This window comes from Coregonus lavaretus, assembly GCF_964263955.1.
Source record: "Coregonus lavaretus genome assembly, chromosome: 22".
Lineage (NCBI taxonomy): Eukaryota > Metazoa > Chordata > Actinopteri > Salmoniformes > Salmonidae > Coregonus > Coregonus lavaretus.
Genome location: NC_140009.1, coordinates 7801495 through 7910562, shown reverse-complemented (window position 1 = coordinate 7910562; position 109068 = coordinate 7801495). Strand labels below are relative to the sequence as shown.

The following is a 109068-nucleotide window of genomic DNA, read 5'->3' as shown; positions in this document are numbered from 1 at the left end:
GAATATGCCTGTGTGTGTGTGCCTGTGTGTTTGCTGGCGTGTGTGTGTGTGTGTGTGCGTGTGTGCGTGTGTGTGTGTGTGTGTGTGTGTGTGTGTGTGTGTGTGTGTGTGTGTGTGTGTGTGTGTGTGTGTGTGTGTGCGCGTGCCTGCGTATAAAAATACACTATGTGATTCTCTCAGTGTTAACCCCTGTCCCCCTCTCCTCTCTCCCTGCAGAGGTGGCAGTGTGTTGAGGATGCTACAGGGAAGCTGAGGCTGTATAAGTGTAAGGGCATGGTCAGCACTTCTGCAGAACGGAAGGAGGGCCCTGCCAACATCAGGTCCAAGTACTACCCCCAGCACAAAGCAGAGCGCAAAGCAGAGCGCAACGCAGAGCCCGACAACTGCAACTGTGACCAGTTCCCCAGGTTCAGACTCAGCGCCTTCAACAAGAACAAGTTGCTTTCCAAGAAGAGTAAGTGGAGTGGACAGAATGTGACACATCTTTTTCTCTCTTACTGTACACCCATACTGTACACTCATACTGTACACTCATACAGTGCACTCATACTGTACACTCATACAGTGCATTCATACTGTACACTCATACTGTACACTCATACTGTGCACTCATACTGTGCACTCAGACTGTACACTCATACTGTGCACTCATACTGTACACTCATACGTGCACTCATACTGTACACTCATACTGTGCACTCATACTGTACCATACTGTGCACTCATACTGTACACTCATACTGTGCACTCATACTGTACACAGACACTCTTATCACGCACTTCTCACACTCGTGCAAACACACTAAATTCTGCTTTACAAAATGTTCCTCACTCATCAACCTTGCATGAATGCAGTGTCGCTCACTTCTTATCATTGATGTGGTATATGGGCGCCACAATGTGGAGATAATGACAACTTCACCTACAATCATAATTTAAAGGTCCTGTATGTAACTTTGTGGGGAGAAATGTGAATTATAGATCTCTGATTCTCATTGAAAGTAAGTCTGATAAGCTGTTGATTCATTCTATGTGTGCTATTCCTATGCTTCCTGTGCTGAAGTTGATCTTTTGTTTCGTTTTTACTTTTGCACACCAGTTTCAAACAGCTGAAAATACTATATATTTGGTTATTGAAAAATATTTAACAGTGGTTTAGATTGTACAATGATTCTCTACACCCCTCAAATTCAAATCTGGACATCGAAGCCAGTTCCACTGCTATTTTCATTGTACCCCTCTAATCAGGGACTGATTTAGACCTGGGACACCAGGTGGGTGCAATTAGTTATCAGGTAGAACAGAAAACCAGCAGGCTCCGGACCTCATAGGGTAGGATTGAAATACCCCTGCTCTACACCACTATGCCTTGTTTCACATAAACTGAAATTAGGTGAACATGATAAAATGTTGGCAACCAGGAAATGGCAGAGCGATTTCTACATATTGTGTCTTAAAGAGTCTCATGGGGCCTGATAGGGCTGGTATACTGACTATGTAGAAATCCCTCCAGTAACTCACCCTGCTCTCTTCCTGACAGAGATGAAGGCCGTCAAGAGCTACACTCGTAACCGTTCCGCCCGCTCCGTGGAGATGGAAATAGGAGGGGACCTGTATGCTGTAGACTTGGGGGATGGCTACCAGCCTGTACTGGCCCCCAGGAACCTCAGCCAGGCCCGGGGCCACACGAAGACACTGAGGACGACTTCAGTGGCATGGGGTTCACAATCACCCCCAGGACTAGCAGCAACAGTCTAGCTATAGTGCCTTCTGGCATCAAAGTCACACACAGGTCAGGGAGTGTGTTGAGGGTCTATGTGGATGGGTGGGTGTGTTTGTTGTGTGTTAGTACTGCATGTTGAATGTGTTGTTAGTGCTGCATGTTGAATGTGTTGTTAGTGCTGCATGTTGAATGTGTTGTTAGTACTGCATGTTGAATGTGTTGTTAGTGCTGCATGTTGAATGTGTTGTTAGTGCTGCATGTTGAATGTGTTGTTAGTGCTGCATGTTGAATGTGTTGTTAGTGCTGCATGTTGAATGTGTTGTTAGTGCTGCATGTTGAATGTGTTGTTAGTGCTGCATGTTGAATGTGTTGTTAGTGCTGCATGTTGAATGTGTTGTTAGTACTGCATGTTGAATGTGTTGTTAGTACTGCATGTTGAATGTGTTGTTAGTACTGCATGTTGAATGTGTTGTTAGTACTGCATGTTGAATGTGTTGTTAGTACTGCATGTTGAATGTGTTGTTAGTGCTGCATGTTGAATGTGTTGTTAGTACTGCATGTTGAATGTGTTGTTAATGCTGCATGTTGAATGTGTTGTTAGTGCTGCATGTTGAATGTGTTGTTAATGCTGCATGTTGAATGTGTTGTTAGTGCTGCATGTTGAATGTGTTGTTAGTACTGCATGTTGAATGTGTTGTTAGTGCTGCATGTTGAATGTGTTGTTAGTGCTACATGTTGAATGTGTTGTTAGTGCTGCATGTTGAATGTGTTGTTAGTGCTGCATGTTGAATGTGCTGTTAGTGCTGCATGTTGAATGTGTTGTTAGTGCTGCATGTTGAATGTGTTGTTAGTACTGCATGTTGAATGTGTTGTTAATGCTGCATGTTGAATGTGTTGTTAGTGCTGCATGTTGAATGTGCTGCATGTTGAATGTGTTAATGCTGCATGTTGAATGTGTTAAATCACTCCGCCATTTCCTGGTTGCTAAAATTCTAATAGTTTGCCTAACTTCAGTTTATGTGACAAAAAAAGGTAAAGTGTAAAGCAGGGTTTCCCAAACTGGGCCAGGACCGAGTTCTGGAAACACATGTATAGAGCAGGGGTGTCAAACTCCATAGAGGGGCGAGTGTCTGCTGCTTTTTGGTTTTTTCTTTCAGTTATATATAATAAGCCCAAGTCAACCAGGTGAGGGGAGTTCCTTACTAATTAGTGACCTTGATTCATCAATCAAGTACATGGGAGGAGCCAAAAATCCGCAGACACTCGGCCCTCCGTGGAATGAGTTCGACTTGTGTGGTGTAGAGAATCATTGTACCATCTAAACCGCTGTGAAATATATTTTCCATAACCCAAAAACATGTATTTTCAGCTGTTTGAAGCTGGTGTACAAAACCGAAAGTAAAATCAGCAAAAACTAAACTTAAGAACGGGAAGTAAAGAAATAGAGCACATAGAAAATATATATTGCTTCTTAGACTTGCTTTCAATGAGAATGATAGATCTATAACTCACATTTCTATGTGAATTTGGTCGGGTCGCCCAAAAAGTTACATATTTCAGCTTTATTACTGCATGTTGAATGTGTTGTTAATACTGCATGTTGAATGTGTTGTTAATACTACATGTTGAATGTGTTGTTAGTACTGCATGTTGAATATGTTATTGTGTTCTTAGTCATTGGGCTAAATGCTCACTGTGCATCCTGTCCTCAGGTGCTCTATCCTGGCCGATGACACGGTGAAGTGTGATACAGGGATCTATAAGTCTGTGCAGGCCTGGAAGGACCACAAACTCCACATCGACCACGAGGTCAGTTTTCTCAGCCACTCACATAACCACAAAACAATTATGCTTTATTCCTCAATGCAGTTGATTATCTTCAGTGGTCACAGTGATTTGTGTAATGACAATCAATGACTGCCAATGAAATCAACTGTGTAATTATGAATTAATTGAACGGGTGGTCCTGGGAATCGAACCCACTATCTTAGCTTTGCAAGTGCCGTGCTCTAAAAACTGAGCTATAGAGGACCACGTCATTGTGTTGTGACATTTCTCTATCTAATCTAATGTCCTGCGTCTCTCTCAGATTGAGACCCTGCAGACCAAGATCAAGAACCTGAGAGAAGTCAGGGGTCACCTGAAGAAGGCCCGCCCAGACGAGTGTGACTGTATCCGCTACATGTAAAGACAGAACATCTCTCTCTCTCCTCTCCTCTCCTCTCCTCTCCTCTCCTCTCCTCTCCTCTCCTCTCCTCTCCTCTCCTCTCCTCTCCTCAATCCACAGTTCACGTTGCACAACTGGTTTATTACCAACATCCACACACTAAACGCCAGCATTACATGCATTTACAGTAAAGATAACAGGACTCTACCAGACTCAAATAGCTTTTTTTCATACCCCCCGTGGTTCTCCCTGCAGATATTCATCATAAAAGGCTGAATATGTGAATATGTGTCTGTGTTTCAGCTACAAGTCTAAGTACAAGAGTAAGCTCAGGCACAAACACAAAGGAGGCAACATTCACCCATTCAGGTAAGGGTGTGGGTTTGTGTTGTTTATCATGTGTGTATTTCGTATAAGAAAGGGATGTGTACAGTATGTGTTCTTATGACTGTGTAATTATTGTATATGTACAATATACTGTATGTGTGTATCAGTGGAGGCTCCTCAGAGGAGGAAGGGGAGGATCATCCTCCTCAGTGAATTTCATTATTTTTTTAGTTGTAAAAACATTGAGAAAGTTATCCTTTTTAGATAAAACTATACTAAATATATTCACATGTCACCAAATAATTGATGAAAACACACTGTTTTGCAATGAAGGTCTACAGTAGCCTCAACAGCACTCTTTAGAGTAGCACCATTGTGTAGCCGGAGGACAGCTAGCTTCCGTCCTCCTCTTGGTACATTGACTTCAATACAAAACCTAGGAGGCTCTTGGTTCTCACCCCTTCCATAGACTTACAGTAATTATGACAACTTCCGGAGGACGTCCTCCAACCTATCAGAGCTCTTGCAGCATAAACTGACATGTTGTCCACCCAATCAAAGAATCAGAGAATGAATCTAGTCCTGAAAGCATAAGCTACAGCTAGCTAGCACTGCAGTGCATAACATGTGGTGAGTAGTTGACTCAAAGAGAGCGAAAGACAAGAGTTGAATAGTTTTCAACAAATTAATTTCTTCAAAAATGAAGGAGCAGCAAGAGAGAAAGATTTCTCTATTTTTTTCACTTTCAGTTAAACTTACTTAGCTATCAAATGGGACTGGCTAGTTTAGTTACTCAAACACCTGGCTCAAACAGAGGGACGCTATGTTAGCTAGCTGGCTATGACTATCCAACACAACACTGGAACTCTTACAAGTCAAGGTAAGCTTTTGGTTTTATTAATTTATTGCCACCGGGGCCCGCCGGTCTAACTGCTTACTGACTATACGCTGTAACGTTACTGCATGATTGTAGCGGGTTTACTAACGTATTAGTTCTATTAGCTATGCTGACTAGGACGTTACTTTAGCCAATATGGGGACAACGATGTAGGCTGTGTGTAGCGGTTATGACATGGTTTGGAAAGGTTTCGCCTTCTCACATACAGCTGATGTATTCTGCCGATTCTGTTGAAAAACGTTTCTTAAACGGAAGCAAACGAAACGGGTATAAGAAATACCGGAATTTGTCCAATAGAAACTCTCGTTTGCAACTGTTGGACTAGTGATTACACCCTATATAAAATATATGTAGGCAAGAGTGTGCAAGGCGGTATTGAATGTCACTGGCTGTCCATGTGTCACTGTCTGTCATCTCACATTTTTCACTCGACCTGTGTGCATCTACTTTGTAAACTTTCATTCATAGGCTAGGTTGTAGCAACCTCATGATGGGTATAGGGAAAATGTGAGTATCATTTAGTAGCCTAAACCTATCGCTGTTACATTTAACTGGGTAAATGGAATATGAATGACAGTCATCCAACATGCTGTAATAGAAATAAGGCCATGCTCATGAAAAGAAAATCGTCCTCCCTCATCATAAACGGCACTGACCGCAACTGGTGTGTGTGTGTGTGTGTGTGTGTGTGTGTGTATGTGACTGTTTCATTGTGTCACTGTAGCTCAGTTGATAGAGCATGGCGTTGTGGGTTCGATTCCCATGGGGGGCCAGTATTTTTTAAAAATGTATTCACTAACTGTAAGTCGCTCTGGATAAGAGCGTCTGCTAAATGACTAAAATGTAAAATGTAAAATGTAAATGTAAAATGTAATGTGTGTGTGTGTGATGTTGTCAGGAATGGACAGGATAAGGATAACAAGGCGTGGCTGCTGAAGGACCAGAAGAGGAGGAAGAAGATGAGGAAACTGCTGAAACGTCTGAGGAACAACGACACCTGTAGCATGCCTGGTCTCACCTGCTTCACCCACGACAACCAGCACTGGCAGACCGCCCCCTTCTGGACCAGTAAGACCATGTACACACACAGGCGCACACACACACGCATACACACACACACGCTTGCACAAACATACACACACACACTAGCACTGATTATTGTCTCTGTCTGCAGTGGGTCCGTTCTGTGCCTGCACCAGTGCCAACAACAACACCTACTGGTGTGTGAGGACCATCAACGAAACTCACAACTTCCTGTTCTGTGAGTTTGCGACTGGCTTCCTGGAGTACTTTGACCTCAACACAGATCCCTACCAGGTCAGTGCTCCTCCTCACCGCTATCACTCACTCCTCTGTAAAGATGGTTTCTAACAGAGCCATATATTTAGAATATTGTTCTAATTCTAGACATCCAGTTACATAGCATTATTTATAATTTATATTCCCCATGGAATGTCAATGGGGCGATAACATATAATGTTGTAATGTCATGTAAATGCATCATAATGCAGAAACCTCAACATCCCAACTCTCTAAACACATTGCTCTGGTTTCTAACATTATCTAGCCTTTAGCCCTGTTTTCAAGATGGCACACTGAAAATGATCTATTGTATAACATTTTATATTTACGTCATTTAGCAGACGCTCTTATCCAGAGTGACTTACAGTTAGTGAGTGCATACATTTTATTTGTTTCATACTGGCCCCCCATGGGAATCGAACCCACAACTCTGGCGTTGCAATCGCCCCATGCTCTACCAACTGAGCTACACAGGGCCCATAACAGCTGGAGATGCTCTTATGAATTCATGTTAAAACAATTATGAAGACCAGCACTATTCCCCTCTATCAGCCACCCAGTCTGTCTCTCTCTCTCTCTCTCTCTCTGTCTCTGTCTCTCTCTCTCTCTCTCTCTCTCTCTCTCTCTCTCTCTCTCTGTCTCTCTCTCTCTCTCTCTCTCTCTTTCTCTCTCTCTCTCTCTCTCTCTCTCTCTCTCTCTCTCTCTTCTCTCTCTCTCTCTCTCTCTCTCTCTCTGTCTCTCTCTCTCTCTCTCTCTGTCTCTGTCTCTGTCTCTGTCTCTGTCTCTCTCTCTGTCTCCCTGTAGCTGATGAATGCTGTGAACACGCTGGACCGAACCGTCCTAAACCAGCTCCATGTTCAACTCATGGAGCTCCGCAGCTGCAAGGGCCACAAGCAGTGCAACCCCCGCACCCGCACCCTGGAGCTGGGTGAGTTCATCTCACACACATACAAACACACACACACACAATGTCAGGTTGATGTGGGTTGTGACTACAGAAGAATGATCTCTGTTTGGTATCCTCATCACCATCATCCTCTCCACCAAATCCAAGTCCTGCCTTGCTTTGTGTTGCTGTTTTCACCATCATGTACCAATTTTATTACTGCATCTTAAACGATTACAACCCCTCGCTCTGGAATGAGTTTTGTTCCTTTTAATTAAGGTCAATTCAGTTGAAACTCGTTTTCTTTACATTATTTGAATTTCAGACACCATTTTGCATTTTAAACAACTGCTTCTTTCTAACCCGTTTAAAAGCCTCTCTCAACACAGTTAGACCTACATGGCTTAACTCGGTCTCTGTGCCTTAACTGATAGGAATCTGTTCCTATATTCTCTAACCACTGCTATTGTCTCTTCTTCAGGAGGTAAAGAGCGAAGCAGCTTTGATGAATACAGGTATCTTTACTCATTGACATAAACACCACTCAGCACTTAACTATTTATTAGGTATTAGTACTATATCAGATTAATATAAACATTCCTAAAAGATAGTTTACTATCTACATGGTCTAAAATACGTTGACAGAATACACAACACTTAGCGAATACATAGAGTTTGTGTATATGGGCGATGTGTGGGGCGATGTGTGGACGTCATTGGAGGTTGGTGGCTCCTTAATTGGGGAGAATGTGCTCGTGGTAATGGCTGGAGCGGCATAGGTGGAATGTTATATTATACATAAAACACATGGTTTTCTATGTGTTTGATGCCATTCCATTTGCTCCGTTCCGGCCATTATTATGAGCTTTTCTCTCCTCAAGCAGCCTCCTGTGGTGGACGTGAGATTGACAGTGTTTTGGTTTTGTGCTCTTTCTTTTCTCTCCTCTTTTCCTCTCTTTCTCTTCCTCTCTTTCTCTCCTATCTTCCTCTCTTTCTCTCCTCTCTTTCTCTCTTTCTCTCATCTCTTTCTCTCCTCTCTTTCTCTCCTCTCTTCCTCTCTTTCTCTCCTCTCTTCCTCTCTTTCTCTCCTCTCTTTCTCTCCTCTCTTCCTCTCTTTCGCTCATCTCTTCCTCTCCTCTCTTTCTCACCTCTCTTCCTCTCTTTCTCTTCTCTCTTGCTTTCCTTTGCATCTTTGTGTAGCCGGCGCGGTCTGCTCGTTGCCGACTACTGCGTTGTGTTCCGGTGCACTCAAGACAAGACACTGGCGTACTTGAAGGCACTTTATTGTGTACAAATCTCTCAATCTGTTCAACATCAAAGAGAGAAAATGTTCAAAACTCTACCCTCGACCAGAATCCGCCTCTCTCAGTCGAGTACAATGCAGACTCAGTATAATCACATTCAAAAATACAAGGAATAAAATACAACATAATTGGAAAATAAACATTGCATCTGGTGTATATCTTATGTATGTGTCATATTGCATGTTATCTCTGCCAAAAACTCTGAGCTTTTAGCCTTTACATTAATACTGTGCAACATGACATAAACCATCTTTCAAATAGGTAATACATACAGTAATATGCACGAAGCAACATGTAATCCTTCACATTTGAGCTTTTCAGTGCCATTAAACACTAATCAATACATGAAAACATTTTAAATGAACACGTATTTTTAACCTGATATAGGGAATACATACCTGTTCAACATCAAAGAGAGAAAATGTTCAAAACTCTACCCTCGACCAGAATCCGCCTAACATAAAAAGAACAACGTGGGCTTCGTCACAAGAGGATAGAATGACGATTGCTAACTTACAGCTAAACAAAACACGAGGTTAGCTAAGTTAGCAATTTCTCAAACTCTCAAAAATAGCTAAATTCACGACACAGCTTGATTAAATGTACGTACACTCATCATATAATATACATACAAGTTACTATGTGCACTGAAACGTTTTAGTTTTAACAGGTATATCAAGTTTATATCACGCCGAAGTGAACACATACCTCTCTCAGTCGAGTACAATGCAGACTGAGAAAAGCATGACACCCCTCCGTATATAACCAAACCAACACTCTAGAGGGCGCACTTACACAACTAACTCTCCCAATATCTGTAGACTACACGAAATGCTGAACAATACAATATTTTGGTGAAATCAACTCACAAAATAAAATAAAAAATAGAAAATGAACGGTTGCAAAAATCTGTAATTCTTTGACCTGTTACATTCACCCCTCTTTAATTTCACCAAAATCCTTCACACTTCGAGGGTGGAAAATAACCAAAAACATATAGAATAAATCTCTTGTCCACTTGGTCCAAGATAGCCCTGGGACTCCATTTCCCATATACAGCATATAAAGCTACTTACAAAGTAAGTTAAAAGAAAACAGCAGTTGATCAGGCTACTGCCCCTTCTAGTGAATATGATGCCTTATACATCATATGAAATCTTGGAATACTTTCCCTCCAATATGAACATCTCATGACCCAGGTCATACTACTGGTAATAAAGAAAAAATATCTTAATCTCAAAAATGTATCTAAAATAAAGAACGGAAAGACAGTGACCTTCTGACTCCTGTAACAAAACCCTTGGTGAGTGGTTTTTGCACCATGTTCTCTATCAAGCGATCGACTGCCTTAACAACCCTGCCAGTACGTGTTCTGACAACCTGACTTTCAAACCCTTGTACTTGGGAGGGTATCTGACTATCAATCAGTGTAACAGGTGAATTGACGTCCGAAGACCCTGTCTCATCTAAGTCAGGAACATCAATTGGGGCAACAGAGTCAGTGTCAGTCATGTGCAAATCAGGGGGGTCACTGGAATCCGACAAGTCTCTCACAGGTGAGTATTCATTTTCCCCTTGGCCTCTGACCTCTTTAGACTGGGCTCTCGTGGGTGTCAGTTGAACAGACTTCCTGGACAGAGAGTGGGGCATCTCATTCTCCATCTCAGACTCATCAGCTTCTCCAATAGACTCAGAGTCAGAGGATGCGTTTAACCACGAACATGTACGGTCCTCAGAAGCATCTACTGCTAGGCCACTCAAAGCATCAACAGAAGGAGGCTGAAACTCACTGGCCACATCCGAGGCAGCTCCATTCATCTCTTCATCGCTTAGTTCTGGCATGGGCAAGAAGCTCACGTCCAACATCAAATTCCGATGAACAACTTTTGTTTTCCCACTTTCGTCTCTGACTTTGTAAACGTGAGTCTGAGGGTTCCGGTCTATGATGGTATACATAGTGGCTTCCCACTTATCCGCTAACTTCCTCTTCCCTCTCTCTGCTTTATTAGCTAACAAAACTCGGTCGCCAACGTTCAAGTGGGTTCCACGAACTCTCTTGTTGTAGCCATCAGCTTGATGTTGCTGTCCTTTCCTCACATGCTGCTGAGCTATGTCGGCAGCCACATGGAGGTTCGCCATCAGTTTCTCTGCATAGGTCTTATAATTCACCACGACTGGATCCCTCAAGACTTGTTTGAAGACCATGTCTACTGGGAGTCTGGGGACTCGACCATACATCAAATAGAATGGAGGATATCCAGTTGTTTCATGAGTGGTGGCATTATACGCAAAGGTCAAAGTCTGTATCTGTTGGGCCCAGTGTTGCTTAGCTGTCAGGGGTAGGGCACGCAACATACTGCCAAGTGTCCTATTGAACCTTTCGGTTTGCCCATTTCCCATGGGATGGTATGTTGTTGTGTGTGATTTCATAATCCCTGTGAGGCTGAGGAGTTCAGCTATGAGTTTGCTTTCAAAATTGGCCCCTTGATCAGAATGTATTCGCTCTGGGAAACCGTAGATGCAGAATACGTTATCCCATAACTTCTTTGCTATTTGCTTTGCAGTTTGGTTTACGCAGGGAAAGGCATGAGCCAATTTTGTAAAGTGGTCTGTTATGACTAACACATCGACAGATCTTTGCTTACAGTCCTCAGCACTCCAAAAATCAATGCACACCAGCTCCATGGGTGCCGAAGTGCGAATGCTCTCCAAGGGAGCTCGGGCAGCTGGTTCAGGGGTCTTTGCAAGGATACAGCGTTGGCAGCATTTCACATATTCCTTGATGTCTCTTCCCATTTGCGGCCAGAAGAAACGCTGTCGGGCGAGGTGTGCTGTTCTAGCCTGCCCTTGATGCCCAGCGAAATCATGCACACCAGCGAGAGCTTTGGCCTTCAAGCTAGCAGGCAGCACAAACTGATACCTCTTCTCTCTGCTTAATGGGTCTTTGGTTACCCTATATAGGACTCCGTCCTGGACTTTTAGATGATGCCACTGCTTGCACAGTGTCTGGGTCGTAAGAGCTAACCTCCTCCTCCCTCGCCTAGGTGGTGGCTCACCCCTCTGAATGAGTGGCAGGACTTCCCTGATAACTGGATCTATTTCCTGGCTGTGCCTCAGCTCGCCGATGGAGAGGGCTGGAAGTGTGTCTTGTTCTGAGGGCACTGCCTGGGGAAGAACATTGAGAAACTGTGTTGCTCTTATCTCTGCTCCCCTTTCCCACTCTACATGAGCTTCACAAGCAGATTTCACATGAGAGGGTTCTTGACTGCAGGCCAGCCTGTCTTGAGTGGGGTCCATAGTTACACAGCACCCTGCATCATGTGCCTGGAGACACTGGGTCTTACTCCGGAAGAGATCTTGGACTTTCTCCTCTTTGGTTCCCTCCGCCTCGGCCAAAAGACTTCCATAGGGCTCACTGATCAACCTTTGGCTCACTGATTTAGCAAACGGATCTCTACTCAGGGCATCTGCCACAATGTTCTTTACCCCAGGAATGTGTTTGATACTGAAGGTGTAGGGGGAAAGCTTTGCCACCCACCTCTGTTCGCAAGCATCAAGTTTTGGTTTGGTCATTATATAGGTCAAAGGATTATTGTCGGTCCACACTGTAAAAGTGTGGCCTTTCAACCAGTGGCTGAATTTTTCACAAACACTCCATTTGAGCGCCAAGAACTCCAGTCGGTGAGCAGGATACCTCTTTTGTGAGCCAGTGAGGGTCTTGCTGGCAAAGGCGATCGGGCGTGCCTTCGTTTCTCCTTCTGGTATCTGGGACAGAACTGCCCCAAGGCCATCAAGAGACGCATCAATGGACAGAACCAAGGGCTTAGAAAAGTCTGGATGGCTAAGGACCACACAATTCAGGAGCTTCTCCTTAAGGCCAGCGAAAGCGGAATCGCAGTCAAGGATCCAATCCGCAGGTTTGAGCTTTCTGTAGACTCCCGCATTCTGACTGTACTTCCCGGCCTTTCCTCTCCGTTTCTGGCCAGCTGTGAGAGCAAACAGGGGTTTTGCGATGGAGGAGCAATTTGGTATGTAGTGTTGGTAATAAAATACCATCCCCAGGAACGACTTCACTCTGCGAACTGAAGGAGTGCAGCCATCATCTTCCATCAAGTCCCTCTTTGACATTTTGGTGATGACCTCGACCTTCTCTGGGTCAACAGCAACACCGTCACTGTCAACGATGTGTCCGAGAAACTTCACAGATCTCCGCAACAGATGGCATTTTTTTGGACTCAACTTTAGATTGTGCTCCCGTAGCCTCTGGAAAACAACCTCTAATCTGCTGAGGGCCTGCTGTTCATTGGGGGCAAATATCAAGAGATCATCTAGGTAGCACAAGAGACTGCTGAAGTTAAGATCGCCAAAGATACTCAGCATCATCCTCATGAAGGACGCTGGACTGTTGCAAAGCCCCTGTGGCATTCTGTTATACTCGTGCAGACCTAAAGGGGAGGAAAAGGCAGTGTATTTCTTGTCCTCTTCATGCATGGGCAAGTTATAAAATCCAGACGTGAGGTCCATGGTGCTGAAGACAGCATTACCGCCAAGGGCAGCCAAGCAGTCCGATTGATGGGGCAAAGGATGAGCATCCTTGATAGTTCTTGCATTCAGCCATCGAAAGTCTGTGCATATCCGGAGGTCGCCATTTTTCTTCCAAACCATCACGAGTGGAGAAGCATATTCACTCATTGATTTCCGTATGATTTCCTGTTCCTCCATCTCGGTGAGAACTTGGCGCAGCTTTTGATAGTGGGCTGGCGGCACTCTGCGATATGGAAGACGGAAGGGACGGTCGTCAGTGAGGCGGATCCTATGGGCAAAGCCCTTGGCTTCTCCACAGTCAAGATGATGCTTTGAAAATATATCCTGATATTTCTCCAGCAATGTCACAAGTTGGAGCTTGGTGGAGGGGCTCGCTTCACAATGATCAATGTCGACATTTCCTAGACCAGACTTCTGCAGTCTGTCTTTCAGGTCACCGTTGTCGTCCTGTTTCACATGAGTCACTCCAACAGAGCCAGCATCACTCTGACAGGAACCCTGGAACAGTGTGAGATCTTCAGCTGCAACACAAGTAGAGACGTCCGCAAGCTTGCTGTTCCTTTTCAGTGTGAGTGGTTTGTCTGAGATATTAGTGATTTTCATGGGAGTCCAGCCATCTCCCCATAGCGGTGTTACCACTCTCCCCACCATAATGCCCCGAGGCACGCACCTGGAGGTTGTAGGCTCCACCATAACTGTACTCCCAGGTGACTTGGGTATATTACTTGGCAGTCTTCCCCACAGCAGGTACTCTTGTTTGGGAAGGAGAGTCACCGCCTGAGTTAGCTTCACTGTCCCTACTTTTCCTGGGACATCTTCACCCCTCCATCTTGTGAGACTGGTCATCATTTCTAGAAACTGTTCGCCATCTGGAGACCCTTTTGTGTTGCTCGAGATAAGTGTCCAATAACTGTTCTCGTTTTTCAGCTGATGCAGTACACGTTTCAACATGTTGGTGCCTACTATTATGTCGTCTTTCTGACCAGTGATCACCAGAACTGGGACCATGCACCTTACCCCATACAGACTTAGTTCCATGTCATACATGCACTTGGGGCGCACTTGTACTCCTCCACAGCCAACAAGGATGATATGCTGTGAGAGTTCTTGATGTGGGGTCAAGACGCTATCCGATAGTAGTCTCTGCTCTGCCTCTTCACTTATCGTGCAGGCCATTGAGCCTGTATCGAGGAGCCCTTGCAACTGAGCACAGCCATTAACTGTCACCGGTGCGTGAAATAACTCACTGAACGTCTCAACTCTGTGAATATTCTGAACAATTACCGTGCAATTATCAGACATTGCTTTACAGACATTGACATACATCTCCTTCAATTCTTCACTTTCTTCAAGGGTTGAATCTTCAACGCTCACACATCCCCTTTCCGTATGTGAGCTATCTAGTTTAAACTGGCTCCAACTTGCTCAGAGTTAGGTGGTGTGTGCGCTAACTGTGGCTGAGCGTTAATTCTTGGCCGGCGCTGTTGGCATTCTCTCTTCCAGTGGCCGGGCTTGTAACAGCCCATACAGAGGTTCGCCTGTCTACAGTGTGCAGTAGTTGAGTGTTCGGCAGACTGACAGACTTTACATCTACTCTGAACAATGGCTGCTGGCCCCCTGCTTGGTGGCACGACTGCTGTTGTGTGTGCCGTCTGCTCTAGCACACGGTTCAGCAAGCCAATGAGAGACTGCATGCAGATGCTCTCTGTCTGAGGAGAGGATGGAAGCCCCATTGCCTTTGGGTAACCAGTAAGGTCTGTTGGGTTTTCAGCAGCGACTGTCTCTGTGGTTAATGCCTGAGCATGTGCACCAATGTTCTTTGGCCGATAAGATTTGGCTTGACACATTGTTCTAGCCTCTCTCTGATGTTCAACGAGGTGTTCCTGAATCTCATTTGCTGTCCACTTTTCAGCTGTTTTGCACTTTAGGACACTTGCAAGAGCGGGGTCGGGACAGTGTTTCACCAGCATCATTGTGACTTCGTGAGAGGGGTCCTCAATGTTTCGCCCCTGCCTTCTCAGACACTCATCTGCGACATCCACAGCCTTGTTCAAGCGTATCCAATAGTCCATGGGACTTTCTCCGGCCAGAGGAAGTGTGTTATAGAAATCTGCTAAAGGCATAGAGGAGTAGGTTAACTCACTGAAATGTTGTTTCAGAATATCAAAGACGAGCTTGGAGTTCTCAGCTGGCTGCAGCGATGGCATACTGCGCAGGGTAACTTTAACAATGTCTCTAGCCTTTCCCATTAGTCTTGACATTATCTCCTGGGAGTGCTCTTGCGGGTGTACACCCCTCTTATTCAGGTAAACGCTCATAATCTCTTCCCACTCATGCACTGTGTGTTTGTCTGTTCCATCACCCCTGAAGTACGGCGGCTCTTTGACATCTGTCTTCATGAATAACTTTACTCCTGTCATGTTCAAATCAGACTGTCCATATCCTAAGTTCAGGCTAGGCGTAGGAGTGGTTTGGTTATCTGCACTACCAACAGATCTCTGTAATTGGCTAGCAATGTTCTCTCCTATTTCATGAGCTAACTGTGTGATGAGACTCCTTAGGTCTGCAGAACTCACATGTGAACTAGACACTGGCTGACGTGGAGAATGTTCATCTGTTTGGGTGTGAGTGTATGAAAATGTAGGACAGCCCACTGAACTAACGCTGCTTGCAATGTCTGGAGCATCTCCTAAGCTACGCATGTGTGGTGCGGGGGAATATTCATCAGTGCGTAAGCGTGTGGACGAGAGTACAGGTCTGCCTAGTATACCAGCACCCCTAACCGGCGTGCTCTCCACCATACTCATAAACCTGCCCCTCCCCAGGCTTACCCCTGCAGCATCTCCAACACTAAATGGTGTCTGCGCATCCTTACCATCAGTCATTTTTTTAAAAAAATAGAAAGTTGTAATAGACTATGGTAATGATATGTGAATCACCAGAACATGTGAATATGAAAAAAAATTTTTTAAAATGATAGAAGTAGCTGAGGTAAGCAATTAAGAGCTACAATTTACACATTAATGTTTGCCCTTATACTTGTAACGTTCCGAAGAGGTTCCTACTCGTCACAGCAACCACCGGCGATCACCCTGGCGATGATCTGAAGCGAAGATAATCCGGGTCACAGCACCAATGTAGCCGGCGCGGTCTGCTCGTTGCCGACTACTGCGTTGTGTTCCGGTGCACTGAAGACAAGACACTGGCGTACTTGAAGGCACTTTATTGTGTACAACTCTCTCAATCTGTTCAACATCAAAGAGAGAAAATGTTCAAAACTCTACCCTCGACCAGAATCCGCCTCTCTCAGTCGAGTACAATGCAGACTCAGTATAATCACATTCAAAAATACAAGGAATAAAATACAACATAATTGGAAAATAAACATTGCATCTGGTGTATATCTTATGTATGTGTCATATTGCATGTTATCTCTGCCAAAAACTCTGAGCTTTTAGCCTTTACATTAATACTGTGCAACATGACATAAACCATCTTTCAAATAGGTAATACATACAGTAATATGCACGAAGCAACATGTAATCCTTCACATTTGAGCTTTTCAGTGCCATTAAACACTAATCAATACATGAAAACATTTTAAATGAACACATATTTTTAACCTGATATAGGGAATACATACCTGTTCAACATCAAAGAGAGAAAATGTTCAAAACTCTACCCTCGACCAGAATCCGCCTAACATAAAAAGAACAACGTGGGCTTCGTCACAAGAGGATAGAATGACGATTGCTAACTTACAGCTAAACAAAACACGAGGTTAGCTAAGTTAGCAATTTCTCAAACTCTCAAAAATAGCTAAATTCACGACACAGCTTGATTAAATGTACGTACACTCATCATATAATATACATACAAGTTACTATGTGCACTGAAACGTTTTAGTTTTAACAGGTATATCAAGTTTATATCACGCCGAAGTGAACACATACCTCTCTCAGTCGAGTACAATGCAGACTGAGAAAAGCATGACACCCCTCCGTATATAACCAAACCAACACTCTAGAGGGCGCACTTACACAACTAACTCTCCCAATATCTGTAGACTACACGAAATGCTGAACAATACAATATTTTGGTGAAATCAACTCACAAAATAAAATAAAAAATAGAAAATGAACGGTTGCAAAAATCTGTAATTCTTTGACCTGTTACATTCACCCCTCTTTAATTTCACCAAAATCCTTCACACTTCGAGGGTGGAAAATAACCAAAAACATATAGAATAAATCTCTTGTCCACTTGGTCCAAGATAGCCCTGGGACTCCATTTCCCATATACAGCGTATAAAGCTACTTACAAAGTAAGTTAAAAGAAAACAGCAGTTGATCAGGCTACTGCCCCTTCTAGTGAATATGATGCCTTATACATCATATGAAATCTTGGAATACTTTCCCTCCAATATGAACATCTCATGACCCAGGTCATACTACTGGTAATAAAGAAAAAATATCTTAATCTCAAAAATGTATCTAAAATAAAGAACGGAAAGACAGTGACCTTCTGACTCCTGTAACAAAACCCTTGGTGAGTGGTTTTTGCACCATGTTCTCTATCAAGCGATCGACTGCCTTAACAACCCTGCCAGTACGTGTTCTGACAACCTGACTTTCAAACCCTTGTACTTGGGAGGGTATCTGACTATCAATCAGTGTAACAGGTGAATTGACGTCCGAAGACCCTGTCTCATCTAAGTCAGGAACATCAATTGGGGCAACAGAGTCAGTGTCAGTCATGTGCAAATCAGGGGGGTCACTGGAATCCGACAAGTCTCTCACAGGTGAGTATTCATTTTCCCCTTGGCCTCTGACCTCTTTAGACTGGGCTCTCGTGGGTGTCAGTTGAACAGACTTCCTGGACAGAGAGTGGGGCATCTCATTCTCCATCTCAGACTCATCAGCTTCTCCAATAGACTCAGAGTCAGAGGATGCGTTTAACCACGAACATGTACGGTCCTCAGAAGCATCTACTGCTAGGCCACTCAAAGCATCAACAGAAGGAGGCTGAAACTCACTGGCCACATCCGAGGCAGCTCCATTCATCTCTTCATCGCTTAGTTCTGGCATGGGCAAGAAGCTCACGTCCAACATCAAATTCCGATGAACAACTTTTGTTTTCCCACTTTCGTCTCTGACTTTGTAAACGTGAGTCTGAGGGTTCCGGTCTATGATGGTATACATAGTGGCTTCCCACTTATCCGCTAACTTCCTCTTCCCTCTCTCTGCTTTATTAGCTAACAAAACTCGGTCGCCAACGTTCAAGTGGGTTCCACGAACTCTCTTGTTGTAGCCATCAGCTTGATGTTGCTGTCCTTTCCTCACATGCTGCTGAGCTATGTCGGCAGCCACATGGAGGTTCGCCATCAGTTTCTCTGCATAGGTCTTATAATTCACCACGACTGGATCCCTCAAGACTTGTTTGAAGACCATGTCTACTGGGAGTCTGGGGACTCGACCATACATCAAATAGAATGGAGGATATCCAGTTGTTTCATGAGTGGTGGCATTATACGCAAAGGTCAAAGTCTGTATCTGTTGGGCCCAGTGTTGCTTAGCTGTCAGGGGTAGGGCACGCAACATACTGCCAAGTGTCCTATTGAACCTTTCAGTTTGCCCATTTCCCATGGGATGGTATGTTGTTGTGTGTGATTTCATAATCCCTGTGAGGCTGAGGAGTTCAGCTATGAGTTTGCTTTCAAAATTGGCCCCTTGATCAGAATGTATTCGCTCTGGGAAACCGTAGATGCAGAATACGTTATCCCATAACTTCTTTGCTATTTGCTTTGCAGTTTGGTTTACGCAGGGAAAGGCATGAGCCAATTTTGTAAAGTGGTCTGTTATGACTAACACATCGACAGATCTTTGCTTACAGTCCTCAGCACTCCAAAAATCAATGCACACCAGCTCCATGGGTGCCGAAGTGCGAATGCTCTCCAAGGGAGCTCGGGCAGCTGGTTCAGGGGTCTTTGCAAGGATACAGCGTTGGCAGCATTTCACATATTCCTTGATGTCTCTTCCCATTTGCGGCCAGAAGAAACGCTGTCGGGCGAGGTGTGCTGTTCTAGCCTGCCCTTGATGCCCAGCGAAATCATGCACACCAGCGAGAGCTTTGGCCTTCAAGCTAGCAGGCAGCACAAACTGATACCTCTTCTCTCTGCTTAATGGGTCTTTGGTTACCCTATATAGGACTCCGTCCTGGACTTTTAGATGATGCCACTGCTTGCACAGTGTCTGGGTCGTAAGAGCTAACCTCCTCCTCCCTCGCCTAGGTGGTGGCTCACCCCTCTGAATGAGTGGCAGGACTTCCCTGATAACTGGATCTATTTCCTGGCTGTGCCTCAGCTCGCCGATGGAGAGGGCTGGAAGTGTGTCTTGTTCTGAGGGCACTGCCTGGGGAAGAACATTGAGAAACTGTGTTGCTCTTATCTCTGCTCCCCTTTCCCACTCTACATGAGCTTCACAAGCAGATTTCACATGAGAGGGTTCTTGACTGCAGGCCAGCCTGTCTTGAGTGGGGTCCATAGTTACACAGCACCCTGCATCATGTGCCTGGAGACACTGGGTCTTACTCCGGAAGAGATCTTGGACTTTCTCCTCTTTGGTTCCCTCCGCCTCGGCCAAAAGACTTCCATAGGGCTCACTGATCAACCTTTGGCTCACTGATTTAGCAAACGGATCTCTACTCAGGGCATCTGCCACAATGTTCTTTACCCCAGGAATGTGTTTGATACTGAAGGTGTAGGGGGAAAGCTTTGCCACCCACCTCTGTTCGCAAGCATCAAGTTTTGGTTTGGTCATTATATAGGTCAAAGGATTATTGTCGGTCCACACTGTAAAAGTGTGGCCTTTCAACCAGTGGCTGAATTTTTCACAAACACTCCATTTGAGCGCCAAGAACTCCAGTCGGTGAGCAGGATACCTCTTTTGTGAGCCAGTGAGGGTCTTGCTGGCAAAGGCGATCGGGCGTGCCTTCGTTTCTCCTTCTGGTATCTGGGACAGAACTGCCCCAAGGCCATCAAGAGACGCATCAATGGACAGAACCAAGGGCTTAGAAAAGTCTGGATGGCTAAGGACCACACAATTCAGGAGCTTCTCCTTAAGGCCAGCGAAAGCGGAATCGCAGTCAAGGGTCCAATCCGCAGGTTTGAGCTTTCTGTAGACTCCCGCATTCTGACTGTACTTCCCGGCCTTTCCTCTCCGTTTCTGGCCAGCTGTGAGAGCAAACAGGGGTTTTGCGATGGAGGAGCAATTTGGTATGTAGTGTTGGTAATAAAATACCATCCCCAGGAACGACTTCACTCTGCGAACTGAAGGAGTGCAGCCATCATCTTCCATCAAGTCCCTCTTTGACATTTTGGTGATGACCTCGACCTTCTCTGGGTCAACAGCAACACCGTCACTGTCAACGATGTGTCCGAGAAACTTCACAGATCTCCGCAACAGATGGCATTTTTTTGGACTCAACTTTAGATTGTGCTCCCGTAGCCTCTGGAAAACAACCTCTAATCTGCTGAGGGCCTGCTGTTCATTGGGGGCAAATATCAAGAGATCATCTAGGTAGCACAAGAGACTGCTGAAGCTAAGATCGCCAAAGATACTCAGCATCATCCTCATGAAGGACGCTGGACTGTTGCAAAGCCCCTGTGGCATTCTGTTATACTCGTGCAGACCTAAAGGGGAGGAAAAGGCAGTGTATTTCTTGTCCTCTTCATGCATGGGCAAGTTATAAAATCCAGACGTGAGGTCCATGGTGCTGAAGACAGCATTACCGCCAAGGGCAGCCAAGCAGTCCGATTGATGGGGCAAAGGATGAGCATCCTTGATAGTTCTTGCATTCAGCCATCGAAAGTCTGTGCATATCCGGAGGTCGCCATTTTTCTTCCAAACCATCACGAGTGGAGAAGCATATTCACTCATTGATTTCCGTATGATTTCCTGTTCCTCCATCTCGGTGAGAACTTGGCGCAGCTTTTGATAGTGGGCTGGCGGCACTCTGCGATATGGAAGACGGAAGGGACGGTCGTCAGTGAGGCGGATCCTATGGGCAAAGCCCTTGGCTTCTCCACAGTCAAGATGATGCTTTGAAAATATATCCTGATATTTCTCCAGCAATGTCACAAGTTGGAGCTTGGTGGAGGGGCTCGCTTCACAATGATCAATGTCGACATTTCCTAGACCAGACTTCTGCAGTCTGTCTTTCAGGTCACCGTTGTCGTCCTGTTTCACATGAGTCACTCCAACAGAGCCAGCATCACTCTGACAGGAACCCTGGAACAGTGTGAGATCTTCAGCTGCAACACAAGTAGAGACGTCCGCAAGCTTGCTGTTCCTTTTCAGTGTGAGTGGTTTGTCTGAGATATTAGTGATTTTCATGGGAGTCCAGCCATCTCCCCATAGCGGTGTTACCACTCTCCCCACCATAATGCCCCGAGGCACGCACCTGGAGGTTGTAGGCTCCACCATAACTGTACTCCCAGGTGACTTGGGTATATTACTTGGCAGTCTTCCCCACAGCAGGTACTCTTGTTTGGGAAGGAGAGTCACCGCCTGAGTTAGCTTCACTGTCCCTACTTTTCCTGGGACATCTTCACCCCTCCATCTTGTGAGACTGGTCATCATTTCTAGAAACTGTTCGCCATCTGGAGACCCTTTTGTGTTGCTCGAGATAAGTGTCCAATAACTGTTCTCGTTTTTCAGCTGATGCAGTACACGTTTCAACATGTTGGTGCCTACTATTATGTCGTCTTTCTGACCAGTGATCACCAGAACTGGGACCATGCACCTTACCCCATACAGACTTAGTTCCATGTCATACATGCACTTGGGGCGCACTTGTACTCCTCCACAGCCAACAAGGATGATATGCTGTGAGAGTTCTTGATGTGGGGTCAAGACGCTATCCGATAGTAGTCTCTGCTCTGCCTCTTCACTTATCGTGCAGGCCATTGAGCCTGTATCGAGGAGCCCTTGCAACTGAGCACAGCCATTAACTGTCACCGGTGCGTGAAATAACTCACTGAACGTCTCAACTCTGTGAATATTCTGAACAATTACCGTGCAATTATCAGACATTGCTTTACAGACATTGACATACATCTCCTTCAATTCTTCACTTTCTTCAAGGGTTGAATCTTCAACGCTCACACATCCCCTTTCCGTATGTGAGCTATCTAGTTTAAACTGGCTCCAACTTGCTCAGAGTTAGGTGGTGTGTGCGCTAACTGTGGCTGAGCGTTAATTCTTGGCCGGCGCTGTTGGCATTCTCTCTTCCAGTGGCCGGGCTTGTAACAGCCCATACAGAGGTTCGCCTGTCTACAGTGTGCAGTAGTTGAGTGTTCGGCAGACTGACAGACTTTACATCTACTCTGAACAATGGCTGCTGGCCCCCTGCTTGGTGGCACGACTGCTGTTGTGTGTGCCGTCTGCTCTAGCACACGGTTCAGCAAGCCAATGAGAGACTGCATGCAGATGCTCTCTGTCTGAGGAGAGGATGGAAGCCCCATTGCCTTTGGGTAACCAGTAAGGTCTGTTGGGTTTTCAGCAGCGACTGTCTCTGTGGTTAATGCCTGAGCATGTGCACCAATGTTCTTTGGCCGATAAGATTTGGCTTGACACATTGTTCTAGCCTCTCTCTGATGTTCAACGAGGTGTTCCTGAATCTCATTTGCTGTCCACTTTTCAGCTGTTTTGCACTTTAGGACACTTGCAAGAGCGGGGTCGGGACAGTGTTTCACCAGCATCATTGTGACTTCGTGAGAGGGGTCCTCAATGTTTCGCCCCTGCCTTCTCAGACACTCATCTGCGACATCCACAGCCTTGTTCAAGCGTATCCAATAGTCCATGGGACTTTCTCCGGCCAGAGGAAGTGTGTTATAGAAATCTGCTAAAGGCATAGAGGAGTAGGTTAACTCACTGAAATGTTGTTTCAGAATATCAAAGACGAGCTTGGAGTTCTCAGCTGGCTGCAGCGATGGCATACTGCGCAGGGTAACTTTAACAATGTCTCTAGCCTTTCCCATTAGTCTTGACATTATCTCCTGGGAGTGCTCTTGCGGGTGTACACCCCTCTTATTCAGGTAAACGCTCATAATCTCTTCCCACTCATGCACTGTGTGTTTGTCTGTTCCATCACCCCTGAAGTACAGCGGCTCTTTGACATCTGTCTTCATGAATAACTTTACTCCTGTCATGTTCAAATCAGACTGTCCATATCCTAAGTTCAGGCTAGGCGTAGGAGTGGTTTGGTTATCTGCACTACCAACAGATCTCTGTAATTGGCTAGCAATGTTCTCTCCTATTTCATGAGCTAACTGTGTGATGAGACTCCTTAGGTCTGCAGAACTCACATGTGAACTAGACACTGGCTGACGTGGAGAATGTTCATCTGTTTGGGTGTGAGTGTATGAAAATGTAGGACAGCCCACTGAACTAACGCTGCTTGCAATGTCTGGAGCATCTCCTAAGCTACGCATGTGTGGTGCGGGGGAATATTCATCAGTGCGTAAGCGTGTGGACGAGAGTACAGGTCTGCCTAGTATACCAGCACCCCTAACCGGCGTGCTCTCCACCATACTCATAAACCTGCCCCTCCCCAGGCTTACCCCTGCAGCATCTCCAACACTAAATGGTGTCTGCGCATCCTTACCATCAGTCATTTTTTTAAAAAAATAGAAAGTTGTAATAGACTATGGTAATGATATGTGAATCACCAGAACATGTGAATATGAAAAAAAAAATTGTAAAATGATAGAAGTAGCTGAGGTAAGCAATTAAGAGCTACAATTTACACATTAATGTTTGCCCTTATACTTGTAACGTTCCGAAGAGGTTCCTACTCGTCACAGCAACCACCGGCGATCACCCTGGCGATGATCTGAAGCGAAGATAATCCGGGTCACAGCACCAATGTAGCCGGCGCGGTCTGCTCGTTGCCGACTACTGCGTTGTGTTCCGGTGCACTGAAGACAAGACACTGGCGTACTTGAAGGCACTTTATTGTGTACAACTCTCTCAATCTGTTCAACATCAAAGAGAGAAAATGTTCAAAACTCTACCCTCGACCAGAATCCGCCTCTCTCAGTCGAGTACAATGCAGACTCAGTATAATCACATTCAAAAATACAAGGAATAAAATACAACATAATTGGAAAATAAACATTGCATCTGGTGTATATCTTATGTATGTGTCATATTGCATGTTATCTCTGCCAAAAACTCTGAGCTTTTAGCCTTTACATTAATACTGTGCAACATGACATAAACCATCTTTCAAATAGGTAATACATACAGTAATATGCACGAAGCAACATGTAATCCTTCACATTTGAGCTTTTCAGTGCCATTAAACACTAATCAATACATGAAAACATTTTAAATGAACACATATTTTTAACCTGATATAGGGAATACATACCTGTTCAACATCAAAGAGAGAAAATGTTCAAAACTCTACCCTCGACCAGAATCCGCCTAACATAAAAAGAACAACGTGGGCTTCGTCACAAGAGGATAGAATGACGATTGCTAACTTACAGCTAAACAAAACACGAGGTTAGCTAAGTTAGCAATTTCTCAAACTCTCAAAAATAGCTAAATTCACGACACAGCTTGATTAAATGTACGTACACTCATCATATAATATACATACAAGTTACTATGTGCACTGAAACGTTTTAGTTTTAACAGGTATATCAAGTTTATATCACGCCGAAGTGAACACATACCTCTCTCAGTCGAGTACAATGCAGACTGAGAAAAGCATGACACCCCTCCGTATATAACCAAACCAACACTCTAGAGGGCGCACTTACACAACTAACTCTCCCAATATCTGTAGACTACACGAAATGCTGAACAATACAATATTTTGGTGAAATCAACTCACAAAATAAAATAAAAAATAGAAAATGAACGGTTGCAAAAATCTGTAATTCTTTGACCTGTTACATTCACCCCTCTTTAATTTCACCAAAATCCTTCACACTTCGAGGGTGGAAAATAACCAAAAACATATAGAATAAATCTCTTGTCCACTTGGTCCAAGATAGCCCTGGGACTCCATTTCCCATATACAGCGTATAAAGCTACTTACAAAGTAAGTTAAAAGAAAACAGCAGTTGATCAGGCTACTGCCCCTTCTAGTGAATATGATGCCTTATACATCATATGAAATCTTGGAATACTTTCCCTCCAATATGAACATCTCATGACCCAGGTCATACTACTGGTAATAAAGAAAAAATATCTTAATCTCAAAAATGTATCTAAAATAAAGAACGGAAAGACAGTGACCTTCTGACTCCTGTAACAAAACCCTTGGTGAGTGGTTTTTGCACCATGTTCTCTATCAAGTGATCGACTGCCTTAACAACCCTGCCAGTACGTGTTCTGACAACCTGACTTTCAAACCCTTGTACTTGGGAGGGTATCTGACTATCAATCAGTGTAACAGGTGAATTGACGTCCGAAGACCCTGTCTCATCTAAGTCAGGAACATCAATTGGGGCAACAGAGTCAGTGTCAGTCATGTGCAAATCAGGGGGGTCACTGGAATCCGACAAGTCTCTCACAGGTGAGTATTCATTTTCCCCTTGGCCTCTGACCTCTTTAGACTGGGCTCTCGTGGGTGTCAGTTGAACAGACTTCCTGGACAGAGAGTGGGGCATCTCATTCTCCATCTCAGACTCATCAGCTTCTCCAATAGACTCAGAGTCAGAGGATGCGTTTAACCACGAACATGTACGGTCCTCAGAAGCATCTACTGCTAGGCCACTCAAAGCATCAACAGAAGGAGGCTGAAACTCACTGGCCACATCCGAGGCAGCTCCATTCATCTCTTCATCGCTTAGTTCTGGCATGGGCAAGAAGCTCACGTCCAACATCAAATTCCGATGAACAACTTTTGTTTTCCCACTTTCGTCTCTGACTTTGTAAACGTGAGTCTGAGGGTTCCGGTCTATGATGGTATACATAGTGGCTTCCCACTTATCCGCTAACTTCCTCTTCCCTCTCTCTGCTTTATTAGCTAACAAAACTCGGTCGCCAACGTTCAAGTGGGTTCCACGAACTCTCTTGTTGTAGCCATCAGCTTGATGTTGCTGTCCTTTCCTCACATGCTGCTGAGCTATGTCGGCAGCCACATGGAGGTTCGCCATCAGTTTCTCTGCATAGGTCTTATAATTCACCACGACTGGATCCCTCAAGACTTGTTTGAAGACCATGTCTACTGGGAGTCTGGGGACTCGACCATACATCAAATAGAATGGAGGATATCCAGTTGTTTCATGAGTGGTGGCATTATACGCAAAGGTCAAAGTCTGTATCTGTTGGGCCCAGTGTTGCTTAGCTGTCAGGGGTAGGGCACGCAACATACTGCCAAGTGTCCTATTGAACCTTTCAGTTTGCCCATTTCCCATGGGATGGTATGTTGTTGTGTGTGATTTCATAATCCCTGTGAGGCTGAGGAGTTCAGCTATGAGTTTGCTTTCAAAATTGGCCCCTTGATCAGAATGTATTCGCTCTGGGAAACCGTAGATGCAGAATACGTTATCCCATAACTTCTTTGCTATTTGCTTTGCAGTTTGGTTTACGCAGGGAAAGGCATGAGCCAATTTTGTAAAGTGGTCTGTTATGACTAACACATCGACAGATCTTTGCTTACAGTCCTCAGCACTCCAAAAATCAATGCACACCAGCTCCATGGGTGCCGAAGTGCGAATGCTCTCCAAGGGAGCTCGGGCAGCTGGTTCAGGGGTCTTTGCAAGGATACAGCGTTGGCAGCATTTCACATATTCCTTGATGTCTCTTCCCATTTGCGGCCAGAAGAAACGCTGTCGGGCGAGGTGTGCTGTTCTAGCCTGCCCTTGATGCCCAGCGAAATCATGCACACCAGCGAGAGCTTTGGCCTTCAAGCTAGCAGGCAGCACAAACTGATACCTCTTCTCTCTGCTTAATGGGTCTTTGGTTACCCTATATAGGACTCCGTCCTGGACTTTTAGATGATGCCACTGCTTGCACAGTGTCTGGGTCGTAAGAGCTAACCTCCTCCTCCCTCGCCTAGGTGGTGGCTCACCCCTCTGAATGAGTGGCAGGACTTCCCTGATAACTGGATCTATTTCCTGGCTGTGCCTCAGCTCGCCGATGGAGAGGGCTGGAAGTGTGTCTTGTTCTGAGGGCACTGCCTGGGGAAGAACATTGAGAAACTGTGTTGCTCTTATCTCTGCTCCCCTTTCCCACTCTACATGAGCTTCACAAGCAGATTTCACATGAGAGGGTTCTTGACTGCAGGCCAGCCTGTCTTGAGTGGGGTCCATAGTTACACAGCACCCTGCATCATGTGCCTGGAGACACTGGGTCTTACTCCGGAAGAGATCTTGGACTTTCTCCTCTTTGGTTCCCTCCGCCTCGGCCAAAAGACTTCCATAGGGCTCACTGATCAACCTTTGGCTCACTGATTTAGCAAACGGATCTCTACTCAGGGCATCTGCCACAATGTTCTTTACCCCAGGAATGTGTTTGATACTGAAGGTGTAGGGGGAAAGCTTTGCCACCCACCTCTGTTCGCAAGCATCAAGTTTTGGTTTGGTCATTATATAGGTCAAAGGATTATTGTCGGTCCACACTGTAAAAGTGTGGCCTTTCAACCAGTGGCTGAATTTTTCACAAACACTCCATTTGAGCGCCAAGAACTCCAGTCGGTGAGCAGGATACCTCTTTTGTGAGCCAGTGAGGGTCTTGCTGGCAAAGGCGATCGGGCGTGCCTTCGTTTCTCCTTCTGGTATCTGGGACAGAACTGCCCCAAGGCCATCAAGAGACGCATCAATGGACAGAACCAAGGGCTTAGAAAAGTCTGGATGGCTAAGGACCACACAATTCAGGAGCTTCTCCTTAAGGCCAGCGAAAGCGGAATCGCAGTCAAGGGTCCAATCCGCAGGTTTGAGCTTTCTGTAGACTCCCGCATTCTGACTGTACTTCCCGGCCTTTCCTCTCCGTTTCTGGCCAGCTGTGAGAGCAAACAGGGGTTTTGCGATGGAGGAGCAATTTGGTATGTAGTGTTGGTAATAAAATACCATCCCCAGGAACGACTTCACTCTGCGAACTGAAGGAGTGCAGCCATCATCTTCCATCAAGTCCCTCTTTGACATTTTGGTGATGACCTCGACCTTCTCTGGGTCAACAGCAACACCGTCACTGTCAACGATGTGTCCGAGAAACTTCACAGATCTCCGCAACAGATGGCATTTTTTTGGACTCAACTTTAGATTGTGCTCCCGTAGCCTCTGGAAAACAACCTCTAATCTGCTGAGGGCCTGCTGTTCATTGGGGGCAAATATCAAGAGATCATCTAGGTAGCACAAGAGACTGCTGAAGCTAAGATCGCCAAAGATACTCAGCATCATCCTCATGAAGGACGCTGGACTGTTGCAAAGCCCCTGTGGCATTCTGTTATACTCGTGCAGACCTAAAGGGGAGGAAAAGGCAGTGTATTTCTTGTCCTCTTCATGCATGGGCAAGTTATAAAATCCAGACGTGAGGTCCATGGTGCTGAAGACAGCATTACCGCCAAGGGCAGCCAAGCAGTCCGATTGATGGGGCAAAGGATGAGCATCCTTGATAGTTCTTGCATTCAGCCATCGAAAGTCTGTGCATATCCGGAGGTCGCCATTTTTCTTCCAAACCATCACGAGTGGAGAAGCATATTCACTCATTGATTTCCGTATGATTTCCTGTTCCTCCATCTCGGTGAGAACTTGGCGCAGCTTTTGATAGTGGGCTGGCGGCACTCTGCGATATGGAAGACGGAAGGGACGGTCGTCAGTGAGGCGGATCCTATGGGCAAAGCCCTTGGCTTCTCCACAGTCAAGATGATGCTTTGAAAATATATCCTGATATTTCTCCAGCAATGTCACAAGTTGGAGCTTGGTGGAGGGGCTCGCTTCACAATGATCAATGTCGACATTTCCTAGACCAGACTTCTGCAGTCTGTCTTTCAGGTCACCGTTGTCGTCCTGTTTCACATGAGTCACTCCAACAGAGCCAGCATCACTCTGACAGGAACCCTGGAACAGTGTGAGATCTTCAGCTGCAACACAAGTAGAGACGTCCGCAAGCTTGCTGTTCCTTTTCAGTGTGAGTGGTTTGTCTGAGATATTAGTGATTTTCATGGGAGTCCAGCCATCTCCCCATAGCGGTGTTACCACTCTCCCCACCATAATGCCCCGAGGCACGCACCTGGAGGTTGTAGGCTCCACCATAACTGTACTCCCAGGTGACTTGGGTATATTACTTGGCAGTCTTCCCCACAGCAGGTACTCTTGTTTGGGAAGGAGAGTCACCGCCTGAGTTAGCTTCACTGTCCCTACTTTTCCTGGGACATCTTCACCCCTCCATCTTGTGAGACTGGTCATCATTTCTAGAAACTGTTCGCCATCTGGAGACCCTTTTGTGTTGCTCGAGATAAGTGTCCAATAACTGTTCTCGTTTTTCAGCTGATGCAGTACACGTTTCAACATGTTGGTGCCTACTATTATGTCGTCTTTCTGACCAGTGATCACCAGAACTGGGACCATGCACCTTACCCCATACAGACTTAGTTCCATGTCATACATGCACTTGGGGCGCACTTGTACTCCTCCACAGCCAACAAGGATGATATGCTGTGAGAGTTCTTGATGTGGGGTCAAGACGCTATCCGATAGTAGTCTCTGCTCTGCCTCTTCACTTATCGTGCAGGCCATTGAGCCTGTATCGAGGAGCCCTTGCAACTGAGCACAGCCATTAACTGTCACCGGTGCGTGAAATAACTCACTGAACGTCTCAACTCTGTGAATATTCTGAACAATTACCGTGCAATTATCAGACATTGCTTTACAGACATTGACATACATCTCCTTCAATTCTTCACTTTCTTCAAGGGTTGAATCTTCAACGCTCACACATCCCCTTTCCGTATGTGAGCTATCTAGTTTAAACTGGCTCCAACTTGCTCAGAGTTAGGTGGTGTGTGCGCTAACTGTGGCTGAGCGTTAATTCTTGGCCGGCGCTGTTGGCATTCTCTCTTCCAGTGGCCGGGCTTGTAACAGCCCATACAGAGGTTCGCCTGTCTACAGTGTGCAGTAGTTGAGTGTTCGGCAGACTGACAGACTTTACATCTACTCTGAACAATGGCTGCTGGCCCCCTGCTTGGTGGCACGACTGCTGTTGTGTGTGCCGTCTGCTCTAGCACACGGTTCAGCAAGCCAATGAGAGACTGCATGCAGATGCTCTCTGTCTGAGGAGAGGATGGAAGCCCCATTGCCTTTGGGTAACCAGTAAGGTCTGTTGGGTTTTCAGCAGCGACTGTCTCTGTGGTTAATGCCTGAGCATGTGCACCAATGTTCTTTGGCCGATAAGATTTGGCTTGACACATTGTTCTAGCCTCTCTCTGATGTTCAACGAGGTGTTCCTGAATCTCATTTGCTGTCCACTTTTCAGCTGTTTTGCACTTTAGGACACTTGCAAGAGCGGGGTCGGGACAGTGTTTCACCAGCATCATTGTGACTTCGTGAGAGGGGTCCTCAATGTTTCGCCCCTGCCTTCTCAGACACTCATCTGCGACATCCACAGCCTTGTTCAAGCGTATCCAATAGTCCATGGGACTTTCTCCGGCCAGAGGAAGTGTGTTATAGAAATCTGCTAAAGGCATAGAGGAGTAGGTTAACTCACTGAAATGTTGTTTCAGAATATCAAAGACGAGCTTGGAGTTCTCAGCTGGCTGCAGCGATGGCATACTGCGCAGGGTAACTTTAACAATGTCTCTAGCCTTTCCCATTAGTCTTGACATTATCTCCTGGGAGTGCTCTTGCGGGTGTACACCCCTCTTATTCAGGTAAACGCTCATAATCTCTTCCCACTCATGCACTGTGTGTTTGTCTGTTCCATCACCCCTGAAGTACGGCGGCTCTTTGACATCTGTCTTCATGAATAACTTTACTCCTGTCATGTTCAAATCAGACTGTCCATATCCTAAGTTCAGGCTAGGCGTAGGAGTGGTTTGGTTATCTGCACTACCAACAGATCTCTGTAATTGGCTAGCAATGTTCTCTCCTATTTCATGAGCTAACTGTGTGATGAGACTCCTTAGGTCTGCAGAACTCACATGTGAACTAGACACTGGCTGACGTGGAGAATGTTCATCTGTTTGGGTGTGAGTGTATGAAAATGTAGGACAGCCCACTGAACTAACGCTGCTTGCAATGTCTGGAGCATCTCCTAAGCTACGCATGTGTGGTGCGGGGGAATATTCATCAGTGCGTAAGCGTGTGGACGAGAGTACAGGTCTGCCTAGTATACCAGCACCCCTAACCGGCGTGCTCTCCACCATACTCATAAACCTGCCCCTCCCCAGGCTTACCCCTGCAGCATCTCCAACACTAAATGGTGTCTGCGCATCCTTACCATCAGTCATTTTTTTAAAAAAATAGAAAGTTGTAATAGACTATGGTAATGATATGTGAATCACCAGAACATGTGAATATGAAAAAAATTTTTTTTAAATGATAGAAGTAGCTGAGGTAAGCAATTAAGAGCTACAATTTACACATTAATGTTTGCCCTTATACTTGTAACGTTCCGAAGAGGTTCCTACTCGTCACAGCAACCACCGGCGATCACCCTGGCGATGATCTGAAGCGAAGATAATCCGGGTCACGGCACCAATGTAGCCGGCGCGGTCTGCTCGTTGCCGACTACTGCGTTGTGTTCCGGTGCACTGAAGACAAGACACTGGCGTACTTGAAGGCACTTTATTGTGTACAACTCTCTCAATCTGTTCAACATCAAAGAGAGAAAATGTTCAAAACTCTACCCTCGACCAGAATCCGCCTCTCTCAGTCGAGTACAATGCAGACTCAGTATAATCACATTCAAAAATACAAGGAATAAAATACAACATAATTGGAAAATAAACATTGCATCTGGTGTATATCTTATGTATGTGTCATATTGCATGTTATCTCTGCCAAAAACTCTGAGCTTTTAGCCTTTACATTAATACTGTGCAACATGACATAAACCATCTTTCAAATAGGTAATACATACAGTAATATGCACGAAGCAACATGTAATCCTTCACATTTGAGCTTTTCAGTGCCATTAAACACTAATCAATACATGAAAACATTTTAAATGAACACATATTTTTAACCTGATATAGGGAATACATACCTGTTCAACATCAAAGAGAGAAAATGTTCAAAACTCTACCCTCGACCAGAATCCGCCTAACATAAAAAGAACAACGTGGGCTTCGTCACAAGAGGATAGAATGACGATTGCTAACTTACAGCTAAACAAAACACGAGGTTAGCTAAGTTAGCAATTTCTCAAACTCTCAAAAATAGCTAAATTCACGACACAGCTTGATTAAATGTACGTACACTCATCATATAATATACATACAAGTTACTATGTGCACTGAAACGTTTTAGTTTTAACAGGTATATCAAGTTTATATCACGCCGAAGTGAACACATACCTCTCTCAGTCGAGTACAATGCAGACTGAGAAAAGCATGACACCCCTCCGTATATAACCAAACCAACACTCTAGAGGGCGCACTTACACAACTAACTCTCCCAATATCTGTAGACTACACGAAATGCTGAACAATACAATATTTTGGTGAAATCAACTCACAAAATAAAATAAAAAATAGAAAATGAACGGTTGCAAAAATCTGTAATTCTTTGACCTGTTACATTTGCATGACTTCTGGTTTGGGGGATTTTGCACTGAGCACTTTTCTAACCCTGGGGAGTACTCACTGTATGCTTGACTGTCTCTACATTCCTTCTAACTGAGGTTGGGAGAGGGTTGAGGGCTTATTTTCCTCTGCTTGAACGGGCTGGATAACAGTCTATCTTATTGTTGCTTGTGCATCAGGCAGTTTCAACGCAGAAAGTGGCCAAAAGTGAAGAGGCCCACCTCCAAATCACTGTGAGTTTGGACATCCATCTGGAACCTCACGATGCCACTAAACAGTCACCTCTAACTTGGCTTTTCTTCGTCTCATTCTTCCTCTCTTTCTTTTCGTTAGTTCTTTCAACTCTGGGTTTTTCCAGGCTTGCATGCTGCTCTCTGCTAGTTATTAACCATGTCTGTCTCACTCTCCTGTCTCTCTGAATGGATGTAATTCTAACCTGCACGGTTTAGGCAGCTCACATCTCATACTGTCCTGCTGATTGTCACCTGTAGAGGGCGCCATCCACCTCCACCGCCCAGCGCATCTGCCTTAATCATTTTATTACCTCTATTGGTTGACTTTCTCTTTTCATAAGAGGGCAGTGCCTCACAATGTCTCTCTCTCTTTCTGACACGCTGCTGTCCATGTGTCTTATGTGTTTGGTGATGTAGCTGCCTCACATACTAGAGCCTGGTGTGAACGTCAAAGAGTGAACCCATTCAAGCATTCATATAGAAATGAATACAACTCTGTCCTGGGACCAGTTTACTGGGAGCAGTGTTCACGTGGTGCTGATGGGAAGAGGAGAGTACAGAGTACAGACACAACGGTAGACAGAGGTTTACTGTGGATGACACTGTTTTGTCTGTGTGGTTTTGTTTCATCAGAGGACAGATTTGGGAAGGCTGGGAGGGATAGGGTCCAGCAGGAGAGAGTGGCCCCTTCAGAAGCGCCCACTGCGGGGGTAACGGGAATGGACTGGTCAGAACTTGAACCCTTGTACAGACTTGACAAGCACGCCTATGATCTCAAACTCAACTTCAATGTCAGCCTGGAGGACTGGGACAACTTTGACGGGACTGTGGACAGGATGTTCGCGTTGCTAGGCAACTTCAACCACCAGCCGAACGGGCACCGCAGCAACTTGATTCCTGGGGAGGGGAGAGGAGGAAGAGACCAAGCCCTGGTGTCCTCAACGGACCAATCAGCCTCAGCCATCTACCTGACCACCCTGGCCACTCCTGCTCTCCTGCTGAGAGAGGCTGGGGCCGAGGTCCTGAGGGAGGCGCTGGGGCTGAATGGAGGGGCGCACCGCTCTCCCTCTTCCTCCTCCTCTTCCTGTCCTCCAGTCCCAGCTGAGGAGGGCCGCTCAGACTGGGACCGCTCCCCACCTCTCCTCAACCAGTTAGGGGATGAGGGCCGGCCCAGTCAGCATGAGGATGGCAGGGAGAGGGGTGATGAAGAGGAGGAGGAGTTGTTGAGGAGACGGTCGGCCCAGTGGAGGCTGAACCATGTTCACTGTGAGTGCAGTGACTTTGTTCAGGAAACTGAGAACGGGTTGCCCGAATGACTGCATGTAAGACCCCTCTCTCACTCTGTCTCCCCTCCTCACCTGAGATTTTAGGGAGACTGAATCAGCACAATGCCACCTCTGGCCTGTCCCCCCTTGACCTCTCACCCTCCTCCTCCTCAGGCCACAGCAGTACCTCCAGGCTGATATGGGGACGAGCCTGTCCCTTTAATCCAGACTGCAGCTCTCCAGTGCCCCAACCATATCCCAGACAGACTGCCCCCTGCTGGCCCCTTCCTGTAATACACCACAACACAACGGGCTTAACCAGGAGATTCTTTATGCGCGAACGCAGCAGCACATGATTTTTTGCCTAATGCAGGACGTTACCTTGCTTTGTTTTTAGTTTGTGGGGCAGGGAGCTTTGTGAATGTGAGAGGAAAAGAAACTTGATCGATTTTTGATATTCATTGGATTCTTTTAAAAAAGATGTGTACTTGACCTTTTAGTTTTTACTAATGGCTGTATTAATTGGTGCCAGTTCCATCCCCTTGTGCAGATTCCGTGTATGTGGCACATTGATTAATGCTGTTTTTTATCAATGTGTTACTAATCAATTTTTGTAAACCCTTAATTCTATAAAATGCAGATGATGAATAATGAGATGCAGCGATGCACACACACACACACACGCACACACACACACACAAACCTCACCTCACACACTTTGAGTTACAGTGCTGTGGAACCTGCTCTTGAGTATGGCATCAGACTGACACGAGGATGCTGTGGTTAGGGTTAGAGTGCAGGTAGGAACTGGGAGTATGCCATCTAAGTGCCATTTATTTTCAGTGTTGCAGCTAATTTAAGTTTTACTATGTTTCTAATGAAAAACAAGAGACTTGATATTTATGCGTATCAAAACATAATTTGGAACGCATTCCCTTTTGTTGTGTTCTTTTTTAAATTTCAAAATGAGTGAGGTCTCGATGTTGGAACAGAATAAGAGTTTTTCCTATTCGTACAGCTTGGAATCTGTGGTATGAACCGTTATATTTTTATAAAACTTTTTTTTTGGTCATTTAGCAGATGCTCTTATCCAGAGCAATTTACATGAGCAATTAAGGTTAAGTGTCTTGCTTAAGGGCACATCAACAGATTTTTCACCTAGTTGGCTCGGGGATTAGAACCAGCGACCTTTCGGTTACTGGCACAACGCTCTTACCCACTAAGCTACCTGCCGCCGTCTGTTATGAAACAGTCCAATCAGAGAACATGCATTTGAAGGCACTTATCTAATGTGAACCCATTGAGATGTATAAAGATCCCAACATTGTAGCTGTCCCGTTATGGCGTCTGTGACAGCATGGGCAGCGCCATTGAAGCTATCTACATTTTGAAGTAGTCAATTTTCTTCTTCTTTTGATGTTTGAAAAAAGTGTAAAGCTAATATTGGTGTCTTACCGCCTCCACCTGCAGCGCTGGAGTCTTGAACCAAATATTGTAATTCAGTTATTGTGGACACTAGATGGCAGTCACATAATTTAAAGCCATTTACAAACTAGGCAAACCAGTGTGAAGAAGAAGACAATGCTCTGCTCATTGGCTGATCGCTCCCAACCCCATTGGAATCCGTACCCTGTTGATTACTTTAAAATGTCTGGAAGCCCTCAATGCCAATGTCCATTCAAAAACGGGTTATTTTCATGTAATTTACATTTACATTTTACGTCATTTAGCAGACGCTCTTATCCAGAGCGACTTACAAATTGGTGCATTCACCCTATAGCCAGTGGGATAACCACTTTACAAGGTTTTTTTTTTTTTTGTAATGATCGCTATACATCAGGGGTGTCAAACTCATTTTAGCTCAGGGGCCACATGGAGGAAAATCTATTCCCAAGTGGGCCGGACCGGAAAAATCATGGTATATATAACTTAAAAACAACAACTTCAGATTGTTTTCTTTGTTTTAATACGATCAACATACAACATAAAGCTGGAGCCTGAGGACAGTGTGTCCAAAATAGTACAAGCACAACATAACTATTAATCATAAAACACGTCAAGTTTATTTGAAAATTCTAAAGAAAAAGAACACACAAACACACAATGCCTCAGTGATTAACAGAACTGTTTCACAGATCACAGAACTATATCAGGGTGTCATTTCTCAGGCAGAAATGTAGATAAAAATAATGAAATCCTGTTCCCCAAACAAGTGCAAGAACCACAGAGTCAAGAATAGGTTAAATATACAAATAAAATAAAATCAATTAAAAACAATAGCACATCAACATAAAAACATATAAACATAAAGCTGGAGCCTGAGGACAGTGTCCAAAAGCACAACATCACTATTAATCATAAAACACCTCAAGTTATTTGAAAGTTCTGAGGACAAAGAACACACAAACACACAATGCCTCAGTGATTCACAGAAGTATATCACAGATCACAGAACTATATCAGGGTGTCATTTCTCAGGCAGAAATGTAGATAAAAATAATGAAATCCTGTTCCCCAAACAAGTGCAAGAACCACAGAGTCAAGAATAGGTTAAATATACAAATAAAATAAAATCAATTAAAAACACTAGCACATCAACATAAAAACATATAAACATAAATCTGAAAGCGTTGCTCAAACTCCCGTAACAGTCCCGTTATTTTATCTTTGAACCGCTTCATGTCTGCCACATGTTGGGTCGCGCACACATTTTTCAGACAGGGGAAGTGAGCTGCATCACCACCGGCAAGTTGCGTCTCCCACAATGACAGCTTCAACTTGAAAGAACGTATGCTGTCATAATACTGCGTGACAACTTTGTTGCACCCTTGCAGCTGTTTGTTCAAGTTATTCAGGTGCTCTGTAACATCCACCATAAATGCAAGGTCCGGCATCCATTCTGCGGAATGAAATTCTAACACTGGTTTGCCCTTTTCTTCCATGAACTGTTCAATTTCTTCTCGTAAATCAAAGAAACGCCTCAGCACAGCACCTCGGCTTAACCATCTTACCTCAGTGTGGTATGGCAGGCCATAGATGTGGTCTTTCTCTCTGAGAAGGCTGTCAAACTGACGGTGATTCAGGCTTCTGGATCGGATGAAATTAACAGTTTGGATGACCACCTTCATGACGTTATCCATCTTTAATGACTTGCAACACAAAGCCTCCTGGTGCAAAATACAGTGAAAAGTCAAAAAATCACGTCCTCCATTTGCAGATTGCACTTTCTCTCTGAACTTTGTCACAACGCCTGCTTTTTTCCCGATCATTGAGGGCGCACCATCTGTAGCCAGGCTGACAGCGCGGGACCAGTCCACTCCGACCCTGTCCAGCGCGCCGACGAGTGCGGTAAAAATATCAGCTGCTGTCGTTGTATCTGTCATCGGCACCAACTCCTCGGTGACGGTCAATGTGTCATCAACTCCGCGGATGAAAAAATGGCCAGTTGTGCAACATCTGTAATGTCCGTGCTTTCATCAATTGCAACCGAAAACGCAATAAATGACTTTACTTTTTGCTTCAACTGGCTGTCCAAATCCACTGAAAGATCGGAAAAATCCTGTCTGCAACTGTGTTTCTTGTCAGGCTGATATTTGCAAAAGCCTGCCGCTTTTCAGGGCACACAATCTCCGCTGCCTTCATCATGCATGTTTTTACAAATTCACCCTCACTAAATGGTTTTGAAGCCACTGCGATTTCATTAGCAATGAGGTAGCTAGCTTTCACTGCAGCGTCACTGATGTCTCGGCTGTGAGTAAACACAGACTGCTGTTTCTTCAGACCCGCCAACAGTTCATTCACCTTCTGTCATCTCTGCTGTCCTTGAAAGTTGTCATATTTGTCGGCATGAAGACTCACATAGTGGCGACGAAGGTTATATTCTTTCAGCACTGCAACATGCTCTGAACACACCAAACATACAGCTTTCCCATTCAATTCCGTGATTAAATAGGATGACCATTTTTCTTGGAACACTCTGCACTCTGCGTCCACTTTTCTCTTTTTTGACAGAGACATATTGGGGCAATGAGGGTGCCAAAGCACATAATGTTAAAAGTAGAAGCCGTAATAAATATCGCGGGCAAAACAAAGTAGCTCATTGGCTGCACGTGCTTGACCTACTTGCTCTGCCCCGGTATAAACAGTTTGCTTGCTTAACACAATTGCTATTGCGCCATCCAGTGGACGCAATTGGAACAGCAGTTTATTTTATTGAAAAATTGCAGCGCATTTTTATACTTTACAAAATAATAAAAACATTTTTTTTAATTTTTTTTTTACCATCTCGCGGGGCGGATTAAACCTGTTTGCGGGCCTGATCCGGCCCGCGGGCCGTACGTTTGACACCCCTGCTCTAGGAGCTCAGATGCAATACTTTAATATCCTAATAACCAACGTTTCGACAGACAAGCTGTCTTCATCAGGGTATAATGACAAACACTGCGGGTCACTAGTTTATATAGTGTCAAAGGACACACGCAGGTGTCTGTAATCATGGCCGGGTGTGGCCTAATAGCGTTGCCCAATTCACAGATAAAAAAAGAACATACAAAAAACATGGATAGCATATGATCATAGATACTTGGCTACACCTTCACACTTAAAATATTGGTATATCTGTTCATTACCATCCATGTTTTTTTTTACTCATGCACTGTTTGTGAATGCATTTGACCATGAGACTGGCTTTTACAGAAATAGTCTAAATCAGGGGTGTCAAACTCATTTTAGCTCAGGGGCCACATGGAGGAAAATCTATTCCCAAGTGGGCCGGACCGGTAAAATCATGGTATATATAACTTAAAAACAACAACTTCAGATTGTTTTCTTTGTTTTAATACGATCAACATAAAACATAAAGCTGGAGCCTGAGGACAGTGTGTCCAAAATAGTACAAGCCCAACATCACTATTAATCATAAAACACCTCAAGTTTATTTGAAAATTCTAAAGAAAAAGAACACACAAACACACAATGCCTCAGTGATTCACAGAACTGTTTCACAGATCACAGAACTATATCAGGGTGTCATTTCTCAGGCAGAAATGTAGATACAAATAATGAAATCCTGTTCCCCAAACAAGTGCAAGAACCACAGAGTCAAGAATAGGTTAAATATACAAATAAAATAAAAACAATTAAAAAGAATAGCACATCAAGATAAAAACATAAAACATAAAGCTGGAGCCTGAGGACAGTGTGTCCAAAAGCACAACATCACTATTAATCATAAAACACATCAAGTTATTTGAAAGTTCTGAGGACAAAGAACACACAAACACACAATGCCTCAGTGATTCACAGAAGTATATCACAGATCACAGAACTATATCAGGGTGTCTCATGCAGCACTTTAAGTGGGGTTGCATAGTTTATTTGACTACTGATACCTGGCATCTTTTAGCTTTCACCAGCGCATCAATATCAGGCGTCACATCCTGAGTGGCAGCCAACTTCAGGATGTGATTCAAGTGCTTGTGCACAGCTTTGTTTTATTTATGCTCATTACAGAGAAAACTTGCTCACAAAGATATGTGGTTCCAAACATGCACAACAGTTTTGCAGCAAGGGCTGTCAAGTTGGGGTAACCTGGCAAGAGATTCTGATAAAATGTGTCCAAGCCAGCTGCGGCAAATTTGCCCTTCAAATCCGAGTCACACTGCAAGTCTATTATTTCAAGTTGGATGCTGACGGGCATATCAGAGGGATTCACAGTGAATGGCGAGCAAAAAACGTTGAAGTCTTTCTCCAGTTCACCAAAAATCTGAAAGCGTTGCTCAAACTCCCGTAACAGTCCCGTTATTTTATCTTTGAACCGCTTCATGTCTGCCACATGTTGGGTCGCGCACACATTTTTCAGACAGGGGAAGTGAGCTGCATCACCACCGGCGAGTTGCGTCTCCCACAATGACAGCTTCAACTTGAAAGAACGTATGCTGTCATAATACTGTGTGACAACTTTGTTGCGCCCTTGCAGCTGTTTGTTCAAGTTATTCAGGTGCTCTGTAACATCCACCATAAATGAAAGGTCCTGCATCCATTCTGCGGAATGAAATTCTAACACTGGTTTGCCCTTTTCTTCCATGAACTGTTCAATTTCTTCTCGTAAATCAAAGAAACGCCTCAGCACAGCACCTCGGCTTAACCATCTTACCTCAGTGTGGCATGGCAGGCCATAGATGTGGTCTTTCTCTCTGAGAAGGCTGTCAAACTGACGGTGATTCAGGCTTCTGGATCGGATGAAATTAACAGTTTGGATGACCACCTTCATGACATTATCCATCTTTATGACTTGCAACACAAAGCCTCCTGGTGCAAAATACAGTGAAAAGTCCAAAAATCACATCCTCCATTTGCAGATTGCACTTTCTCTCTGAACTTTGTCACAACGCCTGCTTTTTTCCCGATCATTGAGGGCGCACCATCTGTAGCCAGGCTGACAGCGCGGGACCAGTCCACTCCGACCCTGTCCAGCGCGCCGACAAGTGCGGTGAAAATATCAGCTGCTGTCGTTGTATCTGTCATCGACACCAACTCCACGAACTCCTCGGTGACGGTCAATGTGTCATCAACTCCGCGGATGAAAATGGCCAGTTGTGCAACATCTGTAATGTCCGTGCTTTCATCAATTGCAACCGAAAACACAATAAATGACTTTACTTTTTGCTTCAACTGGCTGTCCAAATCCACTGAAAAATCGGAAATCCTGTCTGCAACTGTGTTTCCTGTCAGGCTGATATTTGCAAAAGCCTGGCGCTTTTCAGGGCACACAATCTCCGCTGCCTTCATCATGCATGTTTTTACAAATTCACCCTCACTAAATGGTTTTGAAGCCACTGCGATTTCATTAGCAATGAGGTAGCTAGCTTTCACTGCAGCGTCACTGATGTCTTGGCTGTGAGTAAACATAGACTGCTGTTTCTTCAGACCCGCCAACAGTTCATTCACCTTCTCTCTTCTCCGCTGTCCTTGAAAGTCATATTTGTCGGCATGAAGACTCACATAGTGGCGACGAAGGTTATATTCTTTCAGCACTGCAACATGCTGTGAACACACCAAACATACAGCTTTCCCATTCAATTCCGTGAATAAATAGGAGGATTACCATTTTTCTTGGAACACTTTGCACTCTGTGTCCACTTTTCTCTTTTTTGACAGAGACATATTGGGGCAGTGAGGGTGCCAAAGCACATAATGTTAAAAGTAGAAGCCGTAATAAATATCACGGGCAAAACAAAGTAGCTCATCCGGACTGCGGTATAAACACTTTGCTTGCTTAACACAATTGCTATTGCGCCATCCAGTGGACACAATTGGAACAGCAGTTTATTTTATTGAATAATTGCAGCTCATTTTTATACTTTACAAAATCATCTCGGGGGCCGGATTAAACCCGTTTACGGGCCTGATTCGGCCCGCGGGCCGGACATTTGACACCCCTGGTCTAAATGTTTCTACAGCAGGATGGCAATGGAGAGTGTCTATAAAAGTGCACTGGTTCAAACTTTCTTCATCCCCAAACAGTGGGCAAGTTTTTACTTCAATGAGATAATGATTATATTATGTAGCTATTGCAAGACAATACTATTAAATAGGCTACTGTTACTGGGGAATAACATTGGCAGTTGAATAGGATCAGTATTATCCAATATCTCCAATCAACAGACGTATTATTTGTTGCAATACCTCCACCTAGTGGTAGCTATATTCCTAGGAACCATTATTTTAAGAATTTGTTGCATGGGTGGATATTTTTGAGAGCACCCGCATCCGGCTCAACATTCCAACATGGCAAGCCGAAAAGGTTCGCAGCAAAGCCGGGTAAATGGTGATAAATATTCCGTGTTGTTGCCAACTTACAATGAACGTGAAAACCTACCTCTTATTGTGTGGCTACTGGTGAAGTACTTCGGTGAAAGGTTAGTAGTCGTTTCAAGTCATTAGTTACAGAAGCTCTAGCCCAGAGTGAATGACAAGATCTGTAGCCCACAATCGGTGATGAGCTGTCACTAAAAATCTGATTTGCCAGGGGACAGCTAATGGCTTACTTTAACAATCTGTTGTTGAGATTTCCAGCCGCTCATTTGTAATATCATTTTATGAAATACCCCCGGTTTTTTTTCTTCAGAATATGACTTATAAATACCTTAATGAGCTTATTACAAATGCCTTACCTCTTCATAACAACAAAAGGAAGTTGTGGGTGGGCCAGTCAATTATTTAAACAAGCAACACTGTACTCCATAGACATCAAAGACTGCAATGACATTTTACATGTTGTGCCTTTAAAAGAGTAAATCTTGTAAGCGAACTAATGCAGTGGTCTAAGGCACTGCATCTCAGTGCTTGAGGCGTCACTACAGACTCCCTGGTTCGATTCCAGGCTGTATCACAACCGGCCATAGGGTGGCGCACACGTCGTCCGGGTTTGGCCGGTGTAGGCCGTCATTGTAAATAAGAATTTGTTCTTAACTGACTTGCCTAATTAAATAAAGGTAAAATAAAAATAAACTCCATTTCAACAGATCTTGCACATTTGTATTTTTAGTGATCCAATTGACATTTTAGTAATTTAGCAGACGCTCTTATCCAGAGCGACTTACAGTTAGTGAGTGCATCAATTTTTCATACTGGCCCCCCGTGGGAAACGAACCCACAACCCTTGCGTTGCAAGCGCCATGCTCTACCAACTGAGCTACAGGAGGGCCAATGAATACATTTTGACTGAAGCTATAACTGGAACAATGATAGTTAATTGTAAAGTCCCTGTTTTAATCAGTTGTCAGATTAGCATATTATTTGTTGTGTGCTGAGTTGAAACATCTGTTTGTTATTTGCAGTGGATATAACTATGAGATTATTGTAATTGATGATGGAAGTCCAGATGGGACACTTGAGGTGGCAGAACAACTGCAGAAGATATACGGAGAGGACAAGATAGTAAGTGATTGGAATAGATATTAGTAGTTGTAATTTGACATTCACATACCTGCTGACATAACACAACACTCATTCTTTCTCTGCTCTGTGTTGGGTTTTTTCTCCAGCTCCTTCGACCAAGAGCAAAGAAACTAGGGTTAGGCAAGTGTCACATACTCATTAATTAAAGTGAACACAGTGTTGCATCTGTATTTAGAAGAATATCTCAGACACTCTACACACACGTCTGATAATGTCATTTGATTCTTCATACAGGTACTGCCTACATCCATGGCATTAGACATGCTACAGGGAACTATGTCTTCATAATGGACGCAGACCTCTCCCATCATGTGAGTGGATCTTCTATATATCTGGAGGGGACAATACAATAGCAGATGAACAGGGTGGGATAGTGGCTACGGACCCTGTACATTCAATATTCACAATGTTTTAGTCCAATACTATTTTTAGTTCCTTTTATTATTCAGGAGGTTACTTGTGGTGTTATAAAACTTGCTTGGTTAAATAGGCCTATTTGTATACGAATGCTTCATAGACAGAATTGTCTTTTTAAAACCTTTGAATGCATACATGCTAAAATACATCCATTTTGCCTTTGTTTACAGCCTAAATTTATTCCAGAATTCATAGAGTAAGTCATCTATTTTAATTTATACAAAAATGTGAATATTTTTCTGAAATCCACACGTTCAATAGCCCACTGCATCTCTACCATATGATCGTCTGTTGCCAAGTAGCTGATGTGAATGTGTTTGTCTCCAAGGAAACAGAGAGAAGGCGGGTATGATCTGGTGTCAGGCACCCGATACAGAGGAGACGGGGGCGTATACGGCTGGGACCTGCGCAGGAAACTCATCAGGTGACTGCAGTGGCACGCTCTCACTTCTGCTACATTAAAATTGTTGGCTGTCAGTTATCCTGCTTGTGCTAGCACACAAAGCAAGCACCAAACTTTAATTAAATATTCAAGTTTCCTCATCTCGTTTTGTCCTTCCCTCTCTCTCTCTTACAGTCGGGGAGCTAACTATGTCACACAGGTGCTGCTGAGACCTGGGGCATCAGACCTGACTGGCAGCTTCAGGTAAGTGGCAAAATGTAAATAAGTGTGAAGAACAGCAGGTACAGTTATCACACTTACATACTGGCACATCAGCTTCTATCAGTGAGCTATTAGTCACTGTCAGATGAAAACCTTGTAACTCCATTTATGTCAATAAAACATTTTTGAAAGCAGTCCTCTGAACAGGACCAATAAAATTTATTCAAAATAGCTTCTGAAGTTTCGTAATTATATGCTTGTTAATGGGAAAATATGGCCGTTTTTTCAATTTCCTGAAAAGTTTCTGTTTTGGAGATGAGAGGTTTTCTTTCGACAGCAACGTAGTGAGTGTTATCTCACGTTGTGTTTGTTCTAATGCATGGTGACATCAGGCTCTACAAGAAGGAAGTACTGGAGAGTCTGGTGGAGCGGTGTGTGTCCAAAGGCTACGTCTTTCAGATGGAGATGATTGTCCGTGCTAGACAGCTGAACTACACCATTGGAGAGGTGGGGACTTTCAACCCTTTGTGTGTTTTGTGTTGTTGTACCATTTTGAACGCTCTGTTTGTCATGTCAATAGGTTGTATGTAAGTTAAACTATACTTTTTCTGTCTTCCAAACAGGTTCCAATTTCGTTCGTGGATCGTGTTTATGGGGAGTCAAAACTGGGAGGAAATGAAATAGTGTCGTTCCTGAAAGGACTGCTTACTCTCTTCGCGACAACATGATTTATGATGCTCTAGGACTCAGCAGCATTGCTTATGTGATGTTTTTTAGTCATTCAGTAAGGGTCTTAGTGCAGTAATTAGCCAAAATAAGAGTCAGGAAAATGGACAGACTACGCTCTTTTTTTATGAGTAGTTGATTATTGACAAGAAAAGCACAGATGGTAATAAATTAGAATACTCAATCTTCCCTTCCTCTACTCTAAATGTATCTCCAAACTAGTGGAGACTGCTGAGGGGAGGACGGCTCATAATAATGGCTGGAACGGAGCATATGGAATGGCATCAAACCATGTATTTGATACCATTCCACCAATTCGGCTCCAGCCATTACCACGAGCCCGTCCTCCCCAATTAATTTGCCACCAACCTCCTGTGCTCCAAACAGACAGATTTTGAAACATAAGTCCAGGTATAAACAGTCACAAGTTCCTTCTGATGTGTTCTTATAGATGGATCAACTTATTTTCACATTTTTCAAAGATTTTGTATTCACCCTAAACTGAGAGACCTGTGATTGTTGTAAAAATAAATAGTAATAAATACTTTACATTATTTCCTAATATGTTGAATTGGTCGCTGCATGGCTGTTTCCTTCGTTGGAATCTATGTGAACTGTCAAATGTGCATAGGCAGCAACAAATACAATACACATTGTTAGTGTGCTAATTGACCGCATTGTTTAACCTGCGCTGCATCAATAGTTAGTTGTGACACAATTTGGAGCAGACGGTGAGTGTAAAAGTATTTTCTTTCTTTACCCAGTGATCTGAAGTTCTCACAAAATATGTAAAATTCAGATCAAACCCAATCTAGCAGGATGATATTAGTTTGGCATGTACTGCCCAGAACATGGTGCGATGGGGAGAAGTCAAGGATGGCCTTGCTTTCGCTGCCTGGGAAGAAATAATCCTTGAGCATAAAAAAGATGAGACCATGAAGGAGGCCATATCTATCACCCATCAATCTATCACATGATATGGTCCCTCCATCCCACCACCACCCCAATCTCACAGGGGCCCATGCCAAGATGGGCAGAGAACAATTTGCCCTCAGGCTTGGGAAATGCCCCAGACTCTCGGGAAAGTAGTCCCGGTGAGTTTAGTGTAATGGGAACATAGAACAGCGCCACCTACTGTTCTCATAGCACTCTGACGTTGGGCAAGCGCAAAGGCACTGTGAGTACTGAGGCACTGTATACATCCGACCCTCTGCAGTGTAGGAAGCCAGATGTAGTCCTATAACGCATGCGTTCATGCCATGCTAAACTAGAGTGCGCCTGCTGTTGGTTGAATCTGGTAAATACAGCTCGAGCTTGTTTACCCCAGTCCCTCAGGCATAGAAACTACTTGCCCCTGACAGACGTGGAAGAACGACCAAGGCCAAAATCAGAGGCCTGTCTTGAACGGTATGAGCATAGATAGCTAATTGATTACCACACACTAATTGAGTTGTATAAGTCTCGACTCATATGGATATAAAGATGAGCTTTTTATGCTAATCAAACATATGTCACTTCCGCCCTTTCATTTGCGCCATTTTGGATAGGGCAGTTTCCAGGCTAGGGTTGTATTGTCTCTATAGGAAGAGATGGGAGCGCGTTATCAGTGAACATTCACAGAGTTAACACATTTTTGGATGAGGGGTTCCTCGTAATATTTACTACAACGCTAGCCACGCTATCTTTTCCTACAATGGGCGTTCTAGATGTTTATCTAGCTAACTAAATGAGTTTCAGTGGCACTTCATCCCCGGTAGCCGAGAAGGATAGTCTGTGTCGGATAGTAGTGAGAGGAGTCGAGCTTCCTCTCTCGGTGTGGTGTGACCGCTTGGAGAGAAGACTGCAAGGCGGTTAGCCCCAGCTGCTTATCTGGAGGACTAGGAGGGAAAGTGAGAGTGCCTTGTTTCTCTGAAGTTATATAATTTACTACAACAGGAGCACCGGATTTCAAACCAGGTAAACTCCTCATACTCCGCTTTTCAGACAACCAAGCTAGTTAGGATACACCAGTGATAGCTAACTGGGTTAGCTACGGTAACGTTATGATGATGCGTTGTTCGGTCATAGTTACGGTCGGGGAAAAAATTGATACTCTAGTATGACATGGATTGATCATTGAGGATAGCAAATGAAACATCATGTGGAATATTATGATCGCGTATATCATAAGTTGTCGGTAAACATGAGACCGATTTTGGCTCGCTAAACTTGGGCACCGAGTGGCGCTCAGAATCAGCACCGACTGAAGAGCTCATGCGGGGCACCTTTCTAATACTCAGTTAGCAGCTGCTAGCTAACGTTAGCGCGCTAGTTCCCCGTGTTTTACGTGCGCTTCCCTTTGTGGTGGCTCACTAGCTACTGCTAGCAAGCTACTATCAGCTATCGATCTTAACGTTAGTGAAAATATTACCAGATCAGATGTTATTTGGCCGTAAAACCGTGAGGTAAGATGCATGTAGTAATCGTGTTAGAAATATTTATATCCTCTTTCATTTGTCAACCAGATATAGACATTAAACAATACTAATCATTGACTTCAATCAAAGCCTTAACCACATTGATAAGTGGGGAGATGGTGATAGCTCGTGAGTAACCTCCCCTACTCGCCTGGCTATTTATTACTAGCCACATTTGACCTATATTAGGTCCCTTCCCTTATCAAATGGAACCGTATTTTTCTTCCAATTTCTAGCCTGGTAACGTTATCCTGACTCATTCAGCAACTTGCCCACAGAGCGAGAGTGAGTGTGTGTGTGTGTATAGATAGGCTAGGTGACAAGGGGTTGTTATCCGCACATCGCAGGTTTGATTTTGAGTGTCGAAATACAATTGATGTCAGATGAAAAAGTAGTCTCGCCTCCTTTATTCACCTCTCACAATTAACACAATGTCTATGTGAAACAGTGTTTCCAGCAATTTATGTATGGTGTCGACATTGTCTTGGAGGTTAGTTTTATACCCTCTATTGATTCAACCATCTGTTCTCATGGTCCCAGTGTGAGAGCAATCAGGAGAAAGAATGCGGTGGTGATCCTGATTTGAACCTTTCAGTCATTTAGCTAGGTGTTCTACTTAAATGCCAACTCTCTTCCTTTGGTGTTTGTGGTCATAGATGACCCTTTGCTGACAGGGTATGACTGATACAATCAACTTTTGTTTTGGTAAGCAATGTGAGTTTGGAGGATCAGAGGTGACCAGAGGAAATGTCATCATTGATGCTTAGAAGGACAGGCAGAACTCAGTTGTATATTAGAGAGAGGACATGGTTTTCGTTTTTAGGCCTAAGGTTTAAGATTACTACTATCCCCCTCTTCCTCTCCTCCTCTAACTCTTGTCAGCTGTAGAGAGGGGCTATTCTCTGCCAGCTACCCACCCAGCCCCCACTCCCCTGCAGACTCATTGTAAATGTTGTGCTCTGATGCTGACTCAATAGGAGGCGCCATTCTGTGAAAACGGGGCAGGCAGAGCAATGGAGGCCTTACGTAATGGAGGCAGAGCAATGGAGGCCTTACATAATGGAGGCAGAGCAATGGAGGCCTTATATAATGGAGGCAGAGCAATGGAGGCCTTATATAATGGAGGCAGAGCAATGGAGGCCTTACATAATGGAGGCAGAGCAATGGAGGCCTTACATAATGGAGGCAGAGCAATGGAGGCCTTACATAATGGAGGCAGAGCAATGGAGGCCTTACATAATGGAGGCAGAGCAATGGAGGCCTTACATAATGGAGGCAGAGCAGTGGAGGCCTTACATAATGGAGGCAGAGCAATGGATGCAGAGCAATGGAGGCCTTACATAATGGAGGCAGAGCAATGGAGGCCTTACATAATGGAGGCAGAGCAATGGAGGCCTTACATAATGGAGGCAGAGCAATGGAGGCCTTACATAATGGAGGCAGAGCTGTCCTCTAGCGCCATCTATAAGCCATGGGAGTCAGGCAGCATTCAGCTCAGCGAGGGAGTCAGGCAGCCAGACAGCATTCAGCTCATATAGGTGGATGGATGGGTGGGTGGGTGACGAGTGTTTGGCCTTATGCTGCTTGTCGCTAAAGCTTCTTGTCCTGACCTTTGAACCTGAGTAGAGAATCAATTCTATAGTGTTTCCATTGTTCAGCATTGACTGGAATATAACAAATCAAACAGCCCAGACGCATAAAGGTGGTAGTAGGGTCATAAAGGATAGACTTGACGAGTGATGCAGCTGAGGAAAACCACTGATGGTTTTATGATGAAAGGTGACTGACAGGAAGCAGGTACTCTTGTGGTGGCGTTTTTCCATAGGAGCACTAGAGTCACTCCAGTGATTATGTTAATGTTGGCTCTAGTGTTATTCTTTTGGAAGTGTGTTTCCATCACCCAGGGTGACACTAAGGTTTTTCTTTTGGGTCTGCTTAACTCTGCTCTCTACAACAATGATCAGTTCATATGTTGACCTGGGGTGTATTCACTAGGAACTAAACGGAAGCAAACAGAATGAAACAGGGCGGGACCTACCTGAATTTGTCCAATAGAAACTCTTGTTTTCATTGCAAAACATTTTTCCATTTGGAGTAAACGTTTTCTGTTTCTAAACGTTTTGCAACTGTTTGCTATGGTCTTCGTCTAATGAATACACCCCTGACCTCGCCTGTTGCTCACCCCTGTCCACCTACCTGTGTCCCTCCCTTCTCCAGGTGGGCAGAATGTTCCAGCTCCCGGTCAACAACCTGGGCAGCTTACGGAAAGCCAGGAGAAATGTCAAGCGGGTTCTGGGAGACATTGGCCTGGAGTTTTGTAAAGACCACATTGAGGTGAGCGGCACATCATTTGATCTGTTCTACTATCCATGGGTGAGCGTGCCCTTGACACATTTTATCACACTGTTTTTTTCCCCTCCAAAAATGAAGCGATAATAGCTCATTCATTTAATAGCTAATTCATCAATCAGTCTAGTACATTTCAACTTAGGAGGCCTCAAATTTCTCATGTCTGTTTGATGTCATAATTAACAAGCCCAGTCATCCACAACCATAACAGGTCGACTCCTCCTAGCAAATCATCTCTATCAGACTTGATGTTTTGCATTGATTCTATATGAATTGTGATTAATCATGTATTTCTCTCCCCTTAGGACTACAAAGACTACGTCCCTGATAATAACGAGTTCTACATCAAGCACACCACCTGGGATGATGTGTGTGTGTGGGATCCTTCACTGACCAAAGCCCAGGTGAGTGGCTCACTACCTGCCTGGAGTGGCTCCCTGGAACACCCTGTATTTTCGAGGGAGGGAGGGAGAGGGAGACCGAGTGAGGGGGGAAGGGAGACCGAGGGAGGGAGGGGGTAAGGGAGACTGAGGGAGGGTGTGGGAGGGAGGGTGTATTTTAGCTCTTTTGTCTCTTAAAAGCTTTTAACTGGGATATATTGTCGGTAAACATGACACCGATTTTGGCTCGCTAAACTTGGGCACCGAGTGGCGCTCAGAATCAGCACCGACTGAAGAGCTCATGCGGGGCACCTTTCTAATACTCAGTTAGCAGCTGCTAGCTAACGTTAGCGCGCTAGTTCCCCGTGTTTTACGTGCACTATTATCGTATGTTTATCTTCAATAAATAATGTGTTATTTACATGGAATAAATGTCATCAAATGACTGACCACTGTCTCTATTTCCCCCGTCTCCCAGGACTACAGATCAAAGCCTTTCTGCTGTTCCGGCTGCCCCTTCTCCTCCAAATTCTTCTCAGCGTACAAGAGCCACTTCCGCAATGTCCACAGCGAGGACTTTGAGAGCCGCATCCTGCTCAACTGCCCCTACTGCACCTACAATGGGAACAAGAAGACCCTGGAGACGCACATCAAGCTGTTCCACATGCCCAACAACGTGGTGCGCCAGGGTCCCGGCGGCATGCAGGGGGCAGTGGGGGGGCTGAAGGACGGCATGCAGCTGGGCAAGAGGCCTGGAGAGAGCATCGAGCAGGCCGTATACTACTGCAAGAAATGCACCTACAGGGACCCGCTTTACAACGTGGTGCGCAAGCACATCTACAGAGAACACTTTCAGCATGTGGCCAAGCCCTACCTGGTTAAGCCTGGGGAAAAGACCACGCCCAACGGTGCCGCAGCAGGCACCACCACGGGCACAGGGAACACAGACCGCAGCAGCAATACCAATACCAATGTCAATGCTAACGCCAACAGCAACACCCTCCACTGCAAGCGCTGCCTCTTTTTGCCACGTACCTATGAGGCACTGGTGCAGCATGTTATTGAGGACCACGAGCGCATCGGTTACCAGGTGACCGCCATGATTGGTCACACAAACGTGGTGGTGCCTCGCGCCAAACCTGTCATCATGGTATCCCCGAAGACTGGGGAGAAGACTGTCATCGGGGTAGGACCTAAAGGTCAGCTAGTGACCACCACAGTGGGGGGAGTCCGCTCCGTTTCTACCCAGAACCTCAGCAGGATCGTCATCCCAAAGTCAGGCCTGAGCTCAACAGGACTCCTGTCTGGGGTTCACCTGAAGCAGGGGGCTTTTGGGTTAAAAAGCGGGACTACTCAATCCTTCTCTATAGGCGTGCAGCAGGTGAGAATCACTCTGCCTGGCAACGCAAAGGTGTCTGTGCCCCAGCATTCTCAGGCTGCCAAACAGAACCTCCCTGGTGGCTTGCGGAGCCCCATAGTGGTGAGTTCCTCCTCGTCTACGCTCAACTCCCGAGTCCAGGCGGCTGCCGCTACGGTAGCCTCGGTCACGGCCAAGGGGAAGGGGGGTAGCTCTGTCCTGGGCACGTCGTACACACAGAAGTGGAAGATCTGCACCATCTGCAACGAGCTCTTCCCTGAGAATGTGTACAGCTCGCACTTTGAGAAGGAGCACAAGGCGGAGAAGGTCCCTGCCGTGGCCAACTACATCATGAAGATCCACAACTTCACCAGCAAGTGTCTGTACTGCAACCGCTACCTGCCCAGCGACACACTCCTCAACCACATGCTGATCCACGGCCTGTCCTGCCCACACTGCCGCGCCACCTTCAACGACGTGGAGAAGATTGTGGCACACATGCGACAGTCCCACCCGGACGAGGCGGTGGGGCCGCGCACCGATTCCCCTCTGACTTTCGACCTCACCCTGCAGCAGGGCAACCCCAAGAACGTCCAGTTGATTGTCACTACCTACAACATGAGAGACGCACCAGATGAGTCTGTGGCCCTCCATGCCCAGAGTGCCTCATCGTCCACACAGACGGGCAAGAGGACCGTGCCCAGCCAACCCCCAAAGATGCCCTCTGATTCAGAAGAGGGCTCACCTGCCAAGAGTGCACCTCAGGCGGCCGTGCCGTACAAAAAAGACGTGGGCAAGACTCTGTGTCCGCTGTGCTTCTCCATTCTCAAGGGCCCCATCTCTGATGCTTTGGCACACCATCTGAGGGAGAGGCACCAGGTCATCCAAACCGTGCACCCGGTGGAGAAAAAACTTACCTACAAATGTATCCACTGCTTGGGTGTGTACACAAGCAACATGACAGCCTCCACCATCACACTGCACCTGGTGCACTGCCGCGGTGTGGGCAAGACTCAGAATGGGCAGGACAGCAGGCCTGCGCCCTCCCCCAGGGTCTCTCAGGCCCAGGGCACTAGCCTCAAACGGGCCGGCTTCGAAAACTGTGACCCTAACGACCCAAAGCAGCGTAAGCTGGCGCCTGGAGAGCCGGAGGGCCCCGCGGCTTTTGTAGAGAATCCAGACGACCCTGTCAACCTGGTCCTTGACCCCAAAGGTCACGAGGATGAGTCGTACGAGGCGCGGAAAGCCTTCCTATCGCAGTACTTCAACTGCGAGCCCTACCCAACGCGTAGGGAGGTGGAAAAGCTAGCCGCAAGTCTGTGGTTGTGGAAGTCCGATATCTCCAGCCACTTCACCAACCGCAGGAGGAAATGCACGCGGGACTGTGAGACCCAGAAGGCCGAGGTGCTGCTGGGCTTCAACATGCAGGACATCAGCCGGCTCAGCCACGAACTGACCTTTGACCCTGAGTGCTTGTTTGAAGGCAAAGGGGACAGTGGAGAGACAGTGGAGAGGCGGACGTCTAGGACGTGCATCGGGCGGTCTGAGCAGGCCATCCAGCGCATGGAGGAGAGGGCGGTGGCTAACGGTGGTGCCACACTCCAGCAGGCTACGCCAGCAGGGTCTGGCAGTGGGGCCAGGGCCACAACCCAGCCCAACTGTGGGGCCAAGAGCGACCAAATCAAGACAATCGGAAGCACCTTAAAAGAGAGAGGGCCTCAGGATCTCTCAGAACCAATCGCTATTGACTCAGACAGCGATGAGGATGAAATGGATGATGATGGTGATGATGAAACGGGACCAGTAGAAGTGAATTCCATGGGTAATGACAGGCTGGCTGCAGGGAGAGAGGGAGAGGTGGTAGGGACAGGGGCCCACTCCAGCTCAGACCTAGAGGATATGGAGGATGGGTCAGAGGAGGAAGAGGGTCATGTAGAGAATGGATATGGTTCAGTGCTGCTGGAGAGGCAGGCTAAGGGGAAGGAAGCTGTTGCCAAACTGGGACAATCGGGAAGTGGAAAAACTAGGGCCCAACTCGGCAAGCATCAGGTCTAACCAATGGACACAAACAAATGACACGACGCACACAGAGACGTTACATTTGATCCATGCCAACAACTCTGCCTCACCAGAACTTTAGAGCTGGAAATGGTCAATGGTGACTTGAAGGAGAAGAGGAGAGTGTTAAGGAGAGTCTCTTTCCTTTTCACTTCCACAAGCCATCCAATGACGTTTAAACATGTCATGTCAAAGACCAATTAAAGCTGCTCTGCAGTGATAAAGTAACTATGAGTGATGTAAGATTTGTGAACAAAGTTGATACTTTACCTCCAGGGGGAAAGAGAACACTGAAATGATTTGCCTTCTGTTTACTTTACTAGAACATTCAGATTAGTACTTATTCTTGTCCATTTGGCCACAAGTTAAACTGTGGCAAAAACATGAGTCATTACGACTTACTAGCTTTTAAAAGAAACTAGAAAATCCCACGTTTTTCATTGCAGGTATGCAGGAATAGCTAGTGTATATTTGTACAGTCTTTTAGACCTTTTTGGGGAGAAGTTGCTGTAGATGTACTCATCAAATATTTGCTTTTCTTTCTGTGTACAAGCTAGCTGCTTATGTTCTACATTGGTTCGCTAGATGATAGATGTTGCTTTGGTGGCTGGTGTTTTCTGTATGTTTTGTTAATTTTTTTGAACAAAACCATAGCATTTTTGCTAAATAATATATCTATATATAAATGCAAATTTAAATGAACATAATTGATTGCTTTTGTTTTTCGCTGTTTGTTTACTATGATTGATTATACTTTTTTATTTGCAGTAATAACTTTGGTTCTGTTGAAAGAGTTCCTCATATCCTTCTCCCACATAGTTAAAGGGCCATTTCGACTGATCTCTGTAGCCATGTGCTCTGTAGTCTAGACTGTGCTTGATTAGCCTCTTCCACCGAGACGTTTGCTGTTGCCTTTGAAACAAACCGCATTCGCTATTAATGACTTTTCTGTGTGTATGTTTAATTTGTGATCTTCAATTTATTTGTTTTGTTTTTAACTTTAGCATTTATGAACAATAAAGTGCTGCACTGTGCTCCTCCTAGTCTAACCTCTTTTCCTTCCTCTTATTCTCTGATGTGACACGCCCCTTTTATGGAGACTGGACAAGTAGCACCGCAAGTTAGGTTTTCCAAATGTAACCCATGAGCTAGCTGTACACAGTCACTAGTGGTATAAATCCTTTTGTCTCCGGTGTTTTTACAGTGAATCTTTCAGTAAATCACAACCTACTAACATGGTTTTACGTGTGTAAAACACGGGGTTCTAAAGCTTTGTGATTTTGTTATATTTCACCTGAAACAGAATATAGGTGTAGTCCATGTGAACTATGCTAGTCTGTGAGAGGCATCTGGACTTAGTGGACCCACTGGTGAGATGCTGGTGGTTAGATGGTTGACAAGAAATCAACAGTTGGACTCAGAGGAGAATGATTGTATTAACCCTTTGCTGAGGCTCATTATCTGCTGTTGTGTGTATCAATCTGGTGCCAAACCAAAAAAAATATGACTGAGTCCCATATTGACTCTTTGTTTGATTGTGTTATAGTGATAATTTTATATATGAGTAATTCCTTATGCTACAAATGTTTGTTTTGTGCTTATGTTCCATACCATAGATAGTCTGACAGTCTCTAGCCTCCTGGTAAGAAAATAAAATGGAGGGAAATTGCCCCTCTGCGAGAGAGAGCGAGAGCACCCTCCCCCTTGCTGGCTTGCTCAGTGTTGCTATGCTGGTATGAGGAGCAGCAGGGAGGGAGGGAGGGAGGGAGTGGCAGGGGGAGGCTGAAGGGAGGCGGGGGAGGCTGAAAGAGAGGCCTAGCAGACTGGGAGACGTGGAGGCCTCATCTGCAGTGCTGTGAGCAGCAGGAGCGCCAAGCAGACTGAGGGGGAGGGGAGACTGCGCGAGAGAGGGGGAGGGAGGCAGGCAGGCAAGGGGGAGGTTGGCAGGCAAGAGGGAGGGAGGGAGGGAGGCAGGTGAGGGGGGAGGGGAGAAAGGGTGAGAGGCAGTGGGGGAGGGAGGGGGAAATCGACAGAGAAGGGGGGAGGGAAAGGAAGACTGGGAGAGGAGGAAAGGGAGGGCGGGTGAGGGGGGAGACAGAGAAAGGGAGGGAGAGGAGGAAAGGGAGGGTGAGGGGGAGACAGAGAAAAGGAGGGAGGGAGCACGAGGGAGAAGGGAGGGAGGGAATGAGGGGAGGGAGGGAAGATGAGGGGGAGGTGAGGAGGGAAGGGAGTGAAAGAAGAAAGGGAGACAGAGAGGGGGGGAGAAGAGGGGGAGGGGAATAGAGTGAGGCAGTGAGGAATTGAAGCTCCTCCTGGCGCCCCCTGGAGTTAGAGACTGGCTCTTGTCTCTGTACTGTCTCTAGTGTTAAACACAACACACTGCAAGCATGGAGTCAACAAAGAGTGCCAAAGGTTAGGGACAGTCAGCACAGTATTTGGGATGAGTTTTTACCTGCCTGTATTAAATCTATTTCGGCAAGGGTGATTTCATATTGAAGGATCAATGGTCTCATCGTGGCGTGGCTGTTGTCCAATTTGTTGACCAAACTGTGATCTTGTGAAGAAAATACAAACTCCTGGGACAGGGGCAGTGGAGCCATTGACTAGAGCACATCATATTCAACAGGAGCTTTAGAGGCAACGACCTATGAAATAGCCAACTGTGAAGCGCTCAATGGAAATATTGCACCAAGAGGGTGGAAGGGAACAATACCATCTGTCATCAATGTGTCAAACCACAGTATAAAAAAAACACCAGATTATTCATAAATATTTTGGGATGCTTCATATAAATTGATGTTGACATCCCAATCAGATTGAGCAAAAAAAATCAATGTTTTAATGGTCTCTAATTGTCAATGTTCCAAAAGGGACATTATTTGTCTTTTTACCTAAACATGCAAACACCATCAGATAGAATACATACAAGCAGTGCACTGGAATGACTCATTCTCATGGGATGGGTGGCAAAAAATAACTAACTGAAAGCCACACCCCCAATAAGCCACGAATATGACTGCATTGAGGCCTATGTCACTGGGCTTCTATGGCTATATGCACCATGACACTGCCTACTTAATTTGTTCATTTAGCAAACAAGTGTCAACCCACCTATGTTATCACAGTCAACCCACCTATGTTATCACAGTCAATCCACCTATGTTATCACAGTCAACCCACCTATGTTATCACAGTCAACCCACCTATGTTATCACAGTCAACCCACCTATGTTATCACAGTCAACCCACCTATGTTATCACAGTCAACCCACCTATATTATCACAGTCAACCCACCTATGTTATCACAGTCAACCCACCTATATTATCACAGTCAACCCACCTATGTTATTGCAGTCAACCCACCTATATTATCACAGTCAACCCACCTATATTATTACAGTCAACCCACCTATGTTATCACAGTCAACACACCTATGTTATCACAGTCAACCCACCTATATTATCACAGTCAACCCACCTATGTTATCACAGTCAACCCACCTATATTATCACAGTCAACCCACCTATGTTATCGCAGTCAACCCACCTATGTTATAACAGTCAACCCACCTATGTTATCACAGTCAACACACCTATGTTATCACAGTCAACCCACCTATATTAGCACAGTCAACCCACCTATGTTATCACAGTCAACCCACCTATATTATCACAGTCAACCCACCTATGTTATCACAGTCAACCCACCTATGTTATCACAGTCAACCCACCTATGTTATCACAGTCAACCCACCTATGTTATCACAGTCAACCCACCTATATTATCACAGTCAACCCACCTATATTATCACAGTCAACCCACCTATATTATCACAGTCAACCCACCTATATTATCACAGTCAACCCACCTATGTTATCACAGTCAACCCACCTATGTTATCACAGTCAACCCACCTATATTATCACAGTCAACCCACCTATATTATCACAGTCAACCCACCTATGTTATCACAGTCAACCCACCTATGTTATCACAGTCAACCCACCTATATTATCACAGTCAACCCACCTATATTATCACAGTCAACCCACCTATATTATCACAGTCAACCCACCTATATTATCACAGTCAACCCACCTATATTATCACAGTCAACCCACCTATGTTATCACAGTCAACCCACCTATGTTATCACAGTCAACCCACCTATATTATCACAGTCAACCCACCTATATTATCACAGTCAACCCACCTATATTATCACAGTCAACCCACCTATATTATCACAGTCAACCCACCTATATTATCACAGTCAACCCACCTATATTATCACAGTCAACCCACCTATATTTGTAGCTTTAATTAGCTTAAAAAATGCACAAATGTTTCTCAGCACCTATATTTTTGCTTAAAAACTGCAGACAAAAACTATTGGCCTCAGGTCAAAATGTCTAGAATATCGTGAGATTTGCTATAAATCTGCAAATTTTTATCTTTGCCCCATTGCAGGAAGTTTGCTGTTTTCCCAAAACAATTGTTTTATTTTTTTTATTTTTTTGGCCCCCCCACCAAATTTCAGCAGGCCCACCTACCAACGAATTGCTGACTATGCTACTGGTTGACATACACATTTTGTATGTCAAATTTAACTTGCAAATTGGTACTGGTACTCCCTGTATATAGCCATGTTATATTCTACTCCCTGTATATAGCCATGTTATATTCTACTTCCTGTATATAGCCATGTTATATTCTACTTCCTGTATATAGCCATGTTATATTCTACTCCCTGTATATAGCCATGTTATATTCTACTCCCTGTATATAGCCATGTTATATTCTACTTCCTGTATATAGCCATGTTATATTCTACTCCCTGTATATAGCCATGTTATATTCTACTCCCTGTATATAGCCATGTTATATTCTACTTCCTGTATATAGCCATGTTATATTCTACTCCCTGTACATAGCCATGTTATATTCTACTCCCTGTATATAGCCATGTTATATTCTACTCCCTGTATATATCCATGTTATATTCTACTCCCTGTATATAGCCATGTTATATTCTACTCCCTGTATATATCCATGTTATTTTCTACTCCCTGTATATAGCCATGTTATATTCTACTCCCTGTATATAGCCATGTTATATTCTACTCCCTGTATATAGCCATGTTATATTCTACTTCCTGTATATAGCCATGTTATATTCTACTCCCTGTATATAGCCATGTTATATTATACTCCCTGTATATAGCCATGTTATATTCTACTTCCTGTATATAGCCATGTTATATTCTACTCCCTGTATATAGCCATGTTATATTCTACTCCCTGTATATAGCCATGTTATATTCTACTCCCTGTATATATCCATGTTATATTCTACTCCCTGTATATATCCATGTTATATTCTACTCCCTGTATATAGCCATGTTATATTATACTCCCTGTATATATCCATGTTATATTCTACTCCCTGTATATAGCCATGTTATATTCTACTTCCTGTATATAGCCATGTTATATTCTACTCCCTGTATATAGCCATGTTATATTCTACTCCCTGTATATAGCCATGTTATTTTCTACTCCCTGTATATAGCCATATTATATTCTACTCCCTGTATATAGCCATGTTATATTCTACTCCCTGTATATATCCATGTTATATTCTACTCCCTGTTTATAGCCATCTTATATTCTACTCCCTGTATATAGCCATGTTATATTCTACTTCCTGTATATAGCCATGGTATATTCTACTTCCTGTATATAGCCATGTTATTTTCTACTTCCTGTATATATCCATGTTATATTCTACTCCCTGTATATATCCATGGTATTTTTACTCTTGTTGTTATGTTATTCAGTCTGTATTTATTTGTCGTGTCACTATTTCTATTTTTATTCGATCTTTTTTATCTGTATCTTTAACTCTGCGTTGTTGGAAAAGGACCCGTAAATAAGCATTTCACTGTTAGTCTACACCTGTTGTTTACGAAGCATGTGACAAATAAAATGTTATTTCATTGTATTTCGCTGAATTCTATCTTTTGAGGGAAACTGTCTGCGCTAACAACAGATGGCGCAATTTAACAACATACAGGAGTTCGGGAAAGGACTCGGAGCGGACGTCACTTTGCCCAAGGTGAATTGTAAAGGTTTATATGTGATGTTGACGATAGTGACAGAAAACCTAGCGCATTCCTTATGCTTGACTTTCTTTGTGCTTTAAATACTTTACAACCATTTTATAAGGCATTTTAGACATGTATTCACAAAATAGGACATGCACATATACAGAAGAAAAAAAAGTAGACAAGATTATGTGGACAAAATACAAACATTTATTGACTTTTCGGTTGCGTCATATTAGAAAAATAATTGTACAGCACCTAAAAAGTAATCAAGATAAGTTTTACTTGATTCTGACACTAGCGGGAGTGCGTGTGTTGGGAACGAGGCTCCAGGCAGGAGCAGTTTCCTGGGAGCGTGAAAGCGTCACACACAGGACAGCAGTGAAGTGGTTAGCTGGCGATGTGACGACGAGTATGATAAGATAAGTTTAAGGCAGGTTGGTTGGCAGGCGTTGTCGCATTCTAGGAGGAGGACAATCCAAACGAGGGAATTTAAGTATCTTATAAGGACACACAGCTAACTGGAATACCTGTGTTGATATCATTTGGGATATAGGGCAGTGCGAAGCAGACGAGGGCAGCCCCGCGAGGGCGAGTGTGTACTGTGGCGGTCCTGCTAGCGAAAGATGAACAAGAACCACCGAGTGCCGACCAACCGAACTCTGAGCGCCGTGGAGGTGAAGAGCAAGGTGCGTTGCTTGCAAAATTAGCTAGCTAGTTGCCAACACAAAACAGTTAGCTATGTAACTATTGTATGAGTTATCGAAGTCTCCAACCCCTACTTGCTAATCATGGCTAAATTAGCCTGCTAATTGTCTTGTCAGCAAGTTATGATGTTGTAATTATCTCGTCTGCGCCAGTTTGCAAACTAACTAGATCGCTAACTAGTTGGCCAGCCAGTTATCTAGCCAGTGAATGAGCAAGTGTCAAATGTGGATTGGTGTGAGAAAGGCATGTGTTGGTGATCAATGTTTTACCACATTCTATTATTTGTACGAATTCTATTATTACGATGAGGTCGGATTAGGCAATGTTGTGACTGTACCCAGCACACCACATAATGAGCGAATACTTGTCAGCAAACCAGACATTGATGTGGTTGATCAATGGAGTTTGGACAATATATCACACAATTCCATAGGATGTGTTTGGTTGGATATTTATGATTACAAACTTGTTTAAATTTGAAATGCTAGAATCATAAGATTCAAAAGCATCTGAGACATATTGTATTGCCTACTGACTGGTTGTTAATGAATCTGTTATGAAGATTATTGGCCTTGGACTCTGATAAATCACTTTGCTGTTTATTGTCCCGTGCGCAGGTGTCACAGGTGATCTCTGTTCCTTCCGCAATGAATCGCTAGTAGTAAACAGAAGTCATTGCGCAGTTTGCATACATATTTCATACTTATTAACTACAGTTTCCATGATTGCGATATCCCCAATGAATAGCCAGTATCACTATTGGAATGTCACATAATAATAATAATAATAATAATAATAATAATAATAATAATAATTCAGGGTCCCTTCAAAATACTAACTTTTTTTAAATCAATCAGCAATCATCAGTAATGAGATGTTTTCAAGACTAGACATGAAAAGGATGACAATAGTACCAATCTTCAGTTTCCCAAGTGCAGATAAAGAAGAATGCAATTTTCTTGTTTTCTTCAGCCTGGTTAGACAAGGGGTCACTAATCAACCGTACAAACCCAGTCCCCCGCACTGTGCAGCAGTAACCACAACACTGCTAGTCGCTGTGGGCACCATCACGGGGTTTAGCCAACATCCATCCATTTAAAAGCACGTCTTTGCAGAAATATATATGTATATATGTGTGTGTGACAGACAGATTGATATATATATCTCTATCACACACACATACAGTTGAAGTCGGAAGTTTACATACACTTAGGTTGGAGTCATTAAAACTCGTTTTTCAACCACTCCACAAATTTCTTGTTAACAAATTATAGTTTTGGCAAGTCGGTTAGGAGGTCTACTTTGTGCATGACGCAAGTAATTTTTCCAACAATTGTTTACAGACAGATTATTTCACTTATAATTAACTGTATCACAATTCCAGTGGGTCACAAGTTTACCTACACTAAGTTGACTGTGCCTTTAAACAGCTTGGAAAATTCCAGAAAATGATGTCATGGCTTTAGAAGCTTCTGATAGGCTAATTGACATTATTTGAGTCAATTGGAGGTATACCTGTGGATGTATTTCAAGGCCTACCTTCAAACTCAGTGCCTCTTTGCTTGACATCATGGGAAAATCAAAAGTAATCAGCCAAGACCTCAGAAAAATGTGTAGACCTCCACAAGTCTGGTTCATCATTGGGAGCAATTTCCAAACGCCTGACGGTACCACGTTCATCTGTACAAACAATAGTACGCAAGTATAACCACCATGGGACCACGCAGCCGTCATACCGCTCAGGAAGGAGACGCGTTCTGTCTCCTAGAGATGAACGTAATTTGGTGCGAAAAGTGCAAATCAATCCCAGAACAACAGCAAAGGACCTTGTGAAGATGCTGGAGGAAACTGGTACAAAAAGTATCTATATCCACAGTAAAACAAGTCCTATATCGACATAACCTGAAAGGCCGCTCAGCAAGGAAGAAGCCACTGCTCCAAAACCGCCATAAAAAAGCCAGACTACGGTTTGCAACTGCACATGGGGACAAAGATTGTAGTTTTTGGAGAAATGTCCTCTGGTTTGATGAAACAAAAATAGAACTGTTTGGCCATAATGACTATCGTTATGTTTGGAGGAAAAAGGGGGAATCTTGCAAGCCGAAGAACACCGTCCCAACCGTGATAACCTGAAAGGCCGCTCAGCAAGGAAGAAGCCACTGCTCCAAAACCGCCATAAAAAAGCCAGACTACGGTTTGCAACTGCACATGGGGACAAATATTGTAGTTTTTGGAGAAATGTCCTCTGGTTTGATGAAACAAAAATAGAACTGTTTGGCCATAATGACTATCGTTATGTTTGGAGGAAAAAGGGGGAATCTTGCAAGCCGAAGAACACCGTCCCAACCGTGAAGCACGGGGGTGGCAGCATAATGCTGTGGGGGTGCTTTGCTGCAGGAGGTACTGGTGCACTTCACAAAATAGATGGCATCATGAGGAAGGAAAATTATGTGGATATATTGAAGCAACATCTCAAGACATCAGTCAGGAAGTTAAAGCTTGGTCGCAAATGGGTCTTCCAAATGGACAATGACCCCAAGCATACTTCCAAAGTTGTGGGAAAATGGCTTAAGGACAACAGTCAAGGCATTGGAGTGGCCATCACAAAGCCCTGACCTCAATCCTATAGAAATTGTGTGGGCAGAACTGAAAAAGCGTGTGCGAGCAAGGAGGCCTACAAACCTGACTCAGTTACACCAGCTCTGTCAGGAGGAATGGGCCAAAATTCACCCAACTTATTGTGGGAAGCTTGTGAAAGGCTACCCGAAACGTTTGACCCAAGTTAAACAATTTAAAGGCAATGCTACCAAATACTAATTGAGTGTATGTAAACTTCTGACCCACTGGGAATGTGATGAAATAAATAAAAGCTGAAATAAATCATTCTCTCTACTATTATTCTGACATTTCACATTCTTAAAATAAAGTGGTGATCCTAACTGACCTAAAACAGGGAATTTTTACTAGGGTTAAATGTCAGGAATTGTGAAAAACTAAGTTTAAATGTATTTGGCTAAGGTTGATGTTCTAGCAGTGTCTGAATCCTGGCTTAGGAAGGCCACAAAAATTCTGAAATTTCCATCCCCAACTATAACATTTTCCGTCTAGATCAGGGGTGTCAAACTCATTTTAGCTCAGGGGCCACATGGAGGAAATTCTATTCCCAAGTGGGCCGGACCGGTAAAATCATGGTATATATAACTTAAAAACAACAACTTCAGATTGTTTTCTTTGTTTTAATACGATCAACATAAAACATAAAGCTGGAGCCTGAGGACAGTGTGTCCAAAATAGTACAAGCCCAACATCACTATTAATCATAAAACACCTCAAGTTTATTTGAAAATTCTAAAGAAAAAGAACACACAAACACACAATGCCTCAGTGATTCACAGAACTGTTTCACAGAACTATATCAGGGTGTCATTTCTCAGACAGAAATGTAGATAAAAATAATGAAATCCTGTTCCCCAAACAAGTGCAAGAACCACAGAGTCAAGAATATGTTAAATATACAAATAAAATAAAAACAATTAAAAACAATAGCACATCAAGATAAAAACATAAAGCTGGAGCCTGAGGACAGTGTGTCCAAAAACACAACATCACTATTAATCATAAAACACCTCAAGTTATTTGAAAATTCTGAGGACAAAGAACACACAAACACACAATGCCTCAGTGATTCACAGAAGTATATCACAGAACTATATCAGGGTGTCTCATGCAGCACTTTAAGTGGGGTTGCATAGTTTATTTGACTACTGATACCTGGCATCTTTTAGCTTTCACCAGCGCATCAATATCAGGCGTCACATCCTGAGTGACAGCCAACTTCAGGATGTGATTCAAGTGCTTGTGCGCAGCTTTGTTTTATTTATGCTCATTACAGAGAACTTGCTCACAAAGATATGTGGTTCCAAACATGCACAACCGTTTTGCAGCAAGGGCTGTCAAGTTGGGGTAACCTGGCAAGAGATTCTGATAAAATGTGTCCAAGCCAGCTGCGGCAAATTTGCCCTTCAAATCCGAGTCACACTGCAAGTCTATTATTTCAAGTTGGATGCTGACGGGCATATCAGAGGGATTCACGGTGAATGGCGAGCAAAAAACGTTGAAGTCTTTCTCCAGTTCACCAAAAATCTGAAAGCGTTGCTCAAACTCCCGTAACAGTCCCGTTATTTTATCTTTGAACCGCTTCATGTCTGCCACATGTTGGGTCGCGCACACATTTTTCAGACAGGGGAAGTGAGCTGCATCACCACCGGCGAGTTGCGTCTCCCACAATGACAGCTTCAACTTGAAAGAACGTATGCTGTCATAATACTGTGTGACAACTTTGTTGCGCCCTTGCAGCTGTTTGTTCAAGTTATTCGGGTGCTCTGTAACATCCACCATAAATGAAAGGTCCTGCATCCATTCTGCGGAATGAAATTCTAACACTGGTTTGCCCTTTTCTTCCATGAACTGTTCAATTTCTTCTCGTAAATCAAAGAAACGCCTCAGCACAGCACCTCGGCTTAACCATCTTACCTCAGTGTGGCATGGCAGGCCATAGATGTGGTCTTTCTCTCTGAGAAGGCTGTCAAACTGACGGTGATTCAGGCTTCTGGATCGGATGAAATTAACAGTTTGGATGACCACCTTCATGACATTATCCATCTTTATGACTTGCAACACAAAGCCTCCTGGTGCAAAATACAGTGAAAAGTCCAAAAATCACGTCCTCCATTTGCAGATTGAACTTTGTCACAACGCCTGCTTTTTTCCCGATCATTGAGGGCGCACCATCTGTAGCCAGGCTGACAGCGCGGGACCAGTCCACTCCGACCCTGTCCAGCGCGCCGACGAGTGCGGTGAAAATATCAGCTGCCGTCGTTGTATCTGTCATCGACACCAACTCCACGAACTCCTCGGTGACGGTCAATGTGTCATCAACTCCGCGGATGAAAAAATGGCCAGTTGTGCAACATCTGTAATGTCCGTGCTTTCATCAATTGCAACCGAAAACACAATAAATGACTTTACTTTTTGCTTCAACTGGCTGTCCAAATCCACTGAAAGATCGGAAATCCTGTCTGCAACTGTGTTTCCTGTCAGGCTGATATTTGCAAAAGCCTGGCGCTTTTCAGGGCACACAATCTCCGCTGCCGTCATCATGCATGTTTTTACAAATTCACCCTCACTAAATGGTTTTGAAGCCACTGCGATTTCATTAGCAATGAGGTAGCTAGCTTTCACTGCAGCGTCACTGATGTCTTGGCTGTGAGTAAACACAGACTGCTGTTTCTTCAGACCCGCCAACAGTTCATTCACCTTCTCTCTTCTCCGCTGTCCTTGAAAGTCATATTTGTCGGCATGAAGACTCACATAGTGGCGACGAAGGTTATATTCTTTCAGCACTGCAACATGCTGTGAACACACCAAACATACAGCTTTCCCATTCAATTCCGTGAATAAATAGGAGGATGACCATTTTTCTTGGAACACTTTGCACTCTGTGTCCACTTTTCTCTTTTTTGACAGAGACATATTGGGGCAGTGAGGGTGCCAAAGCACATAATGTTAAAAGTAGAAGCCGTAATAAATATCACGGGCAAAACAAAGTAGCTCATCCGGACTGCGGTATAAACACTTTGCTTGCTTAACACAATTGCTATTGCGCCATCCAGTGGACACAATTGGAACAGCAGTTTATTTTATTGAAAAATTGCAGCTCATTTTTATACTTTACAAAATCATCTCGCGGGCCGGATTAAACCCATTTGCGGGCCTGATCCGGCCCGCGGGCCGGACATTTGACACCCCTGGTCTAGATAGAACTGCCAAAGGGGGTGGAGTTGCAATCTACTGTAGAGATAGCCTGCAGAGCTCTATCATACTATCCAGGTCTGTGCCCAAACAGTTTGAGCTTCTACTTCTAAAAATCCACCTTTCCAGAAATAAGTCTCTCACTGTTGCTGCTTGCTACAGACCCCCCTCAGCCCCCAGCTGTGCCCTGGACACCATATGTGAATTGATTGCCCCCCATTTATCCTCAGAGTTCGTACTGCTTGGTGACCTAAATTGGGATATGCTTAATACCCCGGCCATCCTACAATCCAAACTAGATGCCCTCAATCTCACGCAAATTATCAATGAACCTACCAGGTACAACCCTAAATCCGTAAACATGGGTACCCTCATAGATATCATCCTGACTAACTTACCCTCTAAATACACCTCAGCTGTCTTCAACCAGGATCTCAGCGATCACTGCCTTATTGCCTGCGTCCGTAACGGGTCCGCGGTCAAACGACCACCCCTCATCACTGTCAAACGCTCCCTAAAACACTTTAGCGAGCAGGCCTTCCTAATTGACCTGGCCCAGGTATCCTGGATGGATATAGATCTCATTCCGTCAGTAGAGGATGCCTGGTTGTTCCTTAAAAGTAATTTCCTCTCAATCTTAAATAAACATGCCCCATTCAAAAAATACAGAACTAAGAACAGATATAGCCCCTGGTTCTCCTCAGACTTGACTGCCCTTGACCAGCACAAAAACATCCTGTGGCGTACTGCATTAGCATCAAATAGCCCCCGCGATATGCAACTTTTCAGGGAAGTTAGGAACCAATATACACAAGCAGTCAGGAAAGCAAAGGCTAACTTTTTCAAACAGAAATTTGCATCCTGTAGCACTAACTCCAAAACGTTTTGGGACACTGTAAAGTCCATGGAGAATAAGAGCACTTCCTCCCAGCTGCCCACTGCACTGAGGCTAGGAAACACTATCACCACCGATAAATCTACAATAATCGAGAATTTCAACAAGCATTTTGCTACGGCTGGCCATGCTTTCCACCTGGCTACCACTACCCCGGCCACCAACTCTGCACCCTCCGCTGCAACTTGCCCATGCCCCCCCCGCTTCTCCTTCACCCAAATTCAGATAGCTGATGTTCTGAAAGAGCTGCAAAATCTGGACCCCTACAAATCAGCTGGGCTAGACAATCTGGACCCTTTCTTTCTAAAACTAGCCGCCGAAATTGTCGCAACCCCTATTACTAGTCTGTTCAACCTCTCTTTCGTAACGTCTGAGATCCCCAGAGATTGGAAAGCTGCCGCGGTCATCCCCCTCTTCAAAGGGGGTGACACTCTAGATCCAAACTGCTACAGACCTATATCCATCCTGCCCTGCCTTTCGAAAGTATTTGAAAGCCAAGTTAACAAACAGATCACCGACCATTTCGAATACCACCGTACCTTCTCCGCTATGCAATCCGGTTTCCGAGCTGGTCATGGGTGCACTTCAGCCACGCTCAAGTTAACGATATTATAACCGTGATTGATAATAGACAGTACTGTGCAGCCGTCTTCACCGACCTGGCCAAGGCTTTCGACTCTGTCAACCACCACATTCTTATTGGCAGACTAAATAGCCTTGGTTTCTCAAATGACTGCCTCGCCTGGTTCACCAACTACTTCTCAGATAGAGTTCAATGTGTCAAATCGGAGGGCCTGTTGTCTGTACCTATGGCAGTCTCTATGGGGGTGCCACAGGGTTCAATTCTTGTGCCGACACTTTTCTCTGTGTATATCAATGATGTCGCTCTTGCTGCTGGTGACTCTCAGATCCACCTCTACGCAGACGACACCATTTTGTATACATCTGGCCCTTCATTGGACACTGTGTTAACAAACCTCCAAACGAGCTTCAATGCCATACAACACTCCTTCCGTAGCCTCCAACTGCTCTTAAACACTAGTAAAAGTAAATGCATGCTTTTCAATCGAACGCTGCTGGCACCCGCCCACCCGACTAGAATCACCACTCTCGACGGGTCTGACCTAGAGTATGTGGACAACTACAAATACCTAGGTGTCTGGTTAGACTGTAAACTCTCCTTCCAGACTCACATTAAGAATCTCCAATCCAAAGTTAAATCTAGAATCGGCTTCCTATTTTGCAACAAAGCCTCCTTCACTCATGCTGCCAAACATGCCCTTGTAAAACTGACTATCCTACCGATCCTTGACTTCGGCGATGTCATTTACAAAATAGCCTCCAACACTCTACTCAGCAAATTGGATGTAGTCTATCACAGTGCCATCCGTTTTGTCTCCAAAGCCCCATACACTACCCACCACTGTGACCTGTACGCTCTTGTTGGCTGGTCCTCACTACATGTTCGTCGTCAAACCCACTGGCTCCAGGCCATCTATAAATCACTGCTAGGCAAATCCCCGCCTTATCTTAGCTCATTGGTCACCATAGCAGCACTCACCCGTAGTCTGCGCTCCAGCAGGTATATCTCACTGGTCATTCCCAAAGCCAACACCTCCTTTGGCCGCCATTCCTTCCAGTTCTCTGCTGCCAATGACTGGAACGAATTGCAAAAATCTCTGAAGCTGGAGACTCTTATCTCCCTCACTAACTTTAAGCATCAATTGTCAGAGCACCTTACCGATCACTGCACCTGTACACAGCCCATCTGAAATTAGCCCACCCAACTACCTCATCCCTATATTGTTATTTATTTTGCTCTTTTGCACCCCAGTATCTCTATTTGCACATAATCTCTTGCACATCTAGCATTCCAGTGTTAATACTAATTGTAAATAATTTGCACTATAGCCTATTTATTGCCTTACCTCCATAACTTGCTACATTTGCACACACTGTATATATATTTTCTGTTGTATTTTTGACTTTATGTTTTTTTTTACCCCATATGTAACTCTGTGTTGTTGTTTTTATCGCACTGCTTTGCTTTATCTTGGCCAGGTCGCAGTTGTAAATGAGAACTTGTTCTCAACTGGCTTACCTGGTTAAATAAAGGTTAAATAAAAAATAAAATAAAATGTAAACTTCCGACTTCAACTGTATATATACACTACCGTTCAAAAGTTTGGGGTCACTTAGAAATGTCCTTGTTTTCGAAAGATAAAGCACATTTTTTTTTGTCCAATAAAATAACATCAAATTGATCAGAAATACAGTGTAGACATTGTTAATGTTGTAAATGGCTATTGTAGCTGGAAACGGCTGATTTATTTACAGAAGCTAGCCCTATTTGGCAAAAGACCAAATCCATATTATGGCAAGAACGGCTCAAATAAGCAAAGAGAAACAACAGTCCATCATTACTTTAAGACATGGTCAGTCAATCCGCGGCTAAATGAATAAAGGGGAAACACTGCAGACACAAGCACACCTACAGATGCATATCAAACATTCTCACTGACGCACAGATTGTACTCATCTTTTACACATACAAGCCAAGGACACATAATCATAATTTGTGCTCAGTGACACTCTGGGCTTCTAGACATTCTGCTGCAGGGGTCCCCAATAGTGATGCGCGGGTTGACTCAGAACCCGCGGTTATATCCACGGGGCGGACAGGTTTAGTGTCATTGTGTGACTGAAGGACGGGTGGGTGGGTGGCGGGCGGGTTGAATAAAGACAAACAATACCTAATGTAAAATATACTGTCTCCGTAACATGTATGTAGGTTCAGAACCTTTTGTGGAACAGCACAGTTTCAAATGTATGGCAAAAATAGAAATCAAACTGGATGGTCTTCAGAGATATATGGGAGGTGTTGAGTGTAGCTGAAGGATGGGATTAAAAACAAACAAAAGATAACTATTGTAAAATACATTGTGTCCTTAAAATGTATATAGTATAAGCTGGAAGTGTAATAAAGTGTTGTTGTCCATTAGTTTATTCCAGTTAGGGGAGGGGTGGTAGGTTTAGGGGAACATAATGAAGGAATATATGGAAATGATGCAGACAATTACATTGATGGAAGCCACAATCTATCTGCAATATTAAAGCTGATTTTACCCCCTAAAAAAAAGAGAATAAATAGAGAAACAATTCCTTAAAAAATACATAAATATATTATTCTTGTGCAATTTATATCTATATGTTACATTGAGTTGTTTCTTTCATTATTGTAGGCTATCTGGTATTAGTGCATAAGCCTAAGCTTTAGGGCTTAACTGTACCGGCGCCAAATAGCCTACACAGTCAATCGCCAAATAATGATTTTGGGATCGGGCAGAAAAATGTCAATCCACGGAGGCAAAAAAGTCATTGTGGAAGTTGAGTTCAATAAGACAAAAGCTGCGAAAGGAGAGCTAAAAGTAAAGAGAAGGGAGGGCCAGAAAGGTAATGTTTGGGAAAGATTTTGTGAAGTGGTAAAAGAGGATGGTAGCAGTGTTATGTTGTTATGTGTGATGATTGTGAGGCGCTATACAAATTCGACAGTCACAAAATGGGACTTCAAAAAGGTCTATGGCACGTCAAGGCAACTGTAGCCTACTGTTTAGATGGGTTATATGGAAACTGAAATCTGGACACTGACTCTAGGTCTAATAACCTCTCATATAGCCTTAATAAGAAATCCTTCAGAATTATTTCTTGATATACTAAATATAGGCAAAATTTGGACTTGGGAACAGGAGTGGAGTTACATGATTTATTTATTTCTGCATCTTGTGAGAACGCAATGCTCAGTTAGATGTCATCTGTCGAGGTGCTGTCTTCATCATAAAAGCTGATAGCATTTCAACCACCTAAATATTAATCGAAGCCGAACTGAAATCTTATCAGAAACACCTTGGGTCGTTTTCACAGCTTTCTATTTCCTTACAACCGGTCAAACTGATGTCATCTGGACATTTTGAACAGAAAATCTTAACCTTTTTTTTGTGTTATTGTATTTTCTCTCCAGTCCCTAAACATCTTTGCTCCACGAAAGATGACAGAGAGAACTTTAGAAAACATATCTAAATTAGGCAAAAAGTCCTGCACCCCCTGTCAAAAAATTGTTCTGCCGTCTTTGACATTTTCTATATTTGCGGGTTAGGGTCGGGTGCGGGCCTCAGATTTGAACTTTATCACATATAGTCGGGCGGTTGTGGATGGGTTATTAGCAATTGCAGGTGGGTGCGGATGAACAAACAGCTGGCCCGCGCACCACTAGTCCCCAACTACATTCAGCCGCGGGTGGGCAGGGGGTGTGTAACATAATTATAAATAATTAGGACACTGCAAATTGACCGCAAGAAGCCCAAACAGATAGTATTTGACAAAAACAGAATCATTTCAAACCTTTATTACATTGGGATACGATCACATACTGTATGTCTCTCTATTTATGCGTGGGAATACTTGGGATCAGATTTCCTAAATTTAAATCACTTTGAGCTGATTTGAGTCTTTTATGTCCAACAATGAAATTTCAACAAAAACATTTGTTGCTGAAAACTTTGGGGGCCAAATAAAATCACCCGCGGTTTGGGAACTCTGCTCTGTCACATAGCGGTCATGAGTTTAATTGCTTGAGAGCTGTGTGCTCTGGAAGACGAGGCCTACTGCTTAAACAAACAGTCCATTTACCTATGTCAACCACCGTGTAATGTCTTTCTGGTTTGTTGTTAAATTCTTTCTACAAAACACCAAGGTCATTATCATTCCTCCTATACAATCTTTAAGTGTGTGTCACATTTCTCTGTCTCGCTTTCTCTCTGTCTCGCTGTCTGTCTGTGTTTGTGCATTCCCCTATGTGTCCCAGTTTGGGGCCGAATTCCGCAGGTTCTCCCTGGACCGGTCTAAGCCTGGCCGGTTCGATGAGTTCTATGGGCTCCTGCAGCACGTGCACCGGATCCCAAACGTGGACCTGCTGGTGGGCTATGCCGACGTCCACGGCGACCTGCTGCCAATCAACAACGATGACAACTACCAGAAGGCCATGTCCGTGGCTAACCCGCTGCTACGCCTCTTCCTGCAGAGGAAAGGTACAACCTAGCCTCAGGGCAGTTTGTATAATTTGGGATGTTTTATTTTATATCCCTCCATTTAGTATGATACGTTACGAATGGAACAGCGGTCGTACGACATATCAACTCAAATTATATTGGTTGCGTACACATTTTGCAGATGTTATCGCAGGTGCAGCGAAATGCTTATGTTTCTAGCTCCAACAGTGCAGTAACCCTACGTATGGCTAATGTGGTCAGGTTGAAAGGTAAGGAAGGATCACACAGAGCTAGGGGGCAGGCCGGGCTGTAGCGATTTTGTATCTTTCCCTTTCAAGATGATTTGATACGTAGCTAGATACATGGGCCCTGATACCATACAGGAACCATGCGTATCTATACTGAACAAAAATATAAACGCAACATGTAAAGTGTTGGTCCCATGTTTCATGAGCGGAAATAAAAGATCCCAGAAAAAAAGCTTATTTCTCTCAAATGTTGTGCACTAATTTGTTTACATCCCTGTTGGTGAGCATTTCTCATTTGCCAAGATAATCCATCCACCTGACAGGTGTGGCATATCAAGAAGCTGATTAAACAGCATGATCATTACACAGGTGCACCTTATGCTGGGGACAATAAAAGGCCACTTTAAAATGTGCAGTTTTGTCACAACACAATGCCAGAGATGTCTCAAGTTTTGAGGGAGCATGCAATTGGCATGCTGACTGCAGGAATGTCCTCCAGAGCTGTTGCCAAATAATTGAATGTTCATTTCTATAGCATAAGTCGCCTCAAACGACGTTTCAGAGAATATTGCAGTACACACAACCGACCTCACAACCGCAGACCACGTGTAACCACGCCAGCCCAGGACCTCAACATCTGGCTTCTTCACCTGCAGGATTGTCTGAGACCAGCCACCCGGACAGTTGATGAAACTGTGGGTTTGCACAACTGAAGAATTTCTGCACAAACTGTCAGAAACCGTCTCAGGGAAACTCATCTGCGTGCTCGTCGTCCTCACCAGGGTCTTGACCTGATGTCAACATTGTGAACAAACTGCCTCATGGTGGCGGTGGGGTTATGGTATGGGCAGGCATAAGCTATGGACAACGAACAATTCGAAGGCAATTTGAATGCACAGAGATACCGTGATGAGGTCCTGAGGCCCATTGTCGTGCCATGAATTTGCCGCCATCACCTCATGTTTCAGCATGATAATGCACAAACCCATGTCGCAAGGATCTGTACATACAGTGGGGGAAAAAAGTATTTAGTCAGCCACCAATTGTGCAAGTTCTCCCACTTAAAAAGATGAGAGGCCTGTAATTTTCATCATAGGTACACGTCAACTATGACAGACAAAATGAGGAAAAGAAATCCAGAAAATCACATTGTAGGATTTTTTATGAATTTATTTGCAAATTATGGTGGAAAATAAGTATTTGGTCAATAACTAAAGTTTCTCAATACTTTGTTATATACACTTTGTTGGCAATGACACAGGTCAAACGTTTTCTGTAAGTCTTCACAAGGTTTTCACACACTGTTGCTGGTATTTTGGCCCATTCCTCCATGCAGATCTCCTCTAGAGCAGTGATGTTTTGAGGCTGTCGCTGGGCAAAACGGACTTTCAACTCCCTCCAAAGATTTTCTATGGGGTTGAGATATGGAGACTGGCTAGGCCACTCCAGGACCTTGAAATGCTTCTTACAAAGCCACTCCTTCGTTGCCCGGGCGGTGTGTTTGGGATCATTGTCATGCTGAAAGACCCAGCCACGTTTCATCTTCAATGCCCTTGCTGATGGAAGGAGGTTTTCACTCAAAATCTCACGATACATGGCCCCATTCATTCTTTCCTTTACACGGATCAGTCGTCCTGGTCCCTTTGCAGAAAAACAGCCCCAAAGCATGATGTTTCCACCCCCATGCTTCACAGTAGGTATGGTGTTATTTGGATGCAACTCAGCATTCTTTGTCCTCCAAACACGACGAGTTGAGTTTTTACCAAAAAGTTCTATTTTGGTTTCATCTGACCATATGACATTCTCCCAATCCTCTTCTGGATCATCCAAATGCACTCTAGCAAACTTCAGACGGGCCTGGACATGTACTGGCTTAAGCAGGGGGACACGTCTGGCACTGCAGGATTTGAGTCCCTGGCGGCGTAGTGTGTTACTGATGGTAGGCTTTGTTACTTTGGTCCCAGCTCTCTGCAGGTCATTCACTAGGTCCCCCCGTGTGGTTCTGGGATTTTTGCTCACCGTTCTTGTGATCAGTTTGACCCCACGGGGTGAGATCTTGCGTGGAGCCCCAGATCGAGGGAGATTATCAGTGGTCTTGTATGTCTTCCATTTCCTAATAATTGCTCCCACAGTTGATTTCTTCAAACCAAGCTGCTTACCTATTGCAGATTCAGTCTTCTCAGCCTGGTGCAGGTCTACAATTTTGTTTCTGGTGTCCTTTGACAGCTCTTTGGTCTTGGCCATAGTGGAGTTTAGAGTGTGACTGTTTGAGGTTGTGGACAGGTGTCTTTTATACTGATAACAAGTTCAAACAGGTGCCATTAATACAGGTAACGAGTGGAGGACAGAGGAGCCTCTTAAAGAAGAAGTTACAGGTCTGTGAGAGCCAGAAATCTTGCTTGTTTGTAGGTGACCAAATACTTATTTTCCACCATAATTTGCAAATAAATTCATTAAAAATCCTACAATGTGATTTTCTGGAATTTATTTTCTCATTTTGTCTGTCATAGTTGACGTGTACCTATGATGAAAATTACAGGCCTCTCTCATCTTTTTAAGTGGGAGAACTTGCACAATTGGTGGCTGACTAAATACTTTTTTTCCCCACTGTAATTCCTGGATGCTGAAAATGTCCCAGTTCTTCCATGGCCTGCATACTCACCAGACAATGTAACCCATTGAGCATGTTTGGGATGCTCTGGATCGACGTGTACGACAGCGTGTTCTAGTTCCCGCCAATATCTAGCAACTTCGCACAGGCAATCACACAGCCTTTTTAAAAAGTTATCTGTGACCAACACATGCATGTCTGTATTCTCAAGTCATGTGAAATCCATAGGTTAGGGCCTAAGGAATTTATTTCAATTGACTGATTTCCTTATATGAACTGTAACTCAGTAAAATCATTGAAATTGTTGCATGTTGTGTTCATATGTTTGTTCAGTATAGATACATGGGCCCTGATACCATACAGGAACGATATGTTTTAGTTTCAAACGATTCGGTGCGATTCGGTTTGATTCTTCGAGGACCCCAAACAGTTGAAAGTTGATTGGCCATTGTGGAGTGGATTTAAATGGACACGTACAATCTGATTTCCTGATTTATCAATAACTCTGCCATCTCTTAACCAATTCCTTCGCTTTTCTCAAATTAAGAGATGTACTATGGGCCTGTAATTTGGTGTTATTTTGAAGCGACAGATATGAGTGTTTAAGTGAGACTGCTTATAACAGTGCCCCCTATAGGCCAACTGGTGCCATTATTATTTACCGAGTTACTCATGGCCTCTAGTTGTGTGCCAAATTAGAAAAAGTGACCAATCTATGCTTGTTATTTGACCAAGTCAAAATATACAAATTCAGTCAATAACAATATTTATTTTAGAGTATCTGGAATATCTGATAAAAAATGTCATGATATTATTTGAACAGTAAGATCATTTCAAATGCCCATCAGTTGAATCTAGAGACACTGGGCTGTTGTCTGTGAGTCTAAGCTGTCTCGCTGTGCCATATGACCTATAAATGACAAGCCACTTTGTCAGGAAGGGATTACAGTGGTCTCTGTGTAAAACCCTGTAGGCCCTGGGTTTCAATTACACGCTAGACACTAACGTCACGCTGGGTCCTGTCTCTGTGGCTGCATCCCCCCACCCCTCACCCTAACGTCACGCTGGGTCCTGTCTCTGTGGCTGCATCCCCCCACCCCTCAACCACACACACACTCTTTTTAAATCTTTGCCCGCTGCCTTTTCCCCCCAACAGTGTAGGGAGCAGTTAGCTCTAACTGGGGATTTGTCTGGATGTGGGTCCACATATTGTCTCCTTGCACTAATGGGTTCCGGACCGTTGGGCTAAATGATGGCAGGGCTCTTCCTCTGGGCTCAGCATGTTTTAGGATGTAAAGAGCAGGTTTGTTGCTCTCTCTTTACTCCCCTCAGTTGTGTTCTGCTAATTCTCTCTAGATTATACGTTCGTTTGAGAAGTGAAGAACGCTGTATGTGTTTAGCGAGAATGTTTTTCCCTCCAGCCATGGCTGACATTGTCACTGTGGAAGTAGGCCTAAAGGGAACTAGACTTAAGTAGCAGATCTTTCTTTATGGGCAGATTTAAGAATACAGTTGTCATTGGACTGATGTGTGGAATGCTTTAATGATGAGCTGTGGATGTGGAATATTGTACATCTTCTTCTGTGGAATGTGTATGGAGTTAATATGTTGGCAACGCACTCATGTTAAACACGCAGTGGTATTCACATAATCTGAATGAAAAATGTTATTTGTGTACACGTGCCACTTTTGTGGGCTTCTTGATGTTTTGGAAAATATATTTGTCACTGCTGATGGTAAAGAATGACTAGGGCTGTGACGTTCATGGAATTTTGAATGCAAGTTATTGGTCAGCCAAATGACCGCGGTCACCATTTTAATCGTATGAAGAGTTTGATTATTTATTATTATTATTTGTAAAGATGCACCATTTTCTCCTCTCCTGACTGCATGTGCTGCTGCTGGAGGAAGGGGGGCGTTGCCTAGGCAACCAGACTCGTTTGCTACAACACCTTGCTTGTTTCAGCAAAGACCAACAAGTTTCACGTTGTAAAGAGTCCGCTGAAACGGACTCAACCGCACAAATGCACGGCCGTCCCATCTTCAGTCACCTGTTGGTTCCAAAAAATAAATTTTATTTTCATGAAGGTCTTCCTCCATAATTGTCGGTTACACGATTATACAGTAATTATGCCAGCTCTATGTATGACAGCATTCTTGGGCAGTGTTGGCTTTCATTGACATTTTAGTCATTTAGCAGACTCTCTTATCCAGAGCGACTTACAGTTAGTGAGTGCATACATTATTTTTTTATTTTTCATACCCCCGTGGGAATCGAACCCACAACCCTGGCGTTGCAAACGCTAACCTCTACCAACTGAGCTACATCCCTGCCGGCCATTCCCTCCCCTACCCTAGACGACGCTGGGCCAATTGTGCGCCGCCCCATGGGTCTCCCGGTCATGGCCGGCTATGACAGAGCCTGGATTCGAACCAGGATCTCTAGTGGCACACGCCACTCGGGAGGTTGCTTTCCTTCCTTCTTTTGGCCTGTGTGTGTGTGTGGTTGTGAGAGAGAGAGAGAGAGAGAGAGAGCGAGCGAGCGAGAGAATCACTAGGTAATTTCTGTCAATAGCTTGTCACACTGAAATCATTTGGACACGCACAAAGAAGGAAACACACTCTCTTACACAATGTCTGGACGCTGCAGTGCAGTGCCCCAGGCCTGTTTACCTGTTACCATGGTAGCCCTGAAGCGGCCCATTGGATTAATGGCCCTGGGTATTGTTTAGGACTGACGGGAGCTGCAAAGCCTGCTGAGGGAAATACCCCCCCCCTCCCCCACACACACAAACAATAATAGTTTTGAGACGTTTTTTGTGTGTCATTTGTGTTTTGAGGTTTACTCAAACACAATGTGTGAAGCTGAAGGGTTATAAATGATACACTGTGTCTTTCCTTCGCATGACAACTTGGTTGCTGTTTGCAAAGTCCAGTTGTCTATCTGTATGCTCTGAATTCACATTGTTTTTGTTTAGTTTTACTGAATGGGACCAGAGCACCAGAGCAGGTTGCCTTTTCCCATACCTCCCCCGTGTCCCACAGGCACACTGTTTCTGCTGAGGTCACTGGAACACTGTGTTTATTGTGGTCAGCCAGAGAATGACAGCTGTACTCCTCTGTTCTCATCAATTATACCCCTCTCAGATAAAGCAGGTAAGCCTTGGTATCAGTTGTCACGGGGATGGGTGTGGTGTACTAGTGGAACACAGGGTTGTCAAAAGAGAATTCCGTTGTTGTATGACAATCTGTGTCTGTGATACAGAGCAGAACACTCCTCCCAGCCTTCACCTCCTGTCCTGTCCTCGCAGCATGAGACTGTCCAGGTTTCCATACTGATTGGACCCAGTCATTATTCAGGGTATCTGGGTGGGTCGGTGTGTTTTGTTGAACTAATGATGTCATCGCCGTCATAGTTTCAGTTGTGAAAAGCACAAGGGTTTTTATGAGGGTGAGTGGAAGTACTGCACTGTGCTGCTCCAGCAATTACTGGCAAAGTAATTAGTAACCATGCCTCATAAAGAGAGAACAGCACTGCATAGTGTTTTAGTACGCCATGCTGTCTACCCACCCAGGAAAGCAATCACTGTTGCATGATAACTGTGTGGGTTTTAAGAGTGGCCGAGTAGATGGCATGATATTTACATTTACATTTAAGTCATTTAGCAGACGCTCTTATCCAGAGCCACTTACAAATTGGTGCATTCAACTTAGGATAGCCAGTGGGACAACCACCACTGGGGGAGGGGGGTGTATAAGGATTACTGTTAGACTATTCCAGGTATTCCTTAAAGAGGTGGTTGTGGAGGCAGGGAAAAGTAATGGAAGAGAGGAGGAATAGAGGAGGAAAGGAAGGGAGGGGTGATCGAGTGAGTGAAGAATGCAGAGTGAGGCCCTAGATGGGGGACCGGGGAGCTGGAAGAGGAGGGGGCTTCATTGTGTGGATTTGTGGCTCGCCTCTGATCACCACTGCTGGGTAGATTAAACTGGACAGCAGGCCGTACACAACACTAGAGCCATGGGACAGGAGTTAGCTGGGCTGCCCAGCCAGGGAGGGAGAGAGGGAACTAGTGCTGACTACTGAGGGCCAGTGGAGAGAGGGATGACAGCAGGAGAGAGGGAGCGAGGTAGAGGGAGGGAGGGAGAGGGAGAGAGAGAGGGAACTAGTGCTGACTACTCAGGGCCAGTGGAGAGAGGGATGACAGCAGGAGAGAGGGAGCGAGGTAGAGGGAGGGAGAGAGGGAACTAGTGCTGACTACTCAGGGCCAGTGGAGTGGGGGATGACAGCAGGAGAGAGGGAGCGAGGTAGAGGGAGGGAGGGAGAGAGAGAGGGAACTAGTGCTGACTACTGAGGGCCAGTGGAGAGAGGGATGACAGCAGGAGAGAGGGAGCGAGGTAGAGGGAGGGAGGGAGGGAGAGAGGGAACTAGTGCTGACTACTCAGGGCCAGTGGAGAGAGGGATGACAGCAGGAGAGAGGGAGCGAGGTAGAGGGAGGGAGGGAGAGAGAGAGGGAACTAGTGCTGACTACTCAGGGCCAGTGGAGTGGGGGATGACAGCAGGAGAGAGGGAGCGAGGTAGAGGGAGGGAGGGAGAGAGAGAGGGAACTAGTGCTGACTACTGAGGGCCAGTGGAGAGAGGGATGACAGCAGGAGAGAGGGAGCGAGGTAGAGGGAGCGAGGTAGAGGGAGGGAGGGAGAGGGAGGGAGAGAGAGGGAGGGAGAGAGGGAACTAGTGCTGACTACTCAGGGCCAGTGGAGTGGGGGATGACAGCAGGAGAGAGGGAGCGAGGTAGAGGGAGGGAGGGAGAGAGAGAGGGAACTAGTGCTGACTACTGAGGGCCAGTGGAGTGAGGGATGACAGTGGGAGGGAAACAAAATGCCAAAGGGAAGTACAGGTGGTATTGTTTGCCATCTTGGTCAAAGGGCAGTGCCTTTATGCATTGTAGTACTGTACTGTACTGTTATCTCGTTGTAGGGCTGGGCCTTATCCTCCTCCTCATGATATGAATGTTGGAGATATGATTTCATCATTCCCTGATATTGACACAAGTTCTCCACATACTGCAGCCTACCATGATAAAGCTCAGTTAGGTGCTAATGTTATCAAATGGAGGCTGTTGAACATGTCCAAATATGAATAAAGCTTATTCATATAGATAAATGCTAATTGACATGGTCACGTTCATCATATTGTTATCCATGATGTGACAGGGATATTTGTCTCCCTCGCCCAGCCCTAATTAGGCAGACAGTGCAGTATGAAATGTATATCTGATTATTCACTAACCTTTCCCCTCAGAGCCCAGATCAAAGTGACAACTGGGCTCCCTGTCTCTGCAGAACCACAGGAGGATGAGACCGAGAGATGCCGTGAGGGGGACAGAGGTGTTCTGAGCCAGGCTGCAACACCAGCAAAGTCTTTGTTCAGGAGAATGAGCGACAGGGTGGCCCGGATAGGGAAGGGGCTTACTAACCCACGTGCCTGTTCCTCCCCTCTGTCTTCCCCCTCCTCACCCCTCGCCTTGGAGGCTGCGTGTACAGGCATGGCCCATCAGACAGCATCATCAGACAGCAGAGAGAGACAGGGCAGAGAGAACCAAGCCAGTCTGGATGAAAGGGGACAGAGGGTGAAGGAGAGACTGCAAGAGGCAGGGAGAGACTGAGTGAAGGACAGAGAGAAAGGGACAGAGGGCAGTGGGGTGGAGAAAGAGAAAGCTCGGTCAGCAGAAATGGAATTGATGAAGTACAGTATGTTGCAGTGATGACAAGGGACAGAGGGAGAAAGTCTGTTCTTTGTCAGTCTCAGTCTCTCTTACACAATAAAGGATAATTAAAGAACGGAATGCATTGCCTGTGCACCTCCTTATAACACAAAGCAGTGCAGAAAGATCACTCTACACTATAGTACATTACTGTAATAATGCTGACGATGTACCAAGTGAAAACAGTTGAAGAGTGATGACCTGCTAATTTATTTAAGATTCATTTGAAGTTCATGAATGTGACCGGGCAACTTTTGGCTCATGGATGTGTTGTTGTACAACATTATATGAATGATATCATTGGAGCTTTAAGCTTAGTCAGCGTTTTATTTTGTCCTCCTTCTGATCTCTGCTCCCCACTTCCCTTTACCGTAGGCCTGGCTTACCCCTCCCCACTTCCCTTTACCGTAGGCCTGGCTTACCCCTCCCCACTTCCCTTTACCGTAGGCCTGGCTTACCCCTCCCCACTTCCCTTTACCGTAGGCCTGGCTTACCCCTCCCCACTTCCCTTTACCGTAGGCCTGGCTTACCCCTCCCCACTTCCCTTTACCGTAGGCCTGGCTTACCCCTCCCCACTTCCCTTTACCGTAGGCCTGGCTTACCCCTCTCTTGCTCTCTCCATCTCATTCTCCTCTTTGCTTTTCTCCTTCCCTCTCTCTCATGCGCTGCCCTGCTGGGGTGGCAGGTAGCCTAGCGGTTAAGAGCATTTAGCCACTAACCGAAAAGCTGGCAAGGTGGAAAAATATGCCGTTCTACCCTTGAGCAAGGCAGTTAACCCCCAACAACTGCTCCCCCCCCCCCACCCCCCCCAGCACCGCTCTAATTCAGAGGGGTTGGGTTAAATGCGGAAGACGTATTTCGGTTGAATGCATTGAGCTGTGCAACTGACAAGGTATCCCCTTTCCCTGTTCTCTCCTGTTCCTTCTGTCTCTTCTCTTATCAGCATACAGCTCTTTTTATCTCAGCTGTGCCAGGGAAGTATGTTCATTGCTCACAGAATAGAAACGCTAAAGGAATTTATTTTCCCTTTTTAAAGTCCCCCCCCCCCCCCCTTCTCCCCATTCTTTAATAAGCATCGTCCCTCCCTCATCCCCACGCACTCCCTCCCCCGTAGATCGCTCCGTGACTGGAACACCATGGTACTCAACATGCGGGGGATATCCAGGCCTGTCGTCAGCATATGAGACAGTTTCCAGAACAGTTCTTATTGAGCAACATTCAGTCCAGAGCAGAACAGATGCAGAACAGTGTTCCCAAGAGTTCAACACAAACCTAGTCATACAATATTAAAATGTACAGTAACTACATCCTTATTCCAGATCTACATTTCGATGACTGACGCATTGGTTGTTTTATCTTAATTAACTCCCAATGCTCTGATGGTCATGACAGAACAATATATTTAGAATGTTTGGCTCTGGGTGATGGCTGATTGACAGTCCTGTTGCTATGTGAAGGTAATTGTTGTCACCTGATCATGGTGTCCCATTACTCTGACATGGCCCTCAGCTCTGCTCTGTCTGTGACTAGCAACACACAGGATGTCCGGTGGCTCCGCCAGGGATAATGTCACCGGTCAGCACAGTGTCCGGTACTAGGACGCTCCTGTTCCTCCGATATAGATATTGTAACGGTAGCTTTTTGGAAACATGATTTAGACTTAATATCTGACTGACACGGCCCTGCGTTCTGCGCAATCATGTGACATAGCAAGATGTTATCCTGTATTTTAAGCCTCGTCCAGAATGTTTTATTATACAAAAAAATGAAAGCGATTATCTGAGGATGGAGCTGGACCATCTGACATCAAAAGAAAAGGGGACAGTTTGATGAAAAAGCTTTAAATAAATGTTGATATCCAGGCATGTCACATGATTGCTCAAAACACAGGGCCCTATCTAAGGGCTAGGAGCTGATCACATGACCTGATCAGGATAAACATTCCTGGCCCTGTATTTGTCAAGCGACTCAATATCCCTTATTATCTAAAAGGCTAAATTGATTCTAGCTCAGCACTCCTACTCTGAGAGGATTAATACATACATGACCTTGAAATAGAGAGTTTTTATGTGGCGTGTTTGGGTAAAATGGGCCATGGTCAGTTTGTAAGTCGCTCTGGATAAGAGCGTCTGCTAAATGACGTAAATGTAAATGTCAGTAGTAAATGGAGGTGGAGTGAGTTGGAGTCCCTACTTTAAACACCATGTGGGGGTTGGAAATGCATTAGTGCATTCCATTCACAGTACACACGTGTGTGGGTCCGTGTGTGGGTCCGTGTGTGGGTCCGTGTGTAGGTCCGTGTGTGGGTCCGTGTGTGTTTGAGAGAGAGTTTGGATGTCATGTCTCCCTCTACTCAGTTACTTCCTGTATTCTGGTGCTGTCTTTACCATTCTCTCTCCAACAACTATTCAAACGGTTGTGTGGGAAATCATAACGTAACGTAGCTTACCCATAATAGACCCATGAAAAATGTCTATCTGTTGGATTGGATCCAGTATAAACACAGGTCTGATGTTGAAAAAAACGATTATTTCCACTAAATGACTGACAAATTCAGACTTAACAAGCAAACAAATACAACCAAATGGCATTGTACCCAACCCTAACTCTCACCCTGGAGGGTTATGCTGGTGTGCAGCCAACCCTAACTCTCACCCTGGAGGGTTATGCAGCAAACCCTAACTCTCACCCTGGAGGGTTATGCAGCAAACCCTAACTCTCACCCTGGAGGGTTATGCTGGTGTGTACCCAACCCTAACTCTCACCATGGAGGGTTATGCAGCAAACCCTAACTCTCACCCTGGAGGGTTATGCAGCAAACCCTAACTCTCACCCTGGAGGGTTATGCTGGTGTGTACCCAACCCTAACTCTCACCATGGAGGGTTATGCTGGTGTGCAGCCAACCCTAACTCTCACCCTGGAGGATATGCTGGTGTTTAGCCAACCCTAACTCTCACCCTGGAGGGTTATGCTGGTGTGCAGCAAACCCTAACTCTCACCATGGAGGGTTATGCTGGTGTGCAGCAAACCCTAACTCTCACCATGGAGGGTTATGCTGGTGTGCAGCCAACCCTAACTCGCACAATGGAGGGTTATGCTGGTGTGCAGCCAACCCTAACTCTCACCATGGAGGGTTATGCTGGTGTGTAGCCAACCCTAACTCTCACCCTGGAGGGTTATGCTGGTGTGTACCCAACCCTAACTCTCACCCTGGAGGGTTATGCTGGTGTGTACCCAACCCTAACTCTCACCATGGAGGGTTATGCTGGTGTGTACCCAACCCTAACTCTCACCCTGGAGGGTTATGCTGGTGTGTACCCAACCCTAACTCTCACCCTGGAGGGTTATGCTGGTGTGTACCCAACCCTAACTCTCACCCTGGAGGGTTATGCTGGTGTGTACCCAACCCTAACTCTCACCCTGGAGGGTTATGCTGGTGTGCAGCCAACCCTAACTCTCACCCTGGAGGGTTATGCAGCAAACCCTAACTCTCACCATGGAGGGTTATGCTGGTGTGTACCCAACCCTAACTCTCACCCTGGAGGGTTATGCTGGTGTGCAGCCAACCCTAACTCTCACCCTGGAGGATATGCTGGTGTTTAGCCAACCCTAACTCTCACCCTGGAGGGTTATGCTGGTGTGCAGCAAACCCTAACTCTCACCATGGAGGGTTATGCTGGTGTGCAGCCAACCATAACTCTCACCATGGAGGGTTATGCTGGTGTGCAGCAAACCCTAACTCTCACCATGGAGGGTTATGCTGGTGTGCAGCCAACCATAACTCTCACAATGGAGGGTTATGCTGGTGTGCAGCAAACCCTAACTCTCACCATGGAGGGTTATGCTGGTGTGCAGCCAACCCTAACTCTCACCATGGAGGGTTATGCTGGTGTGCAGCCAACCCTAACTCTCACCATGGAGGGTTATGCTGGTGTGCAGCCAACCCTAACTCTCACCCTGGAGTGTTATGCTGGTGTGTAGCCAACCCTAACTCTCACCATGGAGGGTTATGCTGGTGTGCAGCCAACCCTAACTCTCACCATGGAGGGTTATGCTGGTGTGCAGCCAACCATAACTCTCACCATGGAGGGTTATGCTGGTGTGTAGCCAACCATAACTCTCACCATGGAGGGTTATGCTGGTGTGCAGCAAACCCTAACAACCCTGTCTCAAGTTACCGGGTGTAATGGTGCTTTAATGAGACTCAAAGCCTTGCTAGTTGCTTTAATGAGACTGAAAGCCTTGCTAGCTGCTTTAATGAGACTGAGAAGCTAGCTGCTTTAATGAGACTGAGAAGCTCATTGCTCTGAGATGAGGTATTGGTTTTCACTGGCATGTGTCACACAGAGGATCATTAGTCAGAGATCAACACGAACAGTCAAGGGATGGAGCAGTGTGTGTTTTCAGTTGTGTGTGTGTGTGTGTGAGCAAGCCTAAGCATAAGTGCGTGTTGTGTAGTTGTTGATGTGAGTGCCTGTTTGTGACTTCTAGAACAGCATGTCTTTCCTGAGCCTGTATGAGTGGCCCTCAGGGGCCTCCTGTTGTACACGTCATCCTTCACTATAACCTCATTGTTAGACTTGCACTTTGATATGTGGGAAAGGGGGGGGGGGGAACAGAGAGATGAACTGGTATGCCTGACTGCACTGTAGGGACCAGTCTGCCAGATCTGTGTGTGCCTGTCCTTAGAAATGCCTATCTGTGTGTAGAGTAGACAGAGGGCCTTCAGAAAGTATTTATTTTTTACATTTTAGACATTTAGCAGACTCTCTTATCCAGAGCGACTTACAGGAGCAATTAGGGTTAAGTGCCTTGCTCAAGGGCACATCGACAGATTTCACCTAGTCAGCTCGGGGATTCGAACCAACAACTTTTCGTTTACTGGCCCAACCTCTTAACCAATCGGCTGCCACCCAGCCCACCCAGTATTCACACCCCTTGACTTTTTCCACATTTTGTTGTTACAGCCTGAATTTCAAATGGATTAAATGTTTTTTTCTTGTCACTGGCCTACACACAATACCCCAAAATGAAAAGCTGAAATGTCTTTAGTCGAGGTATTCAACCGCTTTGTTATTGCAAGCCTAAATAAATTCACGAGTAAACATTTGCTTAACAAGTCACATAAGTTGCAATAATAGTGTTTAACATGATGTTTGAATGACTACCTCATCTCTATAACCCACACACACAATTATCTGTAAGGTCCTTCAGTCGAGCAGTTAATTTCAAACCTAGATTCAACCACAAAGACCAGGGAGGTTTTCCAATGCCTGCAAAGAAGGGCACCTATTGGTAGATGGGTCAAAATAAAATAAATATCCCTTTGAGCATGGTGAAATTATTAATTACACTTGGGATGGTGTATCAATACACCCTGTCACTACAAAGATACAGGCGTCCTTCCTAACTCAGTTGCCGGAGAGGAAGGATTTCACCCTGAGGCCAATGGTGACTTTAAAACAGTTACAGAGTTTAATGTCTGTGATAGGAGAAAACTAAGGATGGATCAACAACATTTTCCGTCTCGATAGAACTGCCAAAGGGGGTGGAGTTGCAATCTACAGTAGAGAGAGCCTGCAGAGTTCTATCATACTATCCAGGTCTGTGCCCAAACAGTTTGAGCTTCTTCAAAAAATCCACCTTTCCAGAAATAAGTCTCTCACTGTTGCCGCTTGCTACAGACCCCCCTCAGCCCCCAGCTGTGCCCTGGACACCATATGTGAATTGATTGCCCCCCATCTATCCTCAGGTTTCGTACTGCTTGGTCACCTAAACTGGGATATGCTTAACACCCCGGCCATCCTACAATCCAAACTAGATGCCCTCAATCTCAATTATCAAGGAACCTACCAGGTACAACCCTAAATCCGTAAACATGGGCACCCTCATAGATATCATCCTGACTAATTTACCCTCTAAATACACCTCCGCTGTCTTCAACCAGGATCTCAGCGATCACTGCCTTATTGCCTGCGTCCGTAACGGGTCCGCGGTCAAACGACCACCCCTCATCACTGTCAAACGCTCCCTAAAACACTTTAGCGAGCAGGCCTTTCTAATTGACCTGGCCCGGGTATCCTGGATGGATATAGATCTCATTCCGTCTGTAGAGGATGCCTGGTTGTTCTTTAAAAGTGCTTTCCTCTCAATCTTAAATAAGCATGCCCCATTCAAAAAAATTCAGAACTAAGAACAGATATAGCCCCTGGTTCTCCTCAGACTTGACTGCCCTTGACCAGCACAAAAACATCCTGTGGCGTACTGCATTAGCATCGAATAGCCCCCGCGATATGCAACTTTTCAGGGAAGTTAGGAACCAATATACACAAGCAGTTAGGAAAGCAAAGGCTAGCTTTTTCAAACAGAAATGTGCATCCTGTAGCACTAACTCCAAAACGTTTTGGGACACTGTAAAGTCCATGGAGAATAAGAGCACTTCCTCCCAGCTGCCTACTGCACTGAGGCTAGGAAACACTATCACCACCGATAAATCTACAATAATCGAGAATTTCAACAAGCATTTTGCTACGGCTGGCCATGCTTTCCACCTGGCTACCACTACCCCGGCCACCAACTCTGCACCCTCCTCTGCAACTTGCCCATGCCCCCCCCCCCCCCCCCCCCCCCCCGCTTCTCCTTCACACAAATTCAGACAGCTGATGTTCTGAAAGCTGCAAAATCTGGACCCCTACAAATCATCTGGGATAGACAATCTGGACCCTTTCTTTCTAAAAATAGCAGCCGAAATTGTCGCAACCCCTATTACTAGCCTGTTCAACCTCTCTTTCGTAACGTCTGAGATCCCCAGAGATTGGAAAGCTGCCGCGGTCATCCCCCTCTTCAAAGGGGGTGACACTCTAGATCCAAACTGTTACAGACCTATATCCATCCTGCCCTGCCTTTCGAAAGTTTTTGAAAGCCAAGTTAACAAACAGATCACCGACCATTTCGAATCCCACCGTACCTTCTCCACTATGCAATCCGGTTTCCGAGCTGGTCATGGGTGCACCTCAGCCACGCTCAAGGTCCTAAACGATATTATAACCGCGATCGATAATAGACAGTACTGTGCAGCCGTCTTCATCGACCTGGCCAAGGCTTTCGACTCTTGTCAACCACCACATTCTTATTGGCAGACTAAATAGCCTTGGTTTCTCAAATGACTGCCTCGCCTGGTTCACCAACTACTTCTCAGATAGAGTTCAATGTGTCAAATCGGAGGGCCTGTTGTCTGTACCTATGGCAGTCTCTATGGGGGTGCCACAGGGTTCAATTCTTGGGCCGACTCTTTTCTCTGTGTATATCAATGATGTCGCTCTTGCTGCTGGTGACTCTCAGATCCACCTCTACGCAGACGACACCATTTTGTATACATCTGGCCCTTCATTGGACACTGTGTTAACAAACCTCCAAACAAGCTTCAATGCCATACAACACTCCTTCCGTAGCCTCCAACTGCTCTTAAACACTAGTAAAAGTAAATGCATGCTCTTCAATCGAACGCTGCTGGCACCCGCCCACCCGACTAGAATCACTACTCTCGACGGGTCTGACCTAGAGTATGTGGACAACTACAAATACCTAGGCGTCTGGTTAGACTGTAAACTCTCCTTCCAGACTCACATTAAGCATCTCCAATCCAAAGTGAAATCTGGAATCGGCTTCCTATTTCGCAACAAAGCCTCCTTCACTCATGCTGCCAAACATGCCCTCGTAAAACTGACTATCCTACCGATCCTTGACTTCGGCGATGTCATTTACAAAATAGCCTCCAACACTCTACTCAGCAAATTAGATGTAGTCTATCACAGTGCCATACGTTTTGTCTCCAAAGCCCCATATACTACCCACCACTTTGACCTGTACGCTTTTGTTGGCTGGTCCTCACTACATATTCGTCGCCAAACACACTGGCTCCAGGCCATCTATAAATCACTGCTAGGCAAATTTCTGCCTTATCTTAGCTCATTGGTCACCATTGCAACACCCACCCGTAGTATGCGCTCCAGCAGGTATATCTCACTGGTCATCCCCAAAGCCAACACCTCCTTTGGCCGCCATTCCTTCCAGTTCTCTGCTGCCAATGACTGGAACGAACTGCAAAAATCTCTGAAGCTGGAGACTCTTATCTCCCTCACTAACTTTAAGCATCAGTTGTCAGAGCACCTTACCGATCACTGCACCTGTACACAGCCCTTCTGAAATTAGCCCACTCAACTACCTCATCCCCATATTGTTATTTATTTTGCTCATTTGCACCCCAGTATCTCTATTTGCACATCATCTCTTGCACATCTAGCATTCCAGTGTTAATACTAATTGTAATTATTTTGCACTATGGCCTATTTATTGCCTTACATCCATAACTTGCTTCATTTGCACACACTGTATATATATTTTCTGCTGTATTTTTGACTTTATGTTTTGTTTTACCCCATATGTAACTCTGTGTTGTTGTTTTTATTGCACTGCTTTGCTTTATCTTGGCCAGTTCGCAGTTGTAAATGAGAACTTGTTCTCAACTGGCTTACCTGGTTAAATAAAGGTGAAATAAATAAAATAAAAGTAGTTACTCCACAATACTAACCTAAATGACATAGTGAAAAGAAGGAAGCCTGTACAGAATAAAAAATATTCCAAAACATGTACCCTGTTTGCAACAAGGCACTAAAGTAAAACTGCAAAAAATGTGGCAAAGCAATGAACTTTTTGTCCTGAATACAAAGTGTTATGTTTGGGGCAAATCCAATACAACACATTACTGAGTCCCACTCTCCATATTTTCAAGCATAGTGGTGGCTGCATCATATTATGGGTATGCTTGTAATCGTTAAGGACTGAGGAGTTTTTCAGATATGGAATGGAGCTAAGCACAAGCAAAATCCTAGAGGAAAACCTGGTTCAGTCTGCTTTCCACCAGACACTGGGAGATGAATTCACCTTTCAGCAGGACAATAACCTGAAACACAAGGCCAAATTTATACTGGAGTTGCTTACCAAGAAGACAGGAAATGTTCCTGAGTGGCCGAGTTACAGTTTCGATTTAAATCTGCTTGAAGATCTATAGCAAAACCTGAAAATGGCTGTCTAGCATTGATCAACAACCAATTTTACAGAGCTTGAAGAATTTTGAAAAGAATAAAGGGCACATGTTGCACAATCCAGGTGTGGAAAGCTCTTAGAAATTTACCCAGAAAGACTCACAGCTGTAATCGCTGCCAAAGGTGATTCTAAGATGTATTGACTCAGGGGTTTGAATACTTATCAAATCAAATGTTATTGGTCACATACACATATTTAGCAGATATTATTGTGGGTGTAGCGAAATGCTTGTGTTCCTATCTCACCATGGAGGGTTATGCTGGTGTGTAGCCATCCCTAACTCTCACCATGGAGGGTTATGCTGGTGTGTAGCCATCCCTAACTCTCACCATGGAGGGTTATGCTGGTGTGCAGCCAACCCTAACTCTCACCATGGAGGGTTATGCTGGTGTGCAGCCAACCCTAACTCTCACCATGGAGGGTTATGCTGGTGTGTAGCCATCCCTAACTCTCACCATGGAGGGTTATGCTGGTGTGCAGCCAACCCTAACTCTCACCATGGAGGGTTATGCTGGTGTGTAGCATCCCTAACTCTCACCATGGAGGGTTATGCTGGTGTGTAGCCATCCCTAACTCTCACCATGGAGGGTTATGCTGGTGTGTAGCCATCCCTAACTCTCACCATGGAGGGTTATGCTGGTGTGTAGCCATCCCTAACTCTCACCATGGAGGGTTATGCTGGTGTGCAGCCAACCCTAACTCTCACCATGGAGGGTTATGCTGGTGTGCAGCCAACCCTAACTCTCACCATGGAGGGTTATGCTGGTGTGTAGCCAACCCTAACTCTCACCATGGAGGGTTATGCTGGAGTGCAGCCAACCCTAACTCTCACCATGGAGGGTTATGCTGGTGTGTAGCCAACCCTAACTCTCACCCTGGAGGGTAATGCTGGTGTGTGTAGCCATCCCTAACTTTCACCATGGAGGGTTATGCTGGAGTGCAGCCAACCCTAACTCTCACCATGGAGGGTTATGCTGGTGTGTAGCCAACCCTAACTCTCACCCTGGAGGGTTATGCTGGTGTGTAGCCAACCCTAACTCTCACCATGGAGGGTTATGCTGGAGTGCAGCCAACCCTAACTCTCACCATGGAGGGTTATGCTGGTGTGTAGCCAACCCTAACTCTCACCATGGAGGGTTATGCTGGAGTGCAGCCAACCCTAACTCTCACCATGGAGGGTTATGCTGGAGTGCAGCCAACCCTAACTCTCACCCTGGAGGGTTATGCTGGTGTGCAGCCAACCCTAACTCTCACCATGGAGGGTTATGCTGGTGTGTAGCCAACCCTAACTCTCACCCTGGAGGGTTATGCTGGTGTGTAGCCAACCCTAACTCTCACCCTGGAGGGTTACGCTGGTGTGCAGCCAACCCTAACTCTCACCATGGAGGTTTACGCTGGTGTGCAGCCAACCCTAACTCTCACCATGGAGGTTTATGCTGGAGTGCAGCCAACCCTAACTCTCACCATGGAGGGTTATGCTGGTGTGTAGCCAACCCTAACTCTCACCCTGGAGGGTTATGCTGGAGTGCAGCCAACCCTAACTCTCACCATGGAGGGTTATGCTGGTGTGTAGCCAACCCTAACTCTCACCATGGAGGGTTATGCTGGTGTGTAGCCAACCCTAACTCTCACCATGGAGGGTTATGCTGGTGTGTAGCCAACCCTAACTCTCACCATGGAGGGTTATGCTGGTGTGTAGCCAACCCTAACTCTCACCATGGAGGGTTATGCTGGTGTGTAGCCAACCCTAACTCTCACCCTGGAGGGTTATGCTGGTGTGTAGCCAACCCTAACTCTCACCCTGGAGGGTTATGCTGGTGTGTAGCCAACCCTAACTCTCACCATGGAGGGTTATGCTGGTGTGTAGCCAACCCTAACTCTCACCCTGGAGGGTTATGCTGGTGTGTAGCCAACCCTAACTCTCACCATGGAGGGTTATGCTGGTGTGTAGCCAACCCTAACTCTCACCATGGAGGGTTATGCTGGTGTGCAGCCAACCCTAACTCTCACCATGGAGGGTTATGCTGGTGTGCAGCCAACCCTAACTCTCACCCTGGAGGGTTATGCTGGTGTGCAGCCAACCCTAAATCTCACCCTGGAGGGTTATGCTGGTGTGTAGCCAACCCTAACTCTCACCTTGGAGGGTTATGCTGGTGTGTAGCCAACCCTTACTCTCACCCTGGAGGGTTATGCTGGTGTGTAGCCAACCTTTACTCTCACCCTGGAGGGTTATGCTGGTGTGTAGCCAACCCTTACTCTCACCCTGGAGGGTTATGCTGGTGTGTAGCCAACCCTTACTCTCACCCTGGAGGGTTATGCTGGTGTGTAGCCAACCCTAACTCTCACCATGGAGGGTTATGCTGGTGTGTAGCCAACCCTAACTCTCACCATGGAGGGTTATGCTGGAGTGTAGCCAACCCTTACTCTCACCCTGGAGGGTTATGCTGGTGTGTAGCCAACCCTAACTCTCACCATGGAGGGTTATGCTGGAGTGCAGCCAACCCTAACTCTCACCATGGAGGGTTATGCTGGAGTGTAGCCAACCCTTACTCTCACCCTGGAGGGTTATGCTGGTGTTTACTTCTTACACAGTTATCACTGATTGTATTGATTAATTATTAACTCACATATGCTCACTCACTCAATTACGTTCCTGACGTTTGAGTCATGAACTTAAGGAGCATAAAGGTGAACTCCTATCTACAGGTGAGAGTTATATCGTTGTGTGTAGTTTATCAGCCAGCCATTGCACATTAATGAGAAAAACGGATAAACTGTCTCATGGCACCGAGTGTAATGGTGACCCCGGTGGCCCAGCTCAGAGGGAACTGTGGTATTATGACAGTGACCCCCAAAGGGACACACACACCAAGACAGTCAGATGATTAGTCTGGGTCTTGGGGCGTTAGCGCCATAGTATTGACTATTTACGCCTACTTTATCGACCATAGGAAACCAGTGGTGGCGGGTTGAAGGGATAACATTTAGGAAGGGTCAACTATTTGATCAGGTGTGTGTATAAAATAGATGAATTACTCTTGAAAGCCTTGCTAGTTGCTTTAATGAGACTGAAAGCCTTGCTAGTTGCTTTAATGAGACTGAAAGCCTTGCCAGCTGCTTTAATAAGACTGAAAGCCCTGCTAGCTGCTTTAATGAGACTGAAAACCTTGCTAGCTGCTTTAACGAGACTGAGAAGCTAGCTGCTTTAACGAGACTGAGAAGCTCATTGCTCTGAGATGAGGTATTGGTTTTCACTGGCATGTGTCACACAGAGGATCATTAGTCAGAGATCAACACGAACAGTCAAGGGATGGAGCAGTGTGTGTTTTCAGTTGTGTGTGTGAGCAAGCCTAAGCATAAGTGCGTGTTGTGTAGTTGTTGATGTGAGTGCCTGTTTGTGACTTCTAGAACAGCATGTCTTTCCTGAGCCTGTATGAGTGGCCCTCAGGGGCCTCCTGTTGTACACGTCATCCTTCACTATAACCTCATTGTTAGACTTGCACTTTGATATGTGGGAAGGGGGGGGGGGAGAGAAGAGACTGAGTGAAAGAGTAGTAGAAAAAGGAGAGGGGGAAACAGAGAGATGAACTGGTATGCCTGACTGCACTGTAGGGACCAGTCTGCCAGATCTGTGTGTGCCTGTCCTTAGAAATGCCTATCTGTGTGTAGAGTAGACAGAGGGCCTTCAGAAAGTATTTATTTTTACATTTTAGACATTTAGCAGACTCTCTTATCCAGAGCGACTTACAGGAGCAATTATGGTTAAGTGCCTTGCTCAAGGGCACATCGACAGATTTCACCTAGTCAGCTCGGGGATTCGAACCAACAACTTTTCGTTTACTGGCCCAACCTCTTAACCAATCGGCTGCCACCCAGTATTCACACCCCTTGACTTTTTCCACATTTTGTTGTTACAGCCTGAATTTCAAATGGATTAAATGTTGTTTTCTTGTCACTGGCCTACACACAATACCCCAAAATGAAAAGCTGAAATGTCTTTAGTCAATAGGTATTCAACCGCTTTGTTATTGCAAGCCTAAATAAATTCACGAGTAAACATTTGCTTAACAAGTCACATAAGTTGCAATAATAGTGTTTAACATGATGTTTGAATGACTACCTCATCTCTATAACCCACACACACAATTATCTGTAAGGTCCTTCAGTCGAGCAGTTAATTTCAAACCTAGATTCAACCACAAAGACCAGGGAGGTTTTCCAATGCCTGCAAAGAAGGGCACCTATTGGTAGATGGGTCAAAATAAAATAAATATCCCTTTGAGCATGGTGAAATTATTAATTACACTTGGGATGGTGTATCGATACACCCTGTCACTACGAAGATACAGGCGTCCTTCCTAACTCAGTTGCCGGAGAGGAAGGATTTCACCCTGAGGCCAATGGTGACTTTAAAACAGTTACAGAGTTTAATGTCTGTGATAGGAGAAAACTAAGGATGGATCAACAACATTTTCCGTCTCGATAGAACTGCCAAAGGGGGTGGAGTTGCAATCTACAGTAGAGAGAGCCTGCAGAGTTCTATCATACTATCCAGGTCTGTGCCCAAACAGTTTGAGCTTCTTCAAAAAATCCACCTTTCCAGAAATAAGTCTCTCACTGTTGCCGCTTGCTACAGACCCCCCTCAGCCCCCAGCTGTGCCCTGGACACCATATGTGAATTGATTGCCCCCCATCTATCCTCAGGGTTCGTACTGCTTGGTCACCTAAACTGGGATATGCTTAACACCCCGGCCATCCTACAATCCAAACTAGATGCCCTCAATCTCAATTATCAAGGAACCTACCAGGTACAACCCTAAATCCGTAAACATGGGCACCCTCATAGATATCATCCTGACTAACTTACCCTCTAAATACACCTCCGCTGTCTTCAACCAGGATCTCAGCGATCACTGCCTTATTGCCTGCGTCCGTAACGGGTCCGCGGTCAAACGACCACCCCTCATCACTGTCAAACGCTCCCTAAAACACTTTAGCGAGCAGGCCTTTCTAATTGACCTGGCCCGGGTATCCTGGATGGATATAGATCTCATTCCGTCTGTAGAGGATGCCTGGTTGTTCTTTAAAAGTGCTTTCCTCTCAATCTTAAATAAGCATGCCCCATTCAAAAAAATTCAGAACTAAGAACAGATATAGCCCCTGGTTCTCCTCAGACTTGACTGCCCTTGACCAGCACAAAAACATCCTGTGGCGTACTGCATTAGCATCGAATAGCCCCCGCGATATGCAACTTTTCAGGGAAGTTAGGAACCAATATACACAAGCAGTTAGGAAAGCAAAGGCTAGCTTTTTCAAACAGAAATGTGCATCCTGTAGCACTAACTCCAAAACGTTTTGGGACACTGTAAAGTCCATGGAGAATAAGAGCACTTCCTCCCAGCTGCCTACTGCACTGAGGCTAGGAAACACTATCACCACCGATAAATCTACAATAATCGAGAATTTCAACAAGCATTTTGCTACGGCTGGCCATGCTTTCCACCTGGCTACCACTACCCCGGCCACCAACTCTGCACCCTCCTCTGCAACTTGCCCATGCCCCCCCCCCCCCCCCCCCCCCCCCGCTTCTCCTTCACACAAATTCAGACAGCTGATGTTCTGAAAGCTGCAAAATCTGGACCCCTACAAATCATCTGGGATAGACAATCTGGACCCTTTCTTTCTAAAAATAGCAGCCGAAATTGTCGCAACCCCTATTACTAGCCTGTTCAACCTCTCTTTCGTAACGTCTGAGATCCCCAGAGATTGGAAAGCTGCCGCGGTCATCCCCCTCTTCAAAGGGGGTGACACTCTAGATCCAAACTGTTACAGACCTATATCCATCCTGCCCTGCCTTTCGAAAGTTTTTGAAAGCCAAGTTAACAAACAGATCACCGACCATTTCGAATCCCACCGTACCTTCTCCACTATGCAATCCGGTTTCCGAGCTGGTCATGGGTGCACCTCAGCCACGCTCAAGGTCCTAAACGATATTATAACCGCGATCGATAATAGACAGTACTGTGCAGCCGTCTTCATCGACCTGGCCAAGGCTTTCGACTCTTGTCAACCACCACATTCTTATTGGCAGACTAAATAGCCTTGGTTTCTCAAATGACTGCCTCGCCTGGTTCACCAACTACTTCTCAGATAGAGTTCAATGTGTCAAATCGGAGGGCCTGTTGTCTGTACCTATGGCAGTCTCTATGGGGGTGCCACAGGGTTCAATTCTTGGGCCGACTCTTTTCTCTGTGTATATCAATGATGTCGCTCTTGCTGCTGGTGACTCTCAGATCCACCTCTACGCAGACGACACCATTTTGTATACATCTGGCCCTTCATTGGACACTGTGTTAACAAACCTCCAAACGAGCTTCAATGCCATACAACACTCCTTCCGTAGCCTCCAACTGCTCTTAAACACTAGTAAAAGTAAATGCATGCTCTTCAATCGAACGCTGCTGGCACCCGCCCACCCGACTAGAATCACTACTCTCGACGGGTCTGACCTAGAGTATGTGGACAACTACAAATACCTAGGCGTCTGGTTAGACTGTAAACTCTCCTTCCAGACTCACATTAAGCATCTCCAATCCAAAGTGAAATCTGGAATCGGCTTCCTATTTCGCAACAAAGCCTCCTTCACTCATGCTGCCAAACATGCCCTCGTAAAACTGACTATCCTACCGATCCTTGACTTCGGCGATGTCATTTACAAAATAGCCTCCAACACTCTACTCAGCAAATTAGATGTAGTCTATCACAGTGCCATACGTTTTGTCTCCAAAGCCCCATATACTACCCACCACTTTGACCTGTACGCTTTTGTTGGCTGGTCCTCACTACATATTCGTCGCCAAACACACTGGCTCCAGGCCATCTATAAATCACTGCTAGGCAAATTTCCGCCTTATCTTAGCTCATTGGTCACCATTGCAACACCCACCCGTAGTATGCGCTCCAGCAGGTATATCTCACTGGTCATCCCCAAAGCCAACACCTCCTTTGGCCGCCATTCCTTCCAGTTCTCTGCTGCCAATGACTGGAACGAACTGCAAAAATCTCTGAAGCTGGAGACTCTTATCTCCCTCACTAACTTTAAGCATCAGTTGTCAGAGCACCTTACCGATCACTGCACCTGTACACAGCCAGGGACGGCTTGTTCAATAGGGCGATATGGGCGACGCACTGCCAAACGGGAAAAGGAAGGGATTTTTTTTCTAATCAATTATATCACGGCAACAGCAGTTATCAGTGTTCACGTCTGATCTGCCAGCCACTAAATGTCAAATCAGGCTAAAGTCGTGCTTCAAATGGCCCCGCCCGTTTTTTGGGCGATTTCAGTCAGGTTGAAAATCGCCCAGAAGTCTCTCATAGCCTGTCATGTAAAATCTATTTTTTTCAAATTTCAAAGCTTTCAATACATTCTCTATGGGTGTCTGTGGGCATGCACTTACGCGCTTTCGTCATACGTGACGTAACGTTGAACGTAACTAAGACAATGGCGGCTAACAGCGTCTATGTTGCGACCTGCAGTGTGGCGTTATTTTATGTTTTTAATTTGTAGACTTAGTTTACAAACATTCTGCAAACATTCTGCTTTGGACTGATCTTCGGTTTTGGACTGATCTTGTTGATCGTGTACATACCCGCTACGAACGGACTAAATAATGAAAACGCTGCTGGCAGCGGAATCCCAATACAGCTGGGATACTTGGCTGGATGACAGAGTCCCGGACAGAGAGGTGGAGCCGGCCGGCTTCACCCTGGTCAGAGCGGACCGCGATCCTGGTAAGAGAGCGACTCTGTACCCCGACATTGAACTGCTTTCTGTGTCATTGAACCTTACTATTGTTGATAAAACAAGTTTACTGGAGAACGGAGACCAAGTAGAGACTTTTGGACAAGGTGGATAATTGTATAATATAAGGCAGTTTATTCAGAGGTAAAGATATCTGGAATCGCGTGCACGGACCCGTTCGTCAAACTCGTAGGGAGTTTATCAGAAGAGCCCCTAAACATTGTGTGCTGACATTTTATACAATAAAATGAAGTAGGTTGAATCTAGTAGTTCTGATCTTCTGATTGGTCCTGATGAGTTGGGCGAGGTCACCTCCAGGCTAGTGTCACTGTTGCATTGGCTCTGAGTCGGGTTCTCTGTCTTCAGATGTTCAGCCTAAGAGAAGAGGATTTGTGTGTGTGTGTGTGTGTTTGTTATCAGTGTGTGTGTGTGTGTGTGTGTGTGTGTGTGTGTGTGTGTTTGTTATCAGTGATGATGTGTGTGTGTGTGTGTGTGTGTGTGTTTATCAGTGATGATGTGTGTGTGTGTGTGTGTGTGTGGGTGTGTGTGTGTGTGTCCTCAGGGCAAGAACTCGTGAGTTGGAAGAACTGAGAGACCTATGGCGTGGGTGTTATCCTTAGCCACCTGCTGACAAGGCTGACAAGATAGGACTCTTGTTCATTGTATTGAATACAAAGGCCCAACACAAAATGGGTCATGCACAAGATTTTAGTCAGACCAAGCTATAACATTATATATTTACTACGACAGTACATTCAACCAAAAGCTAATATAACAAAGGCATCAGAGATTATTTATAATCTGTCACAGAAACTGGAATCCATCTCCCCAGATCAGTCAATAAATGCTTCTGGTATTGACTTATATGCTGCCCCTGTCTTCATGTTGTTGCTGGACATATCTTTTTTAAAATGTGTGTAGGTCACCTAAATCATCAGAAAAATTGCCCCTCCTGAGAATTTTTTCAGGAGCCGCCACTGTACACAGCCCTTCTGAAATTAGCCCACTCAACTACCTCATCCCCATATTGTTATTTATTTTGCTCATTTGCACCCCAGTATCTCTATTTGCACATCATCTCTTGCACATCTAGCATTCCAGTGTTAATACTAATTGTAATTATTTTGCACTATGGCCTATTTATTGCCTTACATCCATAACTTGCTTCATTTGCACACACTGTATATATATTTTCTGCTGTATTTTTGACTTTATGTTTTGTTTTACCCCATATGTAACTCTGTGTTGTTGTTTTTATCGCACTGCTTTGCTTTATCTTGGCCAGGTCGCAGTTGTAAATGAGAACTTGTTCTCAACTGGCTTACCTGGTTAAATAAAGGTGAAATAAATAAAATAAAAGTAGTTACTCCACAATACTAACCTAAATGACATAGTGAAAAGAAGGAAGCCTGTACAGAATAAAAAATATTCCAAAACATGTACCCTGTTTGCAACAAGGCACTAAAGTAAAACTGCAAAAAATGTGGCAAAGCAATGAACTTTTTGTCCTGAATACAAAGTGTTATGTTTGGGGCAAATCCAATACAACACATTACTGAGTCCCACTCTCCATATTTTCAAGCATAGTGGTGGCTGCATCATATTATGGGTATGCTTGTAATCGTTAAGGACTGAGGAGTTTTTCAGATATGGAATGGAGCTAAGCACAAGCAAAATCCTAGAGGAAAACCTGGTTCAGTCTGCTTTCCACCAGACACTGGGAGATGAATTCACCTTTCAGCAGGACAATAACCTGAAACACAAGGCCAAATTTATACTGGAGTTGCTTACCAAGAAGTGGCCGAGTTACAGTTTCGATTTAAATCTGCTTGAAGATCTATAGCAAAACCTGAAAATGGCTGTCTAGCATTGATCAACAACCAATTTTACAGAGCTTGAAGAATTTTGAAAAGAATAATGGGCACATGTTGCACAATCCAGGTGTGGAAAGCTCTTAGAAACTTACCCAGAAAGACTCACAGCTGTAATCGCTGCCAAAGGTGATTCTAAGATGTATTGACTCAGGGGTTTGAATACTTATCAAATCAAATGTTATTGGTCACATACACATATTTAGCAGATATTATTGTGGGTGTAGCGAAATGCTTGTGTTCCTATCTCACCATGGAGGGTTATGCTGGTGTGTAGCCATCCCTAACTCTCACCATGGAGGGTTATGCTGGTGTGTAGCCATCCCTAACTCTCACCATGGAGGGTTATGCTGGTGTGTAGCCAACCCTAACTCTCACCATGGAGGGTTATGCTGGTGTGTAGCCATCCCTAACTCTCACCATGGAGGGTTATGCTGGTGTGCAGCCAACCCTAACTCTCACCATGGAGGGTTATGCTGGTGTGTAGCCATCACTAACTCTCACCATGGAGGGTTATGCTGGTGTGTAGCCATCCCTAACTCTCACCATGGAGGGTTATGCTGGTGTGTAGCCATCCCTAACTCTCACCATGGAGGGTTATGCTGGTGTGCAGCCAACCCTAACTCTCACCATGGAGGGTTATGCTGGTGTGCAGCCAACCCTAACTCTCACCATGGAGGGTTATGCTGGTGTGTAGCCAACCCTAACTCTCACCATGGAGGGTTATGCTGGAGTGCAGCCAACCCTAACTCTCACCATGGAGGGTTATGCTGGTGTGTAGCCAACCCTAACTCTCACCATGGAGGGTTATGCTGGTGTGTAGCCAACCCTAACTCTCACCCTGGAGGGTTATGCTTGTGTGTGTAGCCATCCCTAACTCTCACCATGGAGGGTTATGCTGGTGTGCAGCCAACCCTAACTCTCACCATGGAGGGTTATGCTGGTGTGTAGCCAACCCTAACTCTCACCCTGGAGGGTTATGCTGGTGTGTAGCCAACCCTAACTCTCACCATGGAGGGTTATGCTGGAGTGCAGCCAACCCTAACTCTCACCATGGAGGGTTATGCTGGTGTGTAGCCAACCCTAACTCTCACCATGGAGGGTTATGCTGGAGTGCAGCCAACCCTAACTCTCACCATGGAGGGTTATGCTGGAGTGCAGCCAACCCTAACTCTCACCCTGGAGGGTTATGCTGGTGTGCAGCCAACCCTAACTCTCACCATGGAGGGTTATGCTGGTGTGTAGCCAACCCTAACTCTCACCCTGGAGGGTTATGCTGGTGTGTAGCCAACCCTAACTCTCACCCTGGAGGGTTACGCTGGTGTGCAGCCAACCCTAACTCTCACCATGGAGGTTTACGCTGGTGTGCAGCCAACCCTAACTCTCACCATGGAGGTTTATGCTGGAGTGCAGCCAACCCTAACTCTCACCATGGAGGTTTATGCTGGAGTGCAGCCAACCCTAACTCTCACCATGGAGGGTTATGCTGGAGTGCAGCCAACCCTAACTCTCACCCTGGAGGGTTATGCTGGTGTGTAGCCAACCCTAACTCTCACCATGGAGGGTTATGCTGGTGTGTAGCCAACCCTAACTCTCACCATGGAGGGTTATGCTGGTGTGTAGCCAACCCTAACTCTCACCATGGAGGGTTATGCTGGTGTGTAGCCAACCCTAACTCTCACCATGGAGGGTTATGCTGGTGTGTAGCCAACCCTAACTCTCACCCTGGAGGGTTATGCTGGTGTGTAGCCAACCCTAACTCTCACCCTGGAGGGTTATGCTGGTGTGTAGCCAACCCTAACTCTCACCATGGAGGGTTATGCTGGTGTGTAGCCAACCCTAACTCTCACCCTGGAGGGTTATGCTGGTGTGTAGCCAACCCTAACTCTCACCATGGAGGGTTATGCTGGTGTGTAGCCAACCCTAACTCTCACCATGGAGGGTTATGCTGGTGTGCAGCCAACCCTAACTCTCACCATGGAGGGTTATGCTGGTGTGCAGCCAACCCTAACTCTCACCCTGGAGGGTTATGCTGGTGTGCAGCCAACCCTAAATCTCACCCTGGAGGGTTATGCTGGTGTGTAGCCAACCCTAACTCTCACCATGGAGGGTTATGCTGGTGTGTAGCCAACCCTTACTCTCACCCTGGAGGGTTATGCTGGTGTGTAGCCAACCTTTACTCTCACCCTGGAGGGTTATGCTGGTGTGTAGCCAACCCTTACTCTCACCCTGGAGGGTTATGCTGGTGTGTAGCCAACCCTAACTCTCACCATGGAGGGTTATGCTGGTGTGTAGCCAACCCTAACTCTCACCATGGAGGGTTATGCTGGAGTGTAGCCAACCCTAACTCTCACCATGGAGGGTTATGCTGGAGTGTAGCCAACCCTAACTCTCACCATGGAGGGTTATGCTGGTGTTTACTTCTTACACAGTTATCACTGATTGGATTGATTAATTATTAACTCACATATGCTCACTCACTCAATTACGTTCCTGACGTTTGAGTCATGTACTTAAGGAGCATAAAGGTGAACTCCTATCTACAGGTGAGAGTTATATCGTTGTGTGTAGTTTATCAGCCAGCCATTGGACATTAATGAGAAAAACGGATAAACTGTCTCATGGCACCGAGTGTAATGGTGACCCCGGTTGCCCAGCTCAGAGGGAACTGTGGTATTATGACAGTGACCCCCAAAGGGACACACACACCAAGACAGTCAGATGATTAGTCTGGGTCTTGGGGCGTTAGCGCCATAGTATTGACTATTTACGCCTACTTTATCGACCATAGGAAACCAGTGGTGGCGGGTTGAAGGGATAACATTTAGGAAGGGTCAACTATTTGATCAGGTGTGTGTATAAAATAGATGAATTACTCTTGAAAGCCTTGCTAGTTGCTTTAATGAGACTGAAAGCCTTGCTAGTTGCTTTAATGAGACTGAAAGCCTTGCCAGCTGCTTTAATAAGACTGAAAGCCCTGCTAGCTGCTTTAATGAGACTGAAAACCTTGCTAGCTGCTTTAACGAGACTGAGAAGCTAGCTGCTTTAACGAGACTGAGAAGCTCATTGCTCTGAGATGAGGTATTGGTTTTCACTGGCATGTGTCACACAGAGGATCATTAGTCAGAGATCAACACGAACAGTCAAGGGATGGAGCAGTGTGTGTTTTCAGTTGTGTGTGTGTGTGAGCAAGCCTAAGCATAAGTGCGTGTTGTGTAGTTGTTGATGTGAGTGCCTGTTTGTGACTTCTAGAACAGCATGTCTTTCCTGAGCCTGTATGAGTGGCCCTCAGGGGCCTCCTGTTGTACACGTCATCCTTCACTATAACCTCATTGTTAGACTTGCACTTTGATATGTGGGAAGGGGGGGGGGAGAGAAGAGACTGAGTGAAAGAGTAGTAGAAAAAGGAGAGGGGGAAACAGAGAGATGAACTGGTATGCCTGACTGCACTGTAGGGACCAGTCTGCCAGATCTGTGTGTGCCTGTCCTTAGAAATGCCTATCTGTGTGTAGAGTAGACAGAGGGCCTTCAGAAAGTATTTATTTTTACATTTTAGACATTTAGCAGACTCTCTTATCCAGAGCGACTTACAGGAGCAATTATGGTTAAGTGCCTTGCTCAAGGGCACATCGACAGATTTCACCTAGTCAGCTCGGGGATTCGAACCAACAACTTTTCGTTTACTGGCCCAACCTCTTAACCAATCGGCTGCCACCCAGCTCACCCAGTATTCACACCCCTTGACTTTTTCCACATTTTGTTGTTACAGCCTGAATTTCAAATGGATTAAATGTTGTTTTCTTGTCACTGGCCTACACACAATACCCCAAAATGAAAAGCTGAAATGTCTTTAGTCAATAGGTATTCAACTGCTTTGTTATTGCAAGCCTAAATAAATTCACGAGTAAACATTTGCTTAACAAGTCACATAAGTTGCAATAATAGTGTTTAACATGATGTTTGAATGACTACCTCATCTCTATAACCCACACACACAATTATCTGTAAGGTCCTTCAGTCGAGCAGTTAATTTCAAACCTAGATTCAACCACAAAGACCAGGGAGGTTTTCCAATGCCTGCAAAGAAGGGCACCTATTGGTAGATGGGTCAAAATAAAATAAATATCCCTTTGAGCATGGTGAAGTTATTAATTACACTTGGGATGGTGTATCAATACACCCTGTCACTACAAAGATACAGGCGTCCTTCCTAACTCAGTTGCCGGAGAGGAAGGATTTCACCATGAGCCAATGGTGACTTTAAAACAGTTACAGTTTAATGTCTGTTATAGGAGAGGACTAAGGATGGATCAACAACATTGTAGTTACTCCACAATACTAACCTAAATGACATAGTGAAAAGAAGGAAGCCTGTACAGAATAAAAATATTCCAAAACATGTATCCTGTTTGCAACAAGGCACTAAAGTAAAACTGCAAAAAATGTGGCAAAGCAATGAACTTTTTGTCCTGAATACAAAGTGTTATGTTTGGGGCAAATCCAATACAACACATTACTGAGTCCCACTCTCCATATTTTCAAGCATAGTGGTGGCTGCATCATATTATGGGTATGCTTGTAATCGTTAAGGACTGAGGAGTTTTTCAGATATGGAATGGAGCTAAGCACAAGCAAAATCCTAGAGGAAAACCTGGTTCAGTCTGCTTTCCACCAGACACTGGGAGATGAATTCACCTTTCAGCAGGACAATAACCTGAAACACAAGGCCAAATTTATACTGGAGTTGCTTACCAAGAAGACAGGAAATGTTCCTGAGTGGCCGAGTTACAGTTTCGATTTAAATCTGCTTGAAGATCTATAGCAAAACCTGAAAATGGCTGTCTAGCAATGATCAACAACCAATTTTACAGAGCTTGAAGAATTTTGAAAAGAATAATGGGCAAATGTTGCACAATCCAGGTGTGGAAAGCTCTTAGAAACTTACCCAGAAAGACTCACAGCTGTAATCGCTGCCAAAGGTGATTCTAAGATGTATTGACTCAGGGGTTTGAATACTTATCAAATCAAATGTTATTGGTCACATACACATATTTAGCAGATATTATTGTGGGTGTAGCGAAATGCTTGTGTTCCTATCTCACCATGGAGGGTTATGCTGGTGTGTAGCCATCCCTAACTCTCACCATGGAGGGTTATGCTGGTGTGTAGCCATCCCTAACTCTCACCATGGAGGGTTATGCTGGTGTGCAGCCAACCCTAACTCTCACCATGGAGGGTTATGCTTGTGTTCCTAGCTCCAGCAGTGCAGTAGTATCTAACAATACACACAAATCGAAAGTAAAATAATGGAATTAAGAAATATATAAATATTAGGATGAGCAATGTCGGAGTGGCATTGACTAAAATACAGTAGAATAGAATGCAGTATATACATATGAAATGAGTAAAGCAGTATGTAAACATTATTAAAGTGGCCAGTGATTCCATGTCTATGGGGCAGCAGCCTCTAAGGTGCAGGGTTACATAACCGGGTGGACGCCTCCTAGTGATGGCTATTTAACAGTCTGATGGCCTTGAGATAGAAGCTGTTTTTCAGTCTCTCGGTCCCAGCTTTGATGCACCTGTACTGACCTCGCCTTCTGGATGGTAGCGGGGTGAACAGGCCGTGGCTCAGTGGTTGATGTCCTTGATGATCTTTTTGGCCTTCCTGTGTCATCGGGTGCTGTAGGTGTCATGGAGGGCAAGCAGTGTGCCCCCGGTGATGCGTTAGGCAGACCGCACCACCCTCTGGAGAGCCCTGCGGTTGCGGGCGGTGCAGTTGCCGTACCAGGCGGTGATACAGCCCGACAGGATGCTCTCAATTGTGCATCTGTAAAAGGTTGTGAGGTTTGTGAGGGTCTTAAGATATATTAGTTTTCTTTTTCATGAATTTTTTACAAATATAAATTTTCTTCCACTTTGATATTAGAGTATTTTGTGTAAATCGTTTAAAAAAATAATTACATTAAATTAAATCAATTTGAATCCCACTTTGTAACACTACAAAATGTGGAAAAGGTCAGGGGGGTGTGAATACTCTCTGAAGGCACTGTAGGCTACCTCTGTGTGAACATCATGCAGATTAGCTGGATGCTTACATTCTTTTGGGGAGGTTTTGAGTTTGGATTATTGTGCGTGTTCATGCATTTTAACTCCCAACGTATCAGTATGTGTTTTTGTGAATATGTAAACCTATATTTTGTAGTCATACAGTTCTAATGTCCTGACAATGAGGCAATGAACTTATGTTTAATTAGAATTGAGATGGGATACTCCTCTCTACACCTTAGTTTTTCTGGTTGAGGGGGGAGGGGTACCTGTCAACCTGAGGGCTGGAATCCTTATCTACAACCTGCCTGGACCCTATCCCAGATCCCAACACACCCACATAGTCTATAACGACAACACGACTATCCATGGACAATTACTGCTGATGCTTAGGTGCAAAGAGTATATCCATATCACCTGAGAACTACACAGTGTGTACATACATACATACATACACTACAACACACCATGGGATACGAGAACATGTCATTAATTCCAGGACATATATAGCCAGTGGGAGAAAGAAGAGACCGAGAGAGAGCGATAGATAAAGGGAGGGACTGGGGCACACGACCCAGGAGGCAATGAACGTTATGATATTAATGTTTAGCATCCGTGTGCTGGTGGTTAACCATTTTAGAGAGCCCTGTCCCTGGTTCTCTCTCTTCTTAGACCTTTGGTCTAGTCTAGAGCCCTGTCCCTGCCCTGAGCCATGCTCAGGTGAAAGTCCAGGTATGTCTCACAGCAGCACAGTTGCCTTGAGTAAGCCTCTGAGGAATTCCGAAAGCCCTGCCATGAAAGAGAGACCGGAGAGGGAGGGAGGGGCTCTAAGCAAAAGGAACCCTAGGCCTCAGGCTTAGAGCAACACCTTCGCGTTTCCATAACTACAGTATAGTCTGCAGTAGACTGTCAGTAATGATTTATAGTTCCACCATAATTATCAGGAAGCATTTACGGTATGGGAGTATGAGAGTAGATCCCAACTGTATCATGTGATATTGATATGTTTCTGATGCATTGTTCTCTCCACCCCCCCAGAGGAAGCAGACTACTCTTCATTTGGTATGGACTCTCTGACCCGTCCTAAGAAGACGGTCCTAGCGGCCATGTTGCTACGGCCTGATGCCAACCGGAAGAAGCCCCCTGTGATCATCAGCCTGCCCAGGGACTTCAGGCCTGTCTCCTCCATCATCGATGTGGATATCCTCCCTGAGACACACCGCCGGGTTCGCCTCTACAAGCACGGCCAGGAGAAACCGCTGGGCTTCTACATCCGCGACGGCTCCAGCGTCCGGGTCACGCCCCAGGGCCTGGAGAAGGTGCCTGGGATCTTCATCTCCCGCATGGTGCCTGGGGGCCTGGCTGAGAGCACGGGCCTGCTGGCCGTCAACGACGAGGTTCTGGAGGTCAACGGCATCGAGGTGCAAGGCAAGTCTCTGGACCAGGTGACAGACATGATGATCGCCAACAGCCACAACCTCATCGTGACGGTGAAGCCGGCCAACCAGCGCAACAACATCGTACGGAGTGGCGGGGGCGGGGCAGTGTCCGGGAGCTCGGGGCACTCGTCCGACAGCGGCGGCAGTTTCTACGGCTACTCCTCCCCGGGCGCTGCCATGGCGACGACTCCGGCACACATAATCCAGAACTTCCACCCAGAGGAGCTGGAGAGTGATGAGGATGATGAGGACCTGGTGATAGAGGTGGACGGAGAGGCCGTGCCCTCCCTGCCCCGCTACGTTCCCCATCTGGACCTCCGTACCACCAACGGAGCCCTGGCCTCCAGCAACAGCGCCAACTCACTGAGCACCGCCAACAGGGGCCTGGAGGGAAGGAGCTTAGAGGAGGACGGCACAGTCATCACACTGTAGACACACACACACTGTCATACTTGCACAGTATTTACGGTACACAAACACATAGTCGTACACACACTGAAGCACATACCTTCATGCATACACAAAGAACGCCAACATCCACACATGCGTGCCATAGTATCGACCCCGCCCTCCCTATACTGTCTGACAGACAGACACATTGATTACCCATGGTGTTTGTGTGGAGGGGGAAAGTGTCTCAGCCTCGGAGAAGGGCCTCCAACTTCCCATTCACAACCACAAAAAGCACTTGTTTCTATTTCGGGAGGGGGAGACTGTTTCTATGTTCTTCCACTTGAGGGCAGCAATGAGATGCTACAATGTTGTTTTTTCAATTTTGTGAACCATAGGAATGGACTGATTTTAATGAAGGAATGAATGATTGCAGATATCTTTAGGCTCTGACCTCTCCCTAGCTATTCTACCCTGGTTTGTTTGATAGAGGAGACTATATTTTACAATCTGCTTTTGCCTTGTCACTTTACAAACGACAACAACCACTCCCCTAGGTGATAACAGCATGTGCTTTGGGAACTAAAGTAATGGCTTCTATCCTACATGTTACCATAGTAACCAACAGAGTACTGGTCTGCAATAATACTCTGATTTTAGTCTGAGGAGAAACAACAAATATGCGTGTCTCTGCATGGACCCGGACATGGTTAACCACTATTCCTGTGTTTGCTCCCCAAGCTTTTAATGTTGATAAGCACAAGAAAAAAAACTAGAAGCAATTATGCGAAGCAACTGAACTTACAACATCTCTTAAAGGGACAATCTGCAGTTGCTACATCCAATTTAGACTTTTTTAAATGTGTGATATATATACCTATTGATTCATTTACATTACATTTACATTTACGTCATTTAGCAGACGCTCTTATCCAGAGCGACTTACAAATAGGTGCATTCACCTTATAGCCAGTGGGATAACCACTTTACAATGTTTTATTTATATATATTTTGGGGGGGGGGGGGGTTGGAGTAAAGGGGGGGGGGGGTAGAAGGATTACTTTATCCTATCCCAGGTATTCCTTAAAGAGGTGGGGTTTCAAATGTCTCCGGAAGGTGGTGAGTGACTCCTGATTCTTGAGTAATATAATTTATAGATGCCTCATGAGCTTAGTTCCACAGTCGTACCCCATCAGAACCCAAATATAAGCTTGTTTTACTCCTTTGCTTGTAGACTAGGTAAATGTAAACAAACACTGTATAGCCTCAAAACATGGTTAGAACTATAATGTTGATATCATGGAAGGTCAGTCCTTGTATCCATAGCTCTGTCCATGAGTTTGAGAGTGGTTTCATTTCTCCAGCCCATCCTTCAGCCTTCTACCAAAATAGTGGTGGGGAAGTGAGCTTTGTTGTTTGAACTGCAGATTGCCGCTTTTAAAAATGTTAATGCTATTTTTTTCTCTCCTGTTTTATTTCAATCTAAAATTATTTACTGTATGATT

At 45.1% G+C, this 109068-nt stretch overlaps 3 protein-coding genes and 1 pseudogene across 5 annotated transcripts in view; all 4 read left to right on the top strand.

The window, feature by feature from the left end:
* Window positions 1-34462, top strand: part of LOC311149482 (extracellular sulfatase Sulf-2-like) — a 43857-nt pseudogene extending 9395 nt beyond the window's left edge. The window contains exons 3-11 of the transcript in view: window positions 219-454; window positions 1541-1792; window positions 3436-3532; window positions 3813-3907; window positions 4194-4259; window positions 6014-6183; window positions 6290-6432; window positions 7222-7345; window positions 33780-34462. The product of the transcript in view is annotated as an extracellular sulfatase Sulf-2-like (transcript). The remainder of the gene's footprint in view (window positions 1-218; window positions 455-1540; window positions 1793-3435; window positions 3533-3812; window positions 3908-4193; window positions 4260-6013; window positions 6184-6289; window positions 6433-7221; window positions 7346-33779) is intronic.
* A 7719-nt stretch (window positions 34463-42181) lies between these two features.
* On the top strand, window positions 42182-45679 carry LOC311150315 (dolichol-phosphate mannosyltransferase subunit 1). Its single transcript, XM_084187721.1, has 9 exons — window positions 42182-42330; window positions 43252-43351; window positions 43459-43492; window positions 43607-43683; window positions 43960-43985; window positions 44118-44213; window positions 44367-44435; window positions 44786-44900; window positions 45017-45679. The coding sequence occupies exons 1-9, from the start codon at window positions 42200-42202 to the stop codon at window positions 45119-45121; spliced, it is 753 nt and encodes a 250-aa protein (XP_084043847.1). The 5' UTR covers window positions 42182-42199; the 3' UTR covers window positions 45122-45679.
* A 787-nt stretch (window positions 45680-46466) lies between these two features.
* Window positions 46467-54753, top strand: LOC311149825 (activity-dependent neuroprotector homeobox protein-like). 2 transcript variants are annotated; one of them, XM_084187054.1, is made up of 4 exons: window positions 46467-46526; window positions 49793-49909; window positions 50230-50328; window positions 50783-54753. In XM_084187054.1, exons 2-4 carry the CDS (start codon window positions 49802-49804, stop codon window positions 53714-53716), a joined length of 3141 nt encoding a protein of 1046 aa, XP_084043180.1. In that variant the 5' UTR covers window positions 46467-46526; window positions 49793-49801; the 3' UTR covers window positions 53717-54753. The 2 variants fall into 2 exon arrangements, with proteins under 2 accessions (XP_084043180.1, XP_084043179.1); XM_084187053.1 differs by lacking the exon at window positions 46467-46526 and adding an exon at window positions 46631-47075.
* Window positions 54754-60198: 5445 nt separating this feature from the next.
* LOC311149769 (partitioning defective 6 homolog beta-like) lies at window positions 60199-108324 on the top strand. Its single transcript, XM_084186994.1, has 3 exons — window positions 60199-60517; window positions 72104-72326; window positions 106773-108324. The coding sequence occupies exons 1-3, from the start codon at window positions 60455-60457 to the stop codon at window positions 107603-107605; spliced, it is 1119 nt and encodes a 372-aa protein (XP_084043120.1). The 5' UTR covers window positions 60199-60454; the 3' UTR covers window positions 107606-108324.
* Window positions 108325-109068: the final 744 nt, after the last annotated feature.

Coding starts and splice junctions, on each gene's coding strand:
- LOC311150315 (XM_084187721.1), top strand. CDS start 42,200: ATGGCAAGCCGAAAAGGTTCGCAGCAAAGCCGGGTAAATGGTGATAAA. Junction 42,331..43,251: donor GTGAAGTACTTCGGTGAAAG/GTTAGTAGTCGT, acceptor TGTTATTTGCAG/TGGATATAACTATGAGATTA. Junction 44,901..45,016: donor TGAACTACACCATTGGAGAG/GTGGGGACTTTC, acceptor TCTTCCAAACAG/GTTCCAATTTCGTTCGTGGA.
- LOC311149825 (XM_084187054.1), top strand. CDS start 49,802: ATGTTCCAGCTCCCGGTCAACAACCTGGGCAGCTTACGGAAAGCCAGG. Junction 49,910..50,229: donor TTTGTAAAGACCACATTGAG/GTGAGCGGCACA, acceptor CTCTCCCCTTAG/GACTACAAAGACTACGTCCC. Junction 50,329..50,782: donor CTTCACTGACCAAAGCCCAG/GTGAGTGGCTCA, acceptor CCCGTCTCCCAG/GACTACAGATCAAAGCCTTT.
- LOC311149769 (XM_084186994.1), top strand. CDS start 60,455: ATGAACAAGAACCACCGAGTGCCGACCAACCGAACTCTGAGCGCCGTG. Junction 60,518..72,103: donor CCGTGGAGGTGAAGAGCAAG/GTGCGTTGCTTG, acceptor TATGTGTCCCAG/TTTGGGGCCGAATTCCGCAG. Junction 72,327..106,772: donor CCTCTTCCTGCAGAGGAAAG/GTACAACCTAGC, acceptor CCACCCCCCCAG/AGGAAGCAGACTACTCTTCA.